The sequence below is a fragment of the Carettochelys insculpta genome, chromosome 2 (assembly GCF_033958435.1).
Source record: "Carettochelys insculpta isolate YL-2023 chromosome 2, ASM3395843v1, whole genome shotgun sequence".
NCBI lineage: Eukaryota > Metazoa > Chordata > Testudines > Carettochelyidae > Carettochelys > Carettochelys insculpta.
In genome coordinates, this window is record NC_134138.1 from 69,421,631 (window position 1) to 69,544,629 (window position 122,999).

Sequence of the window (122,999 nt, forward strand, 5' to 3'; positions counted from 1 at the left end):
TTACACTATTTCTTCACATTCAGTAGTGTAAGGAAACAATAAACAGACCCAATATATATTTTAAATATGTCATTTTGCAAACCTTCCTGACCCATTTAAAAATAATCTGCCGAGCTTCCAGTGCCAGAAATGAAACGATGGTCTTGGTTCCCTGTGTTTGGCCTCATTTTCACATCACCTCCTTTGCACTCGGGCTGACAAGAGGAGCTCATGAAGCTTTTTCTGTCTGCTGCACTGCATCTTGACCTTGACCTCGGTGCTTTAGAAAAGGCTACTTGCCTGCACCAGGCACCCATTGTGCACAGTCAATTCCCCCTTTCTTTTCATAGGAAGGAAACTGAAAGGGCATGTGATACGTCCCCTTCTCAGGCCTGGCATTTTTGCTCTGCTTTCTCCCTTGCAAACACATTTTTGTACTGACTTTTTCTTAGGTCAGGTTTGCAGCATCATTCTTCTCCCTGTGTGCTTCCTTTCCCTTCACACACATGGACGCGTGCACGCACACATGAAAATCTATATGTGTCAGACGTTCAGCAAGGGAAAGACAAAGGCACTGAGTTAATTACCCATCATTTACTGCTGCTGAGAAGAACAGATGGTAGCAGACGATATGTAAATGGCAAGGGGCAGTGAATTATTCGATTTTTAGACGAATCATCGATGACAAAAGAAGTGATTACAAGCTGTGACATTTATACTAATGTATAAAGTATATAATGCTAAAAAAGAGATCCTGATATTATTATGAGGATGTCAGGCATGTGAATACCATTGTCACAATTTATGACAACACAATTTATGATATCCAAGGGTCTGTTTTTCTTTCATTTGCAAACTTTAGGAAGTCCGAGCCTTTGGAAATATACCTTTCCAAAATGAATCCAAGCCCAAAAGTCATGAAACTGCTTGGGTGATTTTGCACATTCCTTGTAAAAATCGAACAAAGCTTGCTCTAAATGGTATTGTTTGCTGGGAAGAAAGCTGGTGCTGAGTCAGATGGTAGGACTGTGAAGTAAAAAATGTGCTAACAAAATACAGCTGGAAATAGAAAATAAAACTAAAGGCGATGTTTTAGCAGCTAGGCCCAGTTTGTGGGCATACAGGAGAAGAACACACCGGAACAAAGTATTCTTTCCTTGCTTCTTTGATGGAAAAAAATCTTCCTGTACCTTTCAAGGTCAGAATGATATAATTTCCAGGACAGACTGAGGTTGGTATTACACAAACACCCAGCCCTTCCCTTCCTTAAGACAGAGAACACAGTATTCTGTATTTTCCGTTGCATAAATAATTCATCGGTACACGAGGAACACGGATGCCTTCTTTTGCAGATCATAGAAACCGCTCCATCATCAAAATGTCCTCAGTCACCTAATTATTAAATCCATACAGTGCTAATATTGCAGGAGGGAGAGGAAGCCAGTGAACTGCAAATTCCTTCCATGAAAGCATTTCTGACATTTCTTGTCTTGTAGTGAGCCATTCTAGACAACCTCAGCACAGGAAATAGAGGGACAGTTTGGAGTCAAGCTTATTTATCCTCCTCAGAAATACTTTCCAATCAAGTATGGCAAAACATCACAAAAATTACAGAGAAGCACTCCACGGTTATATATGCTTTATTGATTACAGGAGGTGGAGGGAGGGAGAGGAGAGCATTTTATTAGTCAGCAGCACTGGGTAGTGCATTTAAATCTAGCAATCCATTTTGTATGAATATAGGTTCAGGACTAAAGTGAAGGCTGAACCAATCTGCCCTGAAGAAGCATAAAACATTGGAAATTCTAGTCTACTCCAATGTGGTTTTATTAGAAAACAGACTTAGCACTCTATATAAGCACCATCAGCTAAGGTAATGGTTTCTAGGTGTTTTTTTTTTTTCCTTTTAATAACGATACATACTCGAGATGCAGTTAATGCCATAATATAGTTTCCAGTAAATTTCATGGTGCACACAATGGTATGGCTCAAGTGTTTATCCTTACCTACATAAATATAGCATTGACCCGGTAAGGAGAATGTGAGCACAGCTATAGAAAAATAGATCTGCATGCATTTCCTCCAACTGTAGCATTTAATCAAGAGAGTCTTCAAAATTTTTTTTACATTATACTTATCATCATGGCTATTTCTTTACAGTATAAGGCACACACACGCGCACACACACACTTTGGACTGGTTAACATTGCAATGTGATGGGGGTGGGTAAAGCTAGTGATTTTTCTGTACTATAAAACTAGATTACAACAACAGGGCTTTCCCTTCCTGAACATACAAGGAAGAAAAATAATTTTTGCATAGGGCAACAATAGACTGACTATCACTGTGTACAAATATCCAGCTAGGTCCCCCTATGCAGATTTCTTAATCCTGCCTAGGAAAGATGAAAAGGCTCGGCTAAGGGATGCTTTAGTATTTATTTGAAAACAAAGGATGGATGATTTATAGCATGGGATATAAATGTATAAAGATTTTGAACACATACATACATTTTATGGTGTTTTAGAAAATGTTATATATTTGCAATATATTGTTGAAGTCTCTTTACTATAAACCTGCATATACATTCCTAAAACCAACCAGGAAATGTGTGTATTAATTTGGAAAAATGGCTAAATCTGAATCCATACCATATCTGGACAGCTATTTATAAAATTCCTGCAGTACATCAAATTCATGAAGGAAGTGAAAATAAACTGTCCATGCATTTGTATATCCTTTCGCTGTTCCTGAGATATTTATTATGGAAACTGCAGGTAGCCATTATTTACAGTCCTGATCTTTTTTGTTCTTTCTACTAAAACAAAGGTGAAATTGAAATTGATTTTGTAGGAACATTTATATTAAAAGGGGGATCATTTTATATTTTCCCCATGTTGAAGTCTGTATTCATTATTGGAAAACAATGTAAGAGTAGGAAGCTAAGGTGTGTTTGTCTGTGGCCCATATTTATTTTATAGGAAATATGTCACTGCACTATTTTATAGAAATGGAAGTTCCATTACATGTACCAAATGGAAGGAACTGCAATGTTGCTTTATGCATATATACACTGTGTTTAGAGACAAATGTTGAAGATATATATTTGATATAAGTGTGTACTATACATTATTTTTATTTTTGTTATGCATGAAGATAGATAGATAGATTTTTTTGCTTATGTTGTTGTCTGGGTTCTTGTTTCAAAAAGTTAAGAAACACAGATTTCAATTACTATCCACTAAATACATACATACAATTTTATATGCAAAATTGTCATATATGCACATATTATGTGATATATGTGCATAAACAAATTTGTTAATATTGATTCAGTATTTTTTAAAAAACATTATAGACCACATATTTGTTTATGTGCATTATACATCAAACACATTGTACAACTAACTTTCAAAACCATTATTTTAGGTAATCAGAATGATAACCTCCTTTCAGTAGTTGAGAAATGTGTAAGATCTTAAAAAGAAGAACAAGAAGGAAACAGTGGCATCAGAAAGAAGTGCGAGGACAGGAAAAAAAAAAGAGTGAGTGAGCGAAAGAGATTAGCAGTCATATCCAACAATACAATACATTATTTCTTCAATTCGCTTTATGGCCCATTGTAACTGAAGCAATGTTACATTTCCTTTTAATTGTTCTCTCCGTGAAATCTACTAACAATTTCAATTCCTGATCCAATAAAGGCCACAGCTAGTTGGGGAAAATTTCTGTTGAGTCATACTTTTATATTTATACATATGTACTCCATTTAGTATGTAGCTGTACATATAGCGAAATACACTGATTCTGGTATAAAAATATATGTGTGTGCATAATGTAAGTGCACCGCCAAAAATCAATTTAGTAAAGGATAGAAATGTTCACTCTATTTCTAAAAGGCACAATGTATTGTTTGGTCAAGTGTAAATATTACAGGGCATTTAAGCACAGCATACCACTAACATCTTCATGTCACCAAAAGAAGCCACAGTGTGCTTACTCTAAATTGCATCTATTTGATAAAAAATATGTCACATCGCCTAACACCAGTTTTTTTTAAGTAGCCCTCAAATTCTTCATTTAAATATATCTTTGGTTCATTTCAACTGAGCCCACTTTTATGGATGCTCTCAAGTGCATTGCAGTAACCTAACCCCAAAAAGTCAAACACCCCTTTTTTGTGACTTAAATCAAACCAACAGAGCCCTCTGTTGGTCAAATTTGAGATTGTTGCACTGCCTCTTTATTTGCAGTGCCTCATAAGGACATAATGCTGCTGTTGCTGATATTTACAGTTTCAGGGAATTATATTGCTCCCTCTGAAGTCAATGGCAAAATTCCTTTGGACTTATCGGGGTAGCAAAAGCTCTTTAGACACCTGATCTTTACCATACCTCAAGGGTTGAAATCCAGTTTATGAGGTGATGTCCCTGCCCAACTGGCTTAACAAGAAATGTAACACAAATAAAGTAAAACCCCGCAGTACATTTAACAGTATATTGTTCTCTCCAGAAACACCTATATTTGTAATGGTGCTTCTGGGAATGATGCAAATATATGGTTCCTGGCACCGTTTCAGCTTCTTCTTTGGAAACTAAAGTCTTTAGATTGTACTTTCAGAATCTATCTGGGACAAGCACCTTGGGTACACTGTAATTGGAAGGCTTAAAGCCAAGACACTTCAGCTACCTTAAAAAAACGCATTCCTTATTCAGTGGCAGTGATATAAGCCAAAGAATGCTTTATTATAAACACAATAATCCTTACATAGGCAGAACTCTCAGTGAGTTCAGTGTGAGGTTTTCTTGATTAAGGATAGACAGGGGGATAAAGCACTTAGTAAGGATTACACGATTCGGCCCAATATAAATATTTTAAGGCTGCAATCCTGCAAAAATAACCTGCATGTGGGCACAGGGATCCATCCTAGAGGTCTGCTCTGGCCTAGTTTTCCTGTTCAAACTGCACCCAAGCTCATCTAACCCAATGTGAGCATGAGTGCCCAAGGCCAACCCAAGTCCGCCCTCTCCTCAAACCTTAGTCAGCACTGCCACCACATCTGGCCCATGGGAGCAACTCTCCTCCTCCTGTCTGTTGGGTTAGTAGAGTGGTGGAGGCCTGCCTTGCTCCTGTCGTCAGCCACCCCTTGTCACACGTGTGTGCACTGTGGGGGGAGAGGCAATAGGACTCCTCAGTGTGTTCATTCCGTACCACATACAGCGCAGTGAAATGGTGGCAGCCATGAAGAACAGGACACACAGCTTGCTGACATGCATCCCTACCGCCATCCACCAGGGCCAAGCTGACCCAAGCCCAAGAGGGCCTCCCTCTTTTCCCACCTAACCTTGCAGTTAGGGCCTATTTGGATTTAGCTGGGTTTCCAGGCTATTATCCACCCAATAAAAAACATTTACTGTAGTGGGGCACCGCACAGGTTCATGAGTTCAGGGAGGTTCTTTGCAGAATCAGGGCCTTAGCTTATTAAAAAAAAGTTTAAATAAAGTGAAACAGATTTGCCTTTTTTTTCCTTTTATAGTGAAGCAGGATTACAATTCTTTTCACTGAATTTTACTATATCTCTAAAAACAAACTCCAAGAAAATGCACTGACTTGTTTTCATTCCTTTGGGGTCTCATCTCTTCACATAATGCAGTATCTGAGTATCTCACAACTGCTAATTTTGACCCTCTGAAGAAGGGAAATATAATCCCTATTTGTTGAATACATTAAATGACCTGCTTAAACTTACAAATTATGCTGTAGCTGAGCCACAAACTGAACACAGGTGTACCCAGTCCTGGTCTACTGGCACATCCACTAGGCTACTCTGCCTACATTTTATTTGTCCATGGCCATCGAGCTAGTCCCTAACTCCACCAATAAGCCTGCTGCATCCCCTATAAGTCTTCTTTTCACTGGCTCCTGGGACTTTCAAATCTTTACATCAATTCTGTTGGCTTCTTGTATCTTATTACATTGTTGATGGAGGTATGTAGGTGACCCTAGGCTTGAGTCATGCCTTTGCAAAGAAGCACCCACCCTGACCCAGTACTAGTCCATTTGAGCACAAACAAAACCAAAAGCTTCCTCAGTTCATCTTTAAAAGTACATGTTGTCTGTATTTTTCCTCCATCTCTCATTATATTTATGACATCCATGCTGATATTTGCTATTCTTCTAAGGTGTTTCCATGATATCTCTGCCCTTTCCTCCCTCCTGTTGATTTTACTCTCCTATTTCTGAGCAAGAAAAGTTTAAAAAGAGTACATGTTGCTAAATGTACAAGTATTGTATTGCCCAACTGCTCAGTTGTTACAAAGATGTGGGCCATCTTCTGTTGTTGTTTTAATTTATGGACCCTAATGAATAGCATACATTTAAAAAAAGCTTGGGGCTCAAATATACTAATGTGTGCAGACAACATCTCTTTTCATGTTAAATTAGGGTTGTTACATTCTGAGTAACTTCCATTCACTTCATTTGACACATACAGAGAACTGGCTATGGAAGGAGGAGAGAACCGATGGGGTTCACTCGCAAATGTGCTAATGTATGAGCACAAAAAAAAATAAATATGTTAAAAAAAATCCTTCACTGGAGGCTTTCTGTCCCCATTCTCTAATAACTTCTACAGAGCTGCTATCAGGCACTGCTATAAAAACCTTGTGCCCCAAAGAAAATTGTTCAAATCCTGTTACAGAAAGATGGGATGCATGGATTTCTAAAACATGTGTTTCTACCACTTTGTACCTGGAAATATTGGAAAGTGCTACATAGGGAAGAAATAAGAGGCAAAAGCAGACATGAAAGGGGACATGGTGAACTTTAAACTAATCTAAAACTGTTACAGCAATCAGTAGGTTAATTTTCTTATCAGGTCTCAGAAGCAGGGTTTCAGTCTAAACAGATTTCCATGCACCTTCCAATGTACACAATCCTCATGCACAGCACTTCAATGGCTGCAGGTATGAAAGGTAAAGAGATAAAAGGTGTTTATGCCTCACTGCATTTTTCCTCTGCAGTGAAAACCTCTTTCTCTTTTACATGCTGTTTATCAGTTTTGCTCCCTACATTTGCCAGCAACATCAAAGTTGACTTGAAGAGGATTTCTACAATTTAAAGGCTTGGCAAGTGAATTTCTTCATTCCACGAATACTATGTCTCTCAGAACCTTGACTAAGGAAGAAGGAAAATTTATTCTCTTAAACTGAAATAAAAAGCTACTCCACTCCATGATTAAATGAAAGGAAATGCCACTGTCATCATCATCATCATCATCATCATCAATAACCACGGGCTCAGAGCCCGTTGGTGTCTGATGCCTCTCTCACTATTTCCTTCCAAAATGCCACTGCGATACCAACAATTTACCTTGTACCCTAAAGCCCTTGATGGTATAAATAGCAGTGGCTGGCAACCCAAAAGCACACCATCTCTAACTACACCGCAGCTCTGCAGTGCTAGAGAGGGATGCAATGTGAAGTTTACCTGAGGAACTTGTGTTCTGGCATCCTCATCATCATGGTCTGCTGAGACAGTTTCCAACTGATTGATTTTGAGCCCATTAGGAAAATACAACGGCACTGTTAAATCTATTCCCCTCTTTGTTTGCACAGAGTGACAAAGGTAAGAAATTTGGCTGTGCACAATGTGGGTGTGACAGCTGAAGAAATGCAATAAAAACAGTATTAAGGGGAAATAGGAATACAATTTCACTCCCACAATCTTATCAAAAAAACAGATAAAATAAATTAACTTGAATACTGCATGTAAATCTGAGACTTGTCTTTCACAGGGAAACTCATGTTTAAAAGACTTGAGGGAAACAATCGGAAGGCCTGACAGACTGAGATACATATGATTCAGAAAATGCATACATCTTTGACTGCTAATATTAGCTTGTAATTGGTAGGGGGAAGGAAAGAGGAGACTGAGGAAATAGAAGGTCTATGTCTACACTAGCCCCCGCTTTCAAAAGGGGGATGCTAATGAGACACTTTGGGATATGCTAATAAGGCACTGCAATGAATATGCAGCCCTTTATTAGCATAATGGCAGCCATGGCACTTCGAAAATGCCACTTTCGATCACGTGCAGCTCGTCTACATGGGGTCCTTTTTGAAAGGACCCCACACACTTTGAAATCCCCTTATTTCTATTTGGTTATTTGGTTAGAGGAATAAGGGGATTTCAAAGTGTGTGGCCCCTTGTAGACAAGCCGCGCGCGATCGAAAGCGGCCATTTTGAAGTGTCATGGCTGCCATTATGCTAATGAGCGGCTATATATTCATTGCAGCACCTCATTAGCATACCCTGAAGTGTCTCATTAATATCCCCCTTTCAAAAGTGGGGGCTGGTGTAGACATAGCCAAGATGTGAAAATGGAAAGGCCATTTCCATCCCAGATTAAATCATAAGAAAGGGCCTAGAAGTTGCATTGCTGGAGAAAGTCCCAGGTTTATGCAGGTGTATCTGTAACAGAGAGGGAACAGTGGGTTTGGTCGCACTCCAAATGTGTGCATGAGTCCCATCCTTCTGGGAGAAGGGAGACTCACATGACTTCTCCAGCAGCAGCATCTCCTTGTCTCAGATATTGCAAACCCACCTTGTGGAACCAGGGAATGGGATGGGAGAAAGGGCCAGGGACAGAAGGTCAGATCAGAGGCATTAGAAATCACACAGCCTTATACCCCACCACCAGTACTACAAGCTAAGTGCAGAAAAGTAATACAAAGGCCGTACTACTTTTCAGAAGCCTGCTCCTCCATGACTGGCAACCCCCTTCAGAGGGGAGGGGAGGGTGGTCATGACAGGTCAGTAACTATGGAAGTGTGAGTAGAATAGCTCTATTCAGGAGAATTCAGAAAGCCACTAGAAACTGAGAACTGGTGTGGAAGTATGAGCTTCTGTGTGGACGGTCCTTGTCTTACACTAGCTTAATGTGAGTGTTGGGATACACAGACTTCTGAGTGGACCCCACAACCTTCTTCATGTAAGGACAAATCCCACTCCTAGGGTATGTCTACAGTACAGAGTTATTCCAGAATAGTTTTTTTTTCTGGATGTATTATTCTAAAATAAACTATTCTGGAATAACACGTCTACGGGGAAACCTCAAAATAAGCAAAACTTAGTCCAATATAGTGAGTCCACACACAATAAGTCTATTTTAGATTAGAGCTCCTGGAAGCACTAATCCGAAGTACTAGGTCTGTACAGCAGAGTAATTTCAGAATAAACTACTCCAGGAATAGCTTATTTCAAAATAGCCCCTGTTCCAAAATATCTATTTTGTAATAGGCACTATTCCTTATGGAATGAGGTTTACCAAATTTTAAATAAGCTGTCCTCTATTTTGAAATTGGGGATGTGTTGTGTAGATGCTCGCAAAGTTATTTCAGAATAGAAGCTTTTATTCTGAAATAACATTGCTGTGTAGACATGCCCTTTGTGAAACAGACAGACAGACATTGAGAAGAACCACATGGAGACTTCCTCTACCCCATTCCCTCCTGTGATTTTACCACCAATGCCACAAGGACATGGGGATGGTCAGTATAGCTATTAAATGTCTGTAAACTGCCATATTTCCATGCCATAACCAAAAGAGTTGTTAAGACAATTCAGACGTCCTTTTATTTTTATTTCTAAAGCTGAGCAAGAAAATTTTGATAAATAATATAGTAAACCAATTTCACCACTTTGTGAAATATTTACAAAAATCTTTGGTGAAATCTTGTCCTGACTGAAGTCAATGGGAGTTTGACCAGGATTTTATAGCTAATTCAATACTTACAATTTTTTTGTTAATTTTTATCATAATTTTCCCCTGCACAAAATGCTTCTGACTTAGAGTACTTAGACTGTAGTGCATTGAACTGTATTTTATGGAAGTTTCTTACATAGAGTCCATGCGATTTAGAGCAGGGGCTGGTTTTATGTCCTCTGTTTGTACGTCTTTAGCACAATGGCCAATGGCTGGGACTTCTAAACAATACAAAGAAAGACAGAAAGAAGGCAGGATTACAATGTGCATATCTGAGGTTTGCACTTTAACATTTCTGCTGTGTTAGCTGATTACCTAGTCATAGGGCATTGTTCCTATGGCCTGACTAGATGACTTGTGTACCCACCCAGCAAAGTACAGTTTTAACTATTATAGAACACACGATTCTAAATTCACTTTTGGCAAACATTCAAGCATAAGTGCTTACGAGACCAGAAATCTGCATACTGTCTCTGCTGATACACACTGTGGTGTAGCTATGGCTTTCCGCAAATGGCGTATCCCAAGTTTGTCTGGGGCAGCTTCGAGTCTGCTAAACTCATATATAATGTCAGGATTGGCACTTTTCAAACCATCCTGAGCACAGGGGCAGCAAACAACTATGAGGTACCAGTAGTAGGCGAGGGTCAAAATAGAGCGTCACTAATCGGTACTTAATTAACTCCTTCGGCCTGTATCATCTTGTTACTCCAAAACATTGTCCCTTTATCTCCCACCCCTTCCCACCCACCTGCATGGGAAAGGGAGTAGCACCTCTGGAAGCTGCTTTCCTCCACATCTAGCATGGGGAGATGGGGGTTGCCGTCTCCTTGCACCTCATTATGCCCCCTACAACAGTTGCGCAGCCAGGCTCAGAGAGAGAGAGTGGCAAAAAGAGACAGCAAGAGGCAAAGCGTCAGTGAGCAGATGTAGCAGCCAAGAGCTACATGGACAGCATTGAAAAGAGCTAGACAGGCCTGGAGAAAATCTGCTTCACTGAAAGCAGTGAGGAAAGTACCGGTCTCAGGCAGCAATAGCACAGCAGACTCCACATTTGTGATAATTGCACAGCTGCAATCACAGCAGCATGGAGTCCATCCCAGCAGGGAGACGCTCAGAACCTCTCCTTCTCTGCCAAGGAGGTGCTGCAGAACATGGCTGCTTGCAGGAGAGAAGGAGTAGCCAGCAAGAAACTGTAGCTGAACTCCCAGAAGACCTCAGGTATTTTTCTATGATTGCCTAGAGATTAGTATGTTCTTAAGCAGCGTACATGCTCTTTAAAGGTCAGTGCACATTCTCCTTAAAATTTCAATGCACACGCATGCTCAGCTGCATGCTTTTTATTTTGCCCAGGCTCTGTCTCGGAAAGACAGGTGGACATGATTCTAGCTTCTTGGAGCATCAATTACCATAAGGATGCTTTATTTTAAGTCTCAGATGACACAGTCTTCCTTTAAAATCTCCCCATTGATCAGAAGCCCTTCCAGTCAGCCCAGATAAAATAATAATGAGGTAGCCAGCTCCTCTACCCGCCGCCCCACCCCAGTGCCTCTCCTTGCTTTTCCTGGTTTACTCTGTAAACCACATTACTTTAACCACTTTTTACATGGCTAACACCTTGAGTAGGGCCGATGCGGAGAAAGGAGGAGGGCAAGGAACCATTCACCTGACAACTTAATAGCTTCACTGGGTCAGGCTAAAAGCAAACTGTGGTTTGAAGTGTAAGCAGCAATGCCCTCAGTGCCAGGGAAGTTATTACATACACATGCTCAATACACAGTCCAAAACAAAGCCATCTTCACTTTCTTCTTTAATCTCTCTCTCTGAAAGACAAGGCTCTGAAATAAAGGAAAAATAAAATACATTCCAATATTGACGATTAAAATGTCTGATTCAGTTTGGTATCAGGCATGTCTCTGACAGGATTGTTTGTAAGTCTAAAAATCATATTATCAACAAAACAAGATATTTTGCATACAGAGGAAGGAAACAGGTTGATAAAATACAGACTCAAATCTTCACCACTGCTTGAACTAAGTAGAAATCAAACTTATCTTTAAGATTTGAAGAGTTCACTAGCAGCATCCTCTTTTTAAAGAAAACTGCTTGCTATGTGTGTGTCTTCATGGCTTATGGAAGTTGCCAGAGCGGTGGCGTGAGAAACTGAAATCTTCTATTTATCCATACAGAGGGTTCAAATATCCCCAGATGGTCCTACTATTGTGCCTAAGAGCGAGAGTAGATCAGCCTCTGCTCTCTTCAGAGGTCTCAGTTACTGCCAGTGTTTATGTGTGTATACCTGTTCACTGGAGATTGGGCTGAGATCACCAAATCCATGTTGTGCAGGCAGAGCCAGATTGGCAGGTGCAAACAAGTAGAGGCAATATCTCTCAAACAGCATCATGCCCAGCAAATTTTGGTGCACATCTCTGCCATCTGTGTAACTTGCATTCCAAGACAAAAGAATGAGCCAGTGGTCATTATTTTCCATTTCTATTGTGGTCATAATGATAGGTCTCAGCTGGGCTGGGGATCCCCTGCGCTTGGTGCTGTACATGGATATTGAAAATGACTGTCACTGCCCTGTAGAGCTTCTACACAATACAAGACATGAAAGGTGGATGAGGTTATAGGAGATGGGGTAACAAAATTGAGGGGATGGCTGCAATTCTTAGCCAGGGGCAGGAAGCTAAGAGGGATAAAGTCTCAGTTGGTGAAATACTGGAGCTCAGCAATACCTGGAGAAGGGAAATTCCACTGAAAGCAGAAAAATTGCTCCTTCCTTTGTTTTTCTTTGAAAAAAATACCTTCCCTCTGTCATCTTTATTTTTAAAATTCATTTTTACCTTTCCTCAGCTTTTCATATAAAATATTCAGGCACATACTTTCCTCTTTCCTTCTTCTCCCACTTTTTCTTTGTCTGAGTTTGGATTTTAGCATCTTATTCATCCCCCGCCCCTTCTTTTTTTCCTGTTACCTTTACTTCCCAGTCAACTTCCCCCTTTTGTAAGGCTATGTCTATATGACAACCCTATTTCAAAATAAGATATTTCAAAATGGGAATTTTGAAAATTCTTCTTTTGAAATAACACAATCAAACACAAAATGCATTTCAAAAGAGCACTTAGCTACTTTGAAATTACATTTCTGGCCTATAGCACTATTTTGAAATAGTATCATTGGAGCCTGTTATTCCTCTAGGAATGAGGTTTACTGCAATCGAAATAACGCACCTGTTATTTTGAATTTAGTTCAAAATAGCATGTGCATCCTTTAGACAATGCCAAAGTTATTTAGAAATAATTTGGCCATGTAGACATAGCACTCGACCACTGACAAGTGATCTTAGCTACACCAATTTCATAGCTAAAATCTACTTATCAGTGGTCGACTTCAGTGGCTGTCTATACAGAAGAAGGTCAACGGGAGCATTTCTCCTGTCAGCTTTCCTTAATCCTCACCACTCATGAGGCATTCTGGGGTCGACTTTGACCCTGGGAAATGCCATTTCATGCATGTGCAAAACAAAACCCTGGAAGATCAACCCTGCGTGGATCGATCTTCCAAGGCAGTATAGACTTAGGCTAAGCGTCCCTATCTTTCCCTCAGCCCCACCACCTCTCTATAGCCATGTTCACCGTGAATAAAGTTCTTACACCAGTCACTCCCAAACACAGGTCCCATGGCTTAGAATCCAAAAAAGTCCTCTAATATTCCTGAATCATCCCCTGCTAATTTCCTCCTCTTTCCTATCCTCAACTCTGCCCTGGTCTCTTCCATAAGCATGTTTTAAACTTCATTATTTTAGACAGGTCCAGAAATGGAAGCACTAAAATATCACGAGAATTCTTACAAAATAGGCTAATCTTTGAGGTACATAGATTAGTTTCTGACCAGAAGAGGCTGAGATAGCTTTTACAGAGACAGAATTTAAATATGCACATGCTCATTTCTTTAAAGTGCTACTGGACTGCTTTTTTGTTTTGATAATATATAGACTAGCACGGCTATCTCTCTCTTACTATGCTCATTTCTTACATACTTAAACTGATTCTTGCAAACGTCTTTAGCACACATTTACCACCCCCTCCTCAACCTCAGCTACATTTTATGATGTAAAAATTACCACTCATCGGAAAAAAAAAGTGAGGGCTGCAACATTTAAAATCCCAGCTCCTAGGCTGAAGAGCAAACCACAAGAGTACCACATTCAGGGAACTGCAGATGCAAGAGACGTAAGCACACAGGTAAATTGTGCCATTCCATATGCACACCACTCTCTTTGCCAGTTCAGCTGGCAGGGGAATGGCATGGGCAGAACCCTGCTGTCCAAGCATTTCAGAAGATATGAATCTTGTCAGTTTCAATTGTACCCCCGGCAGGTATTAACAAAAGGAGCCAGCAAACTGCAGTATGCCAGGTTTTAGTGTATTGGCTGGAGCGCGCATATACCATTGCCCTCTACTGCATAGACTAAATCAAACCCTAGGCACACATGGGTCTTCCAAATATTTTTGGCAGATGCTGCAGTGAGCATAATCATTCAACTGTACTAGCACACGTTGCACCAGCTGAGGGTCCAACCCAAGTGTCACAGACAGCAGGTCTAACAGGTGAACCAAAATGGAGGTTCTTTGGATGTGCTCATAGGCGCCAGGAGGAGCTGACTTCACCTATCATTCTGTTCTTGCATACATCCCGTTTCCTTCCTCTTCCCTCAAAAAAGCTGACTCCACCCTTGTTGATTACAGTATTTGCCAAGAAGTGGCCAAAAATTAGGACAGACTTAAGCAACATAAGGCATGGGACTTCCTGAGTGCAGTCACACTCAGTCTGAGACTTGTGTTCTGCAATATGAGGCTTCCTCACTGAATGAACTAGTAGACACTCTTTTTGTTAGCTCAAAGGGAAATCAATTTTATAGGTTATGTATAGTATGTTTTCCTTAGTTTGTCTTCTTCTACTTTCTGGTCTTTTTGCACAATCTTCTTACTCTCTGTGAGCTTTTCATCTGCTCCATTTGTGACAGGGTTGGGCCTCAGAGTTGCTCCAGCAGGGGGGAAAGCAGCCCTAAAAGGCAGAAAAGGGCCAACTCTCTTGTTAATGGGAGGCAGATTCCTGCAGGGCAAGCAGGAGCAACTGGCAGGGAACAGTCTCAGGTAGATGAGGACCAGCTGGCTCTACTCAGAGGCCTGTTGAAGGCCTGTGGCTGACCTTTTCAAAGTTGCCCCAGTTATAGGGTAGCAAGGGAGAAGAGAGAGGTAGAGGGTGAGATGAGAGAGACAGAGAGTGTCACCAACAGGAACAGTACTAGCGTCTGTGAGTAGGGGGATAGCTGGGGGCGGGAGCTCAGAGGGAATAGCCAGGCTTCTGTCCCAGGAAATAACTACTAACCTGACTCCTGATGAAGGGGGAGGGCTGCCAGCCCTAAAGACTAGTGAGGCAAAGAAGGGCCCTTGCCACACCTTCTTCATCCCCACATTTGTTCTCCAAATTTCTTCTGATTAGGTTAAAAACCCAATAGCTAGAGTGGTCAAAATAAAGAAATTATATATTTGCAGAAAAAAATTGTCAAAATTTACCACAAACATAATTCACAGCTCACTATTTGCCCTGGTGCATCAATAACATTTGAGTCCAAACTGCCACTACACACCTGTGACACACAGTCTGTCGACAAAATCTGGCGCTTCTGCTGACAGTGTTCTGCCTCGCCAGCATGAGGAAGAACACTTTTGTAGACAGTTTCTGTCAACAAAATAACCACGTAGATGCTCTGGAGACCCCTTTGGTTGACAGAGAGGTCCTCCATAGTTCAGGCCACTTGGATCCAGGAGGTGCCCTCTCCACTGCAATCACAGATCTATGCTCTCTGCCTCTGGCCACTTCTAAAGGCACAGGGAGCCCTGGAAACCCTGTGGCAGAAAACTGAGAGTGTGGAAGCAGCAAGGGACACCACGTTCGCAGCTCCACCCCTCATAGCCACTCCCTGAACACCAAAGAATGTCAGCAGCTGCCTGAGACCCCTCTGGCCCCTCAGAGGGGTCCCAGGCCCACCCTGGAGGTTCAAGAAATGGGCTCCCTCATGGTCTGTCCTGGAACTCCAGGATCTGCTGTCTCTCTGGGGCTAGGAGGACATCCTCCCTGACCCCACAGCCAAGCACTGCAATGCCTAGGGTATGCTCACCTCACCATAGCCCTGGCAGAGTGTGGCCACCCTGACTGCAACCTGGAGCAGGTGTGGGCCAAAGCAGAGGAGCTCTGCCAGGGTTGCATGCAGGCCCAGGGCACGTGGTGGAGGTGGAGGATAGGGATGGCCACCAGCCCCTATTATAATGAACTCAACCAGCTCCTGGAGGGTGAGGACGGCGACTCCAGCTGGGGGACCATGGATACAGTGGAGGAGCCCCCCCCACAACCCCAACACAGTCAAAGCCAGAGGTGCCAGGAACGCCCCCAGAGCCCCAGCTGGAGCCACTCTCAGAACCCTGAACATCACCCTGGACTCAGGGACCTCCAGCAAGGCAACTTCTAGATCGGTCTCTGGGGACTGTCTGGTGAGTACCCCATGGGACGTACTCCCCAGGGTATGCCACAAGGCTTGCCATGCTGCTGATCACCCAAAACCAATTGGAGAAGCCAAGGGCATCAAAGGCAGCCATGATGGCATCCAGATCAGTGATGTGTACAAGCCTCCAGAGCAGGAGCGGGTTGATGCCTGTCACTACCTGCAAGGGGAGGAAAGCAGGCATGCACATGAGAGACCAGGGGAGAAAGTGCCCCTGGGCCTTGACAGGCTCACCTGCCACCTCTTATCCTCTCTTCCCACCCCGCCCCCCAAGCTCTCCAGGTACCTACTCTGGGAGGCTGCCTCCCCCAGAGGCAGGGCTGTGTGAGGGTTGGGTGGCATGGTTTCCTGGGGACGGGGCTTCTCCCCAACCCCTCCCGCCTTTGCACTCTTAGAGATCCCATCTAAGAGTGGTTGGCCATGAAAAACCCCTACCTCCACCTCCCGAGGCTCCTCCTTGGGCAGAACCCCCCTCACCTTTCCCATCCCCCTTCCTTGCAGGGTCTGCAGCCCAGGAGTGCCTTGCCTGCATGACTACAGCCCCAACAGCGAATCTCCTGACACTGAATTGGTTGCCTACCAAATTGGTTTCCCACTGAGTGGCAGCGGTTATGGGTAGCCAGCTTTCACAGAGTGATAGCAACCCACTTCTCAAAGGGGAGGGTGGGCCGTATGATAGTGTCCTGTCATCAGAGGTTGCGGAGAGCCAGGTGCAGAGTTCCATGAAGGCTCCTTGAACATCCAGAAATTCTGGAGCCACTGCTGGTCATCACATTGCCCCATAACCATCCAGTCTCACCAGTCGGAGCTGGTGGGATACCTCCAGATCTGCCTGAGCACCCAACTGGGGCACCATGGGCACGTTCCATGGGCCAGCGGGCAGGCTCCTTCCCCCTAATGTGTGAGGACTGGGTGGCACAATCATGCTAACTGAGTGAACGAGGGCTTATGGGCACACTGCCAAGTTGCAGCTCCTCCCAAAAAAGAAGCAGAGATGTACGAGAGAGACTGGGGGAAAGAGCACCCCTGGGCCTGGTGCGATCCCCTGCCCCCTTCTGTCCTCTCCCTGACCCCTAGCTCCCCGGGCACCCACCCTAGGAAGCTGCCTCCCACAGCAGCAGGGCTGTGGGAAGGTGGAGCAGCAGAGTCCTTCAGGGATGGGACTTCCCTCCTGAGGTGCTGCAAAACCAAAGTGAGACCTGCTTTTGAGATGCGCTGCCTGCTCAGCTCACCATGCCATCCAAACAGGAAATGAAATTCACACTTTCCTGGGCTGTTTCCTGCACACTGGGAAAGTAGTGGAGCTGAAAGTGGTGGCCAGAGTGGTCACATTGGGGCACTGTGGGATACCTCCAGGAGGCCAAAAATGTCAAGTTTCACCATGTCTGCACTATCCTAAGGTCAACTATGCAAGGTTGAATTTGGCATTACTCCTCATGAAAAGCAGGAGTGCAAAAGTCAACCTTCGGAGCCCGTAACGTGAATGGAATGGCCCCTGTAGTCAGGACTGATTATTTAGTACTTTGACATAAATCACCTAAATTCAGCCTAATCTCCTAGTGTAGACCAAGCCTCAGGAAGCAATTTTGAGAGGAAGACAGGATTGTTTATGTTTCTCCTGTCTTTCTGTATACCTCATTAACACCAGCAGCAGGAGGTGAGCTGTGTGCATGCCTTCTGCCAGCAATAAACAGATGTGCTTCTTTTATGTAGTGAACTTAGACAGGCTGATATTTTTTCTGGGGATTGTGCCGGTTTGCACCAGCCCAACATGAAGCAGACTGAGGTTATACAACAAAACAAACATACATTTGGATTTTTCATCTAATTGCACTTGTCTCATCAGAAGTTTTATAGGTCCCCCCCGCCCCAAACTCTGGATGTTAAATTCTTCCCAATAGGGACTTGCATGCTCAGAATTTGGGCACAAGCTTCTATAAAAGAAACTGTGGAAACCATTCACTAATCCAAAATATTTCAAAACTCAGATAAACTGGAGTTTTTAAAACCACCTTCTGTCCACCCAGATATCTCAGCTTTACCTAAAAGATGGAGAAAATAGTTTTGCAGCACACTCTAACAGACTATTTCAGTCCAAGGCAGGGAAGGAGGTTAGATACTCATTTTTTTAAAAGAAACAAACTCCCACTTCAAAAAGCATTCAATCTAAAGAAGTTTAATAATTTTCTTATTAATTAAGTAGGAGCAATTAAATGAGAACCATATAAATGATTATCAATTACTCTACCTTTTCAGAACAGAAGAAAAGCTCAGCTTTGCTTCAGTGAGGCCTAGATTTGTCTCTTGCTCCTATATAGAAGTACAATATCTTTTTAGAGCACTTAGCTTTCCAAAGTTAAAATTACAGGAAAATTAGGAAATGAAGGGAGCTTTTAGTTTTAAAAATGTTTACCAGGAAAAGCCTTTATCAGGGATTAGGAGAACTAAGGACCAAATAAAAAAAATTAGAAGTGGACACACACACCTGTCCATGTGAACATTCCAAACCAAGGAATTTTTTTACCTAGATTCTGGAAGACAACGCCAGTAATAAGCCTCTCTAGTTCTCTCGCTTGATGTTGCTCAACATTCTCACAAGGGGTCAAAGACCATCCTGTGCATGTAAGACAGGGGTAGGGAACCCACACAGTCTCCCTTTCCATGAAAAACGAGAAGTCCTGTGGCACATCGTAGACTACAGACTAACTCGGCTACCTCTCTGATCCCTTTCCGTGGCCACAGATCTTTAAATTCAGGCCATTCAAATGTGTAGCCTGCTGTTGCTTGATCAAGGAGAAGAATGTTGATATTTAAGGGAAAGATCCGGCTGTCTTAATTGATCCAAAGCTGAAATAGCAATGAAAGCACAAACAGGAGTAGTTCTTCCACCATTGCTGGATGCAGGCTACAGTCTCCAATTGCAGGGATCAGGCAGACCCAAAATATTTCCACCGGCTACGTTAGTAACAACACTCCTGCTCAAGTGTTGCAAGATGGCCAGACTAGTTCTTCCACAATACACCACCAACCAAGGCCCAGAGCAACCAGAGAACCAGAGCTACTAAAGGAGATTCAACCCCTGAAGCCACAGTGTCCGACTTATGTCTGCATAGCACAATACGGATGCACTGATATCAGTATGAAGCTTGTGCTGCAAGCATGAGCTTGGTAGGAACAGGTCTGCAGATGCAGGTTCCAAGGAGTGGATCTAGCATGCAATGTAGTCACACCTCTTGAAGACAATGAGATTTGGATTGGGTCCATGACACATATATTGAAAGACTATTGATAACCTCCCACTTACTTCCAAAACAAACTCAGCAGAACCACTCATAACTCAATAGAAAACATGATAAGAGTTCACTACAGCCTGGTGGCTCATACCTGAAATGTAGCTTTTGTACAAACACACTTGGTTAGATTGCAAAATCCTCAAAGCAGCCTCTGCATCTTCATTTATAGTACTGCCAGTTGCAAAAATTCAAAATCATGAGCCTGGCCCCAAAAATACATGATTTTTAAAGGGTTCATGGTTTGGAGGTTTTCATTTTTTTAACTCTTGCTGCCCACCCCAGTGTGTGCACACGTGTGTGTGGAGAGAGAGAGAGAGAGAGAATTTAGAAAGCATATTCTAGCACATCCAGTGCATTGGACTAACATAGATAAAGTCCCTTCCCATCTTGCAAGCTCCAGAGAAAAGAAAAAGCCCAAAGCTCTTCCTGGTCAGGTTTCTGAAACATGAACAATATGTGGGAGCCAGACAAGGAACCTGACTGACCTTCCAGGACAGGCACCTTCAGGCCCCAGACACCCTGCATAAAGCTGAGACCTGTCAGATATCTGAACCAACCCCAGCCAGCTCCAGGAAAGGGACTTGCTTCCCAACACACGACACACAGTTCCTCAGTTGCTCTCGGAGAAAAGGAGAGAGGCTGTACAAAGAACTCAGTTGTTCCCAAGCTAAGATATACTCTTGGGAACCACTAATGCCCCAGTACTACATAAATAACATATACATAATAAGCTAAGGTTCGTTTTGAGTTCATGTGTGACAGAGACAACATTTAAAAATGAACGGTAAATATCAGAGATCACAAAAATAATGTATTGGGGTAAAATCTGTGTGATGGTCTTGCAAGTTTCAAGTTGGATAGTTGTATTTGAAATAGTTATGTTTCTCTGCATGTTTGCCTGTCTTGTCTCAGATGTTTTATTAGAAGAAAACAGTGACACAAAAAATCCTTAGCAGCACAAATGAGATAGTGCATGTTGATTGTTTCAAGTGGATTTAGTATAGCTGAAATGTTTACAGGGTCACAGAAAATGTACACCAGCCATATAAATATTATACACCTATAGTCAGAATATTCAGTTTAAATGTCCAAAGTTAAATTATTTCTGGAATGGTAACACTCTGAGAAATTGTGGCTCAAAGGGTAGCGTTATTCCTCCCTTCCCAAAAGCTATTAATAATGAAAAGTAAGAATAGGAAATCACAGTTCTATCCATATTTAACTATAGTTATTATATGTGGATGGGATTTTTCAACAGTGCTCAACCTTGACCTAACTCTGCATCCATTGATATCAATGGGAAAATCCCCATTTGCTTCAGGAGGAGTACAATTAGACCAATATTGAGTGCGGCTAAAAATCTCTATCTGTATTACTCTTCAACACACATGCACACAGAGAGAACCACCATTCCGTGGACTGAAAATAGAGGTGGGAGTCAAAAGATGAGGGTAGATTTCTCCAACTCTGCCATGACTCAGTCTGTTTCCTATGCCTTGCTTCTCCGTGCTCCAGTTTTCCCAAAGTGAAACAAGGACTGTCTTATAGAGCTGGTCAAACTTTTTCAAACACAAAGGTATACGGGAAGAGAGAGGGGTTAAATGGCCTTTTTTCAAACATGGAAAATTTCATCAAAATTATTGACTCTTCCAAAATGTTTTGACTATTGAAAAAAATTGAAACATTTTTAATCAATATTATTACTGAATTTTTTGTTTTCTAAAAACCTGTATTTTGGGTAAGTAAAATATGCTAACAACCGTACATCTGATGTTGCACCTGATGAAGCTGGTCTTTGCCCACAAAAGCTTATGCTCCAAAATATCTGTTAGTCTATAAGGTGCCACAGGACTTCTTGTTCTCAAAGCTACCGACTACACTGCTACCTCTCTGACACTTGTCAACCATACATCTGTAACCATTGTGATTACAATTTTACAGATGTGCCAATTTCAAACCCTGAACTTTGAAATTTTGGTGATGGTTTGGTTATGGCCTATTGTTTTTATCTAGACACATGTCCATTTTGTCTTAGGTTGGGCTCACCCTCAAACTTATTAGCTACGTCTGTGAGAGGCTTTTCCTGGCAAAACTGGGCTTTTGACAGGAAAAAACAGGGAGCATCTACCCACAAAATCTGTTTTATCAACAGCGTGTCAACAAAACCTGGCACATGGGCCAGCAATGTTGTACCTCTCCCCATTCAGATATAACGCCTCTTGACAGTGTTCTGTCAACCAAACAGCCATGTAGATGCTCTGGGGCCCTTTTGTCAACAGACAGGGCTTCCAGTTCACACAGCAGCCCTGTTTGCAGAGCTTCCGGTCAGCCATTCTGTTGAGAGAGGCTGGGCGGTCTGGCTGCTCTCTGTTGACAGAGTGGATTTGCTCTTTCAATCCGCTTTTATGTGAAGACGCAAACTGTCAACAGAAGTTTTGCCAGGAAATCACTTCCAGCAGTGACTTCTGTTGACAGAGGCTTCTCGCATGGACCTAGCCATTCTGAATACGTAGCTGGGAGCTTAGGCCTCCAGAGGCAAAGAATTAGTGCATTAGCACAGTGCACCCACATCCCGTATAATGACACCTGAACGTAAAAGGAGAAAGGAATTTATTACATGTTTACATCGCAATTTATGGTAGATGAATGATTTAAGTATGGTAAATATTGTCAGACTAGGGCACTGTGGAGACTAAAGAGACACCATCCCCCGAACCCATTTTGCTTTTCCTCTAAATGTGGAGTTTTGTTCATTGGAACACAATTTGGTGCCTGGGTCTCTCTGTGACCAGGACACATGCAGATGGGAAAATAAATCAAAGTAGCGCTGGATTTCACATCTCTGCCCCAGCTGTTTAATACTCTTCCAATAAGAAGCAATGCCAACATATTCCATCGGTCAAGTGATATCTCTCCACTGCAGCTTCCCTCACCTTCTGAGCCAAAACAGCCCCTAACTCTGAAAATAATTCCCAAGTTCCCACACTCAACTTTAAAGCAAACATGTTGCAGTCAATTCATTTTAATTATTTTGATGCTATTAACTCTAAACAAGCTTCCTCGCTCCTCCATTTTTTTGAACAATATGAGATTGTGGGTTTGGACCTCTTGTTTTTCTTTGAGGGAGTGACTACCTTCTACATTGCCCCTGGTCTTCAAATGTCTTTTCAAAATGGCAGCTAAGGCCCAGATCCTCAAAGTTATTTAGCCATCTACGCCTATGGATTTCTAATATCTGGGCTAAACTGTTCTTTCTTCTACGCTTTCTGAGGCCTGGTAACAGCTCTGTATATCAGCTGGGTACCTCTATCCTCTCTCCACTAGCATCACAACATGTACAGCCTTCTATAAAGTGAATTTCTTTGCATTTCAATCTGCACAAAGAGCTCCTAATTAAAGTCAGAAGGTCAAACCATTTTTACTGCCTTCCTGGTAACTTACTATTTGGTCCACAGCTGTGTTCTATCAGCTGAAAAGATCATGAGTTTCCAAGTTTGGCAAGTTTTTCTAAGTCAGGGGGATTCAGTTATCAAAGATAAGTCACTCGGGAACTCAGTGTATCTCAAAGCAATTACGAAATCATGAGCTACGTTGTGGCAGTGAAGTGATTATACAGGCAAATGGAGCGCTCGTTACAAGCTGGAGTATAAATCAGCCACAGACTAGTACATTAGATGCTGTTAGCCAGAGCACTGAGATTGCTTTGGGATCTTTCCGGAAGCGCTACCCAAGGCAGCCACCAGAGATGGCTGTTGACTTCAGCAGAGTGACGTCAAGATTTGGTTCAACATATTTGCTAAAATCAGAGTCTAATTTTAATACCCGCCTTTACATACACAGCTCTGCTTCTTTAGCATCCTAACATTTATTAATAGCAGCGGCAATGCCTACTCTAGTGCATTTCACTTTTCTTCTTCTGAAGTGGATGCACTAAGTGGGAACAATTAATTTTCCAATGCCTGTTTCTCCTACAATGTAATATGTCATAATGTACGTGGGCACTGTAGGACAGCCTACTCTCCCCTGTGCATAGTTTTTATTAATTCTCATTTGTTTTCCTTCAGAAATCTCCAACAAGTGTCCATGGTTCTCAGCCTGCTATTTTTATGATTCCTGTGGACAGGGAATGCACCAGTATTGGGTAGAGTGGGAGGGAACAGATATACTGAACTAGATTTTTCCACAGCTGTTCTAGTTTCCTCGTAGTTTAAAAAAGTCAGAAGAAAAAAATAAGCCAACTTAACAAAAATTCACAGCAAACAATAAAATAAAATAAAAATTTGGCAAGGAGTCTTCCTGGCAGACAAAGGATTTAAGACTAAATTTTCAAAACAAAAAAATGGTGGTAGGGAAACCACAAATAAAATACCAGCTCACACATCTGATGTGTGATTGCATCATTTAGCTTGTCATGTTAGGCTACAAGAAGAGAACATTCTGAGCCTCATCAGAATCAGATCAAGACTGAAAAATTAATCCATCAACTGACTAAAAATAATCTAAAATATTCTTGGGGTCTGTCAGATTATTAAACCTGCTAAATGATTTCCTGAGAAAAATTATTCTTGAGAACATCTCTTACACACAGTTATTTTCCTTTTAATCCTGTTGGAGTGAAGCGGATTTTTCTCCTGAATTCTTTTCATCTCTGTTTGGCTAGGAAAGACTAAATGGTGCAGTTCTCCGAACCAGTCAGTGCTGCCCCTTTGTTTGTCATAGGCATGGTCCCAGGAAGTCTGTTACAAGCCGGATCTAACTTCTGCAGCAAGTTCCCTAGATTCTGCACCAGTCCAATGTGGGATAATGCAAATACTGCAGCAGCTGCATTCGAATAAAAAAGTGGAAGTTCTTAATATAACTATTATTCAATTTTCATTGTAGTCAGTATTGTAGATCCTGTATTATTTATTTTTATATTATGTTTTATCAGTCCAATCCCTACAGAGCTATGGCAGTCTACTTGTGACTGAGATATGCATATTTGCAATATAGTTCCACTAAAATGATCTGCAGTAAAATAATTATCAATTTTGACTTTTAAATTGTTGTCTATAGGTTCCAGAGTCAATGAATGTACCAGTTTATGCCTTTCAGAGCTATTGTTTCCTGCTATCTTTCAGAACTTTTGTTACACTTTATCTACACTAAGAATATTTGCACCAGTATAACTACAGCAACTTCAGTTACATCTGTATCAACCCATAATTTAGACAAGCTGTACCCATTCTAAAACCATTTTTGATAGTGAAGTCTGTTTGTATTATGGGTTTGTGCCAAAAATAATGTAATGATATGGATGCAACACTTTTGCACTTGGAAGGACAACATGGCATCAGTTTACACTTGTATATTTTCAAGGTTTGCACTGGAACCATAAGAAGCTAAAAGCAAGTTTGAAGGAAAAAGCAAACATAGGAAGCTCACGTTCTAGAACATAATGCTGTAATAAAAGATGGATTCTGTAGCACAGTCCAAGACCACTGAACACACTGGATCCTATGCAAAGCGTTCTCTGTTTAAAAGCCACAAGGGTATTCTGACAAGAGAGACTGAAGGCCTGTCTACACTAGTGCTGGAGGTGTGATTTCCAGAACATGTAGACATATCTGTGCTAGCTCAAGTGGACTCACATGCCAGATCATCACCTTGTTGTGGACTTGCATGTGCCAGTGAACCCAAGAGCGATGCCACAGGGAGCCCCATACTACTAGTAGGGCTGCCCATGGAAGTCAAGGGGGAGGGCCCAGATGAAAAACAATCCTAAAATTCCTCAGTGGCAGAACAGGCGGAGGATAGTAAGGGTAATGCTACAACAGTTGTGAAGGTGGTTGAAGGCTGCAGCAGACAGAAGACTCACAATCATTGTGGGTCCCATGCCATTAGACCTAGGCCTTCTATCCATCAAGAATCATTCGGGGGTTGCAGTGCAACAGTCCCCCCACATTAAAATAAGTCATGCACAGGCATCTTCCTCTGTGTACTACCCTCCTAAACTCAAGCCATACGGCGACTGACAAATGGTGACAGGAGCAGGATTGTGAAATCTGGAAGCTTTTAGTCTTGGACCAACAGGTAGGTAGTGCACTTATTACCAACCATTCTTTTTCAAGGACTGAGGTGGTAGAATGGTCTGGTTGATGCATCCATGACCAAGCAGCCCTACTTAGGATCAACTCTGCTCACCTCACATTGGGAGAAAGCTAGAAAAGGTGCCCTAAACATAGCCTACCTCAACCCCCCTGACTGGATAACTGCATCCAGTGGGTTCACCGTGTGCAGTCAAAATCAAATGGTAAACTTTGGAAAGTTGAATATTTGGACTGTAATGGACAACCCAGAGAGTGCGCAACCCAAAAGATGCACAGCAATTATTGCCCATGATCTGCAATGATTCAACACTGATATAGTTGTCCTGGCAGAAATGTGTGGATCAGAAGAAAGACAGCTAAGAGAAGAAGGCAGAGGGCACACATTTTTCTGGAAAGGAACCCCAAAGGAAGAAAAATGAATTCATGAAGTAGCATTTGCTGTCAAAATGAACTGACAAAAATCCTATCTGAGGCCCCTGTCACCTTCCATACTCATCTCATGACTGTCCACTTGAAGCTTGCCAAAAACCAATGGGCAACTGTTCTGAGTGCTTATACACCAACTCTAGATGCCAAAGATGACGTGTAGGAGAAGTTCTACACACAACTGGACAGTTTTGAAAGACATCCCCAAAAAAGACAAGATTATTCTCTTGGGGGATTTCAATGCCAGGGTTGGAAGAGACATGGACCTCTGGCTGACAACCATGGGGAAAGAAGGAGTTGGAAGCAGCAACTCCATGGAATGCTCCTCCTTACAAAATGTGTGGAACATGAGCTTGTCATCATGAACACACTCTTCCGCCAGAAAAACAAATTTAAGACATCACAGCAACATCCTCAGTTGAAGCACTGGCATGTCAGACTGTATCATTGTCCACACTTGGCATTGGTGTGGTGTCCTCACACGTGAAATGACTAGCACCGATGATGGCTGGAGAGATCATTGCCTATTTGATCCACAATGGCAATTAGGATTGTTGCCAAACAGAAAAGACAGAGGAAACGAAAGATCAATGTACAAGGCTTGAAGGACCCCATGAGGTGAAGTGACTTCCAGATAAGGCTTCAAAGGATGCTGCTGAGGGCACACCATGAAGATGTGAAAAAACACTTGTGTCAAATGAAAAATGCCATCATTGGAGCTTCAGAGAAACCATTGGTTACCAGTCCAGGAAGCCTCAGGACTGGTTTGATGAGAACAATGTGAAAAGTCAATGCCTGATAGAGGCAAAAAGAAAAGACCTTAGGGCCTGGCAAAGCAACATCAACTGCACAATGACGAGAGATGCCCATGCCAAGGCCAAGGAAGAAGTCCAATATAAAACAAGGACTCTGAAAACACAATAGTGGACTGAGAAGGCATGAGAACTTCCACACCTCACAGATATCAATGATATGAGAGAGTTTTTCAATGCCACCTAAGCTGTCTATGGACTGAGAAGCCATGGAATCAATCCCCTGAGATCAAAGGATAGTACCCAACTCTTGAAAGACAATGAAGCCATTGCTTCTCAGTGGAAGGAGCACTAAAATGAGCTCTTGAACTGCCCCTCCACATGGTCCTAGAATCCCTTGACCAAATCCCTCAACAACTGCCCAGGGACAATCTTGCAACACTTCCTACCCTGAAGGAGGTCCAAGCTGCCATCAAAGTGATGAAATGCAACAAGGCAACTGGACTAGATGGAATCCCCACTGAAGTCTTCAAAGAAGGCAGGCCAGAGCTCCACAAACAACCCTAATTCTCAGGATCTGGAATAGGGATCAGATGCTGCAAGAGTTCAGAGATACACTGATCATCAGTTTTTTTTCAAGAAGAGAGACAAGTAAGACTCTGGAAACTATCATGGCATATCCCTCCTGGCAATGGCAGGGAAAATCGTTAGACTGAATCCTTGCAAACTGACTCCTGTGACTCTCAGAAGAAATTCTCCCAGAATCCCAGTGTGGCTTTTGACCATTCTGAAGAACAGCAGACATGCTCTTCACTGCCAAGAAACAGCAAGAAAAATACTGTGAACAAAACCAAACCTTATGCATTAGTTTTATTGACCTGACCAAAGCATTTCACTCAATTAATCCTTGTGCCCTGTGCTCCATATTCTCAAAGATCAGCAGAAGCATACAAGAATCTTGGCCTCACACAGAACATCAAAAAGACTGAAGTGCTCCATCAACCTTCATCAATGTGACATTCTCATTTACCTTATATGAAGTCAATAGAGAACTGCTGAAAAATGTGGAGCATTTCCCATACCTTTGGAAGTCATCATTCCGCTAAAGTCGACATTGATATGGAAATCCAACATTGCCTGAGCTGTGCAAGCTCTGCTTTCACTTGCCTGAAGCAAAGTGTCTTCGAGAACCAGGATATCTATCCCAAGACAAAGATCCTTATATACCGTGCAGTGGTTGTTCCAATGCTACTGTATGCATGTGAAACCTGGACAACATACAAGCATCATGTGAAGGCACTTGAACAACATCATCAACACTGCCCCGGAAAAATCCTAAATATCTCTTGGGAGGATAGGCGCACAAACAATAACATCTTGGAAGAGTCAAACATGACCAGAATTGAAGACATTATCACTCAACAACAACTTTGTTGGACTGGTCATGTGGTTTGGATATCTGATCAGCACCTCCAGAAAACAATCTGTTTTCTTAGTTGGAGGAAGGACAGAGAAGTGTTAGGACCAGCGGAAGCAATATAAGGACATGTTGAAGGCACACGTGAGAAAGTGCGGTATCAGTGTCGACACTTAGGAGAACCTTGCCCAGGACAATCCCCACCCAGTGGAGAGAGGTATCTGTGAGCGTGTGACACAAGTTGGGAGGTCCTGCCGCCATGCAGATGAGGGGATATGGAGAAGAAGAAAAGAGTGGCAAAAAACTACCTTGCACCCTCCTACATCTGCCAACACCTGCACCTTCTATGAAAAGACCTGTGGCTCCAGAATTGAGCTGGTCAGCCATCAACTGACTCACAAATAGTAGGGTGACTTGAAGACATCCCACTCATTATCGAGTGACAATCAAGAAGAAGGAAGACGAAGAGCTCCAGTGGAGCTAGTGCACTAAAACTGGCAGTGCAGCCATGGCTGCTCATGCAGTGGGAGGGATTAGTCACCCGGTGTGTATTTACACAGCAAAGTTATTTCAGAACAATGGCCTCTATTCCAAAATAACTTCGCGAGCATCTACTCAATGCAACTGCTATTTGAAATAATTTTAAAATAGTAGATGGCTTATTTAGAATTTGGTAAACCTCATTCTATGAGGAATAGGGGCAATGTAGACTGGGAATATGAGCTATTCTGAAATAAGCTATAGTGCGTCCAAGGGCTCTAATCCAAAATAGGCTCTATTGTGTCTGGATGTTTTATTTCAAAAAAGCTGAGCGCTATTTTGATACACATGTTATGTGTAGATGGGATATTTCAAAATAAACTATTCTGGAAAATCTCTTCTGGAATAGCATTTTTCTTAAATAACGCTGCTGTGTAGACATAGCCCCTGCGTATATAACGAGAGTTTCAGATGGGACTGAATTCCGAGCAGCTAGCCTATTGTGTTGCCTGTGAAGTTGTGGTTACCGCTATAGTCAGTGGACTGTCACTACCATGATCAGAGCTAGTATGGTATGGCTTAAAAATTATACTTCCAGCTCCCATGCAGATGCTCCCATCCCCCAAGATTACTGCCTATGCAGGAAATCAAGAGACTTTAATGCAGGTTATCTATGTATCCAACAATGCCTTGCCTACTCACCAGCCTAACATGGGAAGTATTTCATCTCTTTAGGGAAAGGACTTGCACGTTTTCTGTTTGTTTGTGCAAAACCTAACAGAATGGGGCCTCAATAAGCAACTGCAATATGAATGTTTAATAACATTAATTAATCATAGTTATCTGCCATGGGGTATGTCAAGACGCTGTGTTCCAAAGCCTGTCTGATATGAGCAATATCCTTTTTAAGACGCTGCTGAAGAGAATCTGCAATTTTAAAATCTTGCAATCACAAATTGTCCAAAGGTTGAATTCCAGTTCCCATGATCACTGAAGAATCCTGACTTACAGGGGCAAAAAGAACATAAGGACATTTTGCTAGTTCCAGGAGCCAGCCAAAACCAGAGGGCCTTGCCTCTCTGTCTCCTTTCTCTGAAGCACAGCGTAACACTAGTATGGATTTAAAAAAAAAACCCTTGGTTGTCTTGCTGTGCCCAATTAGTATTCCAACCATGAGTTGTCCCATCAGGGAAAAATGCTCTCTGCGTACACGTGTGCAGGATGGATCTAAGGACCTCTCCAAACACAGTGACCATCTGCTAGGCAAAACATTGGGGTCTGACAAGCCGGAGCCATTCAACCCTGTTGTTGGGCCACACTATTACATATTTGACAAGGGTAATGAGAGGCTGTCATTAACCTTACACGACAGTTGCTACAATGACGCACACTAAAGCAAGAACAAAGAGCAGAACTCAGTGAAAAGGCACCTACTTCTCATTTAACCCTGAATTTGTCAGACACCATTATTGCTAATGGAGTCAGTCAGTCCTGGGGTTAATTTCCATTTCAGCATTCTGCTTGTTCTCTTTTTGAAATGTATCCCTTATATGGGTAAGGAAGCCACTTTTAGGTGCTTTTGGGAAGGCAATGCATTATTTATCGTAACACACTGCGATGTAAGAACAGAAAGGGGCTCCTGGAGGAACAGACAGACATATTTCATGTACCTTTCGGATGGCCTGAAATAACATATCACAGCTTAGTTTCTAATTTTAAAGGTTATCATTGCCTAAGACTGACATTTCCTGCCAGAGCCCTATCAGGCTGAAAGTCACAATACTGTTTTTTGCTAGTGACCTCGCCATTGTTACCTGCCTTGATAATCACAGGGAATTCCCACTGAGAAATTTAATTGCTTGCCTGACTTTCAGTTAAAGTTTGTGCAATTTCAGGAGAAGAACTGTTTGAATATAAAATTCCTGTACCTCCATTTAACAGAAATGGATTGCAGTTTTGCTAGGACTACTGCTTTCATACCTGAACTGCTTGCTAAATCCAAACACAAAAACAAAATACTTACTTCCAAAGCTAACTGCTAGGCTGAGCGAAGAGGGAGCTGTGTGTATGAATGCAACTACTTGCTTCATGGTTTCAGTCTATTAGGGACACTTGAAAGAAGTGAAAGTGAAGATTATGTCTCACCGAAAGACGGATTTATAAATGGTGCAAATGGGTGTGAGCTCACATGCGTCACAAGGTTCAGGAACAGCGAGGGCCAATCAGAAAATAGCACATCAGGTGGTGCTTAGCTGCGGCTTGAGGAGGCTTGGAGCCATTTGGGGGAGGCGATGACATCACTGAGGAAAAGCTCTGTATAAATAGCGTACCAAAAAAGAAGCAATTTTTCCTACATGAAGAACTGAGGGCGGCAACACAACATTGCCATCACAGAAGCTTCACCCGGTGGATTGGAAGTGGGAGCCACTTTACTGAAGGATTTTAAAAAATACAGGGAGTACAAGGTAGAAATCAGAATTAAGATACATGCTGAATAGTGACAGGGAGATAGCCATGTTAATCTGCGTTCTCAAACCAAAAACACAGTCGTGTAGCACTTTAAAGACTAACAAAATATTTTGTTAATCTTTAAAGTGCTACATGACTGCTTTTTTGTTTTGGTAAGATACAGACTGTATGAGAAGAAATGGAAAAGAGTGAATCAAAGCAGGATTGTATTAGTTGCCCTTTGTCCCCAATCAGGGCGTCATTTCAGAGTTGGAGAGGCAGAGTGAGAGTATGGGGGTGCTGACTGAGGACAGCATCTTCAGCAACATGCTCAGTACTAGCCACACACACACACACACACACACACACACACACACACACACACACACACACACACACACACACACACACACACACACACACACACACACACAGAGGATGTGGATTTGCTGGAGCAGGTTCAGCAGAGGGCAATGAAAATGATTAGGGGGCTGGAGCACAAGCCCTATGAGGATAAGCTGAGGGATTTGGGCTTGTTTAGTTTACAGAAGAGAAGACTTACGGGTGATTTAATAGCAGCCTTCAACTTCCTGAAGGGGAGCTCTGAAGAGGAGGGTGAGAAACTGTTCTCAGTGGTGTCAGATGGCAGAACAAGCAGTAATGGATGGAAGTTGAAGAGGGAGAGGTGTAGGTTAGATATTAGGAAAAACTACTTCACCAGGGCTGCGTCTACACGTGCACGCTACTTCGAAGTAGCGGCAGTAACTTCGAAATAGCGCCCGTCACGTCTACACGTGTTGGGCTCTATTTCGAAGTTGAAATCGACGTTAGGCGGCGAGACGTCGAAGTCGCTAACCCCATGAGCGGATGGGAATAGCGCCCTACTTCGACGTTCAACATCGAAGTAGGGACGTGTAGACGAGCCGCGTCCCGCAACATCGAAATAGCGGGGTCCTCCATGGCGGCCATCAGCTGGGGGGTTGAGAGATACTCTCTCTCCAGCCCTTGCGGGGCTCTGTGGTCACCGTGGGCAGCAGCCCTTAGCCCAGGGCTTCTGGCTGCTGCTGCTGCAGCTGGGGGTCCGTGCTGCATATACAGGGTCTGCAACTAGTTGTTGGCTCTGTGTATCTTGCACTGTTTAATGAAAGTGTGTCTGGGAGGGGCCCTTTAAGGGAGCGACTTGCTGCTGAGTCCGCCCCGTGACCCTGTCTGCAGCTGTGCCTGGCTCCCTTATTTCGATGTGTGCTACTTTGGCGTGTAGACGTTCCCTCGCTGTGCCTATTTCGATGTTGGGCTGAGCAACGTCGAAGTTGAACATCGACGTTGCCAGCCCTGGAGGACGTGTAGACGTTATTCATCGAAATAGACTATTTCGATGTCGCAACATCGAAATAAGCTATTTCGAAGTTGGGTGCACGTGTAGACGTAGCCCAGGAGGGTGATGAGGCACTGGAATGCGCTGCCTAGGAAGGTGGTGGAGTCTCCATCCCTAGAGGTTTTTAAGTCCCGGCTGGACAAGGTCCTGCCTGTGATGACTTAGGGGGGGTTGATCCTGCTTGAAGCAGGGGTCTGGACTAGATGACCTCCTGAGGTTCCTTCCAGCCCTATGATTCTGTGATTCTGTAATCAACTGACAGAAACACTGTATCTAATTACTATACAGTAAATCCCTGTATTTGCAATTTCGACTTGCACTTAACTTGGGTTAACGCAAGTCGAAATCAGGAAGAAAACCCTAGCTGCTCATTTGCATTTAGATGCGAACACGTGCTCCTGGGGTCCTCAGGGGCTGGGAGCTGGCCAGAATTCAGTTCCTCCAGCAGCTCCCCTCTCCAGCCCTTTGGCTCCCCCAGCTGGGGGAAGCTGGGGAGAAGCCGCACCACCGTGGCTGTCTGTCCCCTGGATCCCCCACGTGGGGAAAGCTGAGGACAAGCCCTGCCACCTCACCAGTCTGTCCCCTGGGGCTCCAGCTGGGGGAGCTAGAAGACCGACAGCTGCAGTGGCATGGCTTCTCCCTGGCTTTCCCCAGCTGGGGAAGCCAGGCACTGGAGCTGGCAGGGGCTCTAACCCCTCCCTGCTCAACTAGCACAAAATTCAACTTACACGCAGTTGTGCAGGAACACAATCAGCATGTAAGTTGGGGTTTTACTGAGACCCACTCAGCTCTATGCTAACTAGCATCATTTATGAAGAAGTTGAACAGGAGTGATCCAAATGCAGACCCCTGGAACACATCACTATTTATTCAATGCCTCTTTCCTGCCTTTTAAGTGCTGTAGGTAGCAATGTTTTCATGATCATTTAAAGATCCTTCAATTACTTGAATGAAAAGCCTTTTGTTATCTTACTCACCCTGTCTTCCCTGCCCCAAAGGAAAAGCTAGAAGCAGCACAAACTCAGTTGCAGTTAAGATCTTCCTCTGAAAATTTGTTCTTTAAGCAGACCTCAAGTATGAAATGCAGGGGTTCAAACTTTAGGAGTGTTACAGACTCTTCCCCCAGCTTCTCCTCAAATGGTTCCCCTGAAATGGCAGAGAGACTGTGGCTTTTACAAATTGATCTCTTTAGAAATTAATATTTTGTGCAAACAAGCTGCAGATATGCAATGTTGCTTGCTCCTTGGTGCAGTTGACAGAGCTGTGAGACTGACCACCTATGTCAAATGGTGTAACTTCTCTTCTTCATTGGGGAACTTCCATCCTTGTGGAATTCTGCTGCGTGTTAGATAGATTTTGTTAGAAGAATCAAATAATTTTCAATTCAGTGTCTCATATTCACTTTCCATGAACAGTCACATGAACAAAATACATTCATGAGAATATTCAGATAAGCCTAATCAAATGGGATGCATATGTGCTTGAAACAAAATTCTCTTTAGAAATCTCCAAAACACCCATGAATAATTTCCTTTGCCCAGCTCTTCTCCCTCATGCTCTTTCTTTTACAACTATCAGTCTTCCATGGGTAATGTAAGCATATACCCCAGCTGCCCTGTCTCTGAATGAAATGTGGGCCAACGGCTGATCCTCTCTGAGGGATCTTTCATGTGAGATATCAGAGGACTCCATTCTTTAAGGCTTCCTGGCAAATGTGCATATGAAGCTATTATGAAAGAATTTTGTGCACAATACCATCAATACAAGGATTTTCCTGAACACACTCTCCTCCACACCCTTTTTGGGTTTCCCAGTATATGCTCTGAAGGATATATGAATGTAGAGCAAGTCAGATATGATGGAGGAGATGGAAGAATCTAAGTATGCGGCGTCCAATACATTCGCACTTGCCACATGTGGCGAACAGGACGCTGCGGTGTGGCGATTCCTGGGCTCTGGAGCCATGTGCAGCTCTTGGAGCCTTTAAATGTGGCTCCACCAAACCATACACGTGGTGTGCCCTCTGCCCACTCTGTGCAAGTGCCCCACCACTTGGTTGGATAAGCATGTGGAGGTGGCGACCCCAGTGGCTCTGGCCCTGGCGTGGCTCCTGTGTGGCTCTAGCAGCCATGGCTTCAGCAGTCCCAGTGTGGCTCTAATGGCCACGGCCCTGGAAGCCCTGGCACGGCTCTATCAGCCTTGGTTCCAGTGGTCCCGGCCACTGCGTCTCCAGGAGCAGTAGCTCTGGTGAGTTGCCAGCATTCACTTAGAGCAGGAAGGGGGGGCATTTATTTGCACGGGGGGCATGGTGAATATGGAAGGATGACAACCACAAGCGTGACAATCCTTGAATTACTATTGAATTCCACCGGTCTAAATTTCTCATTTAAGTGACTGTGTTAATTGACTAGGATGATGTCCTGCAATGGTTGCAAAATATCAGGTTTTTTGGACATGGCAGAGACTGACAAAGTAGCAAAGATGGCTGCAGCTTTCCATTATCTGCAAAGGGAGTGAAGTCAAGTTTCCCTCGGGGTCCCTATACTGTCAGGATGCAGAGAAAAGCATGTGCATGGAGGAGATGAAACAATCATCTTTGTTAAGAGCGGACTGTGGCTTCCCTCTCATTGAGAGCAGGAGATGGAGATCATTTTGAAAGAAAGCAATTTTTTGTGAGTTCCTCTGCAGAACATTTTACATGCTAGGGCATGCAAAAGGGGAGACTCTCAGTTATGAAAAAAGTCTGTGTTAATCTACTAGTAAATCATTCTGGACAATACAGCGGTTGAAACAAGGCATTGTTTTTCTCAAAGAACCTATTTTAAAATTGACCTTAGTTCTAATTAATATTTCTTCCTCTGAATTCTCCAATATATCATTCTGTACTCAAAGAGAAGTAATGTGAGTTTTGGAAGAATCTCTGGTAGTCTTCAGATACAACAGAGACACCGAATTCTTGCTTTCAGTACAAAACTCATCATTAACCAGGGGGCCATGTCTAATGCCTCCTTACTAACATCTGTTCTGTTTCCTCCACTCCTAATTTTAAATTTTTAATCAACACAACCTCAGGTTTACCTGACAAGACTTCTTTATAAGTTAGTGTTTTCAATTATTAATGGCTACGTTATCGTCTAGAGGTTATGTGGGTTTATTTCATTTTCACTTTATATTATAATGATTGTAATGGTCAGGATGACTTGTCTTTTTTGAGTATGCATGTTGTTTGCTTTTCTCCAATTTCCCATCAGCATCGCAGTTTTCAATGACTTTGCAAAGATGTTCACATGCTCATTATTTGAACATATCAATTTAATAGCATCATTGTCATATACACTGTTCAAAATATAATACTATATAGTATTCCAACCAGTTCATGAATTTTCAGAAGCTACAATCAGGTTAGTATAAAATAAACAGAATATTGTATATCACTAAGTTCTCATGCTTAAAAGCCAAAAAAAAAATTATTGAATTTATTCATTTTCTATTTCAAATCATATAAGAGAACAGAATTGGTATTTATCACAGGTTCAAATGAACCTAATTTAATCAGTCTTGAAATAATCAAAAAATTAGTGCTACAAGGCCATGGATACAATTTTACCTGTCTTGCCCATCTTGGAATAGAAAACATGAAAAAGAGAAACAAAAGATAGAAAACAGTATATGAACTCAAACAGAAGATGTTAGCTATAAATTGATATATTAAAAAGAAATTGAAAGTTAGTACATTTTGAACAAAAGTCAAGGATTCATTTTATGTGAATATCATATCTTGGCAACTTGGAAAATTAAAGTGTTCTTTTAATTTAGCTTCAAACAATATCACACAAGTCAGCTGGAACTATATTTTATCAGATGCCTGATGAATTATGAATGGACCTACCAAGCTGCTGGACCGTTATGTATTAGATGAAACATAACCACCCTAGATGCATCATCTAGGGCAAACTACAGTGTTTGTGTCTCCAGCTAACTTTTTAAAACTAAGAAAAATTAACAATTTCAATGCTTTTATAAATACAAAAAGTTTCAAGCTAAGAACAATTTTGGATGAAGTCAAACTATAAATAAACAATGGCCAAGAGGCAAAAATGTGTACATCTGCAAAAATCACACATCTTTTTATCATCTTGTTCAATGGTCAGAATGAAAACTAAATTCCCTTGATATTAGTTAAGAAGTATAGCTCTCTGATGTAAAAATCAAACAAAGAAAAGCACAGAACCACCATAGCAATTTGTGCACAGCAAATGAATAGTTTTAGTTTCCCACTAGCCTATTCTTATAATCTGATTAGCTATTAATTTAAATAGCTCAAAATCTCTTATTTCCTTCCTTTGCCATTCCCATGCACCTTTCTCAATCTTTATTTTCCCCCCTCCACATATCCCTGTTCTGTCCTTCTGTCCAAGCTGTTTTCCTCTAATGTCCTTACCATTTTACTGACTGATTTATAAACCATAAAATAATGGGAGTTGGTTGATACCTTTACTAGTGGCAGCCTCACTGCTACCTATGAGTTTGTAGGTAAATGATAGTCATGTTAATTGTTGGAGGCTTTTGGATTCACTTTCACTGGAAGTGATGTAAAATGGAAGCTTTTTGAGTAAAGGTGAAAGGAGAGAAGGATGAAAGCTTGCAAGAATACTGCAGGACATCAGAAGATCCTAGAATGTATATGGGGTTTTAGGTTTTTTTTTTCAAAAATACCCCTAAGAATCCAAAACTTCCACTATCAAAACCATTGATAACTTTGTGTGAGTTTTACAACTTTGGGTGATATTATTTACATGCCATGTATACTGTAAGCATCCTGACACCTCATCAGAGCTGCTGTAGATCCTCTCATAGGTTATTAAGGATTATTTTGTAGAAGTAGCCTCTGACTACATTTCCTGTGCTCCCTTTCCTGCAGTCTGTACCGCTGGAGAGAAAGAGAACCATGCGTAGTAAATAGGTCCTATAGGTGAAGAGTGTAACCAAAATAAGAAACCCAGTAGGTAACTTCCCTTACCCACAGTGGCAAGTTTCTCACTCAGCCTCTATCCCATCCTATGCCTCACCAGTGGGCTTCCCATTCACCCACTAGCCTCCCTAACCGTCAGCTGAAAGAGTAATATCACTAACTTCTCATCCGTCGCCTAGCCTGATGGCCCATGTTGGTACACTTGATTTCCCACACACTAGGTGGTATAGATAGTCCATAGTAGTGTGCTTCCCCTCCCATGCACACAGTGGCCTTATAGAACTGTAGCTGCACTGTCTCAACTTCAACACGCCTTCTCTTTGTCACAGTTCGAAAGAAAGATGCCTCCATCCTGATTGTTTTCTTAGCTCCAGTTCTACCCTTGGAGATCCTTCCTCTTGTTGCCCGTTTGCATTTCCATCTCTCCATAGGCCATCCACCTGTACTGTGCTGATAGGAGTTCGTCCACAATGCTGGTCCACACCTGCTAGCATAGACATCCAGGTGCCCAGAGGTATTAAGACTTGGCAGCCTCTTGAGATTTATCTAACCAGTGCCAGAGAAAATAAATCCCACTGACTGGTGGGGTGCTCAAGGCCCAACAGAACCTAATTCTACAGTGACTCAGACAGGAGCTGATTTTCTCTAGTAAGAGAGAGAACGTTAGGGTAGGTCTATACTAGGAAATTAGGTCAGATTTGTTGAGGTCAATTTTCTGGTATCTGATTTTGTAAAGTCAAAGGTACACGTCCACATGGGTACATGAAGTGAATGGAGTGTGTCTCCATTAGAGTCACCGTCTTTGACTTTGTCAGCAGTGGTATCTATCCCCACAGTTCTGACTGCCCTGATGCATTGTGGGTTTCTGTCCCAGTGTGTGATGGGCCAAAAATGTGCTGTGGGTCATTCTGGGTGTGCGCCATCAGCATTCCATAGGGCACTTGTCTCCGTCCCCTGCCTTTGGAAAGCAATGGCAGAAAGTGTTTTTGCACCTTTTTTTTTCTTTTCATACCCATGCAGCCACCATTACAGGGCTAGCATGGAACCCGAGCAGCTTAAAATAGCTCTGGCAATTATTATGAGCACCTCACATGTGTTGTGGTATGTGCAGAATTTAAGCAGCCAGGAGAGTGATGAAGATTCTGAGGAGGACATGAACATATACAAAGGTGAGACACTGAAGAGGAGGAACAGGGGAATACTGCCTGCACTTGATGCTTTGTACACTGTGGAATGAAGATTCCAGTGCCATGAAACAAGCTCAAACTGGTGGTACCACGTTGTTCTGCAGGTATTGGATGATCAGCAGTGGCTACAGAACTTCCACGTGCATAAGGCCACTTTCATGGAACTCTGAGAATTGCTTTTCCCTCTGTGAAGTGCTGTAATACCCAAATGAGACCTGCTCTGACAGTTCAGAAGCATGTGGAACAGCTCTGTGAAAGCTTGCAATGCCAGACAGCTACCAGCCTTTGGGCACCCAATTCTGAGTGGGCAAATCTACAGCAGGAGCTGCTGTTGAGCCAGGTAGCTAAAGCAATTAATGGTGTGGACTGATTCCTTACAAATTTGCCCTCAGTCACCTAAATCTGAATTCATCTCCTAGTGTAGACCAAGCATTAGTGGCTTCCCTGCCAACCCCCTGGGGAGAGCTATGCAACCAATGCTTGTCAAACCATTCTTTTTATTTTCAGAAGCTATTAAGGAAAAATTAAGAATTCTATGCTGCAGTGCCAACAATATATGCCTTGGAGGTAATTCTCCAGAGGGTCACTTCTTGGATCATTTCTTGGATGATAATAATGCAATAGTTCCCTAACCTATCGCTAGGTGTCCCAGAGCACCTTAAAACAAATGCTGCCATTCCCTGAAAGCTGCTCAACTACTAGGATGGGACTTTTTCACAGACTATTACCAGTATCAATCAGTTGCTCTGTTTGCCAGAAGCTGGGAATAGATCACTTGATGATTATCTGTTTTAATCACTCCCTCCAGGGTACCTAACATTGGTCACTGCTGGAAGACAAGACACAAGGCTGGCAGACCCTCGATCTGACCTAGTATGGCTATTCTAATTATCACTGAAAATCTTTCTGCTTTAACTAGAAAAACCCATCTCCTTTCTATCTTATGCCATCATTTCATAACAGGTTATGATAATAAAACAAATTGGGCCTGAGAGCTTCCTTGGGAATTCCTCCAGGATTGCAGAATGAACTCCCACAGGAACTAAGAACCACTACAACCTCACTACTACTTTCCATTCTAAGTACAAGACACATTGTTTTAACCTTGCTTTTACTAATGTAAATACAAGGTATATACAATGTATTAAATAAAAATAATAAAACACAGAAATAAAAAGTTCTCCTGCAATTTCCAAGTGGGGAAAAGGAAAAGAAAGTGAAAGGCTCACTCATCACAGGCACTAGTCACATCACCTAATGCATGTTATACTCAAACACTATGGTGATGAGGGCCATAAAATCTGAATAGAACAGATTATGATAGACTCTAAAGGCCACACAGGCCTCTTCTAAGACCATAGTGTAGGCTTACTGGAATTTATTTTGCCATAGCCTGCCAACTATTTATGTTTTCTATCTTCAACACTTCAGTTTCTTTCTTTCATGCTTCTGCAGGTTGTCAGAGAAGAGTGGTGGTCTGTGCGGGCAGCAAGTCTAGATGCCACAGAGCCAGTATCCATTCCTGGAAGACTATAAATATAAGGCCTTCTCTTTGCTAGAAAGTAGAGTGAAATCTGACTTCATCTGTGAGATGATAGTGGAGTTTCACTGGGTTAGGCCTGTCGGTCTCATGGTTCCCCACTCCCGTGTCCACCTCCATGCACAAAATCTGGTCTAAAGTATGTTCAAAGGGAGGGCAGAATATTCCAGAATTTTCCTAGTGAAAGGTTTTTGCAGGTTTTTTTGAGAAGCTTTCTTTGTTTCAGGACTTTAGCTGATTTGCAATGGAAGTAAAGTTTATTACCCAGATTCCAATAAGAAGAGTTTAAAACCTCTGTTATATTTGTGCTGTTCTTTCACAACACACTTTTGGACTGTGAGGTGGGTGGAATCAATTATTAATGGACATTGAGAATAAAAGTTTTTGTTTTAGCATTCTTGTTAAGCAAAATTGAAATACACATAGAAATCTCCAGTGCATGTATTCCTTGCCTTTTCTTGTACATTTCTAGGTTTCCCTCTGCCAGTAAAGCACTGGAAAAAGATAACACTTGTAATCAGATCATTGGCAAAAACAACTGAGTCAGTCTGATCAATAGCAACTGCACATGCAGCAAAGAGCCCTTAATGGCTCTTAATCCCCATTAGGCTGAGCTAGAGGAAGTTGAAGGGGAAACTGCATCACATTTCAGCCATTTATAGCAGCATCCTGGTACTTGAGCAGCTTTCAGGGAATAGGAGCACTTGTTCTGAGGTGCTCTGGGACACCTATCAATAGGGTAGGAAACTACTGCATCATTATCATCCAGGAAATGCTCCAGGGACCCTCCAGGGAATTGACTCCAAGGCTTATAAAATTTTTAGCAGGAATCTATGGTGGATCAACCAGAAAAGCATTAGCATGTAAAGCTTTTCTGTCACCTGTAATTAAATGTGCTTTAGGATACCTTTGACATGACTTATAATACCAAAAAGGCCAACTTTAAGTCGTGTGAGTTGCCACAGTGTCCTTAAAAGTATCCCCATATAAACACACAGTTATTCCCAACGATATTTTACCCTGGAGCCATGAAAAAAATGTTTCAAAATGTTGCTTTCGCTGTACAGAGAGTGCACATATGAAAAACAATCCAAATCTGCCCAACATTATTAATTAGCCCAACAATGGGTTTTGGCATGGGAGTGTGAACTAAAAACATCCCACGTCCCTCTAGAAAGAATGCCCTGGGGACTCTTGTCACAACCAATTACTATTGTCTTTAGGCTGCTCAGAACTATTGTTATTGACTGACCAAAGAGTAAGAAAATAAATGTCAGAACACAACCCAGGTTCTCTTTATGGTACTTAGACCAGCGACACTTTAGCGAGCAGTTTATTACTTCTATCTCCTTCTAAATTCCTGCAACTGGAACAAACGATCAATGATTTCCATACAACTTGTACTACAGATACAACTAGAACTATTTGATCATCCAGCCTACTGCTCTGACAACAAAGGGATCTGAAAAAGTGTGGGCATGTCAATCATCATCCAGGAGCAACAGCACGGGTGAGACGATGCCTCAAGTGACTCCCCTTGGTGACCTAACTTAATTATTCATTGGGGTGAGTTTGTGACTCTTGTTGCCTCCCCTACTAACCCTCTACACACACATACTTTGGCTTTGTCTACACTAGAGAGTTTTATCGACAAAAGTCGCAGCACGTCCACATTACAAATGTGTTCTGTTGACAGCAAATTGACAGAACATGGGCACTTCTGTCAGTAGCATTTCGCCATTCCCCCAGGAGGGAGAATGCCTTTCTCAACAGAAAGCAAGTGTGGATGCTCCAGGGAGCCATCTGACAACAGACAAGGCTTCTGTGTCACCAGGCAACCCTGTCTGCCGTGTTTCCAGTTTGCCATTCTGTCAAGAGAGCGGCCAGGCAGTCTGGCTGCTCTCTGTTGATGGAGTGGATTGCTTTTTCGATCCACTTTGCTGTCTGGATGCAATCTGTTGACAGTAGTTTTGTCAGAAGGGAGACACAGTGTAGACATAGTCTTTAAGTTTTGCTATCAGTGCAGGATTGTATCCTACTTTCTCCAGTGCCCAGTCTTCCAGCTTGAAGATTCCAAGTGAAAGTGTAATGGCCCACAGGCAGACTCAAACCTCAGAGCTCTAGAGCTTAGTGGTGGAGCCTCTACAGTTTAAGCCAAAAGTCAGGTAGCTCTCAGCTAAGACTGTAGAGGAGACTGAGTCTTTCTCTGTGTAAGTGGTCTAGGTGCCACTACATGGGACAGTGAACCACATCTGCACCTGTGGGGGTTACAAAAGCTGTATGCCACCTTATATCACTGGCAGGATGTTTTTTTCCTGTTTTATAAACCTATTTTTTCCCTTTCTTAATTCCATTCTATTACTCTTCGTAAGAGCTACCTCAATAGCTACCACTGAAAAGGGGGCCATGCAAAGGATTTTAGTTTGTTTTATTCCCTTTCTTGCTAATTTAGTGATGAGTGAAGCAGACCTTGGGGCGAAAAAGAAGGTAGTTCTGCTTACTTTTGGATAAAAGAAATATTAAGAATGTCATGTTGGAGCTTTCATAGTAGTGGTGAAGACCTTGGGAACGATTTGCTCCCCAAGTCTATTCAAAGCAGAGGTGGTTTTTTTTTTAATGTGTATATCGGTGTAGGCTGACCCAAGGATGAGAAAAAGAAGTTAACAGAAAGACTCACTTCAATTTTAATGGATTCTGGATCAAATTTTGTGGGCTTAGCAAAGATACTGGATTTCCTTGCTTTGGTCATGTTAAGTTTCAGAAGTCCCAAATATCAACAGTCTGACTGCCTATACCCTCATTTATACTGGCAATATCAACATTCAAAAATTTGCCATGTGGAATATTAATTCAGAGGGAATATTAGTCATATAAACAAACCATCTAAACTTTCAAGGGTTAAACAGCAACAGCAATAAAAAAAGATGACAAAATAGGACCAGTACCTGGCCATAAACGGGTTATTCCAGGATACCATTTTGATTTTCTGGTGTATCTGTATCATGAAGTCCTTCTGCTTATCTAAAAAATACTGTATTACAGAAATAATTGGTATTCAGGATACATATTTTCTATCAGGAAATGGGGCTAAAGTACAGCAGTATTCTTGAAGACTGCTGATTTTTACTGTTTTGCAATTTTGCATTTTCAAAGTGACATCTGCTTTGTGTGAGACTTAAGAATCTGGAAGGAGATTTGTAAAGAAGGAAATTATGTCCCTGAGCCTCCTGTATTATATCCCCTTCAAAATAAATACTTAAATTTTTGCCCCCTGAAAATATCAGCACAATAGATGAAAATGTTTAATTCTAATTCATGTTCTGACAGTTTTTATACGGCATCACGATAGGGGCAAATATTTTGAAAGTTGAATTTTAAATACTGTATTTTAAATTAGGTTAATAAAAACAGGCTTCCTTTTCAGCATTCAAATAAAGTGCCTTCCATTGAAATGAATACAAATCATATATTTTTCATAAAGGATGCCTGATCCATTCTGTTATTCCCATCACTACTAAAAAGGAGGTGACACTAAAGTAGTATACAGATTACATAGGTATAAAGCAAATTAACTAGTTCCCTATCCTTATATTATCTGAAAGCCTCTGAAATTCCTAAAAAATAAACAATAATATTCTCATTTTCCCCCAGTTAGTCTGTAGGAAAAATACCTTGATTAGATTTACTTTCTGGTGTGTGAAAGGGATTGTGAGAGTTTGTGGGTGTGTGAAAAAATTACTAAAGTTGGAGAAGTGAATTTTGAGGTCAAAGGGTGGTGGGGTACATGGTTATTCTTACATCTTGTGGAAGTGATGACCTCTTCTATGTAAGTTCTGCCTTCTGAACATCTGACCCTATTGGTGAACTATTATAATTTCCAGTGGCACATAACTCCCATAAGAAGTCCTGGTTGTGTATAGAGAGAGAGAGAGAGAGAGAGAGAAAGGTTAGTCTTCAGTCTATGGAGGATCAATCCCATGAAGAAACCTTGAAGTGTACTCTGTTCATTGAGGAAGCCAGTGCAGAGAACAGAGCTCCAGACTGACTCACACACAAACAATCAGTGTTGCTAAGCAGACAAGCTGTTGCCTTTTGTACCAGTTGCAGCTTTGTCAGGACATGTGGCTGCATTCCTAGATATAATGAGCTGTAAATATGTGCATTGGGAATGCTGTATTTGTGCAGTTTCTATGCAAAATGTATTCTGGAACACGCCCAGGAATGTAAGCATCCCTGCGTACAGTGCAGCTTGAGATCACAGATGAGAACCTTCACATTACCAGCTCGATGTTGGTGTTTGTATTATTGCTGACTCTCCTGTTCTGAGGAAGTTATCTGAACAATATAGCTAATGTTCAGAGATCAGACTATGCCAGATAAAAGAGAGGAAGTCTGGTTTCAGTGTTTGCATGAAGGGACATCACCAGAAAGTAATGCATTTGTGGAAGTGAAAGGATATACACAGTGGAATGCCGACATAATTTTAAGTAGAACCCCTACAACATTTACTGAGAGAGAAGGAGAGCAGAGGGTGGGTAAACCCAAGAAGTGGTTGAGCCTACAGAATGGAACTCAAAACCAAACATATGACAAAGTCTATACATCACCATACTTAGCATTTTCCTTCATAATATCTTGAGGGTGAGGGACTGAGACTAAACAGCTCTCAAGAGAAGGCAGATTCTCTAACTCAACAAGAACATGCCATTTGGGCAAACAAACAACACTCACAGACAGATACTGAAGCCTGGGCATACTTCTTCTGTCAACTTGATCCTGTGGCATTAGCATATGAATGACAAGCTTCACAAGCACTACAGCAGCTACACTCCAAGTTAATCAGGTTTATGATACAGAGTATAACGAAACAAGGAGGAAGGATTCTTGTTCATAGTGATGCCTATTGGAACCACATTTGGATGATCACATACCATACACTAGAATCAACAGCATACAGAGGACAAAATGAAATCAACTCCAGAAAAAGCTGCCCCCGTTTGTTTCATCACAGTGTTCTGAAAGTTCACATGATGAATGGCAACGTCTTTCAACTCTAAGTATACCTGCCTCCACAAGCTATCCCATCAACACCTGTTCTAGCTCCTACCTAGGAAACCGGGAGAACTAAATATCACCCCTAAGCACCTCTAAGAGGCAATATTTCTCCACTCACAAGCACTGAGTCTGGGTATGACTAAAGAAAACTTTTGTTATGAGGAGAGGAAATCAGCATTCATTTGAGGAAACTCCATGATCCAAAAGTATGCAAGCAGTAAGTAAATACCTGCTCCACAATACTTTGGCCAGTAGTTCTTTGCTTCAGTTTCCCATCTTACAGTGTGAAAGTCCAACGGGCCAATGTTCATTTAATATATCACTTTCCTTTTCGCTCAGCTGCACCCCACTCACACTATTTTTGTACAGGGTCACAAAGTCCCAGAACACACGGATGTGTTCAGCTAGGTTCATCAGGCTCCCATCCATGGGAAGGAGGGGAGTGGTTGAGTGATGACTCCATCTCTGCTGCTGTGGCTGCAGTTGCCATTTGCTGCTGCTAATCACTGTTACTACAGCCTTTGCTATGGTGATTGCCACTTCGAGGCACTCGGGGTGATATTTAGTTTTCTCAGTTTCCTGGGTAGGAGCTCAAACTGGAGTTGATGGGCAGCTGGTGGAGGCCGGTATACTTACAGTTGAGTGACATTGCCATTCATCATGTGAACAGTCAGAACACTGTGATGAGGAAAATGGGCACAGCTTTCTCTAGAGATGATCTTCCATTTCTTTTCCTGTACTTTGTGGATTCTAATATATAGTATGTGATAGCACCAGCAGTGCTGCCACTTCTGCTTTAAACTGTGATGCTCTGTCCTGAGGTTCCATCACCTGGCCTAGTTCTTAGCGATTTCACCAGGTAGTGGGGAATGTCACTGTTCTTGCTTCCTCTGCACTGTTTTCCCCAGCAACACTGTCCCCACTCAGATCCCCAGGCCAGGCTATTGGCGATTTCAGCGCTTGTGATCACTCAGAAGAAAACAAGGGCTCTGAAGCAAGTCTAGTCAGCTCTATCTTTAAACACTAGAAAGAGACAATCAAATAACCCCTAAAACCCTTTAAGCAGAGAATCCATTGTCAGCACCTTCCTGATGATTAAAAAAACCCTTTTAATCCCCCTCCCTTTTGTCTTTCACCTAGGTTTGGCGCTATCCCATGTTTAGTTGGTGAACTTTCATTAGGGCGACACACAGACACCATTTGAGTCTGTTAAGTACAGTTCTGCGGTCCACTAGTCATGCAGCTAGGGTAATATTTAACTACCTCTGTATCCAAGAATTGAATTTTAACCAAACAGCCGAAACTGATCACTTTGACAGAACAAGTATGTCTGCTGATCACCTAAGTAAAACATATGTATCTAGCTATCTGACAAAGCGGGTCTTCGCCCACGAAAGCTTATGCTCCAAAATATCTGTTAGTCTATAAGGTGCCACAGGACTTCTTGTTGGTTATGCAAATACTGTCTGCTCCCGAAGTCTTTTTTCCCAGTGCATCAATAGATGGCAGGAGAGAGCTCATTCAGATCACCAAAAAATCCTTTCACCCTATTTTCCTCTTTGTTCTTGTTATAAGCAGTGCAGGTAGTTTATTGACATGCTACATTATAAATCCTCTTTACAGTTGCTTACTACTTTCCCAAATTAAATATTTTGGGCTGCAATTTGATATACTGGGGATCTGCCTCCAGCTGAATTCTCTTTCCCTCCCCTCAGCCCACAACATCCCCTTTGCTTTTAAAACAAAAATGAAAATTTCCACAAAATCACTTTAGCCATTTTTCAGAATCTGGACAGAGAAAACAAAATTGGTTTCACTGCATTATCAAAAATCCATTTTTAGCGAGAAATGCTATCACCTCTGGGCTTTGGAGCAGGGACTTGAAATTTGAGAGGTGGGTTGTTCTCACATAAGGCATGCATATTTTCTCTAGGGAAGGAAGAAAAGTGGGAGCCAGAGGGGAGAACAACAAATGGGGAATGGGGAGGAGCCTAGTCGACAGTAGCAGAAGCTGGGGTGGCAGTGACAGGGGCAGAAGGACGCTAGAACTAAAGCCAACACCCCTCCAAACTTGGAATTTAACCCACTCTTTTGGAGGCTCAGCTTCCACTGAATAAAGCAAACAGCTGTGCAACCCATTGATCTCTTCGCCTTCCAATAACAGGCCCACTTAGAAATTAACATTCTACTGTTATCAGCTGCTTGGCTAATATAAGTTACAGAGAAGTGCATTAAGGATCTAAAAATCCCTGTCCTGCTGGTGGCCCAATTATGGACTTTTCATTTTTCAACATTTAGATTTTTAAAACACATAAGAAATTATAGATTTAAAAACAAATCAAGATGAATATAAAGGTTGCAAAGTCATACACTCATGGGTAAGGAAACACCAGAACTAAGTTTATCTGTGCAGCTTTAATTCAGCGTCCCTTATGCTCATGCACTAGGATAATGTTACTCACATGATGACATATGTTTTCAATTGGACCCCTGCCTCACTCTCCACAGGGTGGATCTGCTGTGGGGAGAAATCAGGATTCTGTTGCGTAGGAGACTGTTGTATCTGTAGCTCCTCTTCCGCATTCGCTGCAGTAGTTGAAGATGTGCAGACAATGAGGCAAGAAACCGCAGGAAGAGAAAGGACAGTCTTGCAGTTAGGCAAATGATAGTTGTCCAGAAGAACTGAATCTATCCCATCAAGTTTCTGCCTGATAATGAGCAAGTCATTTATGTGAAAATGTTCACACATAGCCATGGCATGTCTGTCATTTTTGGCATGCCCAACTTTAGACCCTTGGCTCTAAATTGCAGGAAGCTGAACACTCACCGCTGCAATCAATGTGAGCTCCGCTTTGCACATATAAAGCACTGCAGAATGGTATATGCTCTGAAAAGTCAGATCTAAGGCTTCCCAGAGCGGGCACCCCAGATTAGTTGACACTTTTCATAATTTTAGCTTTAACTTATTATGTCTGAGCTCCCCATCTGCAAAATGGAGATAATATCACCCCCTCACCTCACAAGAATGTTGTGTAGATAAATTCACTAAGGTTTGTAACAAATTAAAACACAATGAGGACAACACCACAGAAAAGACCATGATGAGACTAATTGTGTATATAGTGCAGGGTTTGGATAGCATGATATACATAAAGCATATGGTCCACACAGAGGCAAGGGTCTTGTGGAAAAAATATTATGGACAATATAAATTGAAGCCTGTATCTCACTCACACACAGAAGAAGACAGATGCGTGGTTGCATGCACAGCCTTAATTCTGGCATCTCTCAACTTCTTAATGCTGGATTTTGCTGCCTTAGTAAAACTGGCCTCATTATCAGTGGTCTTCCACACGGTAACATAACACTCCCACCTTTGTATGTATGTATGCATATATCTCTGCCAAATTGAAGTTTCCACTTCACACATTTGACGAAGTGGGCTCCATTACAAAACAGCTTACATATATAAGTGTGTTAGTCTTTAAGGTGTCATAGGACTCTTCATTTTTTATCTATCTATAGATACAGATAGACATAGAGATAGAGACAGAGATAGAGATAGAGATAGGTATTTTGAGTGTGTCCTTCTGTCTGTCCATTTGTTCAAGAACTCCTCTCACACCACAAGATTTATGACCATGAAATTTGGTATCCAGCCTCCTCTTACCCTAACTTAAACCAAGGCCAGGGTTTGGCTGTGCTTGGAAAGTGGTAACTGCCTAAAATCCCAGGCTTTCCAGAATATGGAAAGGGAGGGGCACCAAGAGGAAGGATGACACACTTCAGACTCACCCCTGGGGGCAGCAAGCATAGGGAATAGTGATACTGCAAAGTGGTCACCGGGGGACAGCTGCAGCTGAAAAACAGTGTCCATGCGGAGACACAGCTCTCCACCCCGCTGGCCTCAGATAGGCAAATGCCTCCCCACCTCAAGCCCCGTCCCAGTGCTCAGCCACAGCACCACACGGGGGAAACCTGCTGCTCTCCCGCCCTGCAGTCAGCCCCCCTTGCAGACACAGGGGCTAGGACCCATGGCCCTGCCCCCCACAAGCTCAGTCTGGGGGAAAGAGGACTGACTCCAGCCCCAGCTCTAAAGGACTTACCTGGTCCAGGGACAAGCAGCAAAACCTCAGTCCTGCCCCGACCCCTACAGCAAGTGCCAGGGCCAGGGAAAAGCAGTGCTGCCCTAGCCCTGTCCCTGCCCCCTGCAACTCTCACCAGAGCAAAGTACCATAGCCCCCGCCCCCCGCTGCACCTTTTGCTGTGTCTGGGAAAAGCACTGTGGCCCTGCCCTGCTCCCCCAAACAAACACACTGCACCTCTCACTAAGGCCAGAGAAAAGCACCACATCTCTGGCCTCATCTTCCCCACCCCACAAGTTCAGGCTGGGGTGGGAAAAAGCACCTCCCGGCACCAAGCAAGGAGCCCAGCCCCAGCCTCACACTTTACTTAAATTACCGAGCAACGCTGGGTTAATTTGCTAATACATAATGTATAGTGTCAATCCCTGAAATCCTCACATGGGTGAGGCACAGCTGGCTGAAGCTAACGTAAGTGATATCTGATGAGACCGAGGCCCAACTGGTGGTGGAGCTTTGTTACTTTGTTCTCATCCACAACTATTTCAGATTTGAGGACAATTTATACCTTCAAATCAGTGGCACTGCTATGGGCACCCACATGGCCCCACAGTATGCTAACATTTTTTGGCTGACCTGGAACAACGCTTCCTCAGTTCTCATCCCCTACCGCCCCACCTGTACTTATGCTACAATGATGACATCTTCATCATCTGGACCTGTGGGAAGGAGGCTCTTGAAGAGTTCCACCTTGATTTCAACAGTTTCTACCCCACCATCAATCTTACCCTGGACCAGTCCACACAAGAGATTCACTTCCTGGACACTACTGGGCAAATAAGTGATGGTCACATAAACACCACCCTGTACAGAAACCCACAGACTGCTTTGCTTACCTGCGTGCCTCCAGCTTCCATCCAGGGCACGCCACACGATCCATTGCATACAGCCAAGCACTCAGGTACAACCGCATTTGCTCCAATCCCTCAGACAGAGACAAACACCTACAAGACCTTTACCAAGCTTTCCTGAAACTACAACACCCACCTAAGGAAGTGAAGAAACAGATTGACAGAGCCAGATGCGTACCCAGAAGCCACCTGCTACAAGACAGGACCAACAAGGAAAACAACAGAACACCACTGGCCATCATACTCAGCCCCCACCTAAAACCTCTCCAGTGCATCATCAGTGATCTAAAAACCATCATGGACAATGATCCTTCACTCTCAGAGGCCTTGGGAGGCAGGCCTGTCCTTGCCAACAGACAGCCTGCCAACCTTAAACAAATTCTCACCAGCAACTATAGACCACACCACTGTAACTCTAACCTGGAACCAATCCCTACAACTAATCCCTCAGTGCCAACTCTGCTCACATATTTACACCAGCAATATCATCACAGGACCTAACGACTTCAACCACACTATCAGGGGCTCATTCACCTGCACATCGACTAATATAATATACGCCACCATGTGCCAGCAATGCTCCACTGCAATATACATTGGCCAAACTGGACAGTCTCTACGTAAAAGAATAAATGGACACAAATCAGATATCAGGAAAGGTAACATATAAAAACCTGTAGGAGAACACTTCAATCTCCCTGGACACTCACTAACAGATTTAAAAGTAGCCATCCTACAACAAAAATACTTCAAAAACAGAGTCCAAAGAGAAACTGCAGAGCTGCAATTCATTTGCAAATTTGACACCATCAACCAAGGATGGAACAGAGACTGGGAGTGGCTGGCCAATTACAAAAGCATTTTCTCCTCTCTTGATGTTCACAACTTCACGTTAACTGCTGACAATGGACCATGTACTCCATAAGTGAACTGACTTTGTCAACTCTGGCCCTCCTCTTGACTGGGACTCCCTCTTTTTCATAAGACCGTATATTTAAACCCTCCTTTGGAACCCCCCATTCATGCATCTGACGAAGCGGGTCTTCGCCCATGAAAGCTTTTGCTCCAAAATATCTATAAGGTGCCACAGGACTTGTTGTTGTCTAATAGTAACAGAGAGATATCTGTGATAGTCTGTATTCTATTAAAACAAAAAAGCAGTCATGTAGCACTTTAAAGACTAATAAAATAATTTATTAGGTGATGAGCTTTCTTGGGACAGACCTGAAGAAGTGGGTCTGTCCCAGGAAAGCTCATTGCCTAATAAATTATTTTGTTAGTCTTTAAAATGCTACTTGACTGCTTTTTTGCTTTGCTGTCTAAGTGTTACAGAGGCCATGCTGGTAGCTAAAGAGAAAGGCTTTGAAGAACTGGTTGTGAGTTATCATTGCAGTCAATGACTGTACCCAAATTCCCAAGTTACATTGAGTCTAGGAATCCTTCTGAATTCCTCCCTAATACTAGATTCCCAAGTAACACCAGCCAAAGAAAAAGCATTCTGCCATCTACAGCTTTCTAGCAGATTACATCCCATCTTTCCTTATGATGACTTTGCTTCATCTTAGCTGTGTCTACACGTGCACGCTACTTCGAAGTAGCGGCACTAACTTCGAAATAGCGCCCGTCGCGGCTACACACGTCGGGCGCTATTTCGAAGTTAACTTCGACATTAGGCAGCAAGACGTCGAAGTCGCTAACCTCATGAGGGGATCGGAATAGCGCCCTACTTCGACGTTCAACGTCGAAGTAGGGACCGTGTAGACGATCTGCGTCCCGCAACATCGAAATTGCTGGGTCCTCCATGGCGGCCATCAGCTGGGGGGTTGAGAGATGCTCTCTCTCCAGCCCCTGCGGGGCTCTATGGTCACCGTGGGCAGCAGCCCTTAGCCCAGGGCTTCTGGCTGCTGCTGCGGCAGCTGGGGATCCATGCTGCAGGCACAGGGTCTGCAACCAGTTGTCGGCTCTGTGGATCTTGTGTTGTTTAGTGCAACTGTGTCTGGGAGGGGCCCTTTAAGGGAGTGGCTTGCTGTTGAGTCCGCCCTGTGACCCTGTCTGCAGCTGTGCCTGGCACCCTTATTTCGATGTGTACTACTTTGGCATGTAGACGTACCCTCGCAGCGCCTATTTCGATGTGGTGCCGCGCAACGTCGAAGTTGAACGTCGACGTTGCCAGCCCTGGAGGACGTGTAGACGTTATTCATCGAAATAGCCTATTTCGATGTTGGCTTCACGTGTAGACGTAGCCCTTGTATGTCTTTTGTTAGCTACATCTGCTATCTTTTTTCATTGCATTATAGTTTGGCTTGAAAACAACAGCCTTGAAAACCTGGAAGTATTAAGCTACTGAGTGTACACAGTCCTTGTGGGCTGCCTGGACTGCTGGCTTGTAGCTAGGTATCATACTATGTTTAAGATCTTAGTGTTTATTTTTAAAACCTCCAATTCCTAGAATTCTAAAACATGACTTCATCCTTGGATATCTCAACCACTTCTCAGAAACAATGGAACCATCTGTGATGAAGGATGATGTTTATGTATACAAGTGACAGGATGCTATCAACAACTTGCCCAAACTGCAAAATTCATTCCCTCTGAACGCCCACAAATCTCACCACTTTCGACCTCTAAAGGTGAAATTTGGACCTCATTCTCCCACAAAGAAACTGCATTATTAATCTTTATATATGGGAAAAATTTATGCAACTGACTCCTTACAGAAAAGAGAATTAAAGAAAACCTTTAACTGGTATGGTGTTCACACTGCAATATGATCAACCAGTGGTGGGCACAGCTTACACAGAAAAGAAATAAAGAGATTAGACTACAATGGAACAGAACATAGAAATACTAAAAAGTCCCTGTGCTTCCTTTTCTTATGCTAATCTAGATAAATTAATGACCGTAGTGTGGTCCTTTGGCTCTGTAGAGTGAGATAGCAGCTAGAGAGAGCAGCTTGGGACTGGACCCAGGAATTACATTTTATTTAAAGGTAAAAAGCTTGGAATTCCATTTGCTCTGACTTCCAAATGAGAACAAACAACTCAGCCACAAGCATAACTAAGTGGGGATAGGGGACATGTATTTTTGTTAGTCATTCATATTGCCCCTACCACTGTACAGAGAGTTTATGCTACACACGTGACTATATAGAGCCATGCTGCTATTTTTTCCTATTTGTGTGAGTTCCACATATGACCGTCCCCACAGCACTTCTCTATTGAGACCATTTTTACTTGGTGTTCTGTTTCTTTCCTGAAGTTAAGGCAGATTCTGTACCTGTTTCATTAGTGTCACTTGGCTTTTCATTAGAAAAGGAAAATGAGCCTCTATAGCATTCAAGGAAGAGACCAATAAAGATATATTACTGTCACTTTACTCAATAAGAAGCAGATGGGTCATAATAGTATGTCTGATACCAGTACATTTGTAGAGTCATTTTTTCTTATCAGCTAGTTAATGCAATGAATTTCTATCCCAGCATCTTTAAAATGTAATACTTTCGCAACTATCTTCAAAGACCTATTTTGAACCAAATAAATTATCTATCAAAAATACTCATTAAAATTAGATGCAGGCCTACAGGAAGAGACAGATTAAATGACTGAGGCAGCTGGGCTCCTTATTCCTTTAATATGACCTCATTATACCATAATCTGTTATTCCAGAAATTTAATTTGCTGATGCCACAGAATTATTGAAGGTCTTCACTTTCCCAGGATTTCCGTTCTACCCAGTTGTAGACTTTTCAATCATGTAGTATTTGATATTGGGTTTCTTAGAGGCTTAACAGAAAACTGACATACTGAGAATGAGCAACCTCTCTATGATCGAAGCAGCAGTCATGGGCTATCAACCAATCTCTGAGATAAAGGATAAATAAGTAAGCTTTACTTTATTCCATCTCAGACCTCTAAAATAGTTATTTAATCCAGAGAGAGGAAACTGCTACATAACCCGAGAATCAAAGAATGTGAAGAATTTGTAAAGAAAACCGTGGTCTCAAATGTTTATAAGCTACTATCTTCAGTGGGCATTGAACTTGGCACTGTCCCTACTAGAAGTACAAGTCCTACCACTTTAACTAAAGAAGGAATACTTCTATTTCAAAGTAAGTACCTGGATTTATATAGGTCATCACAAGAGAGTCTGATGATCACGCACACTAAGCCACACTTCGATTTGACATTTATAGCCTTTTCTCCACTTTAAAAATACTGTGCCAAGAAGGCTGTCTTCCCACTAAACCATGCTGAAAGCACAAATTGATGTGTGGCAGTCTCTCTGCCAGAGTTTATGAGACTTTTTTAGACTTCTTTCAACTGAGAACAACAAACCAATGCAACAGAAACAGAACAAAGAATTTTCCCAACAGAAGGTTTGCTACCTTTCCAACTCACTTCATGGACCAAGAGATCATCTCACATGTGACGAGACTCTCCCTGATCTCAGGCCTTACACCAGCAATGGGCAACCACAAATCCCCAGCGGTCAGCACGAGCAGCCCTCCTTCACCTCAGCGGGCTGCAGCTGCCTGCACCCTCAGCCCTGTGGGCCCCTCCCTAACACAGCTCTCATGCACCAGGACATCAGAGCCCCACGTTTACCTGCTCTTCCCCCTCCCTCCCTCCCTCTCAGCATTTTGGAGTGCTGAGAATCACCTGATTCATGCTTTGTCCCTGCTTCTGCCCCTCCCTCACAGAGCTGGAACAACCATGAACAGCTGATTGGTGGCATTCCAGCTCTGGGAAGGAAGGGGAGTGGGGACAGAGCATGAATCAGGTCATTTGCATGCTCTGAAAGTGTTGGGAAGGAGGGATGGGAAGGGCAGGGCTCCAGTTCCCTAGGGATACGTGGCCAGTGTGAACTGTGGGGTGGCTGTAAGAAGTCTGTTTCATAAAAAAAAATTAGAAAAATATTCCAATATTTCCCTTTCCTCCATATCTACTACAGTCTTGTGCAAACCACGCTCCATGGAAGTAATGCCTTCTTTTGTGATACAGCTGGGTGAATGCAGGCAAAGTAGGACTCCTTTTTATTGCAATTCTTGGCCAACTTTTCCCACTGACCCAGAATTTGCAGCACTTGTGACAGAGGGGCCCTTTAAAAAAGAAATGTGATGCATGTTAAAGTGCTCATCCCATTTCCCCCTTCAGGTAAAAGAGCCTGAAATAGTTTTAATTAAGCAGTTTCAGAAAAAGCAGCTACAGATACCAATCTGTGATTCTCTATAAATACCACCACCCTCCAATTTTTAATACACGCACACAGGATGTGTCAGAGGCAGGTGCAGTGTTGTTATACAAAAATTTATAAATAGAGGTTTGATAAAATGCATATTAGTATATTTTTAAAAGTGCCTAAATACGCTCTCAGTGGAGTGCATGGGTATAACAAAGGTTGATTTTGGTCAGGGCCTGTAGTATGATCCTCTTCAATCACACACATTTTGATCCTTTATTGACTAAGGGCTAATAACCTTCCAATAAAATTTTAGCTTATCAGAGAATCCAGATTACTGAAGCACAGAGTATCATGAACTAAAAGGATGGTGAGTGCTGAAGTGCAGCAAATATAATGGCAACATTAATTTTTTTTGCAAAAAGCCACCATGCCTTAATTTTCTATCACAAGGATGAGCACAGCAAAGCTGAATATAAGATGGTAAAATCAAGAGACTTGCAACACACACTTCTAAAGCTCCCTGATGCAGCCTCTGATATGTGTGCTCAAGTTAAATGAAAAAGAAAGGCATTTCTTTGCAGGCATCCTGTAGTTCAATAACCTGATAATTATTCATTTCAGCTTAAAACAAACTGGTTATCACTTGAATAAAACACTAGCTTGATTTTTAATCAGTGAATACTGCCATTTGTTGAAAGAGCTTTTTGGAATAATTACTTTGAATTCTTATTATTAAAGTAGATTTATAGGAAAATCAAAACAAACCATATTAATTACACCATATCTTCATTATATATTAATAGGTTCAAAAACCAAACAGGAAGCGCCTTGTGAGGTGTAATATTTATATGAGGCTTTGTGACAGCAGCCAGCATGGCACTTAACTCTAATGCATCCACTTTAGTTTATTGACCTTCTGCTTTGGGGATTCATGATCTCAGGTCCCAGCTGGGAATTCAGATACGCTCTTCAGAGCTTTCAGAACCACGCCTTGGGGTTTCTCATCTCATGGAGTGGTCTGATTGTCAAAATTCACCTTGATTTCAATGGAAGCAGATTGCATCTAAAGAAATCAGTTCCTAGACTGTAATGCTCACTTCCTACATTCTCAGCTTTACCAAATCACCCAGCAGTGCACCTCAGACTTGACTGAGAAGGCACATGACATGTTCACAAATGTCAACTTGAAGTCAGAAATATCCTTATTGCAGAGATTCTACAATCACCCACAGTAGACTTCTGGAACGCACACTTGAGTTGTGCATGGCTAGCACACCAAAAGCTCAATTCTAAGCACAACCCTGAAGGGAGTCTGAACTAGGGACAGGCTGTCCCAGCAACCATCATGCAACTTGGAAAGAGGAACACAGTGGGGAAGGTTTGCAGGTGCGAAGAGTTTTGAGGAGATGCCAGGAAACCAGTCTGAGCGCACCTGGCTGGAATGCTGGTTGCAGTTGCAGCAGCTCTATAAATAATTCTCACAATAGACCGACAGTTTAGTTTTAGAAATGTGGAATCTTCCTATGTTATTACCCAGCATGCCATATAGCAAACAATTATTATACAAATCCATGGGCCATTGAAACACACCACCCATCCATGGCACATGGAAGTCAGTGCCCTGGCCTCCTCCTCAATCTCAGGGTCATGGTATCAGGTGCACTACTGTGATTACCATGTCATGGGAATGAAGTGTCTCTTCCTCCAATTCTTTGTGTGATTAGCCCCATCACAGCTTAGCCTCTTCCACTGTTTCTGAGGCCCAGGATTTGGTTTTCTACTCAAAAAATAAAAGAAAATCAGCACATTCATGCAAGTAGAGGCCAGATGATCAGGCCAGATTTTTAGCCTAATCAGTCAGTTTCTTGACTGGTATAGATTTTAGTAACATGTCAGGCTTGTAACATTACCTAATCAATGATTGAATGTTGTTTCTCTGATTGAATGTTGTTACTTTTTCCAGCTAACATCCTCAAAACATAAGAAAGATTTACTTTGGTGGCCAATGAAGATATCAGTGTATGGAGCCAAATGTTGACCCCCTTTCACTGCACCTTAATATGAGTTTTGAATAAGCTTCCAGGAGCCTGTGATGCACTAGCCGTATGCTGCCTGGTACGGCCTCTGGCCATCACTGCTCTGGGACTACATGTAAAGGGAGGTTTCCCCATTTTAAAGGGGTCTCCATGGGAAAATACCACTTGCACTTTTTTGGGGGGGAATTTCTTTGTGCACCCAGTGCTGAGCTGCCCACTCCCAGCCTAGTAATCCCCAACTCCTTCCCTATTCTTAGAGAGTCCGTCTTCACAATGAGATCACCGCATGATGTCAGGGAGGAATGCTGCTGCAAAGGCAGTTGACCTATCCTTCCACATGGGAAGGAGTAGATCCATGCATGGGAAAGCTTCATGTTTCTAACCTTTTTAGGTTCCTTTGTATGATTTTACCCTCCTCCCTGGTGTTTGCAACTCACACAAATTTCATGTAAGCCACATATCCTTGCTGATTGGTGAACAGGAGACCAGCATTTGGGAGAGGTTTAAGGCTATTTAGGACTTAATGTCCTCCACTTGTTGAATCTTTATGGATCCTTTAACTTAACAGTTCCACTTCAGCCATCTCTATCTTGTAAGCCTTTCTCCAGGTGCCCTATATTTCAGCCTCACAAGACTGATAAAAGCAGATTAAACCAACACCTGCCATCTACAGCATAAAATGCTTATACCTTGAATCGCACTTCTTAACTTAGTTAGTTTTGTGGCAGAATCTCTGTGCCCTGCTTAATGTAGCTAAAATTGAGTATCAGCGGTCAACTGTTATGTCTAGCAGCAGAGAGGTAGACATGTTAGTCTGTACTCCAACAAAACAAAGCAGCAGAAATGTAGCACTTTAAAGACTAACCAAATGATTTCTTCAGTGATGAGCTTTCGGGGGACAGACACTGCTTTGTTTTGGGTCTGTCCCCCAAAAGCTCATCACTGAAGAAATCATTTGGTTAGTCTTTAAAGTGCTACATTTCTGCTGCCTTGTTTTGTTATGTCTAATGTAAACATAGCCTGACAGATCTCCACAGCTGGAACATTTCCCTGTGGTGAGGAAAGACGTTAGCAGCAAGATATTATGCTGCTAAAATAGCATGGGAGGCACTGCTTGGTCATGTAGCGTGCCATATAAAGTATATACCCTAGGGTTCATGCATGTCTACTCTTCTGAGCATCACTGCACCCACTACAATGCTATTTATACCTGTGCTGGGGGGTATGCCTTATGTACTCTATAAGCCACCATAAAGAGTGTACAACATAGACATATCCTGAACTAATATGAATGGGACTCTGGTCTCAGTTAGACCAACATCAATTCAGTGAGTTCAAAGATACTCTAGATTTACGCAGGCATGGCTGAGCTCATACTCTGCCCCTACACACCGTAAAGCATTTCCTTATTGCATTCTGAGTAAATTTCCTTGAGTAGAGGCCTCCTGATTTATTTTATGAAATGTTAGATCTCTCTCTGGCCGCTCCTAGTGTTAACGTTCTTCAGCTTAAGGTGGTAACCTAAGCTCTTCATGCATTCAGCCCTACCGCCTAGAATTGTTTCTTTGTCAGATTAGAGCTTCCCTTCCCACAATCTCTCCTCTGCTCTTTGCAGCTCCCCTATCAGCCATTTCAGGGAAGGGAGAAAACAGCAGTACTCCGGCAGCCTTCCCTCTTTCATTGTGGCAGCCCTTTTCATTTCCCCCAGCTGATCTCTGACAGCTGCAGCCCAGTCTCCAATCGGGTGCAGGCGGCTTTTTTTTCTTTGCCCTTCAGGCTTTCTTTGCCATTGTGATGCATTAATGAAGTTGAGCAGCCCTGTCAGACTTCATCAGCAGTCCTGTGAAGGAAGAATGAAATCACTTCTATTGACCCACTGGCATATTTATAGGCTTCTTCTTTTTGCTGAGCATAGTGGTTATCACCTTTCCATCCCCATGTTATGTTTATTCAGCAGAAAGCTAAATCACCTTTGTGCGTGAGTGGAACATAAATCAGTAAATGTGAGCCACTCATAAAGACTGAGGAACCTATATAATTACTGGAGCTAGGAGAGCTTGCAACACATATCTATTAAATGACTGAGTTCTCTCCCACATCACTCCGCAGTTCTTCAAAGGAAAATCTGTGAGTTCCCAAGCTTTCCCTGTTCTCCTGTTGCTCGAACATCAAGCAAAAAGCTTCATCATTTTGTTCTAGATGTCATTCTTTTCTTCTGCCTCAGCAACAAACCTTTTGGGGAAACCTTTCATTCTTTAAGTATCAGAGGGGTAGCCATGTTAGTCTGGATCTGCAAAAGCAATGAGGGGTCCTGTGGCACCTTATAAACTAACAGAAATGTATGAGCATAAGCTTTTGTGGGCAAAGACCCACTTCGTCAGATGACGAAGTGGGTCTTTGCCCACGAAACCTTATGCTCATACATTTTTGTTAGTCTATAAGGTGCCACAGGACCCCTCGCTGCTCTTTCATTTTTTATCCTCCATCCCACATTCTCTCCAATCCCATCTCAGGCATTAAGCACAGTTCTTCATATTTAATTGGCAACTCACAGACTGGTTCCCTGTGAGCTTTCACATTCATGCTTTTTTTTCCTACTTTCCAGAAAAGATGAAAGATGAAACACAATGATGCTGAGTGACCAGGCAAGTAACCACTTTTGAAATGGTATAGGACCATAATTATAAAAGTATGGTAAAACTGTCAGCAATGGTGATACAGAAAAAACAGAAATCTTCAGTACATTGTTCTGTATATGGACAAACTGGAGAAATGGTCTGAGATTAACAAGATGCAGTTCAATAAGGACAAATGCAAAGAACTCCAATTAGAAAGAAACAATCAGCTTCATACATACAAAATGGAAAGCGACTGTCTAGGAAAGAAGACTGTAGCAAGGGATCTAGGGGTCACAGTGGACCGCACACTTAATATGAGTCAAGAGTGTGATGCCGCTGCAAAAAAAGCAACCTTTATTCTGGAATGCATTAACAGAAGTGTTGTGAGCAAGACACAAGAGGTCACCTTTCTGCTCTACTCTGTGCTGATGAGGCCTCAACTGGAGTAGTGAGTCCAGTTCTGCGCACCACGTTTCAAGAAAGATGTGGAGAAATTGGAGAAGGTCCAGAGAAGAGCAACAAGAATGATTAAAGGTCTAGAGAACATGAGCTATGAGGGAAGACTGAAAGAACTGGACTTGTTTAGTTTAGAAAAGGGAAGACTTCCAGAAGGGACATGATAACAGTTTTCAAGTACCTAAAAGAGGGTTACAAGGAGGAGGGAGAAAAATTGTTCTCCTCAGCCTCTGAGGATAGAACAAGAAGCAAGGGAGGTTTAGGTTGGACATTAGAAAAAAATTCCTAACTGTCAGGATGATTAAACACTGGAATAAATGGCCTAGGGAGGTTGTGGAATCTCCATCACTGGAGATATTTAAGAGCAGGTTAGACTGACATCTATCAGGGATGGTCTAGATGGTGCCCTGCCTTAGGCAGGGGACTGGACTCTAGGACCTCTCAAGGTCTCTTCCAGTCTAGTGTTCTATGATTCTATGAATATATACTCATCCCTTACAGTGAATGAAATACTTTCTGTTTCACATTCACAGTAATGATGTAGGACGTTAAAGAGCAACTGCTACGTGTAAACATTTTTAAAATTTGCAGGAAAGGATAACTTGCATATAAGAGGTTGGGGTTTTGTTTTGTTTTGTTTTTAAATTGGCTGAGGAGTTCTTTAACCAATAACGCTGAGATTTAAAAAAATCTTAGAATGCTAAGGAAGTTCCAGAGAACTATAAATAAATAAAAAGTTAATGTGGTACCATATTTTAGGAGGATAAATGGGATGACCCAATTAGTTACAAGCCTGTTAATTTAATGCTAATCCTGGGAAAATCATGACAAGGCTGATATGGGATGCAATGGGGGAAAGAAATAAAGGATTGAAGTTCAATTAAGGCCACTCCTCATGGCTTTATGGAAAGTAGCAATAGCATTATTTAAACAGATTGCAAGTTTGGAGAAAGGTAACTATGTTAATACACTCTGTTCGATTTCTGTAAGAATTTAATTTAGTCCTTCAATGCAGCTCATAATAAAAATGGATTAAAAACTAGCTAACTTCAGAACTCAGATCACACTTATAGAAGGGGAAACTGCATTTTGAAAAGCAGAAACTCAGAGAAGGATTTAGGAGTCATGGCATAAAATCAACTGAACACAGCCACCATATTGCACTGGGTGATTGAGAAAGCAAATGATCTTTGACAGCATAAACTAGGAAAATAATAGAAGTCTTATTACCACTCTTAATGGAATGTGATGTCCAGTTTGTTTCCATGCTTTCAAAAGAATGCTGGCTAAATGGAAAGTGTTGGAGAAAAAAGTACTACAAGAACAATTCAGGGCCCAGAAAACTTAACTTACCATGAGGCCTTTGTCCACACTACCAGCAGCAAATAGAGTACAGGTGCTACACATGTAGTTACACTCCCTAGGGAAAGGCTCTGGCCACTCTCCCTGACCAGGAGAAACCATTACAGCAGGAGTAGGCAATGTCCAGCTGAATCCAGCCCACCAAGCTGCCAGATCTGGCCCATGGACTGCCTCAGGCACAGAACAGCCAGATGCTTTTATAGGCAACTTCCTACTCCATGTAGCTCTCTGCTCCAGGTGCTGGGAGGGAGGGGGAGGCTTTGCACGCGAATTCTGTCCCTTTACAAAATATCTCATCTCCCTTTGGCCAGTTTATGGTTTCTGGCCAATAGGAATGGAGATATTTTTGCTAGGGGGTGGGGGAACAGCGCAAAGCCTCCCCTACAGTCTAGCACCTGGTGCAGAGAGCTGCATGAAGCAAGATGCAGTTTTGAGTGGTCTGAAGATGCCTGTTTCAGAGGGCTGCTGGCTGGAAATGTCCCAGGTAAGTCTCCTGGACAGACCCTGCCTCTGGCACTCCAGACCCTCCCTCCCCACAAGCCTTTGCCCCTTCTCCTGCACTCATAACCCTTCCCAAACCCTGCTCCCCAATCCCTTGTCCCAGGTCACAACCCATCTCCTCACCCTAGGTTGCAACCCAAACCCCTGTACCTCCTCCTGCTCTCAGCTTCCCAGGTCACAACTTGCTCCTGCACTAGGTCCCAAGCCAAACCGCAGCCCCCACTCCTGCAGCCTAGATCCCTGCCCGATGTCACAACACCCTCCTTCACCCAAACTCCCCGCCCAGGCCTCTCACCCCCTCCTGGACCCCAATCCCTTACCCCAAACTCCCTTCTGGATCCAACCTCCATCCCAGACCTACACCAACTCCATTAAGAGCATGGAAGAATGGAGCCCTCGACCATTGCCTAAATTCTTGCAGTGCCCCTCCCCCACCAAAAACTATTTCCCACTCCTGCATTCAACTCTCCTTGAAAAATGGCAGATGACTATGTTGCACCTAAAATACTCAAAATAGTCATCACAGGTAATTTAACTTTGGCAGGCTTCCAGGTTTCCTCACTAGTAATGTCTATTTAACACACTGCATTTTGTTTATCCACATGACGAAGTAGTGGGCTTACCTTTGAATAATACTCTTTTGACTGATTCTGAAGCTTCAACTCTTTTTGTAAAAAGCTTTAGAGATTTCCGTATAAAAATAAGCCAGAAATCGAACATAAGCCTTTATTTATGACATCCAAAACCTTTCAGATATTGTGGCCTACTAAATGTGAATTAACAATATTTTATTATATTTTTATTGGGACTGGGATTCTTCCATGAAAGCCAAATGAATCCCAGAAATCTCCCCGGGGATTTGGGCTTTTGAAAGGTGCTCAGCATTTATGTGGAATGTATTTATTTATTATACATGGATGAAACAAAATGCAGGAATCAAATAAATTCGGATTCTCTCCTGGGCAAGGAATAGGCTTAGGTAATTTGTTCTAGATCTGGGGAGCACATCTGCTATGCACAGCATTTAATAGCATTGTTTCTTTCGAGTCAGCTACAGCCCGCCCTCTTCCCATGTGAAATCAGCCACCAAACCTTGAGGACAGCAGGGATCCAGAGAACATCAAGGCCATCCCATGAAGGCAAACCACATTGGTTCTATTCCACTCCCAAGCCACTTGGGTGTACTGAAGCCATATTGCCTGGGATTCTTCCCCACCCTGGGTATGTCTACACAGCACAGTTATTCCAAAATAGCTTATTCCAGAGTTATTATTCCAAAATAGACTATTCTAGAATGATGCATCTACACTACAGAGAAGCCCTGGAACAAGCAAAACTTAGTTCAAAATGGTGTGTCTAAACACAACGGAGAGGATTTAAATATCTCATATGTCATTTGCATATTCTGAGATCTCACTTACGGAAGCAAAAGGTGCAGGGTAAATGTGGTTACTTCAGAAGGCAACCCCACTGCTGGAAGAATCCTTATTCCTAAAACTTTTGCATCTACCCGATGCAACTGCTATTTCAAAATAATTTTGAAATAGCTTATGGCTCATTTTGAAATTGGTAAACTTCATTCTATGAGGAATAGTGCCTATTCCCAAATAGTCTCAAGCATTTGAGGAATATGGTTCTTCAGAAGGAGGGTTTCCTTCCAAAGGAACCCCGTCTACATGGCAGCTTTTGCTTCCAGAAAAGGCTCTTCCAGAAGTGAGATCTCATGGGAATATGCAAACGAGGCATGAGATATTTAAATCCACAACATATTTGAATGTTCCCCTTTGCTCATTAGCATGCCCCTTCTGGAAGGGCAGTGCAGTGTAGATAAGGCCTCAGAGTTTCTGCTGTGTGCCTGCTAACAGAAGTTTGTATGCTTGTGCAGACATGTAAGCCTGTGTCCATTCACTCTGCCAGCAATGAACTCAGAAGTGCGCTGGGTGCTCTGTCTGTTCTGAGCCAGGAGGTGAAAAAGGCAAGTAATGCCATTGAGACCTTCTACTACACATGGATTGAGAGGGAACAATCCCTGTGAACAGATTTTTTTCCCTAGTTTTGTCTCCCAACACTGCATTGAATGAGATTTTAAGACCAAGTGCACTACTGACCTCCTGAGACCTGTGACAGGATAAAAACAGAAGCTGCTCAATAGCAGATAAAAGACAGAGATTTGGAGAGGAATGGGAAGGACTGGGAGGGAAGATTGGGAAAAATCTACCATGGAAAAAGAACACAAAGTTTCAAGGCTGGGAACTGAGCTGGGCAAAATGTTTTTTCCTGAAACTTTGTTGCCTCAAAGCAGCAGATTTGGATCTATGAAAACATTTCACAATTGACACTGGTTTTGGTAACTTGTTCCAATCAAAATGAAGAAAGAAAATTCTGAAATGTCAAAACACTATCAAAATGAAAGGTTTCAATGTCTTGGGAGGTATCCAGAGGGGTATTCCGACACTATCCTCAAAACCAAAGAGCAAGAGGTACCACAAGTGCCACTCTTCTTGCACCCAATAGCCCAATGATTAGGGCAGCTGACTGGGCTATTGGAGACCCTGGTTTGTACCCCCTGCCTCGGGAAGGGGTAGTTCAGTGGTTTGAGCATTGGCCTCCTACACCAAGGGTTATGAGCTCAATCCTTGAGGTGGCCATTTAGGGATTGGGGCAAATAGGTATCAGGGATGGTGCTTGGTCCTGCGAAAAGGGCAGAGGACTGGACTAGGTGATCTCCAGAGGTCCCTTCCAGCCCTAGGAGGGGTGTGTGTGGGTGTGTGAGACGCCTGTGCCAGGTCTCCCTTCCCCCCTCACAGGTGAGTGCTCAAACCATCAGGTCCCCTGCCCACCACCAGAGTGAAGTCAGGTGGTTATAGTCCAGTGGTTAGGCTGCTCACCTGCGAGTGAGGAAGGTCTGGACCAACTGTCTCCCCTAGGGGAGAGATTTTAAAATGGGTTTCCTAGATCCCAGATGACTGTTCTAACCACTTGGCTACTGGAGGGAAGGAGGGGCAGAGGCACTACTATTGGATCTAGTCCTTCATTTCTCCAGTGTTTCATACCATTTCATTCAATGTTTCATGCCATTTTAGACATGTTTTCCCAGTGTTCTGGATCCCAGGAAATCCCAGACAACATCAAGTTTTGGTTTATCCAAACCATTTTTTGCTTTGATTTTTCAGAAGTGCCAGTGAACTGTACAACGAGTCATTCATGCAGCTCTTGTGGAGAATCATGCTCAGGGAGCTGAAGTTAGGGGGAAAGAAAGTTTGCCTGAGGTGACAGAGCAGGAATTAGGCTGTAGAAAAGCTGGACAGAAGGGAAAGGATGAGAAGGAAGATGACTTCAAGCACATGAATAAGACCTCTAGTTTTTTTGGCACATTATCCAAACGAAAGGCCAACCTTGCTCTCACTGAAGCCAGTAGAGAAGCTTCCATGAATCCCCTATAGCCCCCAGAAGCTGGAGTTTGCTGGTCACTAATTATAATGGACATATAAGCAAATCTGCTACCTCCAGTGCTCTCTGGGAGCAGGGAGGAATGGCCTTGTGATTAAGGCTTGGTCCTGGGATTTAGAAAACCAGGGTAACTCCCAGTTCTGTCATAGGCTCTTGCCTTGTTGCTTAATATCTTTCTGCCTCAGGTCCCCATGTGTGCAATGGGGATGAATCATACAATCATAGAATGTTAGGACCGGAAGGGACCTCGAGAGGTCATCGAGTCCAGCCCCCTGCCCCAATGGCAGGACCAAGTACTGTCTAGACCATCCCTGACAGACACTTATCTCACCTGTTCTCAAATATCTCCAGGGATGGAGATTCAACAACCTCCCTAGGCAATTTATTCCGCTGTTTGACCACCCTGACAGTTAGGAACTTTTTCCCCTAATGTCCAACCTAAACCTCCCTTGCTGCAGTTTAAGCCCATTGCCTCTTGTTCTATCCTCAGAGGCCAAAAAGAACAAGTTTTCTCCCTCCGCCTTATGACTCCCTTTTAGATACCTGAAAACCGCTATCATGTCCCCCCTTAATCTGCTTTTTTCCAAAGTAAACAAACACAATTCTTTCAGCCTTCCTTCATAAGTCACGTTCTCTAGACCTTTGATCATTCTTGTTGCTCTTTTCTGGACCCTTTCCAATTTCTGCACATCTTTCTTGAAATACAGCACCCAGAACTGGACACAATACTCCAACTGGAGCCTAACCAGCGCTGAGTGGAGCAGACAAATGACTTCTCGTGTCTTGTTCACAACACACCTGTTAATGCATCCTAGAATCATGTTTGCTTTTTTTGCAAGAGCATCACACTGTTGAGTCATATTTAACTTGTGATCCACTATAAACCCTAGCTCCCTTTCTGCCATACTCCTTCCTAGACAGTCACTTCCCATTCTCTATGTGTCAAACTGATTGTTCCTTCCTAAGTGGAGCACTTTGCATTTGTCTTTATTAAACTTCATCCTGTTTACCTCAGAGCATTTCTCCAATTTGTCCAGATCATTGTGAATTTTGACCCTATCCTCCAAAGCAGTTGCAACTCCTCCTTGCTTGGTATCATCTGCAAACTTAATAAGCATACTATTTATGCCAATAGCTAAATCGTTGATGAAGATATTGACCAGAACCAGTCCCAATACAGACCCCTGCGGAACCGCACTTGTTATACCTTTCCAGCAGGATTGAGAACCATTAATAACTACTCTCTGAGTATGGTTATCCAGCCAGTTTTGCACCCACCCTAAAGTAGCCTCATCTAAGCTGTATTTCCCTAGTTTATTGATGAAATTGAGAGAGGGAGCATGTAGACAAATGAACACATTTTTCATGAAATACTCAGCTGTTACTGAGTGGATGCCACATAAGTGCCTAGATGGGCAAAGAAATTTGATTATTCTTATAAATTCACTTTCTATTAGTGGGGGGCATGGTATTCTCACACCAGCTGATGGAGAGGTGAGGGGGCAATAGCCCCAGGGCCCAGTTATCTAAAGGATTCTGGCCACTACTATGGCAGTGGCAGAGCCTGGAGCCCCGAGACCTTTAAATTGCCACTAGAGTGTGGTAGTGGCACTTCATGGGGCTCTTAGGGTTGCCTAGGAGTTGGGGGCACTGCACAGAGCTCTCCATGTGTGGCTCGGGGGTGGAGGATACTGTGGTACAGAAGGCACTGAGGGCTGGCTGCTCTTGGCTCCTCCCCTTCCAGGAACGTGGAGCCACTCTAAGCTCCCCTGGGTATTCTTGAGTGAGCTCCAAAATAAGACAATGCTTGGACATTCCAAATGGAATGCCAGACGCAGAGAAGGCTGAGGGAGACGAATGGGCAGCAGGATAGAAAGCAGCTCTGTAACACACTCACATTAGTTCCCTGCAAGTTAGATGCCTTTTTCTTTTTGAAAGGTTTGGGTGTAATTTAAATCTGGAGGTGGTCATGGGGAGACACTCCAGTTTGCGATGTGATATTTTCCTGTGATGAAAATAGGTAGTGTTGTCGCAAGCCGTGCTGTAAAATGACTGATGAAATAGAGTAAACCCTCGATTTAATGGACTAATGAGGGAGAGGGTGTCCCTTAATGCTGAAAATCCATTATATCCGAATGGTTATACTGTGTGATGATGCACAGACCTTCCCAGCCCATCTCTCACTCCTGTCCACTGCCCACCGCATCCCTTCCCCACTCCTGCCTCATTCTTCCCCTCACACCTCCATCTACCTCTCCCCGTTACCAGCAGAGCAGCTGAATACCAGCTTGGCTCCTTCCACCTCCCGCAGCTCTCAACACAGCGGATCCTCCAGCCTGCCCGGCTCCAAGCCACCCACACGAAGGTAGAGGGTGACTGCACCCAGCCTGCCAGCAGGCAGCAGCCTCTGACACCATGGCTGCTGCCCAGCACCATTGCAGGCAGTGGCAGTCAGGCACCAACATGCTCCACACACACACAGGGCTAGGGGAGGAGAGCTCCTGCGCCCCACCACAGCCCCCCGCAGCTCCTCTGGCCCCAGTGGCCCCTCCAGCTGCTGCCATTCCAGCAGCTTTTCCAGCCCCCACAGTGGATGTGCTGAGTCTCTGGCATTTATTTGGGACGAGGTGTGGGGGCTGGCAGACAGCATCCATTATTTCCGAAGTCGGTTATATAGGGGTCCGTTAAATTGAGGGTTTTCTGTAGAAAGCTGAGCAGAGTGAGGAGATTTCATTACCGGTTGAATGTCTCTCATCTGTTACTTCCAGGACCTGACCAGCGCCGGATGAGAGAATTTACCAGACCATGGGAGGTCACTATTTTTTAGCACAATACCAACGCATCCATGGCTTACTGGGCTCTTAGAAGATATCTAGGGATACAATGCAGCTAAACAACAGCACAGAACACTGACAGCCAGGACTGGTGGCTGTAAACTTTATGGGACCACAGGAAATTTGGCCATGCCCATGAGAAGCAGTTGTCCAGCTAACTAAAATCATGCTGGATTACAGATGTTGCCAGATTAGAGAGGTTCAACCTGTACCGTGAGCTCCCCTAGCTATTCTTGTGGCAGAATGTGGCTTGGACTTGTGTACGAGAACTATTACTTTCATTGCCATACTGATCTCTCTGTTCAACTTGTAAACCTGTTGCTGAACCACAAGCTGCACCCTCATTAGAGCTCAGCATAATTTCATGCATTTAGCTGAAGCTCACAAATGATAACATTTATATTCTGGGCATATGTACCTCTCATGTCATGGCCCTTTCTGAAGGAGCTTGTGCTGGGTGTCTTGTTGACTCCTGTATATATGCCACAAAGTTAGTGTGCTTCTGAGACAAAGAGGGTTAATACGATACAATAGGTTTCAAATAAATGGAAGAAAAAAAGAGGAGAATGGCAAAATTTGACAATTGCTTTTCTCAGCATTATGTCAAACATGTTTACAGAACTGCACAATTAATATAAAAAAGGCTGCACTAGAGTCCCTAATTACTATTCTACACAGGGTGGAACACTTCTTCATTATCCCTTTTTGAATTGATTGTGTACATCAAACAGTCAAGATATAAATAAAATATGCCTGCATGCATAATATCCTCACATTAAAGCAGGAGGCAATTAACCTGTGATTTTTCATTAATTAAATTAAAATAACCCTCCAAAAATGCTCAAATCAAAATATGTTCCTTGTAGGGTATTTTTTTCCTGTTCAATGATGCAGACTAGACTATTCATAGTATTCACTGGTCTAATCGAATTACTGTAAACCTCAGTTTTATCAAAGGCCACCAATTTTCTCCGGAGGCTCCAGTATTCTACATGCTAAGTCCAATTATAATATTGGTTTTATTTTTCTCGTTTTATTTACAAAGTTTTCCCCACCCTTATTACCTCATTATTTACATTTTCGTTTTCTAATTGCCATGGTGTTCATCAGAAAATTGTAGCAAGGGCTGATCTGGTCTGAAACGTGGTAGCCAAGATCTGAGCCTGACAGCAGGTCACTTTTGTCTCTTAATTTCTATTTTCTCTACACCACCTCCTCCCTACTATTTTAATACTTTCTATCTCCACTATTCCATTTGGGTAAACAACACTGTTCTGTGCAACTTCAAAAAATCTATTTGATCAGTGTTAGAGTGGGAAGCTACTAAGTGTAAGAGAAAGGGAAAACATTGTACCAGTCAAGAATGCTTACCAACTTATAGCAAAGATGGCATCTGGGGCAAAATTGCCACAGGGATGCTGTGGTTGTTAAGCTTCCCTAAATGTAAATGTAAACAGCTACCACAAAAACATGCTGGGAAAAATTCCTGTGAGGGGTAAAACTATAAAGGAAAGTTTGGTAGCATGTAAGCACTGAGAGAGAATGTATCTTCTAGATATGCGTCTGCGAGGGTCAATATGCTGGATGGAAAACGTCCAGGATTTTCTCAGAACTAGACGCTCGTGTATTTGAAATAGATATATCCATTTAGTTTCCTTTGATATTGAGATTTGGTAGCAAATAAGCTACATGATTTCTAGACATCAGCTGCATTTCATGATGAAATGTTTTTGTTTGTTTGGGTTTTGGGGTTTTTGTTTTGCTGTTTGTTTTGTTGTTTTTTTTTTTACCATTTCACCCTATAAGCTATCTAACATAGGCCCTGGAATACTACAGTAAAGAGGCATCATGAACTAGAGACGTGAAAGGTGAAGGAAAGGTAATGACTTTAGCTTTTTTAAAAACTCACACGTTGCTGTTGATAAGGTAAGATAAGATTTGTTTCACATTTCATTTTAATAGTCAATTTAGCCTATTTAGGAATAAAGTAACAATTAATAATAACAAAAGCAACAACACTGTGAAGTTATTTACATTTGAAACTAAACCATGCAAAGAACAAAGTCTTCAGAACAAGCTAAATACTGGGCCAGTCTCCCACAGGAGTGAGGAAATAAGTGTCAGTCCCACACAGTGTGACTGCACTAGCCTGGGTTTAATCCCCTTCCTCCCTTACTCCCAAGAGGAACACAAACCCAAAACACTGGAATCAAACTTGGATTTGGAATTAGGCAAAGTGAATGTATTGGCTCATGTAGCATGAAGGAAAATCTTTGTCATAGCGGTGGCAGTTGAGTTACTCATTTGTCAGCTACACTGGAAAACCCACAAGAAAGCCAAGGCCTTAAGTGAATAAGAACCGCAGGAAAACAGCTTTGCAGCTACAGTAATTATGAAGCAACTCTGTAGCCAGAGCAGAGCTCTTGATTCAGCTGCCATGATCCACTCCTCCCACACAGCCTGCAGGGACTATTTCACTCAGAGGCATGCTGTAGCAGCCTATCCATAAACGGGGCCCACATCAGATGAGCTGCAGACATGGATATTTCATCTATCCCTCTAGAACTGCAAATTAGGTTGTGAGCCTTCCTGCTGCCTCAGTGTTACAGACTTCCATATTGTTGTGGTCTAGTTCTTGTTCCCATCTCAATGTTGCCTGAGCCTTGTTCCAGTTCACTTGAGCCTGGTCTATGCCCTACTTTGCCCCCTTACTCCCAGACAGACTCCAACCAGCTTTGTGATTTGTCCCGTACCCTGACTCTGACAGGAATCCTAATTCAGCTTGTCTAGGAACCAAAGTTCCCTCTGATCTTGCCCATCCACATGTGAACTTTTTCCATCCATGAGAAGAATTCATTTTATGTGAATTGAGCCATGTGTGAACATGTTCCACTAGTACAAACAAAACCTAACTGTGGGCACTCTGCTAATCAGCTGGGTGACACTGAAATCTCTCCCGAGTAGCCACACATGTGCAAGGCTGACAGGGAATGCAGCTAGGAACTCTGACTCCAGTTCTGACCCCTAACCTGCCACAAGCCCAGTTTCAGCAGTACCTGATGCTATGGCTGCTTTGACCTTTGGTACCAGAACCCAGATCCTGACATAATTATCTCAATAGTGATCATCATTGATATGGGCACAAAAGGTTTGCTGAATGCCAGCTCAACAGGAAGCTTGCACAAGTGTTACCCAGGTCAAAAAGTGATGGCAGCTCCCGAGAAAACCCTGCGCGGCTTCAGTTCAGTGACAAATAGGCACGTGGCTAAACACCTACTCGTGTAAAATTTCCCACTATAAAGAATGGAATTTTCTTTTAAAACCCACGAAGAATGGATTGGCTGCATTTCTTCACATGGCTCACTTTGCCATGAGAACAAAAAGCAGTCAAGTAGCACTTTAAAGACTAGCAAAGTAGTTTATTAGGTGAGCTTCCGTGGGACAGACCCACTTCTTCAGACCATAGCCAGACCAGAACAGACTCAATATTTAAGGCACAGAGAACCAAAAACAGTAAGCAAGGAGGACAAATCAGAAAAAGATAATCAAGGTGAGCAAATCAGAGAGTGGAGGGGTGCGGGGGAAGATCAAGAATTAGATTGAGTCAAGTATGCAGACGAGCCCCTATAGTGACTCAGAAAGTTCACATCACGATTTAAACCATGTGTTAATGTGCCGAATTTGAATATAAACGTCAGTTCGTCCACTTCCCTTTCCACAAAGGAGCGATAATTTCTTTCCAGTAACACACGTACCTTGAGGTCGTTGACAGAATGCCCCATTCCATTAAAATGTGGATCCACAAACCAGTTAGTCAACATTTTAATGGAATGGGGCATTCTATCAATGACCTCAAGGTATGTGTGTTACTGAAAAGAAATTATCGCTCCTTTGTGGAAAGGGAAGTGAATGAACTGACGTTTATATTCAAATTTGGAACATTAACACATGGTTTAAATCGTGATGTGAACTTTCTGAGTCACTATAGGGGCTCGTCTGCATACCTTACTCAGTCTAATTCTTGACCTTCCCCCCCACCCCTCCACTCTCTGATTTGCTCAGCTTGATTATCTTTTTCTGATTTGTCCTCCTTTCTTACTGCTTTTGGTTCTCTGTGCCTTAAATATTGAGTCTGTTCTGGTCTGGATATGGTCTGAAGAAGTGGGTCTGTCCCACGAAAGCTCACCTAATAAACTATTTTGCTAGTCTTTAAAGTGCTACTTGACTACTTTTTGTTTTGATAGTGTATAGACTAGCACGGCTTCCTCTCTGTTACTATTTGCCGTGAGAGAAGAGAAAAACATGATGGATCAGGCCCGGGGCAGGAACTTCTGGGACAGGAGGCTTTTTTATTTATTTTTGCAGTAAATGTGGACTACCATCCCACCCCACCACACAACACAGTGGGCCCTGCCCTTCTCCCACACACCCTGGCTCTCTAGCTGTCCCTGTCTCTCACGCCATCCAGCTGGCCCTGCCGCTGGCCCTGCCCCTACCCCAACCCCACACTCTCCCTCCAGCCAGCCTGGCCATACCCCTCTCCGTCTGCATCCCCTCCTGCCCTATTCCTCTCCCCCATCCAACTTGCTCTCTGTGCTGGGGTCCCAGCTGCCACTCACCTGGGCTCTCCTAGCTGCCCTGGGGTCTCCTGATGGGTGCTCAGGGCATGTAAGCAGTGTTCCATCTAAGATTTTCTGTCTTTGGACTGGTTGAATTTTCTTTGGGGTGGGTTAAAATTTCTTATATGCAACAGCAACACTGGGGCACAGAAGTTAGGGCAGGGTGCTGAGGATAGGGAGGTACAAGAATTAGGGTTGGGGTGTATGTGGGAGCTCAGGGCAGGGGGTGCAATGTGTGGGGGTGCGGAAGGTAGGGCAGGGAGCTGGGGATGGCAGGGATTCAGGAGTAAGGGTTGGAGCATGTTAGGGGTCAGATTAAAGCATCAGGGATCACAAGAGGCTCATGGCGGAGTGTTGGGGTGAGAAGATACAGGAGGCAGGGCAGGAGGCTGGGAGTGGGGTTTAGGGTATAGTGTGGGAAGAGGGGGACATAACCCTGGGGCCAGGTTATATTATCTGGCCACTGATTTTAGATTAGGGTGGTCTTTTGAAGAATGCATTTAAAAGAAAACTGTCTGAAGATCGAAGCATTTAAAGCTAAAGCTGAATACTCAGCTTGTGCAGCTGAATATCTATGAAAGGATATTTTAGAGATGTGATTTTAGAAGCTTCTGCCACAAATTAATGAAATATTTAAAGCAAATTTTAAACTAAGGCCCTGTGGACATGATACATGCCTGTTTTGTCAGAAAAATCTTGGTTGGCACCTGCCTGTTAAATGCTTTTAGTTACCCCTTAATGTCTCTTTCACGGGTTCTATGTTATGCTAATAGGTCTGACAAGCAGGAAGGGTTTTCACCTTTAAGTTAACAGAACAAAAAAGCAGTCCAGTAGCACTTTAAAGACCAAAAAAATTATTAGGTGATGAGCTTTTGTGGGACAGACCCACTTCTTCAGACCATAGCCAGACCAGAACAGACTCAGTATTTAAGGCACAGAGAACCAAAAGTAGTAATCAAGGTTGACAAATCAGAAAAATATTATCAAGATGAGCAAATCAGAGAGTAGAGGGGCAGAAGTGGGGGTGAGTCAAGAATTAGATAAAGCCAAGTATGCAAAAGAGCCTCTATAATGAGCTAGAAAACTCCCATCCCGGTTCAAACCACGTGTTAATGTGTCGAATTTGAATAAAAAAAAGAGCATTCAGCAGCCTCTCTTTCCAAACTGCTGTGAGAAGCTACTTTCAGGGGAAGAGATCTATCTGATAGTCTATAAGGTACTACCAGACTTGTTGCTTTTGAAGATACAGACTAATATGGCTACCCCTCTGATACTTTTCATGGGAAGAGTCGTGAGTCTGCCAGCTGCTGTGGTGTGAACATTCAGGAATGATCAGAATAATGACAGGAGAAAGGGAGCAGTTGAGCACTAAGACCCCAAGGAGGTATTGCCTCTTATACTTGCTGCCTGTGCTAGCAAGGGTGTGAGGAGGTGCATACATGCACACAACCTGCTTACAGGCCCGCAAGCACTCGAGCGCTCTGGTATGAAAGTCCTTGAAATATACCTCTTGTTTGCCCCTCTGCTTGTCAGGAGAGAATAGGCGAAAATTTCTCAGCCCTATTTTAGGCTAGTTTAAATAGGGTTACCGTAGGTGACCTTGCAAAAAGAGGACACCCCTGAAAGAGAGTGTATTACTGTACCAGATATACTATAAACACATTAATACAACAGGAGTTGGTAGGTGCTAATACAGATACACTCCCTCTCAGGGGTGTCCTTTTTTATGTGGTTACTGTAGCTTAAATTGCCTAAATAAGAAAAAAAAAAGGGGGGGATAGGATTCCAAAAAATGATCGATGTCTTAGATCTGTTCGCAAACACACCATTCTATAAAGCAAAATCCTGTAACAACAATTTTTAATAGCAGAGATTTGTAAAATTGTTAATTTCTCACACTTTATCTTCTCTTAGAAAAAGCACAAGTGATGCAAATAAAGCTCCTAATTAGTTGCAATTAACATACGTTGGGTGAGAGCTCAGAGGCACAGTGCAGAACTCGCAGCCAAGGGGGAATAGGGGATAATGGTGACTTTAAGCTGCCTTTGTGCCTTCCCAGTCCTCAGCTGCTCTGGGGCCCTGATGTATTTGAGACAGTCCTGAGAGCCTCTAAGTTATGGCAGCCTCCTTAGGGCTTCCCTATGTATCACAGCACACTGTGGTGCCTGGAATCTCTGCAGCTCACTTCCTCATACAACCCCCAATCAGACTCAGTCTGGTGCCTGGAACAGCTCTCCCTAGGGCTGCGATGGCAAGGGGTCCCTCGAGAGACAGCCTTATGTCTGGCTGCCTTCCAGAGGGCCTGTGCTGTCAGGATTGTCCCTTTCACCAATCCAGCACACAGGGGCTGGAGCAAAGATGAACATCTTTCCCGTTGAGAGCTTTATTTTAGTTTACAGTGACTGGCTGCCTGGGGTTCGAGTCAGTGTGCCGTCAGGTGCCAGGCTTTTCCTCGCTAGGATGGAAGACGTTCATAGTCTTGTTGATCAGCACGGGTTGTGTGTCTGTGACCCATCTGTCTGCACGTCACCTCTTGTCTTTGTAAACTTTTGTTCTATGCCTAGAACTACGCCTGCAACTAAGGCATCTTACCTCAATCCAAAAACAATATAAATTGATATATTATTTTAAATATTTACCACTTTTGCTTTACTCTAACATGGTATCAAAGGGGTGCCCCACGGGCTCAGCCTTTGAGCTGTGGGAACCAGCCCTGCTCGCACTGAAGTCAATGGGACATGAACCATTGATTAGTCAGAGGCCCCTGTGGAATGGCGGTGTGGCACTAGGGCAGCTCGCCCCCTGGAGCCCTGTGGACTTGGGGAAAGCTGCACTGAGAAGTAAGTGGGAAAATTCAACCCCAGGAATGTTATGTGGGATCTACAGTTGGGCCCAAAAGCCACACATGAAGGTCATGAAGCAGATGGGGTGAGTCTTTCAGCTCACGGGGAGAAGCAGTAACTGCAGGTTAATCTCCCTAAGCCTCTCTAGTCATCCAGAGCAAATGCCATTAGCCTTTATGGATTGTTCTTTACTTTGTCACAAAGAACCAACACATCATGGTGCTCAAGGTCTTCACAGACAGCACATAACATGTCGGGCCTTGCCATGGAGCAAACCCAGTTGTAAGAGGGCTGGGCTCTGCATGAACAGGTCCTGGGGTGAGACACAAAATCTTCCACCAGGTGTCAGCAGGGCTAATACTTCATTTTGTGGGTAGGAGTGGGGCTGGTGACTCACGACACCACCCATACACAGGGCTTCACTCTGGGAATTCTGCACAATGAAGACCCCCTGTGTAACCCCAAACCCTCACAATACCTCCTCCAGAGAACTGCTCTGTGTCACAAAGGGAAGCATGGAATCCTCCATAATGTGGATATGGGGAAATTCTGTTGCTTTGAAGCCTTGTGTGCACAGAGCTCTCAGAGAAGAGCTATTGTGTTATAATTTGAAATACATTCAAAGCTCACCCATCCCAAAATCACCAACAGAGATTTAGTAATGGTCCAGGACAGTGGTGGTGTAATTTACCCAGCAGTAAGGCACTTGGATGGGAGGGTGTTACACAATGATAAAAGGCTATTTAATGATAGCCAAAATAATACAGCTGGTTGTCTAAAAACATAACATAATAGGGGATTTAATTACAAGCAGAATAAATAGAGTTGGATTCCACCTACCTACAACAGCAGTAAATAGATGAAGAATAACTATAATAAAAGGTAAAAGAGTTCAACTACAACTATGCACACACACTTAATAGTAAGTGCATTTAACTAAATATAACCATCTGAAAAAGTAAACACATTTGTATGCACAGGCTAGTATCTTATAGGTTGTTTTCTGAGTTCAAGGTTCCTCTTCCCCAAATCTCTCTCTGGGCACTGCTTAGTACTCAAATCAGTCTTTGAGCCTTCAGCACCTACTGTGACCTTCTGAAGAGATGGCCTCAACTCCAGTGGTGCTTGAAGGACCTGTGGTTTGCCTGTTCTGGATCTCCAGCACAGTGTGAATCAATGGTAGGAAAATGACCAGAACCGATGACCAGGAATGGAGTCTCAAGACCAATCCGAACAGACAGACTTGAACAACCAGCCTTAAACTAAAGGGACCTTCTTCTGCACATTTCTGTGCTGCTCAGTCTCAGTATCTCCACTTACGTTCATTTTTCTTAATCCCAGTTTCACTCTGTCCCTTTGGCCACCTTTCTCCCCCCACCCCCCCGACTCTCAGCATTTACTCTCTCTCTCTTTCTTAGGCTCTCCACACCCTGCCTCTGTCCTTCAGCCACCCTCACTTCTCCTCCAACTGTCTCTTCCCCTCCTTACAAGGGGAGGATCCAATCCTTCCTCAGAGAGTGGGGCTACCTATTCTCCACAGGACACTAACAATGCATTCAACCTGAACGCACCCTAACACATACATCTCCCTACAGGATTGAGTCTCTTTAACACATTTATCTTTGCATGCCTAAAGAGAAGGATGCTGTTTCCTGGCTCCAGTTTTCAGGCCTAGTCTACAGCAGGAAATTAGGCTGGTAAAATTACATCACTCAGCGATATAAAAAATCCACACCCCTGTGCGACGCAGCAAAGCCAGTCTAACTCCTGGTGTTGACAGCACTACATCAATGGGCGGATTTGCCTATTGACCTAGACACCACCTTTCCAGAAGGTGGATGACTTACACTGATGGGATAACCCCACCTGTCAGCACAGGCGCATCAACAGAAGGGGCAAAGAGGACAATTGGTCTGGAGCCTGGTGGCACGTAAGACCCCAGAGCTCATGGCCATTGCTGCCATAGCCAGAGCCCCAGGCCCCTTTAAATTGCTGCCAGAGTGGTACTCGGTGCACTCCAGGCAGTACTGAGGGCTGGGGCAAGGGGTGTGTGCCATGGTCCAGACGGTGCTGAGAGCTGGCTGCCCCAGCCCTGCCCCTTCCACTCAAGTTCCCACCCTTTCCAGAGGCACCAGGTATGTCCTCCTGCCTCGCCTATGGGCCCAGAGAGACTGTTGACCAATTTATATCAGCATAGGTAGTATCTTCATTGAAGTGCTACCATGATACAGCTGAGCCACTGCAGTGGTTTTAATGAAGATAAGGCCTCAGTGGCTCCCATTTCTTTTTCGATTTGTGGCTGAGTAGGAGTGCTTCCAGGACACACTGTTCTTCACACAATACACATACACGCACCAATGAAATTCACCAAGCAATCAATCACATTCCCGAAAGAGGTGAGTCCTGAGCCTTTTCCCCCTCTAACTATTTTCAGAAAACCTCTCTCTTCACTCTGAACTGCTTTTCTTAAGGGCTGGAAAGCATTTTCCATAGCGTTCCTTTGGAGCGTGCGTGAGTTATTTAGTGTTTGTATCAACTTTCCGTAGAAACTGAATCATCCTCCTACAGGAACACGCTAAACATCAGGGAAGGAGAAAAGCAGAAGTAAAACCTACCTGATCAAACAAAGCCCAGTGCTGAGAGTGAAATTCACACACACACACAGTGGCTTTGTAAATACGCTCTGTGCAGAAGACCAATGTGAGGACAGAAGACAAGAAAATCTACCCTTAACCTGCAGGCAGTGTATGGGACAATCCCTATATAGTCACTATTACATAAGAATGGCCACACTGGGTCAGATCAAACATCTGCCCAGCCCAGTATCCTGTCTGCCGACAGTGGCCAATGCTGGGTGCCCCAGAGGGAGTGGACCAAACAGGTAATGACCAAACAATCTCTCTCCTGCCATCCATCTCCAGCCTCTGATAAACAGGGGCTAGGGACACCTTATCATTTGTATATCATAGCACCTAAGGGCCCTCATCATGGACCAAGACCCCATTGTATTGGACATTCTGTGAACACAGAAGAAAAGGACAGCTCCTGACCCCAAAGGGCTTAACTATTATAGGCAACCTGACATGATGTTCAGATGAAGGCTGTGTGCTTCCAGCCCATAATACACAGCACTGTGATACTGCAGTCTCCCATTGATAAAACTGCATTATCAATGACACTGTGTAAAGTAACACAGTTTTCCTTAAGCTAAGTCCTTTAAGTTGCCTGCTTTACAGTCAGAGGCTGAACTGTGTACCAACATTGCACCTAATGATGCTATTTCAAAACACTGTGCATATGACTCCAATCTAAGGATATTCATGAACATAGATTTATCTGCACTATCTCCCCATTGTAGGTCTCAGACCAATGCTGAGCAGAGGAAGAGATCTTTTAATCACAGACTTGACACCCTATGCTACAGAGCCCCTTAGGGGCTGCAGACAAACTAATTGGGCCCCTAGGCAAGGTGAGAAAGGCCCTGCTCTGCGCATCCAGAAGGGGTGAGGCCTCAGGCAAAGTGGGCAAGGCTGGGAATAGCCTCCCCCTCCAATCTTTCAGGGTTGCCCAGAGCACACAGTGTGGGGCACCAGCTGTGATTTAAAGGGCCCTGGGCCCCTTTAAATTTCTGGCCCCCAGGGCAGCTGTGCATATCAGCAGCCAGGCCCCTCTTACTGACTGCTGGTGAGACAGCTTGTCCCATTTTCACAATATTAGGAAGACGCATGAATTGAGTCCCTGATCTGGCCAAAAGGCTTGGAGACTAGCAGGGCCCATCACAGGCCAACAGGATGCCTAACCTGCGACAGCTGGGTAAGCACAGAAAGGTTCTGACACTAAATGCCATAATTTCTATTAGCTTCCACCTAGATCACTCAAAACTGAGCCACTCTTCATTGGTGGTGCTCACTCAAGTAGTGCCCTGCTGTGCTAAAGATGAATCAGGACACTTGCAGGACATGTCTAATGTGCAAAATTTGTTATGGCACAGTAATGAATTGGTCACAAAGTTCCTGGTAGTACATAAACCTGGGTACCACCATTGGCTAAGATGTAAATTATGCCAGGAAAGAAGGAGAACTCACCATTGTCTGTAATGTCACCTTCATCAAGCTATTCTGTCTTCCATTCATCTGGACAACCCTTCTGGATTCCACACTAACAATTCTAGACATCCACATATCTATGACTGCTAAAAATACCCTCTTATGGTTTGTGATGCTACTCTGATTTGGTCCCTGTGATTCATGGATTCACTGTCTCTAAGGCTAGATTATTTTATATCTTAGGCTCTGTCTAGATTGCTGGGAACTGTCAGCAAAAGATACGCAAATTGTGCAACACCTTTGCATATTTTCTGCTGATCGTTCTGTCGGGAGAGGCTTTTCTCACATTTGGCCCATCCACCCAGGGTCAGATGTTGGGGAAAAAAACACTCTGTCAAGACATCCCTTCTTCCTTGTGGAACGAGGTGTACAGGGATGACGGCAGAATGCTCCAGGGTGGCAGATCTCTGCTGACAGATCTGCAGTCTGGACACACACTCTGTCGACAAAATTTCTGTTGACAAAACTTGTGTTGACAGAAGTCTACAGTCTAGACATGGCCTTAGGTATGAAACTGCTGATGCTGGAAAAGGTCTGTGCCTTCTACTTCTTTGAAGTGCATCAGCAGTTCAGGTCACTGTGTATATCTCACCCTCTTGCTCCATTCTGCAGATTGTCTCCTCATGGAATACAGAATCAAAAGTTACCATCTGCCACAGACCAAGACCAGGTTACCTGAGAAATCCCTTTATTCCACCATGGCATTTGTCTTCCCCAGTGCCACTTACCAGGTGCTCAGGATATGGAGCTTTCTCACAAGAAGGCCCACAATTCAAGATCTTGTTCCTAGAGCACAGCAAAGAGAAGGACAGAACTCACCAGCCTCAAAACAGCAGACTGGCCCTTACCAAAAAGTTAAAAAAAACAAAAAAAAGAAAGAAAAAACAAACCAAAAAAGCATGTTAAGGGAGAGAAAGGGAGAGAAACAAACTAGAGGCTATTTGTTTATTTATTAACTATACTAACTTATTTGAGAGTTTTAAAATTATTTATAAGAAAAACTTGAAGTCAGCAAGAACACTGAAGCTCTGGCCCAGACATCAGCAGTAAGAGGGAACTAAGATGGGGGTGTGGAGTTCAGAAGCCCCCTTTAGTACCTCAGTGTGGAGCACACGGGTGAAATGGGCATATGTGTGGACCACATGTGTACGGCTAGGAAAAATCTCCAGTCCCAGGCATGTGGTACCCATACAAAATTCTGAGGTGCACTACACATAGGTACAATCACTTAAACGAAGCCAAAAAGCCAAAAAAGAATCTTGCCACCTTGAGAAACACAGAATAAATACTTCTTTGTCTGCTCAAAAAATTTCCATCAAAAATGACAGAAATTGGGGTGGGGGGGCAGAGGTTGACTGAACTCTTTTTGAAAAGAGTTTCTGCTTTCTGCAGAACGTTTCAATATTTTACTGAAAAACTGAAAATAGCAAGCCAAAAACAGGTTTTGTTTTTTTTTAAAAGAAAAGTCAGGATTCTCCACAGAATAATTCCCACCATTTTCTGAGCAGCTCTCACTGTAAGCTCTTCAAGGCCAATACTATGCCTTTGTATAAATGGGCCTATAACAATATAACAATGAAACCCAGATCTCGACAAGGACCTTTGGTCCCTGTTTGTAATACAAATGATTTATTGAAACCTGACATTGCACTTTCACTTTCATTGCTTTAAGGACAGCGTTAAAAACCTAGTGAAAATAAATGGCATAGAAAATTATGTAGTAGGGCCCAATCCCATAAAATGCTGAGCGCTGTCCATTCCCCACTAGGTAAATGATAAAGCTGTTCATATTGGGTTTTAAATGCAATCCACTTATATGTACAATAATGATGCTTGCAGCCTGACTCTGCCTGTGAAGGCATGTAGGTAAAAACCACTAAGTTCTATGTTTCTGAAAAACTGAAGTGTATATTAATATGTTTTAAATACAAGCTGCACTCACTAAACCAGGGATCAAAGTGCCTGCTTAAATAAATGAATGGAATGTCACTACACTCTCCTCTAATTTTCAAAAATAAAGACTCAGAATTAAATCAATCTCACCTGCATTGCTGTCTGTGCTCTGCTTCATCTAGTGCTATATTGCAAGGTCGTGCGTCAGATGTCTAGGCTGCTTGAGTTCCAAAAAGTATTCAGTAATAATTATTTTATTCTTGTCCACATCCTTTCAAATTCATTCCTATTCTGTGCCCTTTATCAGGTCCTTTGCGACTGTGTGTTAGGATGAAATTAAAAGTGCTTTCCAAAGATGGACATAATATATAAGCAACACTGAAGATACCAAAGATCTGTGGAAAAACAAAAAACCCAGAAGAGACCAAATTATACCAAAACATAATTGGTTTGATTCTAGATAATGTTAATAGATCTGGTTCAATCTGAAAAAATAGTCCCATCTTTGACTCCTGGGAAAATGCTGACCTGACCTTTGTAAGATACAGAACCATCACTTCCATTTCTTTACTATTTCCAAATGCGGAGAGCTCATGTTTGCCTCTTTCATTGCAGTGGCTGCACTTGGACAGGATTGGGAGAACCAACTCAACATATTGCTCGGTAGCTCCTATATTTGTTTGTAAGCACTCAGTTTTGGTGACATGTTGCGGGTTTTCTGACCTTAAGGTATTTCTAATCAGGCGCTATTCCTCATGGTTCACTTATTTAAAATAAGCCAAGCACTATTTTGAAATTATTTTGAAAAACCGGTAGCATTGTATAGATGCTGGCAAAGTTATTTGAAAATAGTTGTTATTTCAAAATAACTTTGCTGTGTTACTCTACAGCAATCTGTCTGCAGAACTTACTGTCGGAAGAGAGATTCCAACAGAACTTCTGTTGAAAGATCATGTCTACACATAAAAGCGGGTTGAAGAAGTTTTGAGCCTGTCAATAAAAGGGCCATCTGAAGCATCTACACAGCATTTTTGTCAACAGTTTCTGTTGACAAAACACGTTTTGTGTGTAAATGCTTCAGGAGTTTTGTCTACAAAACTCCCTAGTGTAACCATGGCCTTAGTGTGGCCTGATTTTCAGTGTGGACATGCTCGGCATTTTCTGAAAACCAGGCTCCTTTAAGGTGCTCTAAGTAGGACATCCAAACACTAGGTTACCCAAAAATCCCTAGTCACGTTTAAAAGTCTTGGACCTAAATGACTTTTGAAAATAAGACTAGGGCTACGTCTACCTTTAGGGGTCCTAAATCACATAGGCACTTCTGAAAAAGTTTACCCTAAATGTATCGGATCATCATGTTTCAGTAACATGTTTGCAACATCTTTTGGGAGGTGGGGACTTCAAACAACTTACAGCCTGTGCTTTTCTTGAAGGGACAGAAAATTCCTGTTAGAAGACAAAAAAAAAAGAAAAATGTTGAATGAATGTACTTGTGCATATGAAATGACAGACTGATGTCTGGAATGATTATAGATTTAGCATTTCCATTTTCCAAGGTCGTGTCAAAAACAAATGAAATTGTGAACCTGTGGCATTCTGTTCTTTCCCGTGCGAGGCAGCAGCACCAGTACAACGGCTTTGATGAACAGCACTCCTGTACCCTGCTGGTCTACCCAGGAGTTAAAAAGGCAGTAATTAAGTTCTCTAAAAGGAGGAATAAAGGCAAAGAACATGGGGATGCAAGCAGATTGTATTCTTAGTTACAGAACTGTTATTTCATACAAAAGCAAAAGATCTGAGCAAAATGCATAGGAGAAAGAAAAATGGAACAGAAACAGAATATTTATGGGAAGTGGGAACCCACTGAGGTTGTTAGAGGACCTGACTAGATGAGGTGCTTCAAGAAAACAGGAAGAAGGTGGCATGGGAAATAGAAGGCAGAGAAGAGAGTATTGTCATTTACACTTCTTTGAAGTGCATCAAAGCTACTCTCTCAGAAAGCACAGAATTACTGTGAAAAACCTCTCAAACTGAGGTGATTTCTTCCATTCAAAAGCCACATCGCTGCCATGAAGCAAGGTGGCACCTTGCAGAAAGGACAGTTACAGCTAATTATATCCTACATTGTAGACTGGATATTGTATTCCAATTTAGGATATGTTTCATCGTATCATTAAAGAACTATTTTAGCTTGCCGTGGCATAAAATGTCTTAATGGGTTTCAAACGCTCAACTCCTTCCCTTCGCCTTCCTCTTTGTCCCACTAGGTAGGGCATACAACACAAAGGCATGAAGAACATTACCATGGTGTGTGTCTTCCGAAGTGGTATGCATGTTGCTGGAGACATAAGGTATGAGGATTCTGGAGAGTCATACAGTGGACTAAAGCAGAGGCTTCTGATGAAGCTCTCAAACAGATCAAAACTTTTCTGTTAGTCTACAAGGTGCCACAGGACCCTTCGTTGCTGTTACAGATCCAGACTAACACGGCTACCCCTCCGATATCAAACAGATTGTGTTCTTCAAACCCCCTCTTGTGGCTGTACACGGTAATGTAATTAACCTTTGCATTTTGCTCTGATCTTTTGTCTAAAAACTGCAGTGCTTGCTCAGAAGTGATGAGTTCCAGAAGCTCGTTTTGCCTAAGCGTGCGTCCTGGGGCTCTGTAATAAAATGAATGGGCTCCCTCTTGCAAGAGTCCATCACAGGAGTTTAAATATTTAAATTTCCCTTAAAAATACCACGTGGCGTTTGAGCTGCACAGAGACACCAGAAAAAGTCATTGGACAAAGAGGTTTGGTGATAACAGTGTGTATAATCTATTTGTGCACCAGATCATCTGTAATTGTGTACTCTCCCCAATATAGTGTTACTGGCTTCTCTCTTTCTTCTTTATTAGGATTCCACAAAACTCTTTTAACTCACACACCAAATGTATTTGTAAGCTGTGGCATCACTCTCGCTTTCCTGTTTGCATGGTCCTCCAGCTGTACTTTAATCCCACTGATATCACTGCCTCTTCTCCACCATTTTGGGAGATTGTGTTAGCTCGTAAACTAGGTTCTCTTTCAGCAGCAAAGCAGGAGTCAATAGAAATACTACAGTAGCACCCATAGTCTTCTTTCCTATGCAAAGCCAGTTGACCACACATTATGTTCGGAGACACTGAACTACTAAAGAGATGATAAATTACCACATAAAAGGGATCTGTTTCTCAACCCAACACCACAAACTACACATGAATGCTTCTTTAGTGTCACTCCAAACAGAGTGAGTGCACTTGATAATTTAGTAAAAAAGATAAACGGGAGACTGAAAAACAGCCACGAGTATTAAAACACATCTATATATGTATCACTGGAAGGAGCATTTAGCTGGTGAATAAAGAAAGTGAAGGAAAAGGATTTTATTTTTACCCTCCCACAATCTCTGCTTGTAATTGGGTGTCCCAAAGTCTCAGAATTTTGAGATGCCTGAATTTTAACAAGATCCATGTGAAAACTCTGAGAACCAAATTCTGCCTCAGTTTACCATCCTGTAAGCACAACATTATTAAAGGGACAAACGATGATTTGCAGTTAAGACATTGGACAGGAATTTGGAGACTTTGGGTACATTTCCTTGGCCTAAGACTTTCTGTGTATGTTTGGCCAAGATTAGACCCCAAATTGTGCATCAGGATCTGATGGCATGGACCCTAGGCCCATGAGGAGTCAGACTGAAGTCAGGGAGGGTCTGCAGGAGTGCACTCCAGCAAACCCTACTCCAGAATCAGAGCCTTACATGGATCCCCAGGATACTTACCCAGGATGAAGGAGGAATTCATTCATAACTGAAGTGCTCAGATACCATGGAGACAGGGGACATAGTAAGATTATATTTAAAGGTCCATTATGGTTTTGCTTTCACAGCATATTGCATTTGCTTTTGGAAAAAGTGGAAAGGGAGTTGAATGTTAATGGGCTTGTTTCTCTGAGTGCAGACATATGTTTCTGTGCTTTATAATGACCCATGCAAACTTTCCATAGGACCTTCTGTATTATGCAATAAATTACTTGCCCAGCATTCAGCTTTCCAGTCCAACAGTCTGAAGTAAGTGAACTGTTCATATTACTAATTTGTCAAGGCCACTTTTTGCTGATGTAAATATTGATATGCTGAGGATTATGGAATTAGTAATTATTCTTAAAGCTCGCTATAAAAATTCAACTATGCTATTGATTTCCAATCTAATAGTCCACAGTGACCATCATAGCACTAGATACACTAATGAAAATACCAATATTATACTCAAACTCTTGGCCAGTGCTTGAGACATACTTATTTGTCTAAGAGAAGGATACTGAGAAAGTTGCATTTATACAAATATAACTAATATAGAAATTGCTCTGATTAGAACTTAAAGAAATGCGCTCCAAAATAGATAAATTGAGTAATAACAATATGTGCTTTTTAAAGAACACCATCACAATATCTATTTTTAAATTTTAATTAACTGTTTTATTGAACTGGGAGAATATTTAAAATCTATTTTAATTTGTCATTTGTTTGCATTTTGTACTTTGTGTAGCTTGAAGATTGGTTAATTTCATTCTGGGCCAGCACTAGGATAATGCTGGGCTTGAATCATCATGGAGTTATGTTTCAATTTTTAAAAAATATCTTTTGTTAATTTCATACTAATAATCGCAGTTTGTTTGTTTTTTTTAAACAAAGGAACTGAAATTTGAAACCTAAACCAAGTGACCCCTTCAATATTTGTGCTTTTGGACTGAGTGCTGCAAAATGGAATCCTCTACTACAGTTATAGCTGAACTGTTTCCATTTCCATTCTTGACCTTCATTTTTAAGGCTTATTGAGGGACTGGACTTCAAATAAATTTAGGATAATGGTTTTAAAACCAGTAGGCATTGGCCCAGGCCAGCTGATTAGGGAACAAGGGGGAGTTACGTGGGGCCCCTTTAAAATGCAACAGCAGCACTACATCACCATGCCACATGAAGCTCTAAGGGAGCATGGCAGGGGCAGGGCTGGTTGCCTTAAGCCCTGCCCCTTTTGCATGTGGCCGCACCCTTTCCAGGGCAGCAAGCTGCCCCCTCCCTCGCCCCCAGGCCTGTGGTGGCTATTGGTCCTGCTGCATTGGCCTCACTTTGCTGCCACTGACCTCTGAGTGGATCAGAGTCACCAAATGAGGAGCACTTTTGAAAATTCCACTCAGTCTCAGGGCCCCATCTTGCAACTGGATCTATAGTAAAGGCCCCATTGCAGAATCAGGGTCTTAGGAATGACTACAGACTGGGTCAATTCAAATTTATTTCCAGTGACCAAATACTGATAATTGGTTATGGTATGGAAGGGAACATTTAATTTAAAAAAAGAGTAATACAACATGGTCTAACTTGAGTTATTTTGTTTAGTGCACAGGTGCTGGATGCAGTTGTTGGCCTGTGATATACAGGTCAGGTAATATGCTCAAGTGGTCCCCTTCTGGCCTTAAACTCTATGACAAATACAATGAATACAAATAACTATCTAGTTCTACTACCTATTTAAGTCTATTTTTAAAAGAAGAGGGGGGAAAAAACATTGAGGTAGACTGTTACTGTTTAGTGAGCAGATCAGGTTCTGTTAACCTTTCTATAATGAGAGTAGACAGGTAGTCAGTCAAAAGTTTTTATGCACAGAACATTCTTAACGCTGTAGGACATTTTTCTCTACAACAGCTTCCAAAAATGTGTGTGAATAATAGTAGTATTTATAAATTACCACTGCACTAAGCAAAACTAAAGTGTGTGAATGAAAACTTATTCAGACCATATCAGGAAGGTCACACATTTTTGAACGGTAAGTCACAATGTACATTCAAAATAAAAATTATATTTCTTAAATTTAATGTTTGATTCCTAACTCCAGTTAAAAATAAACTCATTGGGGTAGCCGTGTTAGTCTGTAACTTCAAAAACAGCAAGCAATCCTATGGTACCTTAGGCTATATCTACGCAGCAGCATTATTTCAAAATAAACTGTTCTGGAAGATATTTTCTGGACTAGCTTATTTCAAAATAGTGCAGCTACACACAATCTGCATTTTCAAAGAGCTCTCAGCTACTCCAAAATAGAATGACCACACACAATACAGCCTATTTAAAAATAAAGCCATTGGAAGTATTCTGGCTTACTTTGGTAAACCTCATTGTATGAGGAATAATGCCTATTTCAAAACAGGTCTTTTGAAATAATGGCTGTGTAGCCAGGGAATAGAGCCTATTTCAATTTTGAATTATTATAGTGGTTGTGTTATGTAGATGCTTGCAAAGTTATTTCAGAATAGCGGCAGTTATTCCAAAATAACTTTGCTGTGTATACATACTCTTAAGCTGCGTCTACACTGCACCACCCTTCCAGGGGGGAGCATGCTAATGAATGAAGGGGAACATTCAAATGAGGCATGGATTTAAATATCTCATACCTCATTTGCACATTCCCACGAGACCTCGCTTCCAGACGAGCCTTTTCCAGAAGAAAAAGCAGCCATGTAGACGGGGCTCCTTCCGAAGGAAACCTCCCTTCCAGAACCTTTATTCCTCAAATCTTTTGCCTCATTTGAATGCTCCCCTTCGTTCATTAGCATGCCCCTTCCGGAAGGCCAGTGCAGTGTAGATGTGGCTTTAGAGACCAACAAATTTGTGAGTCTCTAAGGTGCCACAGGACTGCTTGTTGTTTTTCCAGTTTAAAAAAAATGGCGTGGTCTTCTCAAAGATGGCTCAATATTCAACATGTGCTGACTGTTTTCCTTCTACCTCCATCTTCCAATACCTGTGGTGTTACAAAGGCAGCAATTTAAAGTGTATCACTCTAGAATACCCACTGCTCTGGAAAACAGTACCTCAGGACACAAAGCCCCATTGTGGTCAATCAACTTTGTCTAATGCTGTGATGCTATTTCCAGGGCTACCACATTCAGGTAGTGCCCATGAGACCTATGTCATTCAAAGGCACATTGTCTCAGTTTGGAAGATAGGTGAAGTGGCATGCCAGCGGCTTCAGGGAGGCAAACTCAAGAACACTAGAACTTGGCTTATTTATTTATTTATTTGCCATTCACAGCAGTATTTGTAATAGAATGTTGAAACTATCATAATGCTCAGGCTCTGTGAGCGACATGTACACCATACCTTAGCTATAACGGCTGCCAGTTAAGGTAACAGTGTGTTGATGTAATGCAGAGAACACATCTCTTGCATCTCTCTGTTATGGAAAGGCTGTACCCTGTCCATATCCAGCTGAGGAGCCCGATCTGCCAGTAGCTGCTCTGTTACCTACTGTGTGCAAGGAGCTTATAACAATGTACTTTCAATGTTATCAAAGAAGATTAGGATTGGAAGAGACCTCAGGAGGTCATCTAGTTCAACAACCTGCTCAAAGCAGGACCAATCCCAACTAAATCATCACAGGCAGGACTTTGGCCTTAAAAAACTCTAACAGAGATTCCACTACCTTCCTAGGTAGCCCATTCCCCAGGGCTTCTCCACTCTCTGAGTGAAATAGTTTTTCCTAATATCCAAACTATACCTTCCCCCCTGAAACTTAAGACCATTGCTTCTTGTTCTGTCTTCTGCCACCACTGAGAACAGCCTAGCTCCATTAGTCTTTGAAACCACTGTGCAGGTAGTTGAAGGCATCTATCAGTTCCTGCCTCCTACCATTCTGTCTGCAGACTAAATAAGCCCAGTTCTTTCAGCCTGTCTTGTCATGTGCCCCGGCTCCCTAATCATTGTCATTGCCTTCTACTGGACTCTTTCCAATGTGTCCACATCCTTTCTGAAGTGGGGGGCCCCAAACTGGACACAATACTCCAGATGTGGCCTCACCAATGCTGAATAGAGGAGAATAATCACTCTTCACTCGCACTTGTTCAACCTCATTGGATTTCTTTTGGCCCAGTCCTTCAATGTGCCTAGATTACACAGGACCCTATCCTTATTCTCCAGCATATCTACGCCTCCCCAGAGTTTAGTGTCACCCACAAACTTGCTGAGGGAGCAAACCAACCCATCCTTCAGATCATTAGTGAAGCTGTTGAACACAACCAGCCCCAGGACCAGCCCCTAGGACTCTACCAACTGCCAACATCAAACTATTGAATGCTGCCCATTAAGTCAGTCAGGAACTGGACTTCTCTGTCCCTCCAAAATACAATCAATAAATTTTCTTTAGGTAAGAATGAACCCTTTATAGTTTTAAGCAGTTAAAAATGTCTTGAGTCAATTGATTTAGTTCTTACACCTTCAGATATTTAAAATCTCCATTAAAATTAATGAGACAGTAAATGGCTTTGTTCTTCCCTTGACAATTCAGGAATAGGACAATTTTTATATGAAAACACTGCAGTCTCAAGCAACAAGTGACCTATGGATATTTCAAAGTGAAGTGTGGGAGCTGAAAATACCAAGCCAATTCTTCAACTTGATGACATGGCAGAAAGTAGGTGCTACAGAATGGAGAACAATACATTTCTTTCTTAACAAACCATTATCCATTCTCACAATGCCAATACACTAGCAAGGAGGCTGAATACATAGCTCACTGATACCTGCATCCCTTTGCCAGCAATCACAGCTCACCTGTCAGACTCAAAATTTTCCATGGGGGAAAAAGGCATTTTTTGTATCTTTTATACTGGCTTGGAAATACCTGAGTATTTCTTCAGTGTCTTTGCAGTAAATGTCCTAGGGCTTGTCTAGAAGTGGCCGCAACTTCGAAAGGGGCATGTTAATCAGGATGATGGGAGATTACTAATGAAGTGCTGCAGTGAATACGCAGCACTTCATTAGGCTAATTCTCCCTGCAGCAACTTCGAAGTGTCAAACTTCGAAGGGCCAGTGTGAGTGCAGCCACGGGCACTCTGAAGTGCTCATGCAATTTCAAAGTGCCCGTGGCTACATGCACGCAAGCACTTCGAAGTTTGACACTTCGAAGTTGCCATGGGGGAGAATTAGCCTAATGAAGTGCTGCATATTCACCGTAGCACTTCATTAGTAATCTCCCATCACCCTGATTAACATGCCCCCTTCAAAGTTGGGGGCAAGTGTAGACAAGCCCATACATAGCGAAATGTGAGAAACCTTGTTAATGTCTGTTAAACCAGAATGCTGTGCAAAAATACAACGCTGCTCTTTCTCTGAGTTACTCCTTCCATTTCAAATACAATGCTCCAACAGATGCATGGAAAAATAAGACAGGACTGTAATTAATTGAAGAATCTCTGTACACAGGATCTAAAAGCCAAAATTATGAATATTTTGATTGAATCCAATTATTCTGATGATATTTTAATAATGTAGCAAAAATGTTTTCTTCCTACTGTAGAGAGAGATTCTAACATTTGTACTGCTTTCCCCCAAAAATGGAAGATATAGCCTGGGGCCATGCTACTTCAGCCTGTTAAATGAGCTGTGAGCACCCTCCTAGGAATGGCTAGAATTCACTGCAGACTCAACAGCCTCCTAATGGATGGTGCATTAGGCTTCAAATACAAAAGTTTAACTCACTTGGGCCTGTGCTGCTCCACAAAAAGAGAACAAAACCTCACTGAGCAATTGCCTATTATAAACTGCTTTCTGCTGCAAATAGATGTTTCCAAGAGAACCCAATCTGGGGGGAAAGATATGTACATTCCTATTTTATATAAATGTTACATGCATTCACCCCACAGGGCTGGAGGGGACCTTGGGAGGTCTTTGAGTTCAATCCCCTGCCCTGTTGGCAGGACAAAGCACCATCCTGGTTTTTTTTTTTAAGCCTATTTGCTCCAGATCCCTAAATAGCCCTCTCCAGGATGGAGCTGACAACCCTTGGTGGTTTAGGTGTCTAATGCTCAGACCACTGAGCTATCCCTCCCACTGAAAGATTACCTAAATGTTTTTCAAAGGGGGTGCTTGGATTTGAACCAAGGACCACTACACCTGTTGTCAAGCACTCTACCACTGAGCTGCATGCCCACAAGTCTCCAGCTCCGACTTTCCCCTCTCCCAGGAGAGTCAGGTTGGAGTTCAAAAGGCTTGGACAATGTCAGTAACAATTTACCATGGGTGCTTCTCACTCAGAGGAAACACATGGAACTTATTTCTGAATGAAATTTGAAATGATATATTGGGGTCAGCAACCTTTATGAGGCGGAATGCTGAACGTTGACCTTTTGACCGCTATGTACTGTCCAAGTGCCAATGATACTTTGTAAGGTCATTGTAAGTCCTACTTACAATTGCTCCATTAATAAATAACTAAAGATGCAGAATTTACCATTTAGGTGCTGGTCGGTAGCATTAGCTGGTCCTTTGTGAATCCACAGGCGGCATGGCTATGAGCAAGCTCCCGGCTGCATGGGGGAGGTGGGTAGGGCTGAGCTCCCACCTCACTTGCCAATGCAAATCAGCTTGCGTGCCTCTCTTTGCACCTGCGGTGGGGGTTGCTGCCGCCAGTGATATACTTCAGCTAGAAGCTATTGTCCAAAGTGCCCACTCTAGGGGTGTGGCTCCCAGCACAGACACCGTATGTTCAGGGTTTCTGCATGGGCATTGGTAACATTTATTGATGCATGGGGCAGGACAAGAGAACGTATAGATAACAGAGTCTGAATAAGTTCTCCACTGACAGCTAGCTGGGGAGGGAAAAATACTTCAGGAGCAGACTATTTACACAAACATATCAACTCTGCCTAGGTATACAGCAGACAGAACTGTATTACCCAAAGTGACCAACTTCAGCTCGTGTCAGGTTATCAATCACTTCAGTACGAGAAAGCAGGGGTAGCGAAATGTTAACAGTTTTGTTATTTTTATCATGTGAGTAAATGTGGGCAGAACAGTGCTTAACCTGTCCTGACTGCGGGTGGCACCCTCAATTAAAATGAATGCTCTATGCTGGGGACTTGATGCAGACCAGCAAGGGGCTAGGACTGGTGTCCCTGCAAGGAAGTGTGGGTCCCTGGTCTGACTGAACCTGGTCCTCCCCGCTGTTCAAAGATACAGCGAAGTAAGGCTCCACGAGGAGCCTTTTGTTTTGTTCAGTGTGCTCTACCTTGAGTCTTCATTGACCAAGAGCAACCACAATGAGTGGGGAGGGCCCAGGGAACAACGAGGGGCGTGGTAAAGTAACTTTCAGTTGAAGAACTCAAGCACATGAGGCAGAAGGCCTGCTCACAGTTTTATATTTATGAATCTTCCTATTAGCATTTTTCCTAATTAATGTCAGGTGACTTCTCTCTTTTCTTGAAAAGTTTCTTTTCTACCCTCAGATTCTATGCTTGTGAGAGGGAAAGTGTTGCCTCTGAGAGGTGCTATGTAATTTTCCCAGGTAACTGAGCGGGATTTTGAGCTGCTTCTGTGCTGTATTGTTGAAAAGGAAATCTAGATATTGAACGCAGCCCTGGTTGCTGCTGACTCCTCCTGGCACAGAGGTTACACATACTCAGCAACAAGCTTATTTTTGGCTAACTTGGGGCAGTGCTGCCAACTTCACATGTTCAAGAATCACAAATTAGTCCCTAAAAATCATGAGACTGGCTTTAAAATCATCAGGTTTGAAAAAAGAACACATTTGGGATCTTGTTTGCTTGCCTTCTCATTTTAGACCTTTAGGGTTCATATTATAAAACTTTTTCTCCATAACCTGGAAAGCTAGAGGTTTATCTTGTGTTTTTAGAAACAAGCCAATATGTGGATGTCATCACATGACTCCAGGGGTTGTGGCTTTAAGAAAAACCTCAAACATTGTCAAAGGCATGAAAAAAATGTGCAAGCTGCCAATACCACTGGTAAGTTGTATGATGACATATTGCTGATTACATTTTTTTTTAACTTCATGGGTCAATGAGGGAGAGAAATCCCCATTTTGCTCTCTGTGCTTTATTGAAAACAGCCAAGCCAAGCCTCAGAGCACTTCCCTGGAAGGTCACCCTGCTGAACAGAGAACAATCTCTCCAGCCTCCTCAGGCCCTGTGGGGTGACAGAGGTCTTTATTATTCCTCCTTGCACCTCATTTTCAGCCTGCTCCAGCTTGAAAGGAGAGGTCTCCCCACCAGTTTGCTACTACTGCTGCTGGAATGGGATGGGCCTTGGAATTCCTCACACTTGCCTCCGATCCAGTGGAATGGAAGGGGCACCAGGGCAGTCCCCTGCCCATTCAGCCCATCCCTGCAGGTAAGCAGAAGGCCACAGAACCCTCCTGCATATGTCAAAGGGCCCAAGAGCTCCCCCATGAAGTCTGCTCTGCTGCATCCCACCAGTCCTCATCTTCCTCCCATTGGAACACTGGGTTCCTTATTATTTTCAGCATTTTGTGGCTTCTCCTTTTATCAGAGACTCCTGAAAAAGCAGAAACAAAGAGCAAACCATCTGAGAGGCAGGAGGTTGCCAGCTACACCATGCTCCAAATATAGTGCTACTAACCCCTTTCTTTCATTTCATCTGTTAGAGGCTGCAGGCCAGCCCTAGCCTCAAGGTTAGTTGAAAGGCCTCCCTCCCTTTTGCTCCTCAGCCAGTGGCCAAGAATCATGATGTCCACTCAGCCCAGCCGGGCAGTGCTGCCCAGAGTATTCCTTTCAGACTCCTACAAAGCCCCAGCCAAGGAGTCTCTCACCAAATTCCAATAATTAGCAATTGTTCCAATTAAGCAGCATGGATGTCAAAATCTGTTGCATCTGCATGAAGGCAAAAGATTACCCTTTGGGAGCCAGTGGAACAATAATGCCAGGAGAAATCAGTGAGTAAGCCATCTGACCGCCTTCCCCCAAAAGGAAGTCAAAGATATTTTTCTAATGTGGATGATAGAGACGATAGATCTGCATAATAAAGCAGAATTCAGCCTGCTTGTGTTGTAGCTCCTCCTCTGTATGTTACATGCCAGCGGAGATTTGGTACAAAACAGAAGGAGAGCTGCAATGCAGTATTTTTTCTCTGGAACTTTGCAGCTGTGTTAGTTTCAGTACTAGCCCGGAAAGACTTTTGTATACAGTGTTTATATTCTACTTGAATGGTGGCTGTTAAAGTAAGCAAATCTATCACTGCATGTCCAACAGTACTTTTATGCTCACCCATCCTTAGAATATTACACTTAACTAAATTATTTCATGTCCTCTTTTACAATTAATTTTCCTATTGTTTTTACCAGACTCCCTGCTATTAATACACACTTTTTCATACTCTCTGCTATTTAGAACTCAGTTGTCTGATTGAAAGGCAGAGTCAAATACTGAAAAATGATTTCCCTAAGCAGGAATAATAAGGGTAGTCTCCTCTGAACAGTGAAAAACTTCAAGAAATCTATCATTTTAAAAATAACCGACTCCCATTTGTTTTAACATGAATCCTGAGAATGCCCATGACTCTGCCTCTTCTTATCATATATGTATTTCGTTAAGGGAGAACCCTATCTCCAGAAACTGGTGAACGTATTTCGTGGCTGCATATTTTTATGCATGATTAGAAATGGATGTCTGTCTTTCCTCAACCATATTATTCTGCCACTATATTGTATTTTCTAGCCAGCAAAGGATTAAATTAGGGGTCCTTCTTTTGAAATGATATGTAGCCTCAGACAAATGTGACCACTGAGCCTCCAGAGACTCAGTGGTGAAACTAAAACCCCTGATCCAGCTGCGGAGAAGTTGGAATCCTGGTCCAAGTTTTGCAGCTCAGGCCATCTCTAGAGAGGCTTGTGTGGTGCCATTGGAAGAGTATGCTAATGTTTCTCTTTCACTTCTGACTTCAGAACCTATTTAAATCACAAGTGTGAATGATTTTGGTACCTCACGCTCATCCTCAATGGAGATGGTCCACATCATTAAACCAGCAAGCAAGTCATCAACATAGTTATCAGACTCGACTCAAGGAAAGTCACAGAAAAAAGTGTCAGTCAAGCTGATATAATAGAATTTGGCTAATGTAACTGGTCAAGATTGAAATCCACTGACAGAGCTCTGTGAGGGAAGCTATCACAGTAACTCTACACAAATGCTAGTTTTAAAAGTAATAATTATTTTCATAAACCCCAAACTCACATGTCATCATCAAAAGTTACAAACAAGAATTTTGTCCTGTTTTCAAACAGTGACCCTACTTTCTGGGCAAAATCTTCGCTACAAGTGAAAGGATAAACTCTCATTGACCTCATCTGGACCAGAACTTATCCTGAGCCTGAAAAAGCAACTTATTTTTGACTAAGCGAAACTACAAAACAAACGAGTAAATAATTAAATCTCCATGAAAGATGACAGTATGATATATTCTACATCAGCTGTCCCTCACAAAAGGTGTGTCTACACCATAGTGCAACGTTGAAGTAGCAGGCACAACTTTGAAATAGCATGCGCCTTGTCTACACGCCGCGCACTACTTTGAAGTTGAAATCGATGTTAGGTGCGGAGACATCCAAACCTCTATTCCTATGAGAAGACGGGAATAGTGCCCTACTTCAATGTCTAACGTCAAAGTAGGATGTGTGCAGACAATTCGCGTCCTGCTACATTGAAACAGCGAGGTCTGCCATGGCAGCAATCTGCTGGGACCCGGAGACGTGCTGTTCAGCCCCCGATGGGCCCTATGATCTCTGCACGCAGTGGCTCTTAGAGCTCCAAGGACCTGGAAACCCCATAGCAGGAAACTGAGACTGCGCAGGCAGCAGCTGTGCCATGAGGTGCCCCTGCATGGCCCGGAACAAGGTCCTGAGAGCCAGCCAGCCAGCCCCCCAAGTGCCTCCCAGGGCTCCCACTCCGGGCCATCTCAGGGCTCCCAAGCCTCCAGCTGGTGGGGCAGGAAGTGGGGCTCCTTTTGGATTGACACCAAGCACCGTGACCTGCTGGGGCTCTGGGGTGAGGAGGAATTGCTCCATGTAACTGGGAGCAAGCAGCAGAAAGTAGATGCATTCAGCCAGGTGGCCGAGGGCCTGGCTGCCTGGGGTCACCCTGTCTGCATTCCTCACCATGTTGGGAGCAAGGTCAAGGAGCTGCAGCAGGGTTACATCTGGGTGCAGGACTCAGCCAGCCAGTAGGGAGCTGCCCCCACTGCTTGCCCCTATTACCAGGAGTTCAGGGCCATCCTGGGCCTCCAGGACACCTCCTCCCCCGAGCCATCCTCAACAGCATGGCAGAGGAGCCCCAGCAGGATGTGGAGCTGGAGTTGGGACCGGAGGCCAGCTCCACACCCCCAAGGCCAGAGCTGGGGCCAGTCATGCACCCATCAGAGTGGTCCAGTGAGGAGGGGGAGCTTGTGATGGACCTCCCCTCCCTCAGCTCCAGCTGGGCATCTACCCGACGGGCTTCCGCTGACCATGGTGGTGGACCCTCAGGTACGTACCCCACAGGGCACACACCCCCAGGGCACGGGTTGAGGGCACCATACATGCCCAGGGGGCCCCCCACAACCCCAGCAGACGCTGGCTTGCCAGTGCCCAGGCAGACCACGGCCCCAGGATGGTGACACAACCGCCAGTGTCCATCAGCAGCAACACCCACAGACAGCGTCGCACCCAGCCCCCACCCCCCCGCAGGAGGAGGGGTGGGGGGCAGATCACACGAAGGGCCACCCACAGGCACACCACCCTCATGGACAGGGGACAGGAGGATGGGGACCCAATGCCCACAGGGAGAGGGTGGACGTGGGCCTTGGGGAAGGGCTCGGTACTCACAGCCTCTCTTTCTTTTCCTCCCTGTTTCTGCAGCTGCATCTTCCAAGGGCCAGGACAGCATGGTGCCATCCGTTGTCCCCGACAGCCCCCCTGGATCATGACTGCCTGGGGTCACCAGTGATGCTGGGATGGGCTCACCCCTGCCAAAGCCAGGGGAGAACTGGCATGGACCCAGAGGGGCCTGCCGCCTTCCAACGGCAGGTGGACATCATGGAGCGGCGTCTGCTCTTAGAGGAGTGAGATGCCAGCTGGCACCAGGAGCCCTGGGAGGACTTTATGGCCACCTTTAACAGGGTGGCCACCACCTTTGAGGAGCTGGTGGCCCTGCTGCCGCCCTTCACTGCCCTCCCTGCTGCCCCACCTGCCAGCCCCACTGGGGCCAACGGCCAGGCTGAGGACCAACCCCTGCCATACCTCCCACTCCTCCTGGCTCCCGGCTGGCCTTGCCTTGCCCGAGCAGGGGTCACACCCATCCACCCCCCACCCCAGGGCGATGGGCCGACAGCTGGTCCATCCACACACACCCGCATGTATATAGCTCTCCCCTCCCCCAGGTATATAGTTATCCCCACCTCATTTATATAGTTATACCCCAAGTATATAGTTATAATAATTGCTGTGCTGAAATCATAGTCAACCAGTTAACAGTTACCAATAACTCACCCTGCTGGGGTGGCCAGGTCAGTGCTCACTGGGGACCCCCATCAAAATATAGCTGAAGGGCCTCCTGGACCCAGACCCCTTCCTGGTGGGCCTGGCAGCTAGAGGTGGTGGCTGTCTGGGGGTAGCCAGTTCCAGGTTCAATGGCCCACCCCTGCACGGAGGCCTCCCCCTTGCCCTTCACAAAGTTGTGGAGTATGCAGCACACACCCACAACCTCAGGGACATTGGGAAGGCCAACATCCAGGCAGGCCAGGAGGCAGTGCCACCGGCCCTTGAGGTGCCCAAAGGTCCACTCAACCAACTACTGGGTGTGGCTCTGCCGGGTGTTGTAACATTCCTGGCTGGCACTGAGGTGGCCCGTGTAGGGGTGCATGATTCAGGGCTGAAGCAGGTATGCCACATCTGCCACGAGGCAGAGGGGCATGGAGGTGTTCCCCCCAGTGGAATGTCCCTCTGAGGGATGTAGGTCCCCTCCTCCAGCCAGGGGCACAGGCCCAAGTTGCAGAACACCCAGGCATCGTGGGTGCAGCCAGGCCAGCCCAGCCCACATAGACATCCTGGAATCAGCCACAGCTGTCCACCATGGCCTACAGGACCGCCAAGTGGTAGTCTTTCCTGTTTATAAAGCGTCCACCATGGTGCTCTGGGGCACAGACAGGGATGTGGATCCCATCAGGGGCCCCAAAGCAATTTGGGAACCCCATGGCAGTGAAGCCCGCTACAGCCACATCCACGTCCCTGACTTGGATGACCCTCTGGAGCAGCAGGGTGTTGAGCGCATGGACCACCTGCAGGGAAGGGACATGGGCACCATGAGGGTGTGCAGGGTACATCTGGCCCCCCCTCCCTCGGTACCCCATCCCCAGGCCCCCCCAACCCCCAGTGGTTGCGTGCCTCAGCCTCCTTACCTCCATCACGATGGCCCCAACTGTGCCCTTGCCTACACCAAATTGGTGGCCCATGGAGCAGTAGTTGTCTGGAGTGGCCAGCTTCCAGACAGCAATCGTGACCCTCTTCTAAACGGTGAGGGCGCACTGCATCCATGTGCCCTGGTGCCTCAGGTCAGTAGTTAGCCCCTGGCAGAGTTCCATAAAGGTCTGCTGCTGCATGCGGAAGTTCCACAGCCAGTGGTCATCGTCCCACTCTCCCATGACCACGGGCTCCCACCACTCAGGGCTGGTGGGATTGCTCCAGAGCTGGTGGAGCACCTGGCGGGGAGGATGGACCAGGAGGGCCCCATAGTCTGGGGCATCCCCTTTTGCCCCCAGGGAGAGCTCCCCTGTCAGGAGATGCTGGGCAGCCACCCATGCAGCATCTAGCAGGGTGCATGCTCCGTGGGTGACAGCTTGCTGGGCTTCCTGCTGCTGCTGCTGCTGCTGCTGGGAATCCATATCTGCAAGCACTGGGTCCATGAGGCTAATGGCACCGCTGCAGGACTTGCGCTGTACAGGCCGAGTGTGTTTGCGAGTAGCCCTCTAAGGGAGTGGCTTGCTGTTGCTTTGGAAGGGCTAGTCTGCCCTGTGACCCTGTCTGGGGCTTCCCTGGCCCCTTGTTTTGAAAGGGGCTGCTTGTATGTGTAGATGCTCCCTTTCCACGTCCATGGTGGCCCCTTTCGACATACCACGTCACTACTTCAACGTTAAATATGGACAGCTCCGGACCTGGTGGGTGTGTAGACTCTACATAACAAAGTAGCATATTTCAATATTGCTACTTCAAAATATGCTGCTTTGAAATAGCTCTCTAGTGCAGACTAGCCAGAATGACAGCTTCCTCTGCAGGCAGGAAATCATGTTTAAGGTATGGTACAGAGAAAAGAAAACCATAACGGTGACGGCTACATATCTCACAATTTCCAGGGATGCAAATGACCTTTGCTCTCTTTCCTTCATCTTTCTCTCCTCAGTTCAATGGGTAAAATCTCAGGATGATCATCACTCTGTTATGAATGCTACGATTTTACTGTCTGAAAAATGATTGTCAACTCATATGTAAAGACTCTGGGCTCACTTACACTAGCCCCCTCCTTCGAAGGGGGTGTGTAAACGAGCCCAGGCGGTGAATAGCAATGAGGTGCTGCACTGCATATGCAGCGCCTCATTAGCATAATTCTTGCTGCACAAACTTCGAAGTTGTTAACTTTGAAGCACTGACAAGCTATATAGCCATGGGCACTTGGAAGCACCTGTGCAACTTCAAAGTTCCCTTACTCCCAAAGCGTTTTGGGAGTAAGGGAACCTCCAAGTGGTGTGGGCACTTTGAAGTGCCTGTGGCTAGACTGCTTGCTGTTGCTTCAAATCAGCAACTTCAAAGTTCGTGTGGTCAGAATTATGCTAATGAGGTGCTGCATATGCCGTGCAGCACCTCATTGCTATTCACCACTCAGACTCGTTTACTTGCTCCCTTCGAAGGAGGGGGCTGGTTTAAAAAATCTCTTTGAGTATTAAAAACAAATTGCTTTGTCTGCAAGCTCTCAGAGCTGTGGACTCTCTTCATCATGCATGTCTACAATGTCCAACCTGGTGCTTCTAGGTGTTACCCCAAACAAGTATGAAACAATAACAGACTAGGTGCTGACTAGTAAAATGCTCCCACATCCAGACATGACAGACTCCTCATATTTTGCCATAGCTGATCTGTGATGCAACAAATGTTAATTATTCTGTTCGTATGAAGTCTATGAGGACGTTCAGCCTGTGGTCTTTTTCTGAAATCCTTATATTTCTAAGTAAGAAGAAATAAATCTGTCACTATAAAATCATAGTTTAGAGCCATAGGCATTCTCATCCCAAAAGATCATAAAGCACCTTACAAAATTACAGTAGGGGCCAAATTATGTCTGGCTCTCTGCTGCAAAGAGCCCCTTCTTTCCTTCCCTGCATCCTGCCCCTCCCACTCTGCACACTCAGACCTGAGGCATACATGGCTCAACTAGCTATACTTCTGAGTTCAGGGTTGGGGAATCAGCCCTAAAGGGGTGCGGCATGGCACATCCAGGCTCCACTATGCAGCACCAGACCTGCCACTGGTTGAGCACACCTTTTCCAAGTCACATCCCAATGTGCTCCTCAGCAGTTCAGGAGGCATTAGGCCTTTTTAAGAAATATTGCCTGTTGGCACACCTACATGGGTAATATGTTGCCCGTCCCTTCAACAACACTACTGATGTGACAAGTACATGTACAGCTACTGGCATCACTGTATCCACCACCAAAAAAATACCTTTCAGCCATCTGGGTTGGTGAGATAACACCAACTTATGGACATGTGGCATACAACACAAATGATGTGGTTCATGGTATTTACCAGTTAGACGTGATTCAAACTAGACCAACTATTCCATCATTAAGAATTTCCTCAACTTATCCCCTTCCGAACAGGTCTTGATTTTCCCAAATATGTCTGTAATTTAAAACTATTCACCATGGCTACAGTTACACTACAGCGATTTGTCGACAGAAGTCACTGTTGGAAGAGATTTCCTGACAAGACTTCCGTCAACAGAATGTCTCCACATACAAAAGCCAATTGGAAGAGTGCTCCACTCTGTTGACAGAGCGGCTGGACTGCCTGGCTGCTCTCTCAACAAAACAGGCACCTGGCGGCACAGCAGACAGGGCTGCCCAGTGTTGTGGATGCCCTGTCTGGGTAGAGAAGGCCCCCTAGAGAGTCCACACAGCTTTTTTGTTGATAGCAGCATTATGCCTCGTGGCTGAGTTTTGTCAACAAAACACATTTTGTGTGTGGACCTTCCACCAGTTTTGTCAACAAAACCAGGGTAACCTTGCTAGTAGCCCATATGTTTTACAGAACTATAAAGCAGCCAAATGATTGCTCATAATCTAGTCCAGTGATTACTGCTTTAAGTACACTGGGAAATCTCTTTTCCTACAGTCATGTGTGGTATTCCTTCTGTGCCACTAACATTTGTGTAAAAAGGAAGGTGATCTAAATAAGTCATTTGCTGAATTAGTTTCCAAGATGACTGAAGAAACATTTCTAGCTGGGCCACTTGCTGGTTCAAGTTTTCAGAAGACTGGCACTGGACAGGAGCACTCTTGATAAGAAAAATAAATTGCTCATCAGAATGTTCATGGGAAAGTGTAAAAAACGGCTAATGTCATCAAACCAGATCCCTAGTTTTCATTTAAAAAAAAAAAAACCAAAAACCTTCAGTTCACTTCTGGCCTTCAATTTCTCCAACCACTAATTATATCAGAGACATTTCCAAATGGCTCATTAATGCTAAAATAAATCGTGACATACAATTTTGTAGTGCTAGCTAAGAACTTTTGTATAACACATATCATAATTTATTATGAACCATTCTTGAATTCTACTTGCTATAAAGAATTGTTATACATAGTAGCTGGACAGTGCACATAGCCTAAAAACACATTTAGTTAAGTCCTAGATTGGCAGTAGTGGAAGACAAGAGTGTAATTTCAAAAGCCAATGGCATTTGCAAGAAGTGGTATTTAAACAAGTGTCTTTATTGATGGGAACTATTTTATATTCATGCTCTTTGACCTGGTCTATAATGGGACTTTAGCCTCCAATGTAGCTGCATGAGGCCCAACTTTTAGCATAGATTGAATTTACACCACTGCAAAGTTTTTTGCATGAGCAAACCTTACACCAGGTAGAAAACCTGTGTTACAAACTGCTCTGTAACAAATAAAAACATGCTACCAGAAGGATTTTCACTCTCTAGCCACCCTGGTGTGTGGTGGCTTTTTGTGGGTGGGTGAACTACAGCTTCTGCCTATCCAGCCTACCTTCATGCTCAGAAAGTCAAGAAAAGCAATGGCATGAGATCACCAAAAAAACTTCAGATCTTAATTAGCACACAGTACAAAAACCAACAAAGATGCAGGTTAAGGGGTTCTTACATTTACTGCATGAACACATTCCAACCCATCCCTATTCTTTCAATTTTTTTTTAAATAAAACTGTGCATTACTGTTCAATTTCCCTAAATGGGACAGTATTTCACAGAAAATGGACATGCTCATGGATCCCAGAACTCCTCTCTGAGTTGTAAGTCAATGTTAATAAAAGAGCATTAAATTACTCTGCAGTGGTAATTACTCTGCTTCAACCTTAAATTGTAAATGGTAATGAAGGAAGGACTTTTTTTTTTTTAACTGTATAGGTATTAGTGACTACCTTAAATACCTGCACTGCTGATTTAATTTGTATTTTGGCTGAGATAGCCCTGATTTGTAATTAGCAGAACTATACCTTGATCCAAAAAATGGAAGGGTGGCGAGGGGAACATCATGTCCTGATCAAATAGCAGGCAAATCCAAAAGGTCTGTTTTACTTACAGAAAGCATTGCCAATGGAGATACACACAAGCAAATTTAATCACGTTGATATAATCTAATATATAGATTCTGATTCCAGCTGCATAATTTAAGGAAGGAGCTCTTCCTGATTAAGTAGTCAACTGCCGTGAGAAGGCTGACATTGTCAATAACAGTCTGACATGAGATAATAGAGAAAGATGTCCATCTTTCTGAAATGTAAATAAATAACAACAACTAAACATACACAAATACTGCATAATGGAAAGAAGATGTCAGTGGAATGGGATGCTTTGACAGGATGATGATTGTATTTTGATGACTCACGTTTCCTTGTCTTGCATCAAACATCAGAAGCTTGGACCAGGCAAGAGAGAGCAATACATTGAAAGCCTTCTGATGTCCTGAGTGTGTGTGTTTCATTTCAGTTTTTATCAGGACACATAACAGTAGCCCATTGACTGTTATACTTAAAATAAAGATATACCTTCTGCTGTGCTGCTCTGCCATATGCAAAGGAGCTGAGGAATACTGTACTATAGGACTATTAACAAAAATCCATATTTCTCAACTTCTAACCATCACAAATCTTAGAATGTAAAAATAACACACTTGAGATCTATTAAATGCTCATTAAAATTAATGAAAATGGTTTGGTTCTTACTTGCAAGAATCCAACAAGTACTGTGCCTTCCAGTCAAACAGTTCAGTCTCACAAGTGAAATGAGAATGTTAAGGCAGCACATACAATAAAGACATACAATAAGAATAACCACATACAATAGCTGACAAAACTTCATGGAAAAAAATCACACAGCCATCCAGAAAAAGAAAAATCATGTTTCTATCAGCTCTGTTTCATCACAATTTTTTCACAGTTTTCCAGGTATCTTGGAAGCAGTTCTCATAAACCAAGAATCGATGATTCAGTTAAATTTTATGTCCTTACATGGCCATTTCAAGATCTACCTTAATCCTGTTCTCTCTCTCTCTCTCCCCACCTCCACACACACACACGCACACACACACACGGTCTAGTTCTAATGTCAAATTGTTTCACACAATGTTAAGTATATTGAAAGCTCTTATTGAAATCTCTAGAAATTAATTTTACATGTGGTGCTAGCAAAGTTACCACCATCTTGGAACATTTAGAGTCATTCAAAACAGCTGACTCCTTGCAAACAGTCTGGTTTTGAAATATACTGCACATAAGAGTAACAAAACCACATATAAGCACACAGCGGTTGCATTAATAGAGCACTGAACTGGGAGTCCACAGACATGGGCCTATTCCTCACCGTATCACTGATCTTCTGTATGACCTTGGGCAAGTCACTTCATTTCTCCCACATTTTGCCTCCACTCTATAGGACAGGGAGTGTCTCTTACTATGAATATGTATGTTGGAACCTCTTGACTGCAACTTAATACAAATACATGGTCAAAGGCTCATCTTGTTAAAGCCAGTGAAAGCTTTGCCCTGAATTCAGTGATACTAGGGTTTAGCCCAAAAGATAATATTAAAGGACTACAACCAATACCAGCATTATAAAGAGCATGACTATTTATTGCACATTCCCAACTAGAATTAAACAATATAAAAATAGGATCAACATATTCAAGAAAAATGATGGGTAGAAAGTATGAATGAAAAATAAATACATAGACAATAGAAATAATAAAATATATATTGCATAGGAGGACTTAAAATAATCATACCATTTCAGCAAAGTAGCCATGCAAATTTTTAGCTCAGGCATGTCTCCAATAGGTACAAAACCCAAGGACAAACTATAGCAGATTAACCATATGTCTCCTTTCAGGCATGAAGATCTCACAACAGAGTTACAACATAAGGTATTTGTCTTTGGAGAATTCCACCACACGAGCTGGTCTTGAGTAAGTTGCCCCATGGCCAAACATCCCATCATCTTTTGTAATCAGCTCCACCAAGACAGATGATTATAGAATTCTCAGTCACAAATCAAGTAATAAAGACATTAAATTCAAAATTTAAAAAAATCTTCTGTGCTCTGATCAGAATGCAATTTAGTGAAAAAAAAATTCAATAATAAAAGGAATGTCTTACTACTGCATCATTCCAGTCCAGACAAGAACCAATAAGAGAAAATAGCATAGTTAGTGAATGGTTGCTAAGCATCAGAGTTCTTTAAGTTTGAGTTTCCTTTCTGTAGTAATTCAGCTCACTTAGCCAAGGTTAAAAAGTTAGCTTCCCCCAAAGCACTGAAGAAAAAGGAACTATCCAATCTCTGCATAGGAATGTTTGGTTGACAGAAAGCATTAGAAATATAACCTCAGCCCAAGGAGTCTGCTTACTGCAGACAGGGTGTCCTAAAGAACCAAGATTTTTAGAACTGGGTGCCTAAAATTATGCTCGAGTCTGTATTTAAACCTTAATATAAGCATTCTGATTTTCGAAAGTGCTTGCAGTTCCCATTGTTTCAACAGGACTGCTTAAGGGAGAAAAATTCTGCACATACGTAAGCCTAACGCATCATGTGGGGAAAAGTCACATCATTAGCTATAGCTACTACCTATTTGAGAGAGTCTGTGCATCTGTCTGCATCCATCCATTTGCAAGTCCATTTGTTCAAGTACCCCTCCTAAATGGTAAGAGGTAGGAACACCAAAATTGGCATGCAGCTTCCTCTTGTTATAACTTAAGGCAAGGACAGGGTTTGGTTGGTCAAGGACAATGGCATGTGCATGGAATGCAATCATTTCTTATCAAATGGCAATGGGGGTGTGTGATAGCAGGAACAGTTATACTCACAGATGACCATGAGAGACAACAAGCACCTCAGTCCTGGGGAACAGCTGCTGGTCAGCAGCATGGCCCCCACTACCCTGGCCATCCCAAGGGAACAGAAGCCAGCTGGCTATCACAGCCCCCATCACCCCGGATAACCCCAGGGAACAGTGGTCAGCTGGACCACGTGGGCACTGCCGTCCCAGACTGACATTAGGGAGAAGATGGTAGGTGGCCAGCACAGCCCTGCCACCCAGGCTGGCCCTGGGGAGAAGCTGATGCCCACCACACCCCCTCCCGCAAGCCCTCTTCATGCCTCTTAACCTCCTGGTCTACACCACCCCCTGCACCTGAGACCCTCCTTGCCCCCAACCTGACTCCTGCCCCCCACACTCTGCCAGCCTCCTGCTCTGAAGGACCCAACCAATGCCAGCTAAGTCTTCTAGCACAAAATGAGGTCAAACTCATAAAATAAACTGGAAAAAAGCAACAAAAAAACCCTGTTTTCTCCAGTCTCTCAGTTCCAATTATTTTAGAGGATACTTGTAACAACGTTATCTCCACAACATCTCATAACCGTCACTGACTCACTTCAGTCTCTGGCCCACTCCAGTACGCAAATTTCCAAACTCCATCATATCAATCCCACCCTCTCGTCTAGGACTAACACACCCTATCTGATTTCATATGAAGTGCCAGCTCTCGGGAAAGTCCGACAGAACATTTGCACCAGCTGTTTTCTGTATATTCTGAAGGCCTGAAGTGGCGTGGAAGGTACTGCTTGAAGAACGGTGAATTGTAACTAAGGGAGATGAGCTGAGTCATCCTTCACATAATTGGTAATATACACACTGAGTGACATGCTCTCGGAAGACCATAAACAAAGCAGATACCTAGGGCTCATCTGGTGAAGACAATTTGAGACAATGCAAGGAGCTCTCCTGTAGACACCTATATTCCTGCTCCCCAAGAAGCAGAAAACAAGTTGGCGGGAGCACATCCCCCATTGACACAGCATAGTGTAGACACTGCTAAAAATTGACCTAAGTTATATCAGCTTCAGTTACATAACTTCTAAAACTGAAGGAGTATAACTTAGGTCCATTTATAGCATTAGTGTAGACCAGCCCTCAGTGAGATTAAATGATATAGGCTGGCACTTGTGCAATTGTAAATCGAAAGGACCTGGGGTTTTGTTTCCATTTTCTAACCATCCCGTTCAGGGCATGGGAAAGCTTTGTAGGGTTGGACCAAGTTCAGCAGAGGAAATGAAGATTTTCCTTCCCCATGGAACTGAAATATAGTAGAGCTCTCTTGCCATGATTTCATACATAGGGAAAATAAATGTGGTACACAATGTCTGAAATGGATTCTCTTTCTGGTTGTAATGAAACTTAACGTCAATTTTCAGTGGGGACCAATGGTTATGCTGGAAGAGTTTGTTGTTATATCAAGGAATGACGGGTATGAGAGAACAAGGGCCCTAGTCGAGTGTCTATCATTGTCATCTGTTGGCATTAAGTTATGGGTCATCCTGTAAGATTCTGAATTGTGCCATGAAGTGCATTCCCAATGAAACTGAGTTCAGCATCTTACAGATTAAGGACTGTTGTTTAGATGCCTGTATTCCAAGTTGCCAAAGGGAACAAATATCCAATGCATGCTATATTTTTTAAAGGTATGAAAGGTAGGTGGATTGAATAAATCTAAAGAACAAAGTCTACAGCTACCCACCACAAGGCCTATGCTGAGATCATGACTGGGAAACAGGTGAAAAATGGAACTGGAAATTAACGGACCCAAACTTGTGTGCGGGAAATTCACTAATGAACACATACGAGGGGATGGACCATTCCATCCATTCACAGCAATTCCAAAATACTTCTAAAAGACATAAACCCAGCACCTTGTTTAACTGTTTTAGTGTTATACAATAAGGTCTTTTTAACATCCTTGACTTGCTGTGCCCATTTATGCCGCTGAAATTAACACAATAGCACCCATATCCAAATCTCATCCTGTCCTGCTTTCTCAGCCTTCAGGCACAATAGGGGTGGAGGTAGGAGGATAGAAGTGGTTGGAAGAAGGGAGAGGTGAACCCCAGAATGAAGGTATAATAAGTACTGTGCACTGTAAAATAAAGAACACGTCTGCACAAGCAGTAAACTCACTAGGCTCTGCTGGGAATATTTAATTCACACGGGCATATTCAGAAGATTACATTTTGGCATCAGTACAGGTACTTCTAAAAATATCACCTCATGTATTAGCATACTCATTCAATACTAGTCACATGCTATCTATCCTTACAGAAGGTAAGTGGGAAACAGCACCCAAAAACTAAGGCTTTCCTGTCCTACATCCCAGGGCTGTGTGGTGGACCATGGCAACCTGCATGCTAATTATCAGCCTGTGTTCTTCCACCACGAAGTGTGACTATGCACCAGGACAGAATTCCAGCCTCTTTATTCTGTCTCCTGAAGCACGTGGATATTCTTAAAAACAGGCTTTTTTACGCCAGAATGCCACAGAGTGGCTGCAGCAGGTTGGGACCAGGGGGAGGGTGGGAGTAGGTAAAGCCTGGTGGCAGGTGAGAGGTGCCGGAAGCTGGGAAGTGACTCACCTGGGGGCAGCAGGAAGGGAGCAGTGGCCCCCTGGGAAGATGGCTACCTGGGGGCTACCATCTGTGACCTGCACCTGGGGAGCACCTGTGCCTAGCCGGGGGGGGGGGGGGCAGCTGCATCCCCTTCTCACCCTGCAGTGCCCCAATGCCCCCACAGCCCCAGCCAAAGCTCCCTACCTGGCCCCAGCACTGCCCATCTCCAGGCTCCAGACCAGTGCCCTCCACTCTATCCTCCCAGCTCACAGTCTGCCCTACCTGACACCCAGTGCCCTACAGCCAGTTCTCTCTGTTCACAGCCCACCCTGCCCCATTCCCTACTTCCAGCCCACAGCCTGCCCTGGTCCCTGCCCAGGGCCCTACACCTGGTTCTCCCGGTTCACAGCCCACTCTGGCCCCCACCTGCTCCATGCCCTACCCTCAGCCTCTCCACCCACTTCCCTGCTCCCCCATTCGGTGCCTACAGCCCACCCTGCCCCCATCCTACATGCTTCCCCTCTGCCCTGTGCCAACAGCCCTCCCTGCTCTGCTCGCTCCATGCCAGCTCCCAACCTGTTTCTCCTGTGCCCAGTGACCTTGTCCGCTGGCCACCTCTCCCGGGGCTCACCTCTCCCTTCCCAGAAGCAGGTCCCCAGGCAGGCAGTCGCCCACCCCCAATGTGCCTGGGAGCCCTGCAGGGCTGGAGGCGGCAGAGACCTGGTGCAGTTTTGCCAGAGGTGTGAGGCAGGGACACTAGTCTGGGGCTGTGGGTTTGTGCCCTGCTGTTTGCAGGGGTGGGAACACGTGCATTTGTGTTCCAGTGGTTATTTGGGGCTGTGCTGTGTGGGGTTGGGTTGGAGGAGTGCACATTTTGTGTAAGGCTTGTGAGTATTTTGTGTACTGGGATTGTGTGGGGGTTGTGTCAGGCATTACAGAAATTTTGTGTAGTGTGTGTGTGCGCGCACGCATGCGTGTGTGTTTTGGGTCAGGCATTATAGCTGTTTTGCCCGCAGTTGTGTTGTGCTTGTATTTAGGTGTGTGTGTGTGTGTGTGTGTGTGTGTGTAGAGCCTGGTGGCAGTTTGGGGCCATCGGGGAGTGGGGGGGGGAGGAAGGGTGGGTTGGGTTGTGGTTTGAGTTCCATCACCTTTTTTCCTAGAAAAAAGCACTGCTTAAAAAGATCACTGTTTGCAAATCATTGCAGCTGTCAATCATAGTCTTCCACAAAACCACTGTTCTCTGTATTGTAATTCAGGGTGTGCAGCTGCTATTTTGTGTGACAGTCCTCCAAGACATTACAGCTAGAGAAACAGGAGCATAGCAGATTGTGGCAAAAGGAGGCTTTTCATGTCATGTCCTGAGGTAATAACACTACAGTTGAGCCTCCTTCATCCAGGTATCTGCGATTTGGGAACACCTGGGCTTCAGACCCCGACACGATAAGCGCACCAGCACAAGCTCCCTGCTGCGGGGCTAAGCCTTGCAGACTGGATCTGGCCCATAGGCCCTGTCTGGCTGGGGGAGTAGGAAGTTCAAAGATAGATGGATGGTCCTTCAGGTAGGTAGGCCCCTTGTGTTCTGCTCCGCTGTGGCAAAATTAACAAAATCCCATGGAAGTTGTTTTAGTGCAGTGTGCGGAAACAGGGTTGTAAACAACTTGAGATGCAGAGATTGGAAGTAGCTGAGCAACACAGCATGCTCCCAGCTAAGAACAGCATTAAGTCCTACCCCTGAAAGCAGCATGCACTAATGCAAGTGATGACGTATCAGCTTAACTTTCCCATTCTCTGAATCCTCTCAAGAGAGGACGTGGGTGGGAGCGGAATGTGGGTGCAGATGGTTGAAGGGAGGGTGCCATTCTGACAGCACAATGAAACAGCGGCACCAACAGCCGCCACGGGCCCTGGGGCAAGGGAGGCTGGCACTGTGCCCTGGAAAGGGCAGGGCCAAGGGCAGTTAGCTCTCTGGCCGCCCACACACACTTCCTCACAGCTGTGCACAGCCAGAGCAGCACTACTGTGGCACTTCAAAAGCAGCCCAGAGCTCCAGCTGCTGCCCCTGCCAAAGTACAGCAGCGGCAACCAGGGCTCTGAGCTACTTTGAAATGCCAGGCCTGGGGCAACTGCCTGCTTTGCTCCCTGTCAGCAGGCCTGATGACAAGTCAAATATGCTGCCTGTGGTGGTGGCAGAGTCAGGAGGTGCCCCCAGATTCGCCAAGGTCTGAGATGGCCCTCATGGCAATCATTGAAAAGGTGTAGTCACGCACATGGGTGTGTGCGATAGGTAGCTAGGTCCCTTGAAGTTAGGTTTAGCACTTTTAAATTTGTAATCATCTGTGATATGCTAGCACTAGCGGGCACTTTGTGTTCAGTTCAGATGACAGCTGGTACAGATGACACACACACACACCCTGCTGCTCAAGGGACAGACGTTCCTTTTGTCCTTTCAATCTAAAATTTAAAATAATATCATTCAACATTAAATTCCTGCGTAAGATTTAAAAAATAAAAACCAAAAACTTACATTGTCTGAAACGTCTCATTTCTTACATTTCTAGAATGTTCTTATGTATGTTAGAAATGAGAGAGTTTTTGTTTCGATCATTCTTGAAGACTTAATAAAACTCCTTGCACCAGAGTTACCTGGGCAGCTTTGTTTTGCTGATTTATCTTTCATTCACAGCAGCTGAAGACAGAGGTAATCCTCTTAGTAGACTGTAAATACATTCCAGGTATTTGTATGGAGACCTTCAGTTTACTACAGTAGAATGTAACACAGAATGGGTAGGGATGACAAGTTCTGGCATCTATTCTTCCCACACCCTTGGAAGAGGAAACTGACCCTGCTTCTGTATGAAAGAATGGAGGGGGGCAATTTTTCATTTAATTCATCAAGCAGCCGTCTGCATTATTCAGCTTTTGGGTAACTTTTCAACGTGCCATAGGAATGAAAAGAGGAACCTCCATCCAAGAGAGTTACCTAGCATTGGGTGAGATGAATCCGCTGATTAGTCTGCAGTATAAATACACTGAGTAGAAATAGTGGAAGAAGAGAGCTGCTTTTATTGCTAAAGCTTTATGAGGTCTAGTAACTGTGCTACCAGATATGGCAGCCAGTGAGACTTATAATTCATGAAGACCTCTATGTCAAATGATCATAGCACCACAGAATAAATAGAGAAAGAACAACTCCAAATAACCACAAATCATGAATCAGACACCTCAAAATCATGAGATCAAAAATATTTCCTGATTTTAAGCCAAAATAAATTAATGTTAGATTCTTTTTATTTACTTTATGTTTTTTCCTAAATACAAGTGACCCTATTGTCATATTTTCAAGCTTTTCTCCATAACCACGGATGGCTAGAAATATTGATGGGGGTAAATGCTGAGATTCTCTCTTATTCACCTGACTTCAGGAGCTAGGGCTTTAAGAAATACATAGAAGATAATAGAATCACAATAAAACCATGAGAGCTAATGTCATCCAGATAGGAAATTATGGAATCTTCAATCTGTTCCAAAATGGAGGAAAGCAAAAAGAAGAATGGATGATGCATGTTCTTTTAACATTCAGGCTAGAAAAGGAGGAGGAAGCATCAGAATGCAAAACCCAGCCGGCCAGAGGCCTGTTAGATCCACCTTTAACCCATCCCTGCCCAGGAGCTTGTGTAATGTACCAAATGGAACAAAAGGATAAAATAAAAAAAAGAATGAAAAGGAATTTATAATTTTAAGGAGTTCTCTCTGTTACCCACCAAGGTTCCTCATTTTTACTATACACTTAAATATATTTGTGCAGTTCTAAAACTAAGTTCACTGTCTACAACCACTGTTTTCACAAAAATGACTACAAGCCAGGAAATGTGGAACATGAAGGAGGGATGATTTCATGAACTAACAAGCATACTCTCTCACACATATACATCCTAGGTTTTTTGTTTGTTTGCTTGTTGTGTTTTTGTTTTTTTTTTGTGGGGGGTTGAAAAGGATCCTAAGACAATAATTGAGAGACTGAGATGGAAGATAAGCACAAAAAAGAGAGACCATGTGAAGTGTGAAACCACAGAATAACACATACTTTAGACAGCTAAGACAACACAGCATGTGTTCAAATCAATTTAGAGCAGTCCATTTAAGTAAATCAGACTATAATCTACTCCACTACTGTACATCATAAACATTTCCAGCATAATCATGCTTTTCCTACTTATATTCTGAAGTTGGGCCTGGAATTCTGCAGTATTCCAAGGTCATTCTCTACAGCAAAGGCAAGAGAATTCTGCAGCAAATGTTCGTCAGTTCTGCAGCTGTAATAACGCATAGCCATCTGCAGCCTCACACCCACAGATTCCCCTGTCAGCTACTGAATTCCAGAGTCGGGACTTGTCATAACTCCGCAGTCACAGAAGCATTGCCCAATTGGCTTAACACTTTCAGAGCACTTGGATAATGACATGCGTAGAAACAGTTCTCCAGAGTACAAATACAGGTAAAGCAACAACGAAAGAGATTGATGAGTATGCCCCTATCCAGTACTGAATGTTTGCAGGAAAGAGAGAGGCAGTTCCACGGGAGAATAGAAGGCTAATAGTGTCATAGGCATACAATGCAGAACTAGCAGTTCTATATGCAGAAAGGGCGGTTGGATTTCCGTTTCTCCTGAAGACAACAGCTGACATCAGCTTTGTGAGTAAATCCTGCTCTGCCAAACACGAGGGGGAAAGGAAAATGAGTCACTTCACTGCTGTTTAAGTAACATCTTTCTCCACCTATTGTGTCACCTTTTAAATTGGGATTATTTGTATTGTTTTGGTTAAACCCCTTTACTACCTCTGGGTTTATGTGCTTGCAACCAGTGCATTTGGCTTCGTTGTATTTTTAAGTGATTTTACTGTGTGGGCGAATCAGAAGTCTAGATTTGGGGCATTTTCTGCATAACACTAGTACAACTACAGCTCTGACAGCAGCAATGTGAGTGAGATGCCCACTGTGACCTGAAGGGTCACTTCTAGTGGTGAGAGTATTTCATTCTCCATGCCTGCTAAGTCTGTGACTTCATGCAGAGAGACTGCGAGCAAGGGTACAAATTAGGGCCAATGGTGCTAGTATCAAAAATGGGCCTCAGCCAGAAAGTTTGGATTCAAAAACCCAGAGATCATACAAACTTCACCAAAGGACATGGGAGATGCACAAAAATATTGGGAAAGAAGTTATTCTAAGCACTGCTGAACTTCAGAATTTTGGCCCCCTACTTTGGGGAGGATGTAACTGTCCTCACTCAGGGGTCAGTCAGGAAGTTTGGGCTAGTGGTCAGGGCTACAACCTATGATCAACAGGAAACAGTTAGAAGACCCCAGACTCTCCCACTAGGTACAATCCAGTGATATGGCAATAGAGGCTGCTTATGACTACTCTTCTTGGGCCATTTCCTATTCTTCTATCCCAGCTCAGTCCAAGGATTTCCCTTTCTGGGGTAGTGCCCACCAAGAAAGTGAAAAAGGGATTAACAATGTCCAGGGTCCATAGCCAGGGGAGGGTGGAATGCTTCCCTCTGTCTGTTTCTGGGATGCGTCCTTCCTACCCTCAGGGCAGGCCCTTTGGGCAGTTATCCTAGAGGTTTTAGCCTTCCCTCTGCTCCCTGCTTCTGCAGCCAGAGATTGCAGGTCTGCTTTCTTCTAGGTATGCCATCAAATGAGCTGTTTCCTACTCTTTAATTCCTGTGTAGATACATTGGAGGGTAGAGAGAGAATCCAGAGGGACCTGGATAAATTGGAGGACTGGGCCAAAAGAAATCTGATGCGGTTCAATATGGAGAAGTGTAGAGTCCTGCACCTGGGGCGGAAGAATCCCAAACATTGTTACAGGCTGGGGACCGACTGGCTCAGCAGCAGTACGATGGAAAGGGACCTACAGGTTATGGTGGATGAAAGGCTGAATATGAGTAAACAGTGTGCCCTTGTAGCCAAGAAAGCTAATAGCATACTGGGTGCATTAGGAGGACCATTTCGAGCAGATCTAGAGAAGTAGTAATTCCTCTTTATTCAGCACTGGTGAGGCCACATCTGGAATATCGTGTCCAGTTTTGGGCCCCCCAGTATAAAAAGGATGTGGATTTGCTAGAGCAGGTTCAGTGAAGGGCAACAAAAATGATTAAGGGTCTGGAGCACAAGACCTATGAGGATAGGCTGAGGGATTTGGGCTTGTTTACCTTACAGAAGAGAAGACTTCGAGGTGATTTAATAGCAGCCTTCAACTTCCTGAAGGCGAGCTGTAAAGAGGAGGGTGAGAAACTGTTCTCAGTGGTGTCTGATGGCAGAACAAGGAGTAATGGTCAGAAGTTGTAGAGGGAAAGGTGTAGGTTAGATATTAGGAAAAACTTCTTCACCAGGCGGGTGGTGAAGCATTGGAATGCGTTGCCTAGAGAGGTGGTGGATTCTCCATCCCTTGAGGTTTTTAAGTCCTGGCTGGGATGACTTAGTAGGGGTTGATCCTGCTTGAAGCAGGAGGCTGGACTAGATGACCTCTGAGGTCCCTTCCAGCCCTGTGATTCTGTGAAAACAAAGAAAGCAATCCTGTAGCACTTTAAAGGCTAATAATAATAATAATATTTATTAGGTGATGAGCTTTTGTGGGAAAGACACACTTAATCATAGCATTCTAGGGCTGGAAGGAACCTCAGGAGCTCATCTAGTCCAGACTCCTGCCTAAAGTAGGATCAATTTCAACTAAATCATCCCAGCCATGACTATGTCAAGCTGGAACTTAGAACCTCTAGGGGTGGTGATTCCACCACCTCTCTCGGTTATGCATTCCAACACATCACCACAATCCTGGTGAAATAGTTTTTCCTTCTTCAGATCTGTAGTATTACTGACAGGAAATAAACAGAGAAAACTGAGGAATCAACTAAATAGGGGAGAAGAAGGTCAGGGGGGACCTCTGCAAAGTGTCACGTAAGTTAAGTGGGATACCTGCCATCACTGTCAATATGAAAGGTGGGGAAACTGTCCTTGTAATGTGTAAGATAATTGAGGTCTTTGCTGAGTCCACGGTGACAGCTATCAAACTTGACTGATACTGAATTGTAACAGAGAGGTAGCCATATTAAATCTGTAGAATAACAAAAAAAAACAAAAGACAAGCAGACATGTAGCACCTTAAAGACTAACAAAATAATTTATTAGGTAATGAGCAGGAGGGAATGAGGAAATAGGAGATGGAATTCTCCTATTAAGACTTAGATTTAATAGGGCTATTTAATCCTTGTGATTTAAGACATATACCAAGCACTAACTTTCTGAAGTTAGGAAGAAACATATCTTATTGGCATATTATCCATTATGAGGATTTTGCATCTTGCTTTGAAGATGACCACAGTTTAAAAGAGGATTCTAGGTTAATTGGACAAATTTACATGTTCCTTTTCTCAGCCTTATTCCATATTAAAACCTTTTATTTCTTCCCATAAGACCTTTTTCACTTGGGGCCAGCTCATGAAGTCATTTATATCCATGGTGAATTCAGCCTAACACTTATAGTGCAATTTCAAGATCTGACCAGATTAATTTGGGCTGGAATATTCAGAGGACCTTGAAAGAATTAGGCTTCAAATGTCAGTGAAATTTGGGCATTTTAGTCCCCTTGCATGCCTCAAAATTTCCAATATTAAAATGGGTGTAGCAGGTGGGATGGACAGAGTAAGAGAAAAATAGCCATGAAAAGTTTCAGCAATTCTTTTTCAATTGCACATTGGCTGGGGTCGGGGGGGAGGGGAGGTGCAGAAGAGGGGGAAAGCTATAGATTTTCACTGGAAATTTTAAAACCTAAAAATTTGCATTATGAGAATCTCATTTTTTAAATGAGAACTTAATTTTTAATTAAAATATGTGTTTGGTCAAAAAGGTATTTTTTTTATCAAACCCTCCCATTTTGACAGAAAAATTTCAACCCATATACCAAAGATTAACTTTGGTTAATTGTCCTAAGACAATTATTTATTCCTGTCTTTTTCAAGGCTTAAAAATAGAAAAATCACCTTAATATACTTTCCAGCATGGCAGATATTTCCAAAATCTCCTCCTCCTAACATATGAGCTACTTCAGATTTTTTTTGGCACTTTAGAAAATTATTAATAATTCATCTGTAATATCATTGATAGGAAAAAGTGCTCAAAATGTGTCAATAAGAGCTCAGTTTTAACAGTATTTCAAATGTTCTACTTATGCAATTTAAAGGACACATTATCTGTTAACCTACACACTTTCCCATTAAGATCTATGAAAATTTTCTGGTGTTAATTACCTACAGGAGAGCTCTCCTATTGTTCCCTGAATGCAATAGAAGTATATGGAAATGCTATGAGGAACATTTTTAAACATTTTATAGAGTCTAACATAAGGACTTTGTAGATCAAATAAAACTTGTTCTCTAGTTCATAATTTGTATGCAAAACCTCTGGCAGATTAACCACAATTTGCTTCTTCACCAAAAAGAGTTGTTTAAATATTTTCATTAAAAGCAAAGAGTTTTTGTATTATAAGAGCAACAGTGTGTCACAAATGTAGTAATCAACTGGAAATTGGGAGACTAAAACATATGATGAATTCTATGAAGAAAACTAGAGCTCTCACAGGATTGATTTAAGTACACATTATGTTTGCAATACAAAGAAGAGAGTCTTCCTATATTTGAGGTTCCAACTAAAGAAAGTGCTTACGTGTATGCTTAACTTCAATGGAACTCAGGAACACAGTAAAATGCTTTCGCGGTCTAACAATCACACAGAGGGATAAGCATGTTAGTCTGTATCTTTACAGAACAAAACAAAAACAGTTCTGTAGCACTTTAAAGACTAACAGAATGATTTGTTAGATGATGAGCTTTCATGGGACACACCCACCTCTTCAGATTTTCCAAATTTCCTGATCTGAAGAAGTGGGTCTGCCCTACGAAAGCTCATCACCTCAAATTATTTTGTTAAAGTGCTACATGACTTCTGTTTTGTTTCACTGTCTAAGGACATGCAAATTTTGGGGGCTTGTAGACTTGAATCCATTTCAGTAGGCTTTGGCTCTGGACCTCATTATCCAGACAACAAGAATGTCCTACCCATATTTTGAAAACTCAGTGTGCATTGCCAGGTGTCCAACCATAGCCCCAAACCACCCTGGCATTCCAATGCTTAGCGTCTTCATCAGCCCCATCACTACAGAGGTTATCACACAGGTGCATCAAGCCAGAATGACAAAGTGCACAGTTGTGACCCAGAGGGCTATTGGTCCCCACTAACAAATACTTCACTCTTAGTTACACCACTTTCATGGTCCTTATCCATAAAGCTTAGCCTGCCAGGTCTGTACTGAAAGCTTGTAAGATATCGATAAGTTAAGAGTTGTGTGCCTGGGTGATATTTAAGGACTAATGTCACTATGTTAAAAATTATGCATCTCTGATCTTGGCATGAAAGTGGGTCACCAGGAGATCATCTCTTAGTGAGGGGCCAACCATTCAACTGGGGATAGGGATGTCAGCTCACCAGTGGAACCAAGAGTCACCATGGGCCCTGTGGCAAGGTTGCAGGGAAGCCAGCTCCATGACCCAGGAAGGGGTGGGGCTAAGGAAGCCACAGAAACCCTCAGTGTCATCCACACTGCAGTGCTGGCTGCCCCACCATTGCCCTCAGAGCCCTGTGGAGTGCCTGGCACAGCACTCCAGCATTCTGGTGCTGAGTCAGAGGGGACGAGGGCTCTGAACTCCACTGTTCCCTCAGTAGCAGCGGCCAGGAGCCAAGGGCCCCTCAGAGATTCACTGATCCCTGGGGCAACTACCCCCTTTGCCCTTCCCCTGCCGTTGGCGGGCCTGCACCCCCACCCGAGTTAGCCAGTTATATAATGTATTGCACAGTTGTCCATCATTACACCAAACCAGAAAAGCCAATGAGAAACCATCAATGGACAAATATAAACAATGAAATCACTGGGAAGTGAAGAGGAACAATAAGACAGCAAGGAAAGGGTCTTTATGCACATACGTGACCAGAGACTGATTCAGAATATCACAGACTGGAGAAAGGCGCTCTGTGTATATAGATATTCACTCAAGAGGTGCCACCGTGACACCAGTGCTTCATGAAAGATTAGCTCCTTGGTGTGAAAAATCAATTTCATTAAATCGGAAAGATTATTAATAACTGCAGACCTCAGTTTTCTGGTTTTGTGCTGCACATAACCATTTGTTTCCCTAACTTGGTCAGACTTGTTTCCATTTCCTTTAGTATACTTGAACGCCAGTGGTGTGTGGGACACAGGAGAGGTGCACTAAGGTAAAAAGCAGGTAAACTGTTCCATCAGGTACATTTACACTTCAAAGAAAAATCTGTGGCACTGAGTCTCAGAGCCTGGGTCAGCTGACTTGGGCTGCCAGGGCTCGTGCTGTAGGGCCAAAATTAGTAGCACATATGGTCACACAAGGACTGGTGCCTGGGTCTGAGCTGACTCCCTTCACCAAGTTTCAGAGCCCCCACCACAGCCTAAATGGTTGTCCACAGCATTGTCAGGGTCCATGGTTCCCACTGTTCGGAGAGTCCCAAGCAACTCTGCAGTAGCCAGCAGCACATATCTTTCCTCCTCCTCAGCCAGCACAGACTGAGCTGGGTTGCATCCTTTTATCTGTCCCTTCCACATTGAGCACGTGCAGCAGGTATGGTGGTATGGCGGTTCAGGTCCCACAGTGATTGGTCAAGCCCCTTTGGTCCAGCATGGGTTGGTACACCCTATCCTGGTGCTCTTTATGTGAAAGTAAATCACGCCTTGTAATTGTCTAATGCGTCAACCTAGGGATACTTCACAGAGGGCTTCTCTACATTACCTCCCTACTTTGAAGGGAGGATGGTAAGCAGGGTGTTGGGAGTTTATTAAGGAAGCGCTGTGGTGGATATGCAGCACTTCATTAAGCAAATTACCCCCCGGCAGCAACTTCAAAGTTTTAAACTTCGAAGTGCCGGCTCGCATCTAGCCACGGCTCACCCGCCGGTACTTCGCAGTGCTCGGGGCAACTTTGAAGTCCCTTTACTCCTCAAAATTTGAGGACTTTAAAACTTCAAAATTACTCCGGGGGGGGAAGGGAGTTTGCTTAATGAAGTGCTGCATATGCAGCACGGCACTTCATTAATAAACTCCCAACACCCTACTTACCATCGTCGCTTTGAAGTAGGGAGATAGTGTAGACAATCCCAGACAGTAGCACAAATTTCATAGCAGGAGTTTCTTTCCACCCTTTTCCTGCTGTTGTTCTCCATCAACTCCGTCCCACAAAGAAAAAGACCGAATGATTTTAAAGGGGGCATTCGTATTTTGATGGAACCTACTGGCACTCACCTATGAAATCTTGATCTTTTTCACAATGCTAAAAAGTAACAAAGGGATGCGGGGGGATCATGTTGAGACCTTTAAATAGCAATAAAAAAACAAGAGAGGAAAATTGAATTTAGTAGTTGGAGGAGCCTTTTGGATCATGAGTGAGAGAGAGAGAGAGAGACAGACAGACAAAGATTTCAATTCAGTTCGTTTCTTCTCCTATTATGCAGGGCTGCAGCATCAACAACCAGCAATTGAGGGGTGAGATACATCATTAAACTTATTTATAGCATCAACTACTTTGCATTCATCCGTACAAGTGAAACTGTAAAAAGAGTGTGTGGGGGGGTGTAAAGGGAGTGTGTGGTTCTTTCATTCGGTTGTCTGTAATGTTGGATTGGTCCATAAATTAGTGTGCAAAAGAGGACAGGAAAAAAGAATTCAAAGCTTTGCCATTGTAATTACAGCTCTTTAAATATCAAAAGACACAAAGAAAGATTCCTTCTGAAAAGAGTAGCAACTCTCTTGGCAAGCCACTATTAAATACTTGCATAAATCTGCAGTTTGTAATACTCACTCCCCGCTCCACACTAGATTTTGGCTGTAATTCATTTTAGCAATGTCACCAGTGTGACTAGGTGGGCTCTTTCTTTCTTTCTATTATTTTCCAGGATAGCCTGGTGAGAGAAGACACCTTTTTTTTTTTTTTTTTGGGAGTGGAAGGATTAACCGGGATGGAGATGGGGGCGTGTAAAGGAGGACTTGGACTGGAGAAAAGCAGATTCACATTCACAACATGAAACATCTCAGATACCTGTGACAAGAGCTATGATAATTATCACACTGTTACTACAGAACCATCCTTTAATGCTTAATGTGCACAGAATTAGCAGGTCCCACATTGCCTATGCTATCTTTAACTATATGCTATTTGAATTACTCTCTCTCTAAAAGCAGAAAATACATTCTCCCCATTAACCTGCTACAAAACCCCCTACTTGCCCCCAAGCCACTCATTTCAATCAAAACTCTTCCTTGCACCCAGAGACAGTCTGCTGATCTTTATCAGTTCAGCAAGGGCAATGAATTCCAGAATCAAAGGCCATTCCCCCAGAAAAAATATTACCTGCCATCAGTCTCCAAACTGTTAGCTTAATGGCCTCCTCATGTGATAATCTATACCAGGAGTCTCCAAAACAGCCAGGACTCAACCCAAAGTAGTGTTTCTTAGACCAACATCAGCATTTTGACTTGCACATAGAAGCAAGTCCACTTGTTTGGAGAAATAGCATAAAGTTCATGAGGCTGACTCCAGCAAACATGTGAGTGGCTGCATTGTGCACCAAGTGGTCATTAAGGATAGCTCCTGTGGAGACCATGGATATAATCTAGGCTAGTAATTCATGCCTTGTGATTTCTGTGAGACAGTCCAGGCGAAAGACAAAATAGAGAATTATTCATAACATTACAAAAAAAAAATCACACTGTTTCTGAGCAGAGGGAACCAAGGTCTACTAGTTGTCTACTTCCAAAAGCCATTTTTCTGGGTGCAACTTCATGAGCAGAGGGAAGAACTGAGGTGAGCTACTCACCACCACAGCTGAAGCACAGCATTAGCGGAGTGCTCTTTGAAGGACAGACATCTACGTACACATGTAAATAGCAATAGTGTAGTGCCAATAGATGAAACTCAAGAATCTATAGCATAGTTCCTAGGTTTTACAACAGGCCAAAAGGAGAATTTCCCTAGTGCCAAAGCAGCATGCCTAGGGCTGGTGAAGATAGCACTTTCCTGCACTCCTTTCAGTGGGTCAGCCAGGAGTGAGGCTGGGTGTGTGAAGTGACATACTAAGGCTCTGCAGTCCATATGCAGCTTGGGTCTGGGTTGCCACCTGCCACCACTGTTGCTCTAATTTATGCCAAAGGTCATGCTAGCTTCCAGGTACAGAGAGAGTCCGGAGGACCGACAAAGGCATAAAGCCTCTGGAGACGGCACAAAACCTCTTGCTGAGTCCGCATGCTTATAAATGAAAACATCACCAAATATGCAATGAAATAAGTTGTTATGGTGAGGAGGAGCCTCTCCTGTAATACAATTCAAAGTAAACCCACCCAATGAAGTAGTCTCCAGGTAAATGTCCCCCGTTCTGAGGAAAGAACTGAGATGGAAGCACATTATGTGGGGAGGACTACAGCCACCAATTCCAACCAGAACAGATCTACAAACCCTTTTATTCACTATGGATGGGAGCTTTGAAGCACGCTGAACTTAAGCTCCAACAGAAAGTAAGAAGACTGCTGTCCAAGACTGTCTTATCACCATCAAGTCAGATGAGATGACACTGCGTGAACTAAGTCACATGCCATTTCATT

The 122,999-nt window shown here is 43.4% G+C and overlaps 1 long non-coding RNA gene across 2 annotated transcripts; it reads right to left on the reverse strand.

Moving 5' to 3' along the window:
* Positions 1–14,912: 14,912 nt before the first annotated feature.
* Positions 14,913–82,434, reverse strand: LOC142009306 (uncharacterized). 2 transcript variants are annotated; one of them, XR_012644420.1, is made up of 5 exons: positions 82,390–82,434; positions 81,075–81,189; positions 47,810–47,933; positions 44,091–44,198; positions 43,171–43,323 (listed from the first exon to the last, which is right to left on the reverse strand). It is a non-coding gene; the product is annotated as an uncharacterized LOC142009306 (long non-coding RNA). The 2 variants fall into 2 exon arrangements; XR_012644421.1 differs by lacking the exons at positions 43,171–43,323; positions 44,091–44,198 and adding an exon at positions 14,913–15,660.
* Between the last annotated feature and the right edge of the window lie 40,565 nt (positions 82,435–122,999).